The sequence below is a fragment of the Coptis chinensis genome, chromosome 6, assembly GCF_015680905.1.
Source record: "Coptis chinensis isolate HL-2020 chromosome 6, ASM1568090v1, whole genome shotgun sequence".
NCBI classification, from domain to species: Eukaryota; Viridiplantae; Streptophyta; class Magnoliopsida; order Ranunculales; family Ranunculaceae; genus Coptis; species Coptis chinensis.
Window position 1 is genome coordinate 10,657,824 of NC_141461.1, and position 129,565 is coordinate 10,787,388.

Here is a 129,565-nt window from a genome sequence, read left to right on the forward strand (position 1 = left end):
CTTGAAATTTTCCGTGAGCTAGTGATGAGTAATGAAGATGTTTGTTGATGAATTCATCGAATTAAGCTATGGCTCCTTTGATGGATAAAACAAGCATTAGATGTCCGTGCATTAGTTGCAAAAAACTTTAACCATTTGAGTCCCAACATTGTAAAAGACCATTTGATCATTGAGGGTATTGATATGACTTATGATCCTTTTGTTTTGCATGGAGAAGAAGGGCAAGTGCATGTAGTAGATGAAAGAGTTGAAACTACAAACTTTAACCTCAATCGAGACTTATGAGATGCTTAAAGCGACAAATGAGAGTAATAAGAAAGAAGAGTTTTCTCGTGATCCAAAAAAGAAGCCAAATTCAAAAGGTAGTTGAGGAGTCCGAAAGGCCATTGTATGAAGGTTGTAGCAAGTATCTGAGGTTAGAAGCGGTTATTACGCTATATAGCATAAAAGCTAAACATGGTTTGTCTAATAGAGGTTTTACAAAGTTTTTAGAGGCGAAGGATATGTTTCGAGGGTAATGTTATTCCAAAGTCAAATAATTCAAAAGGCTATTGTTAAGGAAGTTTGACTTAGATTATAAGCAAATCGACGATGTGTAAATGATTGCATGTTATACATCGGTGATTTTAAAATGATGTGAGCTGTCGAAAAGTGCAAGACTACACGATGGAAAACTGATCCTCATACTAAAAAGTACGAAAGGTTCCAAAGAAAGGTTTTGAGGTACTTTCCTATTATTCCAAGGTTCAAGAGGATGTTTCACCTATCGAAATGGCAAAAACAGTTTGACATGGCATGCATCCAATGAGAGTATCGATGGAAACACATCGTCCATCCGGTTGATAGTCCCGCATGGAAACATATTGATAGAAGTTGGCCCTCTTTTGGTGATGAAGCACGAAATCTTCGACCGGCGTTGTCTGGCCGGCGGTGTCAATCCTCATCGCGACTCTTAGCTCGAGGTATAGTTGTTGGCCGATCATTTTGGCAATATATAACTTACCTCCTTGGATGTGCATGCTAAAGAAGTATTTGATGTTGACATTGATAATCCCCGGTCCTAGCCCCAGTAATGACATAGATGTTTATTTAAAGCCACCGATTGATGACCGCTACTTTTGTGGTGGACGGATGGTGTGGAAAGCGATGACGCGATACCAAAAATCCACCTTCACATTAAAGGTCTGTTTTAATGTGGACCATTAATGATTTTCCAGCATTTGGAAACCTAGCTGGATGTGCAACGAAGGGCAGATTAGCATGTCCTAGGTGTGGCGTTAATACATGTGCAGATTGGCTAAAGCATAGCAGAAATTCTCTTACATGGGAAGTCGTAGGTTCCTTCCAGATGATCATCCATATCGTTTGAAGAAAAGTTGGTTTAATGGGAAGCAAGAACACGGGGCTAAGCCAGTTCCTTTGAAGTCTGATGAGATTTTTACTCAGGTAAAATCTATAGAAAATGATTGGGGGAAAGATCCGGAAAAGAATTTGAGAGATGATTGGGGAAAACCTATAGGAAAGAAAAAAAGAAAACGTGGAAAGGGCATACAAGGTAAGCAAAAAAAAACTAGAGGTGCAAAATTGTGGAAGAAACAATCTGTATTTTTTGATTTGCCATACTGGAGATTTCTTTTGTTAACTCATAATCTAGATGTTATGCATATAGAGAAAAACATTTGTGAAAGTTTGCTCGGAACTTTGTTGAATCTGAAAAAAAAATCAAAGGATAACCTTAAATCTAGGAAAGACTTGGAAGAAATGGGATTAAGACCTGACTTACACCCTATACAGAATGGGAGTAGAACTTTACTTCCTGCATCACAATGCACCTTGTTAAAGAGTGAGAAGCAAATTTTTTTGAAAGGTTGAAAGCCGGTTGCTCGATGGGTATAGTTCCAATATATCATACCGCGTTTCCTTTTGTCCGACTATGCTATATATGACTTGAAGTCTCATGATTACCATGTATTAATGCAACAACTGTTGCCTTTGGCCTTATGGAATCTCTTACCAAAAGGGCCTAGGAATGCAATTTTCCGACTCTCATTCTTTAATGAACTATGTCAAAGGACTATTGATAAGGAAAAATGGAACAAATGGAGGATGAAGTTGTAGTGACAATGTGCTTACTAGAAAGATATTTTCCTCCATCTTTCTTTGACATTATGGTACACTTGACGCTTCATCTTGTCGGGGAGGTGTGCCTTGGAGGACCGGTGCAATTTCGTTGGATGTATCCCTTTGAAAGGTATTATTTTTTTTATATTTCCCTGTTATTACTACAATATATTTTAGCTAAAAGATACACCTTTTAGTTTGAGAGTGTTGCATTCTAAACATTTGATTATTCATCGAGTATAGGTATATGAAGGATTTGAAAGCAAGTGTAAGGAATCATGCAAGGCCCGAGGGGTGCATGGCAGAATGTAACTTGGCTGAAGAGAGTGTAACATTTTTTTCCAAGCATATGAAGCGAGTTGATATTAATAATGACCAACCAAGTAGAAATGAAGACTATAATGATGAGTCCACAAAATCCAGTATTCTTGAAGGTAAGCCACTATTGAAGGGGACAATTATTACATTAACAAGAGACATGGTTGAAGCAAAGACATCGTTGCATTTTGTTCAATTTCGAGGAAGTTCAAATTGCACATTGAGTAAGTTAATATGTTTAATGTGAAAACTTATATATATATATATATATATATATATATATATATATATATATATATATATATATATATATATATAATGAACACCTTTTAAAACAGAAGACACAAAAATGCTCATCCATAAGGAACCTCGCTTAGGAAGAAATGAAGGTGCTTTAGGAGCAAAAGCATCTTTGAAGCGCTCAATGAGTGGTTTAAGCTTGAGGTGAAGAAGCAGGTTTTGTTATCTAAATTTATAGAAGTTTTAATCGATGTAAGATTTTGACTTTCAATTTTTGTTTGTCTTTAGATTGAAAATGAGAAAAAAAATGCCAAACATGTATCCGATATGTTGGATTGGCTCTCGGATGGACCTTGTTGCAATGCTTGGAGCTATAAAGGTTATTTGATAAATGGCTACCGCTTCCACATAAAGGATGGAGAAAAAGGAACTCAAAACTCTGGAGTGTCATTGTCAGCTAGTAGCTTGTGTAGGGCAAGTGCTAAAGACACCAGACAAATCGAGGAAGATGTGACATATTATGGTGTGATAAAACAGATAATTTTGCTAGATTATGGTGTTTTTCAGTACCCATTATTTAATTGTGATTGGGCAAACGTAGGAAGTGGGATCAAAGTAGAAGAGGGATTCACATTAGTTAATCTGCATCAAAGTTTAACACACAAGCAAGACCCTTTTATCCTTGCATCCCAAGCTGAACCAGTTTTCTACTCACGATAATCACATGACAGCAGTTGGTTTGTGGTTTTGAAAGCACCTTCTCATGGATTCCGTGATTTTGAATGTAGTACGGAGGAGGACCTTAGCAATGTGCCTGCACCACTACCTTTTGCAAGTGTGGAGCTAGTTAATGACATCAAAGGTGATGTAGAAGGCGAAGTCTATAAGCGTCAAGATTGTGAGGGAACTTGGGTGCTACAAAAAAAAAAGAAATAGAGTGTAATTGGGTCTGTTTGTTTTCATTTTGTCCATTTAGACTGATTATTATGTGGTTTTTGTTTTTGTCTATTTAGTTATTGACTTTATTATGTTTTGTGAGTGCTTCTTATAATGGTGCAAGGCATGTTGTGTTATGGTCATGATCAAATTATGTACTTTATTTTACCTAAGTGCCATGTATATAATTGTTTTGTTTTTTGTTGTATTTATTTTCTAATCTTTTCAATGCATGTGAAGAATGGCAAAGGAAAAAGACTAGAGAACTAACCCCGTAAGATATTTTGATTCTCTCTCAATTTTTTATTAGTCTTTGTATTTGTAGTATTTTAATTTTGTTTTCTTCGTTTGTTTTGATTTTCTAGTACCAAAAGCGGCAAGAGCTAAGGTTCAAAAGTTTAAAAGAGCATTTGTAGAAGCATCTAAGAAAAGTGGACGTGCACATTCAGGTTTGTGTATATTGTTAATTTCCACTTAGAAAAATAATTATGCTTCGGTTGTGATTGTGTCATTAAGGTGTGGTTGTAAGTATATTAAACCAATTTATTTTGTCATGTACAAGGTTCCAAAAGTCCAAATAAAGTTTATGGTAAGTGTTTCGACCCCCACCTACGTGGCAAACGTCCATTAGTAAGGGTCTTTATTTTATTCATTTAATCAACAGGGCTAAAGCCCAATTTGCAATATCATGGATCAATGTACAGGCTCATTAACTCATGTGTCTAAGGCTGAACCTTAGCTACATGGCTTGCCACTAATGTACATTGATTTATGTCCAGATTCATTATCAGTTGACAGTTATATTCTATCACAATTACTCAAGCAACAAGATTACTTGAGCCACAAGGACTCTCTACTCTACCTATATAAATACCACATTATTTTTCATAAAGGAACTACGTGGAAACTTGATCCCTAGAGAATAGATCTTGGGTACGTAGGCAGCCATTATTTGGTTCAGTTTCATCTCCCCCAACATCAAATTCCTCTGTTTCTTAGTGCGTTCTTTACCATTGCTCTCGTTATGTTGAAGCAGTTTATTGCCGAAACATAATTGGCGTCGTCTGTGGGGATAGAGAATTCATTATCACGTGAAACAATCAAGATGGTAAGCACGAGAAGTAGACCAAATAGTCAACATATTCCTCCTACTAACAAGAATCGCAACCCTCGAAATTCAAATCGGCCGATGCATGAACCGTTGAACAATCAAGTTGCTCCTAGTAGTAGGATCAATTCTCAACATCCGTAGCGAGCGAACGCCACCGCCTCCGCCTCCAAGAGGCGTTTATAAGTCACCACCCTTAACAGCCTTGCAACAAGAAAATCGACAAGTCAGGTAATCCTCCATGCGGTCCCCGTCGTGCGTCCATGTCGATCCTTCGGTTGACATGGATATGGGCGTGGACATTACTCTCCGCCAACTAGCGGAAAAGGTGATAGTAACCAGACAATTCACCCCTAATACAGTTGGAGCGGGAGTTATGGCGAGTCAAAATTTTAAATAGGAATTTGAGAAGGAAGCGGCAAAGAGGCAAAGGCGGGTGGGCGATGTTGCAAATTCAACAACATCAAAGCGACCCGCGAAGGGGACGCAGCCATTCCGGTGTATGGGACCGTCTTGGCGATCCACTTCGCCATCCTCGAAGAACATACTATTTCTCAAGCACAATCAACCAAGGGCACGCTCTAGGAGTAATGACCCTATTACCCGTACTTATGGGGAGAATCGGTTGGCGGGGATAACTACTACCCTAGACATGTCCGATCTCAAAGGGAAGATTTACCTCGAGAAGCAATTTCATGGAAGATCCCGTCGAGATATGTCCAACATGACCGGGAAGGCGGGCATCCCGCATAAAGCAACAAAACATGGAGAAGTGGTATAATTATTCCGACCACCCGGCGAAGGGTGACTACCGCCTAGACAGGCTCTTCTGAGGATAGACAAAGACAATCACCGGCCGGAGCTGTGCGTGACGCCGCCAAAGATCTCTAACTCCAATAAGAGATAATTGAAGGTATCCTTCTCCACATGGGCACGACCGGGCGCCCGGTTATTCGAGCCAATACTTTAACTCTAACGAACAACAAATGAAAGAGTTGATTCGCGAAAGAACTTAACGATAGAGAGTCAAGGGATGTAAGAATGAAAAACTTGATATCGAATGATGGCGTGCTTGATAAGTTTTTCGGTCGACATTCAAGAAGCTTACCACCATCCCGACTTCAAACAACCCGATTTTGAACTTTATGATGAGTGGGAAGGAGATCCCCGCTTGCATGTTCTATCGTTCAAAAATAAGTTGGTGTTATGGGGTGGAGATGATCCGCCATATGTAAGCTCTTTCCATCGACTCTAAAGGGAGAAGCATTACTTTGGTTTAGTGAGTTGCCTTCAAGATCAATTCACCAATTCAATGAAATAGAAAATCAGTTTGTTAATCGTTTCTGCCACAATTGCAAGGCGCCAAAGGATGTCGACTCACTCTGAACATCAAGCAACAACGCGTGGCGAAGTTACGTACTTTTGTTACTAAGTTAAAAGGCGGCGGCAGATGTTCGAAGTTTCGATGGGATGCTTCTTTTAAGCCTTTAAAGAAGCATTATATTATGAAAGAGACGAGTTCGAACTTCATTGTAAAGGGATCTTTACCACTCTCTAATTAAAGATGTCCCTAAAACTCGATCACGATCGTATGTTAGGGCTGAACAACACATCCAGTGATCGAGGAGAACCTATCGCGAAAAGGGACAAAGATATTCGAGTAAAGATTTTTTGAAAGCAAAAATTTTAAGTCGGGCAACAAGGACGATCCGGATCAACAACATAACGATGGAAAGAATGACAATCGGAAGCAAGTCAATTTCAATCGTGATGGAAAAACTCTACCGAGCTAAAACCGAACCCGCCAATGCCAAGTACTACGTTATATATGAGAAGTTGAAAAGTGGGAATCTTCTTTCCCCGCGCGTATCCACTTTCGAGAAGATACCAAAGCGACAAAGGGACAAAGCCTTGTGGTGTAAATTCCATAATGACTATGGCCATGAGACAGAACTTTGTCGCTCTCTCCGGTCGATTCAAATTAGTGGAGAAAAGGACTTTTGAGCGAATATCTTCTTAAAAACTCTCAACAGCAGTTCTCTGCAACTTATGAGCATGTCATTAATGTCTCCCATTCTCATGTTGAGTCTCTTTCCAAAAGTCGAGTAAGAATCAAAAGCGTTTGAAAGTTAGTTATGTTGGTGAATTTAACCGTATCAACAAAGTCGATTTTGTCAAAGGAATCGGGCCAGAGACTTCGAAGAAGAGCCCCTCCGATTCAATCGATGATGATCTCCTTGGTGTATATCACCCTCACTATGACGCAGTTATAATTTATGTGTCTATAGGTGCTTCTAGAATGTTCAACGGGTAATGATCGACACGGGGCCACCTCGATCCGGTCATTTTCGGTGGATGTTATTCTCGGATGCAACTTCGCGGGGTATGATCATCGCCGAAGACAATCCTATCATCGGTTTTGATGGGACAACATCTTCGGCGGGTTGGAAGAATTACCTTACCAATCAAATTAATGAACAAAGAAGTTGAGCTCGATTTCTTATTGATGGATCGTCGATCCCACTATAACGATTTTGGGCGTAGATTGGATACATTCCATGGGGGCCGTAGTCTCCACATTTCATCGGTGTGTCAAGTTCCCATTCTCCGGGCATATTTGCAAGGTTAAAGTAGTGACCGGTATCTGCCCATTCTGTCATGACAAAGCAATGGATGACTATAAAAATCTGAAGTTCGAGGTAATACGATCCTTGCAAGTGCCCTGCCTAAGTTTCACGCTTATTACCAAAGCGTGCCCTCCATCTATAATATTGAGGCTCATGTGCGGTCACGACGTGATGGATCGACTTTTGGAAGTGCAAGTAGGAGATTCAGCCAGAAGAAATCACCTTTATTTCGGTGAACTTTCGAAAGCATAGAACAACAAGAGTTGGTTTCCTTTCTGTGAAAATAAATGTTTATCTTCGGCGGAAAATTGAGGAAATGCCGAATAGACCCTTTTGTTGCCTATCATAAACTTGACATTGATCCAAGTTTCAGGCCGGTTCGCCAAAACCAAGAAGAATGGCACCTGATCGAAGCTCAAAGTTAAAGAGGAGATTGATAAGCTACTTACGCGGTTAACTTTATCCGGCGAGTTAACTTACCGAAATGGCTTGCTAATGTCGTCGCGATGCCAAAAAGAACGAACAAATCAGAATTTGTATTGACTTTACAAACCTTAACGCGGCTTGTCCGATTCATCCGTATCCATTGCCACGAATTTCCGAACTAGTGGATGCCACTTCGATTCCAACGCCTATCTTTCATGGATGCTTCTTCGGGTACTACCGGATCTCTTTGAATGTTGATGACCAAGAGTTCACCGCTTTCATTACCGACCAAGGCATTTTTCGCTACTAATTTGTTATGCCTTTTGGTCCGAAAAATGCGGTCTGACCTACCAAAAGCTTGTCAATACAATTTTTCCGATCTGGGGGATAATAATGGAGGCTTATATTGATGATATAGTCGTTAAATCGAAGCTTCTTGGTGATCATCTTTCCGATCTTCAACTTGTTTTGATAGACTTAACAAGTATAACATGAGACTCAAATCCCGCCAAATGTTCTTTTGGCCTCTCTTCTCGAAAATTTCGGGATACCTCATGACTCGTAGAGGTATTGAGGCTAATCCCCCGATTAGATACGTCGCGTTATTGATATGCCATCACCAAAAATAAGAAGGAAATTCAACGGCTTCTTGGTCGGCTTGCATTCTTCATAGATTTATTTCTAAATATTCGATCGTTGTCATCCCTTCTTCCAAACTTTAAAGGCGGCAACTTGGAACATTGATTGTGAGATGGCATTGCAATAAATTTGAAGAAATACTTGGTCATCCTCCTATATTGACAAGTCCTTCAACGGGTCAACCGATTGGCATGTACCGCAGCTACAACTCAAGCCGTTAGTCTTTGTTCTTTTCGTCGATGATGGTAGACCCGCCTTTTTATTAGTAAGGCGTTAACCGAGCCGAGTCTCGTTATTCAAAGATGGAAAAATGGCACTTGCATTGGTTCATGCCATTTCGTCGGTTAAAACCATACTTCGGGGAGGTTGGTCGAGTTTATACTTGAGTATCCCTTACGCCAAGATCTTTTCGTAATGCACAAGAATCAAGCAGATTAGCGAATGGGAAAGTTATCTTAGTGCATATAGCATTGTCTTTGAAAGTCGTCTTCACTGAAAAAAAGGACATGCTCTAGCTTCTTTGATAGCTGATTTTCCGATTGATGATTCTCCTATTGACGATTTCTTGCACCAAGAAGAATCTATGGAAGACATTCTGCCACCAATAACTGGGGCGGCGAAGATAACTTGCAAACGCAATTCCTAATCCAATTGACCTATGGATTGTTTATTCGGATGGCTCCCATAATAAATCACGGGTCCGAATTGGATCGCGTTTTGTTAAACCCGCGGAGAGAAGATTGAGAAATTGCGGTAACTTGGCTTCGCCGCTTCAAATAACGGCCGTATGAGGCTGCCGTTTGTGGCTTGAGAACGAAGCGAACTTTCCCGCGAAAGCTCGGTTATACCGGATTCTCGCTTGTAGCCAATCGGTTTGGCGGGTCTTTTTGAAGCAAGAGATGACCGTATGGCGGCTTATCTTGGTTTGATACATAGCCTTGCTCGACAATTTGATAGTATCTCTATCACTCAAAGACCCGAAATGACATACGTCATCTTTGATTCATGGCTTATCTATCCGCCCCGAGAGAAGAAGTCAAGACACATCAACGTGGAGTTCCAAAAAGAGCCAAGCATTGACTTTACGAAAAAAGAATTGCATGACTTGTATGTACATGAAAGCAATTACTTGTTTGGCTTATGCCTTAACAAATAAATCGACCCGCGATAATCGCACCAATCATGACTCGGAAGCGGAAAAGGGAGATGGAAAATTCACAACATGACCATATTTTGGATCTTCCATTAGAATCTGTAGATCCGTTTGTTCCTCCTGAATTCGCTCCCGAAACAGATAGTGAGTTGGCACATGAAGCAGATGATAGTCCTGAAGTTCCCGATATGATACTATCAGAGCCAGTGATAATCTCCGATGCGCAAGATTGGCGTCTACCTTATATCAACTACTTGCAAGTTTCTTCGCTTCCGCCAGAACCAAAACTTGCTGAAAGAATCAAACGTGATGCATGGAAGTTTTTGGTAATATCTGTTACTAACGGAAGTTTGCACTTATATCGCAAAGGCTCGGACTTAAACCCTATGTTGCGATGTCTCTCAAAACAGGAAGGACTTCAAGTTTTGGAAGAGATTCACTCGGTTTATCTTGAAGCCACTCCAAGGGCGAAGTTTAGCTCATAAGGCTATGACCGCGGGGGCTATTGGTGGCGAGATGCAAAAGGATGCAAAACACCTATCCGAGAGGTGTGAGCCATGCCAAAAGCATGATAATATGAGTAAATTACACCGTTCTTGAAGTTGCATCCCATGCTAAGCCGTGGCCATTTGCCAAATGGGGCTTAGACATTATTGGTCTTTACCTAAAGCTCCGGGTAGTATACAATTCCTTCTTGTGGCCACCGATTACTTTACCAAATGGGTAGAAACAAAGCCTTTGGTCCAAATCCATGCTTCCAACGTCCAAAATGTTTTGTGGAGAAATATTGTTTGTCGTTTTGGCATCCACCTCGCACACTTGTATCGGATAATGGTAAACAATTCGATCTTTGAAAATTAAATGGGTTACGTGCTAATTTAAAGATACGGCATAACTTCTCCGCACCTTATCATCCATCGCCAAGTTAATGGGCAGGCCGGCCACCAATAAGGTGATTTTGGCCAACCTAAAGAGGCGTTTGACTGGCGCCAAAGGAAATTGGGTCAAGGAGTTACCAGCTGTCTTGTGGGCTTATAGGACAACGCCAAAATATTCAACTGCATTATCACCTTTTAACCTTGCATATGGTCTTTGAGCAGTCTTACCTACAGAACTGATTTCCAGTACATCTCGGTCGATTCGCGGTTGAAACAGTTCCAATGACACTACTTTGGCTCGGTCAAAGCTCTTATTGATGAGGTTAAGCTCGAGGGACTACAACAACTTATTAAGTATCAAGTCGACATGAAACGGAACTACGACAAGAAGATCCGTCCTAAATCTTTTGCTCCTGAAGAATGGGTTCTCTCAGAAAACCCAAAGCTTATAGAATCAGGAAAGTTTGGAGAAAATTGGCAAGGACCCTACATCATAGATCGTCCAGCCATATTTCCTCCGTACTATTTCTGGAAGAATGATAGAGAAGCCATAGAATGCTTACCACCTTCGCAAGTTTTACCGTTAGGAAATTTGTTGCATTTTTACATTACTCCATCAATAACAAATCTATCCATCTATGTAGTTCGTTCTATTTTATCCATCAATAAATACATTCAACTTCCATTCTCTTAGTTTTGTTGTCATTTTACATTACTCTATTCTTCTGTACTCTTACTTTCAACAATGTCATTCATTAACGTTCATGCCAGAAAGGTCATCCATATTATGACTTTTTCGGTCAAAAGTAAGTCGCATTCATGCCTACTTGACGGAAATCGAGTCAATAAGATGGTTATTCTTGCTTCGAACAATTATTGCAATACTCCCACAATACAAGATCCGTGGCTTTATTCCACTACTAAGGCAATGGCGTTGTGTTTTACTTTGGTCTCAATTACGGTGACGACTTTGAACCCGGTGGACAACTCCAACAGCTTTGTCGGCGATTCACGTTCGGTACAATATATTTTAACACCTGAATAGCTAGGTTCATGGAGGACGATCATGTCCCCTTTGCCTTTCAATAACTTTCTCCAATGGTTCTATATTGGGAGATTTATTCTCTCTACATGGGGGCGTCTCGTTCTTTTACATTTATAAATCAACAACACAAAGTTTTATGCAGGTATGTTATCTGACATCACATTGATATTCAATAGCCAACACATACTTTATTTTTATTTTCATAAAAAGAATTTTTAGCTCTACGGTATTACATACTCAAAATCACATGATCATTGGTTTGGGAAAATCCAATGGTTCTTTCCCAACTTTTCGTATATACAACTCGTACAAATCTTTGTAATTCATCTTCTCACGTTCTAGTTCATCTCCCGTTTCTATTAAAGTCTCTGTCAATTGTCTTACGGACGATTCACAGTGTGCCATTTGCACGTGATCGTGGCCGAGCCGCTCGTTTAAATCTGTCATTCGCTTGTTATTTTTCTCTACCTCTTTTTGCTCACGTTTAAGTTCCTGATCTTTGGTCGCCACGAGTGACTTCAATTCTATCACATCTGCTTTTAAGTGTTTGTGTTCCTCCATTATCTCACAGGCTTTTCCGAATTCTTCGTACGATCTCTCCTCTGCTTCTTCCGTCCGCTCGGTTAAGCTTTTGTTTTCCTCTTCTAACTCTCTGATGGTCCCGCTTAACGCTTTGTTTGCCTCTTCCAATTTTTGGTTGAGTATCTTCACTTTCTCTATTTCTTCTAAGGCATTGACTTCATTCGGAACGATATTTTTCTTCGCGACTTTTTCATGAATTTCATTGGCCCGTACTACCGCCGTTTTAACCTGCGGCAAAAAATATCTGGTTTCATCAATCTTTCAGACTTAAACACAAGTGTGCAATAACTGATAAAAAAAAATACTATCATACCTGGTTCATACTATCGAAAATCATTGACACTGCTCTGTCATATTCTCCGATGTTCTCAGATGTTCTCCGTATTCTGGTCACACTTTTGATATTTTTCGAGCCCTTCCATTGGCGTAATCCCGGGCGATCCCTTCACTTCGTCTTCCAAACTTGACAATCTCTGCTTCATCTACCAATTTCATCAGATTAGTGTTGGACACAAATTTTTTACCGTCCTAACGCAATAGTAGAATTCAACGGTCAACTTACTGTTAACAGATTCTGTGGTTTTCCTCCATGAGAAGTATTACCCCTGACAGTACTTGCCAGTGGTGGTTGGATTTTTTGCTCCTGCATTTTGTTTTGCCGGTTGTTTTCTTTCACCGACTTTGTGATCTTCATTGCACTATCTTTTGTAAGTATCACTGTTTCGTTCTTTTCCCCGCCATTCTTTTCCTGTGTATACCAAACCAGAACGAGATATTACATCTCACCACACTTTTACATTTATATGTTTTCTACGGTACATACCTTTTCCTCTTGATGTTGCGTATGTATTATCTTTCGTCTGGAATGTTTTGTGCATTGTAGTCTCGTCCCTCGAGGCATCATACATTGTAACGTTGTTTTTTCTCTTGATCTCCGTTCGCCCGTTTTCTTGTGGCACATCTTCTTTTGTACAATTCACTTTTTTTGCTTGGCAAACTCAAAGACTAGTTCTCGGCCAGGTTAACTCCGTTCCATCTTCTTTTTCACTATCGCTATCGTTGCCAAATATTGCATTTTTGAGACTCTTACTTTTCTTCGCCATTTCACTATGTGCCTCCTTGGACCTATCGGGCCGTTGTTTGATACCCCCATAATGTCGGAAATCAACGATATTATCAAAGTAGCTCAGATCTACCAATCTTTCATCGAGCATTCATGAAAGAAGAAACGAAGATTGTTCTCCACTTCCTTGTCCAATTCAAATGTGGGTAGTGTACTTTCGTTTTTTCGTTAGACACAAAAATAACTTCGTGTTAGTCAACGGTTTACTTTCGTGGTACAATTTTCAATACTTATGTTTTGGCTTACCTCGAATTTGTTCGGCACTTTTAAACTCGTCGGATTCCACTTCCTCATAAGCGATGCAAATCTATCCCATCCGATGTATACTTTTGGAAACCCTTTTAAAACTTCGCTTTGAATCCTTGAATTCAACTTCAAATTTTATGTACCCTTTTCGTCGGATGGCTTTTCGGTCAGATCAACGCCGAAGATTTCTTGAGCCCCTAACCTTCGTTAAATTCATTTTGTAAACGGTGCGCCTCGTAAAGATTAACCGAGCGATATTGGCGGTTGTCCCGTGCAATTTGCCACCACTCCATGAATTGCGCTTATTTCTTTGCTTTCAACGGAATTATGTTCCCCGCAATTTAATTGTGTGTAAGTCATTACTACTTCATCTTCTTCGACTTTTTCGTTTCAAATTAATTACACTTCATCCATCTCAAATTTCTCGAGTCCTAGTATTTTCTTTATTTCCTTCAGCGACCATCGACGCGCGCGGTTCCAGGGAGTTGTTGTATTTATCTGTCACCTTCTTTCCACCTCACCAAGTCTGCGATCGTCATCGAGTTTTCTTCTCGAGTATTTTTCACCCGTCTGGTACGGTAGTTCTACCTGCACAAAACAAAAAGAATAATCGGGTCAGATTGCTCGAAAAAACGGGTTCACCGAGTCCGCAAGGGCGAAACCGAACCAACTTCGATGGGACACAGGTACGGTGCCCTTCCTTGGAGGGCATTTCACCGTATCTTGTTTGTTCCTCACTCTTCCGATTGCACATGGCCAGTTTATTAAGAGCGGTTATGATGCCCTTCCTTAGAAGGCGCTGCACTATATCGTATTTGGTTTATAACTTTTTGGAGTGCAGCCCTTCTTCTTCTTCATTCTTCCCCATCGCGCAACACCAACCAGTTCCCTTTTGTCTCGTCTCCACATGTTCGATACAGAGAGTTCCTAAGAACATACTTCAAACGGCCATGCGTACCATAATAAAACAAGAAAAGAAGAGAATACACCAACAAGAAGATACCGCATCTAAGTCGGGCTTCATGCTCGCGATGCTTTTATGATTCCAAGCAATATGCTTTGACGCCAAGTTGGGTGTAGCGGCGCAATCTTTGGAAGTGCTGTTCAAGGTGCTCTCTGTCATAAAACAATTAACAGGACACCCCAATGTTTGTTTCCTTTCGCATTACCGCCGTGGGGGGTTTAAGGGCAACCACACCCATACGGTTTTCTCGGTTTTCGCTCGAAAAGGACTCCACGTGAACGGCTTGGATCGCCATTCATCTAATCACAAAGTTCCAGTTTGAACTCCCGGGAGGACCTTTAGCGCGAAACATAACACATAAACAAATATGCAACAATGGTCCTCGCCAGACCATGGCGATATCTAGCAATATCGGCAATAGTGTAACGGCCGGAAGGGGTGAGATGAGTGATGGAGAAAACGTGCACGCTAGTCAAAGCGAAGACGAACGATCTTTCGCCAGAATACGGACGAAGTTGCGTTTTATGCGCCTACGTCTGTTCGGTTGATTGAGCGAAGATTATTTTTTATGAGATGGGATGTGCGGCTACAGCACTTATATAGGTTTACGAGGTTTTCCAGTGCTGGTGGGATTCTTCTCCAACTCCAACTTCATCTCTACTCTCAATTCTTATCACATCCGAAACACTTTGAGTCCAATTAGTATTTACCTTACTTTTATTACTTTTATTACTAAACTGACCCTGCGTTTAATTTTCAACGGTATAATCCAAGTATCGCTATTCCGTTGGCACGCATCGTCGAATTCAAATTTCATATTATTACGTAATGCGTTCGGTACAAGTTTCAGCAATCAATTTCATTCGCAATTTTTCTGTGCATTTTTTCCGCCATTTTTTAACTACAATGCGTCCCGTATATGTTAATTTTACATTATTTCCGATAATTCACGAATTTTTCCGACTGTCCATAGTCCTATCGTTTACATTCATACGACACTTTGTTATATATTCCGCTTACTTTTTTCTTATTCCAAGTTTTCCTTGCAGTTATCTTCTCTTCTTTGCCATGTGACCTTTGTTCGCATGACAAAGAGGGGGCGGTGTTTCAACCCCCACCTACGTGGCAAACGTCCATTAGTAGGGGTCTTTATTTTATTCATTTAATCAACAGGGCTAAAGCCCAATTTGCAATATCATGGATCAATGTACAGACCCATTAACTCATGTGTCTAAGGTTGAACCTTACCCACATGGCTTGCCACTAATGTACATTGATTTATGTCCAGATTCATTATCAGTTGACAGTTATATTCTATCACAATTACTCAAGCAACAAGATTACTTGAGCCACAAGGACTCTCTACTCTACCTATATAAATACCACATTATTTTTCATAAAGGAACTACGTGGAAACTTGATCCCTAGATAATAGATCTTGGGTACGTAGACAGCCATTATTTGGTTGAGGCCATCTCCCCAACATCAAATTCCTCTATTTCTTAGTGCGTTCTTTACCATTGCTCGTTTGTGTTGAAAACAAATTTATTGCCAAAAACAAGAAGAAAGTTCAAGAAGTGGAAAGGTTGCCAAGGGATATGGAAAAGCTACCAAGTGAGCAACAAAATGGAAATCATGACCGGAAATGGAAGATGATGAATGGTTGGAAAACCACTATGAAAATGACTCACGAAGGAGAAGGTAATGCATCGAGAAGTTTGAATGATCTTGACCAACCAATACCGGGGGCCGACAAAACCTAATCAATTGGATCCAAAAGCTCAAAAAACTTGTGCTTGACTTTAATGAAAAAGGTCTACCTATAGGTCCTAATTCGAACTTATACAAGCAGCTTACTTGGGCAAAGTAGCAAGGGATCGCTCAATTGGCTATCCTACTTGGCATAAAGTAACACCCGATATTAAGGACAAAATGTGGACTGTTATAAAGGTAAATTTCTTTATTTACATGGCAAGTTATATATTATTAAAGAAATATAGTAATATTTGTTTATGCATCTTTTTACAGCAACATTTTGTAGCACCAGAACGTGCTAGAAAACAGACTTTTAAGTCTATTGGGAAGCTCGGTGTGGGTTCAAAACAAAATTGAGATCAAGAATTTATGATGCATATGATATCGACCAAGCTAGAATTGCACATTGCCCAACTGATGTAAAACTACCTGATTGGAAAGCATTTGTTGCAAATTGTTCACGTGAAGGATACAAGGTATTCATCATACATTATATGGGTTATAAAATCCATTTTGCATATCAAGACTCATATATTATTTTTTTTTGTAGAAACTAAGGGAAAATGGGAAGAAGGCAGTTCAACACCACAAGATGCCCCATACTTGTAGTCAGAAAAGGTTATGCAAGATTGGAAGATGAGTTGGTAATTGAATGATCTATTTTTGACTTGTGAAGATTTTTCCCCTTAAGAGTACTTAATATATATATGTGAAATGTTTTATTTACTTGTTTTGTAGAGGCGGAAGGGTAAGATTGGTAAGCTGTTACAAGAGGTACTTTGTATGGGTTGCAGGCCACAAGAGGAAAAATGGAGAACCAAGAAATGAGTTTGCTAAAGAGAAAATAGTATGTCGCTCACTGTTCATAAAATATTTTCTAAGATAAAAGGCATGCTTATTCGATTTCCATGCGACTCTAATTATATTATTTATTCTTGTTGTTGTTGTTCTTTGTTATAGGATAAGTTGAATGAAATAGACCGTGATATAGAATGTGGAAGAGGAGATGCCCTCTCACAAGTTTTAGGTCCCCGATCCTAATGGGCGTCTTGCTGGAGGGGATATGGAGTTACTCCATCTACTTTGTATGGTATCCAACAATGCAATGGGAGGATGAGTGAATTGCGTGGAGAAATATGATGATGTATTGGAAAAAATGTCTTCTATCAAGAAACTTGTTGCCAAACTATTGAATAGTGAAGAGGTATTCCAATTTGTTTGGGGATTCCATATATACTTTTGTTTTGATTTACTAACATCAAAATTATTTTCAGCCAAACCATTCGTCTGTTCAACCTTCTCCAGAGGTGGCAATGAACCCTCAAAGTCCATCTTCCCAAAGCAATCACAATCTGAATTCTATATGTATACAATGTTGGATTCTATTTTTTTTTTTTAATTTCAAATTCCTAGATTTACATTTATATTATTGTTTCCTTATATGTTTTCGTACAGGGACGGACTAAATCAAAAGATGTGTCTACTGAAAGATCTCTTGAGGGTCGACGTGACCACCAAAGTCCATCTGCCCCAAGTAATCAAAATTCAGTAAGTTTTCCATGTTAAATCCTATTTCATTAAATTTGAAATTTTCATTGCTTTTTTATATTTTCCCTTTCATGTTTTCGTACAGGGTGGGGCTAAATCCAAAGTTGTATCTACGCAAAGACCTACTCATCAGGCTCAACGTGACCATCAAAGTCCATCTGCCCCAAAGCAATCAAAATCTGATTTCATTATGTTATCCTTGCTAAATGCTATTTCATTTAACATGTGAATTTCTAGAGTCATGTATGTATATCTTTTTGTTTTCATACAGGGTACTAAATCCAAAGTTGTGAAGTGCAAGTTGTTTAGACTTGTTCCTGAAGATGTCGTGGCAGAAGGATTGTGGTATACTGATGATCCAACAGCAACTACAGTGCATACTAAGCCTTTAGGCCCCGGTTATTCAAAGGTTTCTGTTGAAGTTGCAATTCAAAAGGATGCGCTACTTGTTAGGGGGAATAACGCTTTGAAGACGATAGAAGATGCTGTCTCTAGTTTTGTGGCTTGGCCAACCAATTCCTTAATTAAGTTGTGATGTGCACTCAATTTTAAGAGCTAGTCTTTTGTTGTTTGAAAACACTTAAATTTTGAAGACCTTTTAATTATGCGTGTTTGGGCAGTTGTGTTAGTTGGAATTGGACTCAATGAATGGTGAATGGTTTAAATTCTTCCACTTGGTGCTATATGTATCTGTTTTCTTTGTTATTCTTAGCTTTGTTATTGATACGTTTGCAGGCTTTAGAACTGATCATTTATTCATATATCCATACTGATTGTTCTCTATTGCTTCTTGCAGGCCAACACTTTTTAACTCCGCCTTTGTAAAGTTGTCGCTAGCTTTACAATGCCGGTCCCAAGCCCGGATAAAGGAGGAGGGTAAAGAGAAGAGTATAGGGTATTGCAATTAAAATTCTTTTTAAAATATATCAAAGTTTGGGAGTGAAGCAGATGATCTACTGCTGTAACACGGTATTTATTTCACCTTTTTTTGTATTTCCTTTTATGTCAAAACCAAATATTGTTACTCATTAGTTCTAACTACTTTTATTCGGAATGTGAAGCAGAGAGTTTCCAGAAAATCACATTTTATCAGGTTTCTTCTATCATTCAAACTAATTCTATGGTTCCGATTGCTAGTATTGTTGATCTATTCTAAATATATCAAGGTATGCAATTTGTCTTGTTAGGATCTCCCTGATATCATGGCAACATATAGTTGTCGAATTGAAGCTGATAAATAGAAAGCGATGACGGATATGTGAAAGTAGACCTCTTTATATGGCATACTTGTAGTCAGCCATGTTTGCTCCACAGGAGAGACAGTTCTACCCACCCTCCGCCCCTTTATTTTCTCATTTTAGAATCATGTTCATCTTATAAGCGGAGTTGGTGCTTAAAGCAGCCTCACATCTATAAAACTTTAGTGTTTTGCCTTTCTACTTTACAGTTGTCGTCTCAAAAAGACTTGCATGCTAGTATTAGAAAGAGACCAAATAACCTTTTGGTTACCATAATTTCCTTTTTCCCATATATTTCATTGATAATATCCAAATAGTCTTATTACTGCCGTTAATCTTTAAAGTATCCAACTGAGACGGGTTACTTTTTTTATACACTAAATTGGACTGTTTATGTACTCAAAGTCATGTTAATAACTTTTGTACTTGATCTATTCAGGGATATGACTAAAGGGACATCTGTTAAGAAAAAAAAGAAGAAATTCTGAAACTCTACGCGTTCAGTACATAGACACAAAGGATGTGAGGTCTGAATGCCAATATGTGTTACTAGGCTTCCATTCTTTCTATTGGTGAAATATTTGAACCATTGATTTGATATAATAAGATGGCCTTACTAAGTCTTTTATGAAATCGGTGATTTTGGTGGTCCATAGGGTAATGATAGGTACGTGGAATGTTGCTGGACGACCTCCGGGTGAGAATCTTGAGATTGATGGCTGGCTTTGTTTGGAAGAACCTGCAGACATGTACATTCTCGGGTGAGTCTTCCTTGTGTTGTGAATCCTGTAGGCAGTTCTAATTTCTGAGACCTAGCATCCATCTGTTTGAAGTAAGCCTGAAAAGTGGATTCCCAGTTTCTATGAAGATAATATGTTATAGTGTTAATTGAGGCTGAGCAATCTTCTCTTTTCTTGCTGCACATCACTTTCGGCACAACAGGTAAAAGGTCCTATTCCTTTGCATGACCTTTTATTGTGCCAATTTCTTGGTTCCTACCTCTTACCACTTCGGTTGATCCAATTCATCTAGGAAAAATACTAGGATCATGCTATGTTCTTCCAGATTTTATTCTGTTTTGAGTATGGTCGGTGTCATCAATAGTTTACCTTCACGCTGTGGTTGTCTGTTTTTGTCAGCCTCCAATTGTCACATTCTGCATCAATCCGAAACGTCTGATCATAAAACTCTAAAGAGCACTCTTCAGTATTATTCAAAACAGTTAAGTTATATTATTGCTAACGAAGTGTCGAAGAAGAAAGTTCAGAGAGAAAAGAGAGAACTGTTTAATTAGTTTAAGCCCTTCTCACTACCCAGGACACTTCCCCCCCTTGGGTGGGCTTAACGGCTGGTAGAGGAAATAGGTTGGTTGCTTTACTGAATGAGAACAAGCTGCCTAGACTTCTGGAATCTATTTGAATACATTTAAGGACTTATCAGTTAGAAGAGTTTTAAGCCTCCCAAAATTTAGTCATACTCAATGTGGCAATGAGATGGAGAAGTTTGTATTCTCTGTATCCAGTTCTGTTATCAAATGGGAACCTAATTGAACAAGGAGAACTTGAGGTATTTTTAACTTCTTCTGGAATATGGACTGGAACTGGAACTAAATCATCTTCATGTAAGTTTTTTCACTTTAATTGTTGTCTCATTCTGTTGAAGGGTGGTAGACATTATGTTCTCGGGGAGGACCCATTCAAGAAACCTTGCTACTTGTTTGCGTTAGTTGCTGGAAAGCTGGAAAGCACAGATGAAACATTTGTCACTCACTCAGGTCGGAAGGTTTCCCTGAGGATCTGGACACCTGCACAAGATCTGCCAAAAACAGGTCATGCCATGTATTCACTCAAAGCAGCGATGACGCAGGGGTAAAGAAGGTTCCCAAAGAGGGTTGGACAATGCAAGATGGAACACCATGGCCTGGGAACAATGTCCGGGATCATCCTGGAATGATACAGGTAATTCGTCATGTATATTATCAGTGTTTCCTACTATTCTTAAAACCTTAGTCCTTGCATCATCCGCTTTATCAATGTTATGCAATGTGCCCGTTTCCTTCTCTATCTTTTATCTTTTGGTAGGAGACTATAGACTGATCGATATAAAAGATGATGCGAGGTAAAGCAAATAACAAACTATGAAGACTAATTATGTCAAACTAAAAAAGCTTGCATTTGATGGGCAATGTGTAGTGTGGTCTATTAAGTAGTACACTAGTTCAGCTGGTGTTTTGTCTATTTATTGTATTTTTTCCCAAGTTTTGTTTGTTTCCAAGTGATAATATCCATTAAAGACCTATTCTTCAATGCCAAAGTTCAAGAGGAAACTAGTAGCATTCCATTTTAGCCCTTTGTATGTAGATGGAAAGACACTTTGACTTGAGGCTTTTATCTTTCGGATAGCTCAGGGAATTGCAGGATAGCTCTAGCTGCAGGCACTAGCCATAAAGATTTTACCATAAGACCATTTATCGTGCCAAAAATTAATACTTGCACCATCAGCAATTATGCATCTTATGAACTTGCTACTTTGTCTCCAGTTCTATCCTCCATGTAGATGTAAAGAGATAAGTGATTTACAAGAGAAGTTCCTCATAAATAAGATGAACTTTATTCTTTTGTAAGTCTGGTCTTCCATTTTAGACGAGTTAAGGTTGTGTTAAACGATTCTCAAAGCTGGGGAAAACACTCTAAAACAAACATAAAGTGATAATCTCCATTATTACTAATAATAATTATTTAAGAGAGTTGGATAGTCTTAAGAGTCCTGATCAGAATAAAAAATGATCTTAAGGGTACCTTTGAGGGGTGAAAAAGCAACAAAGGCATGCCATGCTGAGCCCTTAGTATGTGCGCCATTATCTAAGGTGGTTGCGCTTATCCAGCGCATTGCAATAGTGTTCTCCATGGAGATCGCCATGACAACACTGTTCAGAAGAAGTTCCACATAATGATAACAACGTTTGTTGTTGTTTGTGCTGGTCAATTAGTTAGATAGTTCTATACTAGTATTACTTTGTTTCTTTTCCTTTATAGTAAGACACTCCCCTTATAGCTGCCTTGCTGTTCATACACATATATGAACCCATCGTGATTCTCAACAATGACCATAATAACACGTAGTTGTTGTGACATTGTATTCATAGACTTCCAACAGAAGTGACTTTCAGAACAGGATTGCTGTAACAACAAACTCCACAAACTTTTGGTTGAATTGTTATACAACCGTGGGTTTGTTGCAAAAAGTTACGTTTTCAAATTTTGGTGTATGTGAATATTTCTCTACTAATTCTCTGGAAAAAACAAAACATACTTACCAATAAAAAAAAAGAAAGAAAAACAGTTCGTAGAGACAACAGCTAATCTTTTGGGCATTTGGGTGGTCTAAGTTTAATCTTTCTAGTCAAGTTACATTGTTTGATGGATTTGATAAATTAGTTACATCCTGTGATAATGTTGGTCGACTACTTGGATTATGGTTCACCAATTTCACCCCCTTATTGAGCTAACATCTTTAGAGATTTTGCAATCTATGGACGTTTTCAAATTTTGGTGTATGTGAATATTTCTCTTACTAATTCTCTGGAAAAACAAAACATACTTACCAATCAAAAAAACAAGGAAGAAAAACAGTTCATAGAGACAACAGCTAATCTTTTGGGCATTTGGGTGGTCTAAGTTTAATCTTTCTAGTCAAGTTGCACTGTTTGATGGATTTGATAAATTAGTTCCATCCTGTGATAATGGTGGTCGACTATTTGGATTATGGTTCACCCATTTCACCCCCTTATTGAGCTAACATCTTAGAGATTTTGCGATCTATGCACGCCTCTCCCCTGTATTATTATTATTATTATTATTATTTTTCGATAAATATCTCCCCTGTATTTGATATGGCTAATGGACTATTGGTGCTTTCTGCTTCTACTTTTGTTGACTTGTATTGGTACTTCTCTGGTTTCCATACAATTAAATTATTAAATAGGTAACATTACTACATTTTGTTCGAGAACCTTCAATCTTTCTCAGTTGCATGAGCAAATAGTTTCTTCCTCAATTGCATGAAGAATAGTTTGCTAAATCTTTTCCTGTTTATAGCATTGATAGGGAATGATAACGACTCTAGGATGCCAATTTTTTGCTCGGTATTCAAAAGGTTTCTTGATATCTTATTATGGGTCGCAGATAACTCCTTTTTACTCGATGGCTATTTTGTGATTATGCTTGCTGCCACCTTATAATTTCACATAGTTAAATATTATATTGATCAGCCTGATGAACCATAGTGTTTTTAAAAATCACTTAGGCTTCCGTTAAGTAATTTCGTGGAGGCTGTATGCGTGCTTATCGAGTAATATTTCCTGAATCAGAAAAGCAGCTCGTTGAACTTGCGGTAGCCCTGTTTACCAAGCATTTTGAAACAATTCAGCAGCACATTAAGGAAAAAGTTTCTGCTGGAAGTCTTTTGGAAATGCTCCGAGTTACTTGGAAATCTCTTGAACTTTGGCATTGAAGAATAGGTCTTTAATGGATATTATCAGCTCAAGGTGAGAGTCTCAGCAATCATCTCCAATGCTCCATACTTTCTGAATGTAGACTGTGATCATTATATAAACAACAGTAAGCTAAGGCACTCAGAGAGGCCATGTGCTTTATGATGGACCCAATTTCAGGGAAGAAGATCTACTACGTGCAATTCCCTCAAAGGTTTGATGGAATTGATCGTAATGGTAGATATTCAAATCGTAACATTGTATTCTTTGATGTGCGTAATGCTGCTTTCTTCATCCACATTTTGGTGTTTTTGTTTTTCTCCTGATCTTGTAGAATGGATAACTTGTTTTTTACTGTACGCAGATCAACATGAAAGGGCTTGATGGCATATAGGGACCTATTTTTGTTGGAACAGGTTGTGTTTTCAGAAGGCAAGCTTTGTATGGATTTGATTCCCCCACCAAGAAGAAACCCCCTGCAAAGACCTGCAACTGTTGGCCAAAATGGTGCTGCTGCCTGTGTTGTAGCTCTAGAAAGAAGAACAGGAAAATGTCACCAAAGAAGGAGAGCAGGAAAATGCTCCTTGTTGGGTCTATATGATTCAAACCTGTCACTTCCGTATCAGACGGTGTATTGATATGTGGATGCTCACTTCCTTAATTGGCTAGGTGACTGCACCTGGTGTGCGTCTTTCATATGTTACTCTTAAGTCTCTAACAGGCTACTGGGTTTTTCAGTATATTTATCTTCTTGTTAACAAGTGGTTGCTTTGACATTCTTCCAGATGAGTCCTTCACTTTGAAACATGATGGTCGTGGCTATCTGTCTATGTCAAATACTGGTCCCAACAGCAATAACTCTCAGTTCTTCATTACCTTCAGAGCTGTACACCATCTTGATGGGTTAGTTTTAGTACCCCACTCTATATATATACTGGGACGTGATGTATATGCATATGGTTTTGTACAAAGTGTGAGTTGGTGAACTTACAAATTGACTTAGGTGCTGGTTTTTGGTGGATATGGTCTCCTCATCGTAGAGATGTCCCCATAAGCTTTCAATTCATTCGAACATTTCTAACCTTGTCAAAAGAGGATCCTATTTTGAGAAATACTGGCTCCTCATATACTTTCAAAAGTTGTTTAAGGTATAGACAACTTTTAAAAAGGTTAGAACTGTCTAGATGAGCTGATAATGATTTGTTCCAAATATCTGCCTGCAGTTTATCTTGTAGGTGCCCGTTGTACGAAACCCTTTCTGTATAGATCCCATCCTATATGTCTGTATTGTTTGTTGCTCATATGTGCATTTTTTTTTGTTTCCCTTTTGATTTCAACAGGTTGCATGTTGTCTTTGGGAAGCTTGTGCAAGGCCGTCGGACATTGAAAAAGATTGAAAGCGGTTCCAAGCAGGGGAACCTCGTTTTTGTGAAAATTGTCAATTGTGGTGAACTTCTTGAAGGTAAGATACGCGCAGTAGCTGCTTTGGAGAGGGAGTCAGTCAGCTTGGCTGATAGAGCTTTATTGTTTATCACTAAAGATATAGAGCTTTTCAGTTTCTAGATAATTTGTGGTATAATAGATTTTCTTATGAGTTACAACTGAATGTTTTTAGGTGCTGTGCGTAGAAAAGGAAAATCTAAGAAGCCTTCAAGAGGAAGGAGGAGGAAAAGACGAAGATATTCTAGTTCTAAGTCAGATAGTTCATCTGATTCTAGTTCGGAGTTCTCATCATGCGATCTCTTATGGAATGGTAGTTCTACTTGATCAAATCTTTCAGCTAAATTACTCCATTGATCAAATCTTTCAGCTCCTTCTTATATTTTTTGATTGTTGGAACTACAGGTTTTCCTTGGTCAAGATAGCGTCTGTGATGTTGAAGGAAATGAGTTACCTCGTCTGGTGTATGTTTCTCGTGAGAAAAAACCAGGCTTTGATCACCATAAGAAAGCAGGGGCAATGCATGCTCTGGTAAGAATGAGTTTTAAACAAAACTATTTCACCAAGACTAAAAGCATTATTTTTTTTTAAAACTTATTTCTTATTTAGCATCAGTGTTATGAAAAGTGCTAAGTGAGCGGTGGAAGGGCACTTAAGTTGTCTAGGTGGGGCTATGGCGATTTTTTTCCTACAAAAAATGAAGAAATTAAACTTTACTTCTTAAAAATGCACAAGAGTTTGTGGTGCCTGACCAGTATAATCTGTTTTCTTTGGACTTTTACTGATAATGTCTGATATTCGCAATCGGTTTTATAGGTTTTCTCGATGCTATATTCTCAATGTGTAATATTCAAGGTGTTATGATTATGGCGCTTATTCCCAAAATATTTTTAGTTGCCCTCTTGTATTTTGGCAATGTTTATGATTATGGTCGTTTCTTTTCTTTATAAATATTTTTAGTTAGTTTGTATTTTTGTTTGCATAATCTCATGTGTGGAAAGAACTTGAGTTCACGATCACAAGGGCCAACTTAGTTTGTGGATCAGATTTTTGCCCATGTGTAACAATTACAGGACGAAATTCTGACAAATGATGTCATGGAAAAATTACTTTTATACAAGCATATTTTACCATAAGTAGAATTCTGCAAACCAAATTTGTTTCTAGAGTTTTGTTCTTAGGTTAAAATCTGGCATTAAGATGAGTTCAAGGAGGTCATAATAACCTTTTCCTCCCCCGGTTCTCGCACAAGTTCAGCAGGCTAATTTCCTTCCATTATCTCCTTCAAAAGTTGCTGATCCAAGACCTGAACCAAAGAAAGTTATCACAGATCGGGCTATCGAACTTACATTGTAAGCTCCACCCAAACTATCTTCCTATTTTAGGTCTCACGAATATTTCCTCTACTCTTATATGGTTTTGAATTTAGATTTAAGGCTTCCGCCATGCGTGCTTGTTGAATTCCTTACTAACTTCAATGAGATAATGCTTCTGACCGTGAGAATGATGGAGGACTTCACGAGGCTAGCCGAGAAAAATACAAATGTGAAGAATCTAGAAACATGTGGAGTTCTTGCGGGTTCACCGGTAAGCATCACTAGTTTTTTACGGTGCGCCGCTTTGCTCATTCTTTAATATCATTGGCTCAATTACCTTCGGTTCATTTTTTTGGTATTATTTTGTTGGATGACTTGGACTGTTTAGAGATGTTAGAATAATCCTCTTATGTCTCGACTTAATTATTGGTATCAAATTCTTTTTCATATGTCTTTGCCTATGTTTTTTCCTTCCGGTGGATGCATTTTTGAAATTTGATTGTATGGTTCTCGAGGTGTATGTTGGTGGTATTCCACATGATGCTTCCGGAAGGATCCAAAGGGCTTTTGTGAGTCGAGAGGAGAAGTCACCGAGGTAATGTTTATGGTTTTATGGTGGTTTTACCTCCGCCGTTACATAAAGATTTAAGATTGACATTTTGCTATTGCACGTCGGGATGATGAAAGGCAAAGACTTCGTGAGAAATAAGGGTTATCGCGTTTGTTACCTTTAGGACTAAAGATTTGGTGCTAAGGCCATTGAGGATCCGAATAATACTGAATTTCGGTAATATTGAAAACAAGTAATTGTCTTTTGTAGAACTTCCTTTGTCATTCAGTACTATATTATGGCGGATGTTAAATACATTTATTTTCGTTTATAAAATTTGCATTGATTTTCTAGTACAATGTTTCATAATGCAGAAAAAGAAAACAGAGTGATTTGTTAGGTCGTGATAGGTTCTTGGATTAAATTGATTGCATTAAGCCAGTACGTGGTAGATTCTTGGTTGGGTGATTGTGGTTCTCTTTGGCTCATTTCGATGCTAGATTAGATTTTGTTGGTATATGTTGGCTCGTTACAATTTTTGTATATAGTGTAATATTTGTAATTGGAGATGATATTTGTGTGATGAATGTGATTTTAAGATACATTTCATCTTTTATTTGATGATAAATAACTACAAAAATGGTATTATATTGGGATGATATTGGCAATTTTGTTTTTTTTTTTAATTATTTTTTTTATTATTTTGATAAATGGGACATCACTTTTAAAGTGATTTATAGAGTTATTTCACATCACTTTACAAGTAATTTGGAATCTGAATGAAATGTCACTTTCGAAGTGATGTTAATCGGCCTTATTGATTTCACTTAAAAAGTGATGTTAAACGTTATAACATCACTTGTGGACATCGATTAAAAAGTGATGCAAAATTATAACATCACTTGTGGAACTTTACAAGTAATTTGGAATCTGAATGAAATGTCACTTTCGAAGTGATGTTAATCAGCCTTATTGATTTCACTTAAAAAGTGATGTTAAACGTTATAACATCACTTGTGGACATCGATTAAAAAGTGATGCAAAATTATAACATCACTTGTGGACGTCGATTAAAAAGTGATGCAAAGTTATAACATCACTTGTGGATATCGATTAAAAAGTGATGCAAAGTTATAACATCACTTATGGACATCAATTAAAAAGTGATGTAAAGTAACATCACTTATGGACATCGTTTAAAAAGTGATGTGGAAAACCCTGACTTTTCACGTCGCCACCAGTTACATCACTTGCAAAAGTGACGTCGTATATTTTTGACATCACTTATAGGGTGATTTTAAATGTCTTTTCTGTTGTAGTAGCTTTATCAGTTTAGGTTTTAGTGACATAGAGTAATATTCATATTACCACCTTAATCTTCTGGTGCACAATATATTGGAGGTTAACGAACATTACCCCTACTAGATGAGCCTACTAGATGGGAAATTAGAGTCTCTCTCTAAATATACAAGAAAAAAACACGGTCCTAAGTTGACTTTTTTTTTTTAGTGTACTTAGAGTGAGACCCTAATTTCCCCCTCTAGTAAGTGGGAAATCCTAATTGGCTCATCTAGTGGGGGTAATACTAGTTAACCCTATATTGGATCCTTTTCTTTTGGTAGAGAAAGGAAATTTTAGATGTACTAACTCATCTTTATTTGTCAACGAAAATCCTGTTTGATGTTTCTAATAAGATGTGATATTTGGACGACAGCAAGAGTATAGAGGCTTCTATCTATTCTTGTTGCTGTTGATAAACTGCGTCTAGAAAGAAGAAGAAAGGACCAATCTGTAGTAAAAACTACGTCATAGTCTAAGCACAAGTAAAGGAGATACTGAATTGAACCTTTCTATATATGTCAATCCCACATTCAGAGCAACTTGTGAAACTATTAAGTACTATATGCAAATAGAAAAGATATTTGCCATGCAAAATACCTGTTCTCGACCAATTTGATACACAAGGTGATAGTTCCACGTCACGTATTCCCGAGTACTGTACTTCCTCCTGAGCTCATAACTCCACGTCTCCACCTCAAAATGGTATGACATTTGTGTAACGAATACAGCCTTCATTTCTGTTTACACTCACCGATTAGCCTTGAAAGAGTGCCGTACTACTGAAAAATCCTACCAACATAGCAAACTTCTGCCTCAGGGTTACAGTGTTGTCGAGATAAAAATTATCACGATACAGTCAAAGGAGATTTCTTCCTGATTGATGTAAGAGCAGAAAAAGAATTCAACCTCTATGGAAAAATATGGAAGAGATCTAGAACTTCAAATAATACTCAATCGCCAAGGCAAACCTAATCTATGGCAGAGCAGCATCACTTATCTCTGTAGAGATTACTGTGTGGACTAGTTACAACGTATGTCCTCCCTCTTCCTCGACCTGTATACTGTAACAAGAACCCATGCTCTCCCTCGGTCCAAAAGAATTGTTAAAGCCTTATGGGGACATAAACAGCATTTACCCTTATTAATTTGTTCACATTCATTGAGAGGAATGTAGGCTAATACTAGAAGAAAATCACAATTTACAGTATTATATTCTGCTACAGAACTGAAAGAATTGGCGAGTTATTTGCAAAAGAATGTGTATATATATTGTTAGTTAAGCAACATTCTTTTTCATCTAACATCTGATAAATTATGAAAAGATGAATCAGTAACAGGTCGATAACCCTCCTCCTTCATTTCTTTAGTCAATCTCTTTACCTCTGCACGTATTTCTTTAATCTGAGGATGCAACTGATCTCCAACAACAAATACATGAAGCTGGTTCTTGATATCAATCCAGCTACACCCTGGCTCCTTTGACACCCTTTTACGTTTCATTATACTTCTCACCCTTTGAACATCTTCCCATCTTCCCATGGAAGAATAGATACTAGACAGCAGTACATAAGCAGAAGATTCTGGTGAACCCAACGCCAATAATTTCTCTCCGGCATATGCTCCTATATCATAACTACGGTAGTTCCGGCAAGCACCTAGTAAAATCCGCCACAAACACAACCCGTGGTCGATAGGAACCGATTCAATGAATGCTTTGGCTTCATGGAGCTGCCCAGCACGGCTGAGGAGATCAACCATGCAAGCATAATGATCTACTTTTGGGTCTAAGCCATAGTCATCAACCATCAACTTGAAGTAACCCTGACCTGTTTCCACAAAGCCCATGTGACTACAAGCTGAAAGTAGGTTCACAAACGTGACATGGTCTGGTATTGTACCGCTCAATCGCATCTCCTCAAAGAGTTCTAAAGCTTCCATACCACGTCCATTCTGAGAAAGCCCAGATATCATAGAATTCCATGATATAACATCTCTCCCAGGCATTGTTTTAAAGACAAAGCTTCCATCATCGAGGTTTCCACATTTTGTATACATGGATGACAAGGCACTTCCAATCGGAAGTTCCAGACCAAATCCATACTTGATCGTACGGGCATGGATTTGCTTCCCTTGCTCCAAAGCAGCAAGGCTTGAACAGGCTTTGAGAATAGTAGCCATAGTTACCTCATTTGGCAAAATTCCCTCCATCTCCATTCTACGATACAAGCCCAAAGCCTCTTCATTCTCTCCATTTTGCACATACCCTGCTATCATTGAACTCCACAGCACGGTATCAGCTTCGTGTAACTGATCAAACCCCTTTCGTGCATCACAAGTGCAACCACATTTAGCATACATGTCAACAAGTGCGGTTCTTATAAACACTTGCGATTCAAATCCCAACTTCAGTATATAATCATGAACTTGTTTTCCTTCTACAATTGCACTCGCATTACTACAAGCATTAAGCACCCCAACAAGGGTGAACTTACTAGGCGTAAGCCCAGAAAACTGCATCTCAGAAAACAACCTCAAAGCTTTATCCGAATCCCCGCCTTGTGCATAACCAGTTATCATTGCAGACCAAGTAACAGAATTCTTCTCACCTAACAGCTCAAACGTACGAAGTGCTTCCTCTAAATTCCCACATTTCGCATACATTGTTACAAGAGCATTCCCAACAGCAACAAACGACAACAACCCATTCTTAACCGCAAGACAATGAATCTGCTTACTAACATCAACAAATTCATTATCAACAAAAGAACTCAAAACACTAGTAAACACAAACTCACTCTCCTCCCTCTCTTCTCTCCTCATAATTTTAAACAGCTCCACAGCCTCAACACCTCTTCTCTCCACCGCATACCCCGATATCATGGAAGACCAAGAAACCGAATTCCTTTCAGGCATTTTATCAAACACTTTTCTCCCTTCAAAACAAGCCCAACCTTACAATACATATTCAAAAGAGAACTCCCAACAAACACATCCCCACAATTCCCAGTCTTAATAGCAACACAATGAGCTTGTTTTCCCTCATAAACATTCACCACAGCGGTAAAAACACCCGCGAAAGTGAACGGATTCGGTAAAGTATTCTCATTTCTCATTCTTTGAAAAAGTTGCATGACTAAACAAGAAGACCCATTTACATGTACTCCTTTTTGAGTATACCCATTTATTATACAGTTCCAAGAAACAACATCTTTGTGTTGGATTTCTTCGAACTGAAGTTTTGCTTGTGTTAATAAGTTGCATTTTGCGTAAAGGTTAACGAGTGAGTTGGCGAGGTAATTGTCGGATTTAAGTAAACCTGCTTTGATGATGTGGGCGTGTAATGCTTGTCCTTTTTTAAGGTTTTTTTTACTTGTGTAAGTTGAGAGTGTTGTGAAGATGCTACGTTGAGTACTCATTCATCAATTTTTTTTTTTTTTTTTGTTATTCAAATTTTTTAGTGCTTGCCTGATAATAACATTTAATGCAGGAAGGCTTGCTCTTTTTAGTTTGCAGAAAGTGTCCTGGGTAAATGTGGGTGGCTTCGTAAGCTTACACATTCTTTCATCTGCCAAATTGTGATTGGTTCTCAAAAGGCAGCTCAATGAGCGTGGCATTGGCATAAAATTCTTCCAAGTTGTAGTGAGCTCGTTGATGTGGACAACCTGAAATTTGTGGCAGAAAAACCATCACCAATATTTGATGATATAGTCAATGATGAAGCTATTCTTTGTAACTACAGTGTAAATGACCATCATTATGATATGGGCTATTACTTGGCTTATGGTATTTATCTTAATTATGTCACCTTGATTCAAACGATTGCTAAACCGACTATTGTACAAGACAAACATTTTGCAAAGAAGCAAGAAGCTACTAGAAAAGACATAGAGCGGGCGTTTGGTATATTACAGTCAGCGTTGGGCTATTTTAGCGAATCCGTGCAGGTTATGGTATTTGGAGAACATGGCGACTGTTATAAGGGCTTGCATTATTTTACACAATATGATTGTGGAAGATGAACGTGAAACGGATATCCCGCAGTATATTTCTGATTTGGAAACACCAAGTAGAGAAGGTGCTCCTGAAGATGAACGCCACTTTGTTCTATCTCGTTGGGCATCTGGCGTCGAGAGGGTTCGTTCAAAAGTTGTTCATGATAGATTGAAGAATGACTTAGTCGAGCATTTGTGGAGTAGGCGTGGGCGGACTTAATTTCTATTTTTATTTGCACTTCATTTAGACTTTGTGTTTATTTATCGTTTCAATTTCTATGTATTTGTGTTCCAAGTTTATTTCTATGTATTTGTAGTTTTATGAAAGGGTTTCTGTATATGAGAATTTTGAAAATACAAATTTTTTTTAGAATGATAAAAAGTATCAACTTTAAATTAAAAGAAAATATTCAATTAAAGTACATTCTAATTAAAATTAAAATTAAAATACAAACTTAAATTAAAGTACGTCATTAATTAAAAGACATAAATTAAAAGACAAATTAAAATACTCAAATTAAAAAACATACAAACTCAAATTAAAAGACATATAAACTCAAATTTAGACTATGCACTACTTTGACTACTACCAGTGATATTGCCAAGTCGATTCTTCATTTTTGTAAAATTTACGCCCCTTTGAGTTGCCAAATTTATTTCGTCTTGGGGTAATCTTTCTAATTTCATTCCTAATATTTTTTAGCATCATTTTCATCTTCTCGAACTTCGGATAGATCTTTCTTCAATTGAAGTTTTTCTTTTTGGATTTGAAGGTTCCAATCCATTGAACTTTTCTTCAATTGAAGTTTTTCGAATTCCATCTCATCTTTCTTCAACTGTCTTTGAGCTTCCAATTCATAGCCTTCTTTGGTGGTTTTAGAAAGTTCCATCAGAAAATCATCAAGTTTCTTAGCGGATTCCTCCACTTTAGAATCACCTTCTTCTTTATCTTTTTGCCTTCTTTTTTTGTCTTCTTTCTTTCCAAGAGGTCTATCCTCAAGCCCATGAACTTGGTGTGGATCATAATCCATTGATTGAGTTGTCGCATGATTGATATTGGAATTGATGAACCTCTTTCCCCTTTGTTTGACTTGACTTTTTTGTGGGATACAAATCATTTCTCAACTGTAGCCTCTTCCATTTGGGTGAGTCTTTCACCATATTATAGCATTACATCCACTTCCAAACCCCATTATGCATCGCATATGCACTTATTGCTTCTTCAACCTACCAATTAAGCAAAAACTAAATTAGAATTGAAAAATATATTTGTTAATCAAAATAACAAATAAAAAGTAAATACTTACCATCATATTGTCATTATAGCCACTTGGAGGAGATGCTTGAATTTTAGAAAGAATAGCATGAAACTTGTTGATATTAGCTTGAATAATAGACCAACGGTGTTTCATACCCGTCAAGTTGCGTTCGGTCATTCTTCCTAAATTTGCATGAAATGCATTTGGAATTCTAGCCCAAAAATCGTTCGACTTTTGCTCATTTCCTATTACATCATCTTGACTAACTTGTAGCCAACTATTGGTGAGAGCAATATCTTCTTCTTGTATCCATGAAGCACCTCTTGATTTTGATTTTGGTTCTTGACTCATTGTTGTTTTAAGAATAGAGAGTAAAGAGTAGAGAATAAATAGTAGAAAGTAGAGAAAAGAAGTGAGTGTAAAAATATGGGGTGAATGTTTCAATTTATAGGGTTAGAAAGAAATAGCCGTTTTTTTGCCGTTTTTTGCCCGTTGTTGTAATTGAAAGCACGCAGCTTTAGAAAAACCGCGCGGTTTTGCCAAAACCGAGTCATAGAATACCATTTAGCAGCCCAAGCCCACGCGGTTTTGCCAAAACTGCGTAAGTGATTTGATACAGTACCAAACCTGGAACCAAATATTGGTCGATTTGGTGTTTTTTTTTTTTTGTTTTCATCAACATGTAGCTCTCCTGAAGTTGAAAAAATACCAAATTCTTAAGAATTTGGTGTTTGATCTTAGGTTGATATCAATTTGCTAAAAAGATGCTCTTAGGAGTGATATCAACCTAACATCAAACACCAAATTTCAAAATTTTGGTGTTTTTCAACTTCGCGAAAAGTGACATGTTGATGAAAACACCAAAAAAACCAAACCAAATCGATCCCAATATTTGGTGCTAGCTTTGGTCTTTATATCAAATCTCTCCAGCGGTTTTGGAAAAACGCGACGGTTTTTCTAACACATGGGCTTGGGCTTCTATTGCGCGGTTTTGCTAAAACCGCGTGAGAGATTGGAAAAGAAAATAAATAATAAAGTTGATGTGCGAGACATTGCGCGGTTTTGGAAAAACCACGTGGGCTATATGGCGCGGTTTATCCAAAACCGCGTCATTTGATGTCGAGAATTTGATGTTGCTCCTAAAGTTGCTTAGTGTTTTTTTGGTTTGGTGTTTTTTTGGTAGCTCTCCTAAAGATGCTCTAAGAAGATAGAATTATTTGTTTCAGTTGGCACACGCCATGTTCTTTTGAATCCCTGAATAAAAATAGTGTTGCCCATTGCCCCAAATCCACAGACATAGCAAACCTTTGTTGTGTTTGTGAAGCCTTGTTAATTGCAAGGCCCAAAATATCGATATCGATGAATATATCGGTGTACCCAAAAATCGATATATATCGGATATATCAGAAATATTGGATATATCCATTTTTGTTGACTAGTCAAAATTTTGTTTTGTATGTCAATATATCGGAAATATCGTCGATTATATCAGAAATATCGACCATATATCAGTCAAAATCAACAATATCGGTCAAAGTCGATATATCAATCGATATATATCGTTATATCAGAAATTCCACTATATATCGGAAAAAAAATGTTTTATATTCGGTGGATATATATCAAAAATATCGATGTCAGTGTACCAAAATACCAATATATATCGGCAATATATCAGTGATATTTTGGTCCATGGTTAATTAGGTGATTTAGGTCAACCAATTGAAACTCATAGGGCTGTTTGTTACACTGTTTTAAGTCCACCGGTATTATTGCTGCACCCTTAGTCGACCTGCAAACTAGTAGTAAGTGATCGACTAGTAGTAAGTGATCGCCTATTAGATTCCTACTGGTGTTTTATGTATCCGTATCTGCTGTTTGTTTGCAGATCAAGTGATCGACTGTATACCACGTCCCACCAGTTAAATGCAAATGTAAAATATGACAAATAAATGAAAAATAAGAAATCATTCAGCAAATAGTTGAGCTTAAATAATTTACACTTAAATAAGCGTCTTTCAAGTTTCAATGTCTCTACATACTGACAACCTGAAGCAGTTTCTATCAGTGCTCTGTTACAAAACAGAACCTATATGCTTCAAAATTCTAGAGGATTATTAAAGAGCCAGGTTTGTATGGAAACCCTTTGCTTTGCTGGCTTACCAATCATGTACAGAATGTGGAATACATAAAGGCTCTGCCACAAAAACTACTCCCAAATTGATTTACAGATCAACGTACAGTTGGCATAAGAACTAGAGCTACAGCATCCCTGTTCAAGGTTTGGTGTACATTGGAACTGGTTGATCAGAAGACTTGTTTAAACTTTCCTGCTCGACTTTTGCGCTGACTGGTTCTTCGATTGACATAGAACCAATGTCTAAAACCTGGTAGTAGGGGAGAATAATAGTTAGCTTTTAAGAGGTGGATGCATATCGATGCGTTTGTGTGTGTGTGTGTGTGCGTGTCTCAAGCCATACCCTTGCGCATGAAGTATCGTCGGCCATCCTATCCGTTCCTTCGCCATGCAACACAACTCCTTTTTGATCGTCCTGGAGAAAAAATAATGTTCTTTAGGTCAGAAATCTTTTGCGAAGTAAGACGCCCTTCAAGTGGACCTATTTGTTGTCCCACTCAATAAGTGATACCAACAATGAAAGTGAGATAACGGCATTTACACTATCTAACACGAACAATAAACAAAAAACTACCAGATCCTTCACCTCAGGTTCGATAACTTCTCTTTTCACATTTGCGTTCTGCAAGTTGTTTGACAGAGGCTTGCTGTATGAAAAGTAGAATGTTAGTAACCTGCAATATATAGAGCCTAGCAGGAATGGAAGAAAGAAAAGATATTTCACCGCTCAGTATCTTCCATGTCAGAATCAGGATCCGATCTCTCATCTGCATCTTCTTCATCTTCATCTGCCTGAGCATCCAAACATTTAATCCGTCAAGTTTCTAACATGAAGTTGGAATAGGAAGTAGAATAGATACCAAAATAAAAACGCATACAAACAAAATCAGCTTTCAACATGGAAAGTGTATCTGATGCAAAAAGAGTCAGAGGCATCTTGTTCTCAGAACCAAATTACTAAACCCGAACTAGCTTGAACCGATAAATTGCAAAGATAACAACAACGAATAACTAACTAAAAGCAAATGCAGTACAATATATATAAATAGAAGATGCAGAAATACACCTCTGGGAACTCGGTGTCAGGTGGACGTTCCTGAAACTGGGCGCTTGGGCATGTAAAGTTTGTGAGATTGTCAAGAAGTTTCACTCTTATTTCCTCCAATAACTGTCGTGAATTCTTATTCTCCATGTTGCTGGGAGCAACATGAAGATTATAGTCTGGACCAAAATATTCATAATATTCATGCTGCGGCATCTTGTCATCAACTTCAATCCCAAAGCAACTCCTGTCTGCTTGAAAAATAACAGAATGTGACTAATAGAGGAATTACAAGAAGTTACTCCAAATAAAAAAAAAAAAAATATATATATATATATATATATATATATATATATATATATATATATATATATATATATATATATATATATATATATATATATATATATATATATTATTGTCTTAATTGTGTTTTAAGAACCTCTCTTGAAAATTCAAGTTACAAAACACAATTAAGACACAAAAATTCAATACACACATCTGACGTTAGGTTAAAAGTACAAATTGAAAATCTGAGGGTAAAGTATATACCTCATAGCACCAACAACGAGCAACATTAGGATGGTATAACCACCACCACCCACAAGCAGTAGCGGCACATTAAATGATCTCATATATCTGACACACTCTGCATGACCTTTAATGGAAAGATTAAAGCAGCCTAACCTATCTCCAGACAAGGAATCAGCACCACATTGTAGAACCACAGCACCAGGCCTGAAAACTTCCATTACCTTCCCCACGATTGGTTTGAACAAGGACTGGTAGGTCTCATCATCAATTCCATCATCCAGAGGAACATTAAAGGGAGTAGTATTTCCCTTTTCCATGTCCAACATCACGGACATCTCCTGTCCCCCGGAAAATAATCGCCAAATTTATGAAATGAAACAGTCATGACCCTGTCGGTTGTATAGAAAGCTTCCTCTCACGTCTCTCCATGATGGATATCAATGTCAACATAAAGAACAGCTGCAACATAGATGAAAATTTATCAACACCTATGGGGAGAGAGAGGCCTACAAGAGAATATGATACATGAATGGATTTAAAAAGAACAGGGTCCATGAATTGGGGGTTGAGTTTTTTTTCTTCTTCGGGCAGCAGTACATACACTGCCATCCATCCGAGCGCATAAATTCACTTTTCAAAAGAATCAGAGTATTCTTCTTTCTTATATTTTCCTTTTAGCCTTAACCAATACTTCCTAGGGCTAACTTGGAGCATTTAAAAGCAACCTTCTTTGAGGATGTATCTTGGCGGGCTACCAATATCAAGAGGAAGGAGATGCAATCTGAGTGTCGTTATAAATCGAGTATTCTCTTTATCTCCCAGATGACTGCTCCCACATTTGTTTGAGGAAAGGAAAGTGAATGATGGGGTGCCAAATATTTGGGATGTCACAAGTCTATTAAATGTTTGTCCATTTCCACTTATCTGACTTTTTTCCCTAGTAAGGAGCTGTTTGTGAATTGTGATAACAAAATGTTGAAACTAAGAAAGCAGACTTCACTTCAATTAATAATGTCGGTAACTAAGCTTGAATGGACAAGAAAATATAAACAAGTCAAAAAAAAATAATATATATCAATCATAAAAGTTGGGGAAAATAAAGTAAATAAACAATGGATAGTGACCAACCTCGTGCTGCTTGAGAAGTTCCAAAATCGCAAGAACAATGTCGTTAACATAACAAAACCCAGAAGCTTCACATTTCTTGGCATGATGAAGCCCACCAGCCCAGTTTATTGCAATATCACAAAGCCCGTGGTTCAACTTCACAGCACCGCCAACTGAACCGCCAGCATAAGTCTGACAGTAATTGTATAGTCCATCAAATACAGGGCAATCTTCACCAACATTGAACCTCTTCAGCTGCCTCAGTTGATCCTGCTGTGTTTCTGGGGTGATGCTCCTTAGAAAAGTCACATAATCATCAGCGTGGAACCGGCAAAGGTCCCTATCTCTAGCAGGAAAGGGCTTGAGGACCTGCATATGTTGAAGCAGTCCGTAATGGGCGAGGAGAGCATGGGTCATGCGAATGCGATGTGGCTTCATTGGGTGACCCTGTCCGTAGTAATAATTGCCAACTTCTGGGTCATAGAAATATGATATTTTCCGTTTTACTCCATCAGGGCCAGATGGAAGAGAGTTACCTCAATTTCCATCACCCAAAGCGAGTATACACCCACAGCTGAAATCAAAATAATATTCAGATACAGAAAAGGAAGCAACAACCTTGAACACAAGAGCATTTAAGAGCCGAATTGTCAAAATGAGCATTCAGAATAACACATTAAACAGCCCAATAACACAATTCACATTGAAGTAACCAAACATACGAAAAAAAGCTAGATAAATCCAACATAAAACTTAACCCTTCTGTAGTATAACTATATGCAACCTTGATAATGTTATAATATTGAACACGCAAAATCTTAAAGGTGAAGTTTTTTGTTCTTGTGAATCTCGAATGGAGATTCAAGCAATCCTGTCTTTACTTATTAGTGGATTCATATTAAATCTGAAAACCAATGATTCCCAAATAGGGGGTGATATGTCTCTGACACGGCAACATCACACCATTTTTAGTTTGAAACTTTTTTTTTTAAAAAAAGACGATACAAACACCCAATACCCAATACGATCTAGCAACCAATTCGAAGTATCCAAGTACCATAGCTCATAACTAATTCTTCCACTCAACTAGGTCACTGTAGGTTATTCTGGTACTACTTCTCTACACGTAATGTCATGAGGAGACTCTTCACAATACAAACCCAAAATTAATCGACCCTTCCACAATTCAGTTATTTTCATCTACAAATTTGGGTTTTCAATATTTGATCCACACACACACAAAAAAAGGAAAAGAACTATATTTTCTAATCATGTATTTACTTAAGATTCTCATTATGTTAACCTTAACCTACTTTTTACAATCTACAGTAAACTTCAAAATATAAACAAAGTAACTTGCATTTTACTTTTAATTTTATTTGGATTTAAAACTAAACGTTTGATTTACACAACATGAATAACAATTTTCTACACGACGAAATATCATAAAGATTAAAACTTTAAGCTTCTACTTAACATGCAAATTAATAGTGGAAAAAGAGTAGAGCGAGAGAGAGGTGTTGTTATTTTTTTTATACCTTCAGAAGCGTCGCCAAGTATTTTCTAGTGGCTTCTTTAGACTGCAATGAACAAACAAAGTGTTCTGTTTTTTCTCTCCTTTGTTTTTTTTTTTTACTTGTTCGTATTTATAGAGGTCGGGTTGTTAGGGGAAGAGGAAATTGTTGCACCGTGCAACTCTTTTGACTTGACATTGTTTTACTTGTGGGGAGGCTTGTTCAGTTTTTTTCAGGATAGGCGTGCTAGAATCAAAGTGACAATGGTTATAAAAAATGATTTCAGTTGTAATTGTACGTCATGATGAATTTGATAAGAATATGTACGCTAATGCATTTTATTGATTTCGTACCATTTATTTATATAAATACTAGACTCATGCACGTGCTTCGCACGTTTTTGGTGAAATCACAAAGCTACAATATTTTTCTCTCTCAAAACATAGATGGGTCCTGATATGACGGTCGTTATTTACTAGGGGTGGGCAATGGGCCGGGTCGGGCTAGCCCGGCCCTAAACATTTAAAGCCCTTCAGATATTATGGCCGGGTCGGCCCGCCCTAAAAATCAACATAGAGCGGCGGGGCGGTCACAAGTCTAAATCTCAAGCCACGACCACGACCTCAGCCTCTTTAAGGGCTTTAGGGTCGAGCTTTAAAGCGGGCCTATATATTTTCTTTTTTTACTACATCGGTTTAAAACTCATTTATATTACAAAATGTATAATAATCTACAAACTCAAAGTCCAACCAATCTAGTAATAATCCTCAGTATAAGTCCAAAATTTAAAATCTTGGCATCCACAATCTAATGAATCAAGACATCGAGAGTTGAATTTGTTCTTCCTTGTCTTCAAACCTCACTAAAATTACATTTAACATTGAAATCATGTAGAATGAATAATTATATTATCATTTTAAAGGAAGAAGTAATAGATATAAAGAAGAAAACATAATAGTTTTGGTTAAAGAGGTCATGGAAGTTGTTAAACTATTTGTAATATCATAAATTATTTATATAATAGATTCAAACAAATATAATATTACCTTTCTTAAATTTAAAAGTGATTCAAGCTTTGTATATGGAAATGAAAATATTGGCTTTTGAACAGTGATGGAGAAAGGTTTGAGATTACAAATGTCATTTTTCCGACAAAGGGTGTTTTGGTTTTACATATTCAAATGTCCGCTCGTATTTTTCTTTAATGGTGTGGAAGGAAACGCTTTAGTTTTTAACTTGGCTTGGATGTGAATAAAAATATAATTTATAAGAAATAAGTGAGAAAAATCGGTGAGAATAATAAGTTATGGACTTTGACTTGATGATCGAAGGAATAAAGTCTTATTTTTTATTAAATTTGAGTGCTTTCATTCTTCTAGGCGCTTTAAGTTGACAAGTTTTGTTATATAAAACAAGTTATTGGAAGTACCACTTGGTGTAAGTGATAAATTCTGAAAAGACAATGTTATTTTAATTGAAAATATTTAACAAAGAGTTGAATGATTATGGTATGTGTATTTATAGTGAAAGTATGAAAACGGGGGCGGTTAGAGGGCTTGGTTAGGGTCGAAACTATGTTTTAGAATCTTAGCCCTAGCCACATACTAGAAGGCATTAGAGTAGAATGACCCCCTACCTAAACTCTGTGAGGGCTTTAGTTGTGAGGGGCTTTATAGGGCTTAGGGTCTGAGGGTCGGTAGGGTTAAGTCGTTAGGGCCAAATTCCCCCCCCTATTATTTACACGTCTGCCACAGACAAATTACCTTTCTGCCCACAAAAAAACAAATTTGAAATTCGTAAAATTACCATTTTACCACTACTAGAAGTCAAAAAAATAATAAATTTTTTCGAAATTAAACAATTGCCACCGTGAAATCACAAAATAACGATTCTGCCACTTTACATAAAACAACGGATTTGTGTCTGTCACAGGGGCCGAAATGTCATTTCCAACTCTTAAAAAGTATTTTTAGACACTTGTCAATCATTGGTGGTCTTTTTTGACAAAAAATAATAAAATATTAAACAAAATTACTTATTTACCCCTGTGACGTACGTGAAAACACTATTCATTATACCTCATATTTTTCTATATAGTAAGATTTCCATTTTAGATTCATTCCAGTTTCATTAAGTTTAACATTCTCGAGCTAGTTACCAAACAAAAAAAACAGCTCTCCATTTGCTAATATATGAAGCTGAGTACGATGAGACGGCCACAATGTAGTCATATGAAGCTGCTGAGGTTATTTATTTATTTGTTACTAGTGAAAGCAGTGGTAGCTACACAAGTTTTGGCTTCTCTTGATGTTAATAAACGGTATGATCACGTACTACTTTTGAAAATTTTCTTTCTGAAATTAATTGTTAGAAGAATTCGATCTAGAGCTATAGCTACGAGTTTGAGCATCCAATGGCACGACAAAACTGGTAACACTATCAAAGTATCAAGTCTATTTTAATACCAACTAAGCACAACCACCATGATTGTCTTAAAATTATGGTTTAGATGTTCTAGAAATAGTATGAGCTAATTACTACAAAACCACAAGTCATTAGAGTAATTAAGAAGTTTTCATATTCGTTAGGTGGTATACAAATTGGCCAATTAACCATTATATTTTCAGCTTTAGGGACAGAGAAGAAGATTTAAGAACGCCTCTTAAGAGCACTCCAACGGTGTCTACAAAGAGATAATACGGAAATTGATTAGAGTAGGAGGACACCAAAGCTTCATTCAACAAGTGAAACAATAAGGAAACCATAAACGAAGGAACTGCAGCATTTTTTCATTTTGCATATTCAGACCATTAAATCAAAATTCGACTGCCAAATTTGGAAGTATCTACAAAAGGCAGCTTTCTGATGGTGTGCCAGTAGCCGTTCAGGTACTAAAGAATGGTGTAAAGTAGAAGTGTAAAAAAAAATCGTTGACCCATCATCTGGTAGGGTACCCGGTCTTCACCCGCCACCCAAACTTGTTCTGTCCCGCCACCGTTTTTACGCGATCGGGCTATGGGTGTAGGTTCTATGCTCAAACCCGACCCGTCAAGCCGCCCGACCCACACAGTGTCAAAAGTCGTTGACCCGCATAATTTCAAGACTCTAATTCTAATATTTTTGTATTTTGTTTATATTTTATTTTAACTTTTGTAGGAATTTGAAAGATATGAACACAAACTTATGAGTTCAACATCAATTTCAAATATTCATGTTTGAACATTGGGCAAATATCAAAAGTTTAAATTTAACTTTCGAATTTTGGAGAAGATGAATCATTCATCCTTGTATTAATTTTGAATTCTTATTTTAGTTTATATTTTATTGTTTAGTACCATAGATTCTCGCTCTCATCTTCATTTTATCATGCTATGAAAAATAATTAATTTACAAATAATAAATCATAAGAAAAAAATTTCAAATTTACAGATATGGTTTTGGGTTCAAGTTCAAGTTTTTTTATTTTTGTTTATTTTTTATTGATTGATTCCATTTTTTTCTCTATGTTATGAATTGGAAATATATTATTTGCATAATTAGAAAGTTTTTTTTGGGTGAAATTGGATTAAAATGATAATTTCCACCCCACCCGAATGACCCGTCCAAAACCCGCCCCGTAAGCTGACCCAACAGGCCGGGTGATGGTACTAAGACATGACACTTCAACCGCCCATACATGGGGGATCATCTGGATTTGTATTCCTAGCCCCGATTCCCACCCATCACTATTTGGCCCTTGATGATTGACCCAAACCACCAGACATACAATTTGTACCCCTAGTGTGAAGCATGTATCTACATTGTAGTTTATGAGTAGCGTGAACTTAATGGGAAAATTTTGCCATCCAAACTTAGTTAGACTCTATGGATTTTCCTATCTTGGCAGAGGTTCAAAAGCCCTCATCTATGAATACACAGGGGCTAAGAACTTTAGATAAGATTTTATTTGAGAATCAAGAGTGGGAAAAGTTGTATGGGATTGCAACAGGCACATCAAAGGGGCTCTCCTATTTGCATAATGTGCTCATTGATTCAAGTATTTGTCCTAAGATTAAGAATTACAGACTAACTAAGCTTTATAACAAATATTGGAATCCTGTCTCATTCTCAAACTTTAATGTGATTTATTCATATCTTTGCTTTAGAGTTCCGTAGCCCGATAATAACCAATAACAAGCGTCGTTGATGTTTACTGCTTTGGGTTAATGTTATTTGAAGTTCTTTGTAGTTGTTGTAAGAATACTAATGTCAGGGATCACTCCTTTCATATGAAAATTTGGGAGATGTTTAAGAATGGACGATTTGACAAACGTAGGGAGGGCCTTGGCATTGAGGAGAAGGACAGAGTAAAAGCAGAGACATTGTCTTCTGTTGCATTAAGATGTGTCCATTACATGCCCCAACGTAGGCCTTCAATGAGCATTGTGGTGAAGAGGCTCGAGGGGGAGAATCCCACGCTCAAATTTCGAGTCATGAGCAGCAAAGCAGAGAGCAATCTTTAATCTTCAATCTATTTTGTGGAACATGTCTGGAAATATTTCAAATCCTGATTTCCGCAAGTTCAAACCTTAGTCCCACATCGGGCGCTTGAATGTGTTTCTAACACTATATAAGTCAATTTGTCACAGTATGTTTCGCCGAGCTGGGTAACTCCTGCTTGTAACCTTAGTGGGGCATAAAATTTGATGAATTGTTAGGGCATGGGACCTATCAAGCGTGTAGTGCTTCGACCCTGTATTTGTCAGGCCCACCCGAAAGGGGGCATCACAGTGATGTACGGAGTCTAGGCTAGGCAGCGAGAGGGGTACCGCCTAATTAAACATGGGTTAACGAACATTACCCCCCACTAGATGAGCCAATTAGACCCTCCTAAATACACACAAAAATTGGTTTTTTTTTTTTTTTTGTGTACTTAGGGGAGAGACCCTAATTTCCCCTATCTAGTAAGGAGGAAATCTTAATTAGCTCATCTAGGGGGGGTAATACTAGTTAACCCATTCAACATTCAACTTTTTTATTTGTTAAATGACTAATACATAGCCCAAGCCCAACCGAAGCCCAGTTAAAAACGCCCAACCAAATACCATAAAGTCCAACAACCTTTGTTGACTTTAATAATGATCTACTACTCTTGTTGCCCCTTATTATCCTGCCCACACTCCATAAGTTTTTAGATCTGTCATGTCATAAATTAGATCCAAAGGTTAGGATTGCTTTTGGGAGGCCCACAATGTCCTTTTTATTAGATAGATAAAGTTACATTTTTTATATCTTTTATAATCAAATGAATTATTGTAAACTAGGGTATGCCCGTGCCTACGGCTCGCGAGACCTCGACGCGCCTGAGACATTACCCCGACAACTCATCGCCTTCGCCAAAGTACAATGATCTTAAGCGTAAAATATTGACACAAGACCGATTGAAACAACTCAATTTATAAATACAGCCGAAAGGCCATCCCAATTACCCATTATCTATAAGCCCAAATCAATTGGAGCTAATAGTTTATGGGCTAGCCAACAATTTATAAATCCAAATGCAATTGTTGACTTTTGGTTGATTTTTGAATAGATCCCATAGTATTGATTACACTTAACAAAATTACACAAACTCTCCAAACACTTGGATATGTCATGTCACAACTTAGAAAAAGACAATGGCAACCATTGGATGGAGTCTCTGTGGGCTCCACACCATTGCTTTTTATTAGATAGATTGTTAGATATGTTTTTGTTCTCAAGCACTCTCTCCCGTCTATAAAAATCAAATTTGCAAATCCAACCGGTAAAAATCAGCCCCGCTCTTAAGCGGATGTACTTAAACGGACTTTATCTAAATATTGAAATTTCGGGAAATAAAATCCACAGTCGCTCAAAACCCAAAATCTCTCTTATAATCTCTCCTATCTCTTTCGTTAGAACACTCCTCACTCCCACTCTCTTTCTCTTTATATCTCATGTTTTTATGTTTCTCTCATTCTCATTTTATAGCAAGTCCTAAACAAAAAAAAAGAGGCACAACACAAGTTTTGTCGTTATTGAAATTCTTTAAACTTATTCTCTCTTTCTTTCATCACATTCGTTTTCCCCGATTCAAATTTGAAACTAAGAAAGTTTTATCCATTATAGGGACTTGGAAGTATCATATCAATGTTATTTATTATTCTTTGAGAAATTGCATCAAACTTAGGGCAACTCGTGTATCAAAATCAAGAAGTTGAACCTTAGTTTTCAATAATGTTTTGGATGCCATGTGTATTTGTTTATATCAGATTTGCACGCGTATCGATTAAGCAGCGCAGTGGAGGCAGCATGCTCCTGTTGTGTGGTCTATTTATACTCTACTTGGGTTGACCAAGATGATGCAAGACATAGCTTTGGACATCTTTGGAGGTATCTTTTATATTCAATCTTGCATTGCATTACTTTAAAGTTCTAAAGAGAATAATGTATGTTAAAACTTCGGGCATGAAAGTGCTTATAATATAGAATTGATCATATAATTGACTGGATTTTCGACAGGTTTCCTTTGCCCATTTGTTCCACTCCTCCCCATTGTGTGCATTCTTGTTAATGTCTATTTAATGATAAATCTTGGGTGAGTACTTTCTATTCTCCGGTCGTGTGTTGTTTTAATTTATTTTCTTCTCTTCCTGTAGATGTGTAGCAAAGCGTCCTTCATTTTCCATGAATGTTTTGGATTTAGTACCGTGTTGTACCCTACCGCTTAGTAAGGTCTAATCTCATGTAAACTTCTAAAATATTTCTCCTAAACTCGTGAGTCGCACATGGATTCGTGTTTCCATCCGGATGATTATTGGAATATTTGTCTATCTATTGTATGGAAGAACCCACGACTTCTGCTAAAATCACGGTTTATGTGACAACTTCTCGCTGAGGAGATCTACGTAAGCTCTTCGTAAACATTTGGCCTAATAATATAATGAATACATTTCAGTGCTAAGTCTTGGTAGTCACATTGTTACCCGGCTTGTCATATATGAATACACATTTATATTTAGCGGGGTTGAATGACTCCGATCTTGTTTTTATAGCAATTCTTCGGTAAGGATGTTTGAAATTATCTGCTACTTCGAAAGATGTTAATTATTTTCTCTGTTTGATATATGCATTGAGATGTGTTCTCTCGCAATTTATGGAATACTTGGGTTTTGTTGGCAGAATTGGGATCATCAAGGCACCATTACATTCCAAGTCCATTGCAACGGGTTGTTGGCCTTCTAGCAACAAGTCAAGTTCCGTGTTCCTACAGAGGTTCTTCTCGGGCTTCCGCCACCAGCAGCAGATACATACATCTTCTCATTATCATCCCCCAAGTTCAGTGAGGACCACTAGGTGCTGGTGGTCGAAGTGGGAGGTGCAAGTAACTTGCATAATCGCCTTAGAGCCGCACTAACCGTTACGCCTGGTTGCAAGATCACCACCCGCCCAGTACTGCTCAACTCCAAGCACACGGATCATCTTTTCCAATGATTTTCAACGGGCATAGGGGGTAAATACAGCACATGTTGCAAGATCTAATGTCTTGAACGAATTGCCATCGATCAGAATTGAGGCCTGCTAGTCGAATGAGAGGAGCTCTATCTAGTCGCACTCGGGCTCGAGCTTATTCTCACGCTCTTAGCCAATATATGGTTCACCAACTCAATCGATTCAAGCTGCATCACCACCACCACATCATACGCCACCTTTTAGTGTTTCTCGGCAACTCCGATACTCATTTCCAACAACATTAATTCCCATGGATCTTCACAAAGAGGCTCAAACAAGGATTTGGAGGTGCCGCAGCGGACCGACCGGGCTTCATCCCTAGTCATCCTCTACCAGTAGTCCTTTGTATGGATGTGCAAATTTTTGTCACCTGTAGATTGTAGGGTCAATTCAGTTAACAACTTGTAAAGTTTTGGATTTGGAGGTAGTGATTAGTCTAGTGATTGTAAGTGTTTTTGGGTAAAGTTGGGAAAAATATTTGTTCTCAGATCCCGTGCTCTATCTACATGGAGCTTTGTTTCAATGATTTGCATGATTTCTAGAATAATAGCTTCTAAGTTTCATGGCTTAATTTTTCTCCGGTATTACAAACACCAATAGCTTCTTAGAATTTGAAAAGATGGTGCTTATACCTACAAGGAAGAAATACAATGTTTCAGGTTTGGAAGCCGAGTTTGATGTATCGAAAAAATAGTCTGCTCTATCCAAATTTCATTGTCTAGTATGTGAAATTTGTAATTCAGATGGAATTCAATATGTGAACCAAGCAAAACCATACATTGGCTTAAGTAACTGGTTGATAATAGATATAAGAAGCCTTCTTCCTAGTGAAGTCTTTGAACAAATCTGCAATTCACTTTCGTCAACAACAGTCAACAGTTCGGAGACTTCGAACTTTTTGAAACCCGAATTAAAGTAGCCTGGACAAGATAGTTCATAGAAGCAACAAAGGCACAAAGCAATATGAGTATTAAGTAGCCCGCAGATGCGGACTATTATTTAAATTCATCAAGTATGTAACGATAAAGTATAAAGTGGTTGAAATGTTTGTAGTAAATACATTGGATTACAAAAATAAAGAAATGTTAACAGCCGGTATGTAACGATGAAAGCAGTCTGCAATCCCTTAATTCCCTTTCTTGTTTCTTCAAGATGTTAACAGCCCTCATAGAATCCGAGGCCACTTCCACCTTCAATAGTTGTAACCGACACCCTTGCGCACCGAAGTTAAGTGATATATGACAGACCTTGGACTACTAGCAAAACAGAAGGCAAAAGATAAAAAGGGAACTGAAGCACCTCTTTCGCTTAACATTTATAACATATGATGACCTCTGAAATTTACAGCTCGGATCTTCGAGATGTTAATGGAAATTAAAAATGTTGGATATGTTATGGAAATTAAAAAAGAAATCCAAAATGTGACGATTGTGATAAAAGATTGATTACCTGGCAAGAACTTCAAACATGTCAGACAAAACATATCTTGCTTTTTCTGCTCTACCTCCTAACCAAACAACTGAAATGCTTGTAGGTGTTCACTTGTGCAGAAAACTACAAATGCCAAATAATAAACACTGTTAAAGATAGATATAAAAAAAACTGGTTGCCTCGGCGGTTAATAATTTTCCTAACTGAGAGTTGGGCCTCCTTCAGAAAAAGTTAAGTTCAAATCAATGATCACTTGAAAATTGAAATGGTATCAAAGTTTGATGTCGGGACTCGGGAACCATTATGAGGGAGGGCATAAAGGGAAGTAGGGAACCCCATCTCTATATCCATTTTCTTTCAAATTGCCGATGCTCAAGCCTCAAGTAGGTCATGAAACACAATGCAAACAAGTTAATATAACAGGATGATAAATATGTCAGGCTTAAAAATATATCTTTAATGAAAAAAAACTAATAGATCATGATTTTTCTTCATTCAAATGTGATGAAAGAAAGAGAGAATCAGTTTAAAGAATTTCAGTAACGACAAAACTTGTGTTGTGCCTCTCTCTTTTTGTTTAGGACTTGCTATAAGAGAGTGCTAGGAGGGAGAGGAGTGTTCTAACGAAAGAGATGGGAGAGAGAATAAAATAGAGAAATACCGAGAGAGAGATTTTGGGTTTTGAGAGACCGTGGATTTTATTTCGCGAGATTTCAATATTTAGATAAAGTCCGTTTAAGTACATCCGCTTAAGAGCGGGGCTGTATATATATATATAGGATGACATTCTTATCGTTACATCCTTATCGTGACATCCTACTGTTCACCACTGTTCTAAAAATCGGCCTAGGCGGCCGCCTAGGCGGTGGCTAGGCGCTAGGCGGTGCCCAGGCGACTCGCCTAAGGCTATAATCGGTGGACAAGTCGGTTACCCGACTAGGCGGTGCTAGGCGGTCCTACTAAGCGTCCAGGCCGGTCTAGGCGGGGCTAATCGATCTAGTCGGGGCCCATATTTGCTTTTTAACTTTTTTTGAAAAACGCCCAAGGCAAGGCCCAATAGGGCTTATAAGTTATATATCTGTTTGAAAAGAAACATTTATCTGTTTGGAGGTTACTGAAATTAGTCAAATTACTTAATTCCAACTTCGCCAACTTCTTCAACCCGTATTCAACTTCGTTCAACAGCTCGTCCAACTTCGTTCAACAGCTGCTGCTCCAATTGTCTCCCAACTTCCAAGATAAGGTACTAACTTCCTTATCTTCCGTTTTTCCTACATTGTATACAAAATATACTCTAGCTAGGAAAACTAGCACCTTTAATAATAAAGAGGCAGGGAATTACAAGCCAACAGGTTCACGATCATGAGTCTTCTCAATGTGCTGTGAAGCCTGTGATACATCTTATATAAAAGACCCCACGCTTGTTCCATCTTATATAAACAGAAATGGGATCAAAACGTTCAATTCATGCACTTTGATTCCCATGTTTAAGACCAGATTACTACTTCGATTTCTGACGCACCATGATCGTGGTTCCTAAGGAGGCTAACTATCAGATAAATGAAGCACTAAATTACCAAAATTATATATATAACCCTGTACGGCTGTACCTAAGCAATTTGTATAATAATAAATTTGTATCTAACATAACATGAACTGATTTGTACACTGTATGCATGTATGGAACTAACATGAGACCAAATCTCACAAATCGTATAAATGCAAACAATGAGCCTGAGTGTACACTGTAGTGTGTTCTTGGAGAAAATTAAGTGAATGAATGACAACTCATTTAGCTATTTCATATATTTTGTTCGACCAGTAACTTATATGGTTGAATTGTCTTTTTGGGTTATTAATTGTTGTATGATGCTGTGATATTTTCAGTTCAATGGTTGGTAATGTTGCTTCTTCTACGGCATCTAATGCCGTGCCCGAATCTGAATCCGATCCTTTGAAACGTGATTCCGACGATGTTGGTTGGGAGTATGGGATGTTGAGAGATGCAAACAACAAGGATAAGTTAAAATGTAAGCTGTGCAATAAAGAAATTAGTGGGGGCATTTATCGAATGAAGCTACACATTGCGAACATTAAGGGACAAGTAACAGCATGTCCAAAGTCTAACGACGAAGATAAAGCCAAGTGTAAAGCTGCACTAGAAGGAGCAAAAGTTAAAAAGGGTAAGAAAGACAAGCACATTGCAGAAGTAAGAGCAGAAGTTCAAATTATTGATGAAGAAGATGACGGGGTGGTGTCGAGGAAGAGGCCACATACTCTAGGGCCTATGGATAAGTTTGCATCCGCTATCACTCCTGATTCCTCAATTGATGCAAGGAAAAAGATGCGCCAACAAAATATTAATGATGCACTTTGGAAGGAAAGAACTCATAGCGTGCATCAATATTTGTCTCGATGGGTGTATGAAACTGGTATTGCTTTTCATGCTATTGACAATGATAGCTTCAAAAGATTTGTTGAAGCGGTTGGTCAATTTGGCCCAGGTTACCTACCTCCAAGCCAATACCAGTTGAGGGAGCCATTGTTGAAGGAAGAATATGAGCGAACCAAAAGTTCACTCGAGAAGCAAAAAAAAGAATGGGCTACTAGTGGGTGTTCTATTATGACGGATGCGTGGTCCGATCGAAAAAGAAGGAGCATCATGAATTTATGTGTCAATTGCAAGCTAGGCACAACTTTCCTTTCTTCTAAGGAAGTTTCAGAGGAGTCACACACTGGAGAATTTATTTTTTCTTATGTTGATAAGTGTATTGAAGAAATTGGGGCAGAAAATGTAGTTCAAGTTGTGACTGACAATGCTTCGAACAATATGGCTGCAGCGGTTTTACTGAGGAACAAGAGACCACACTTGTTTTGGAGTTCATGTGCCACTCACACATTGAACCTTATGCTTGAAGGGATTGGAAAGCTACCAAGGTTCAAAGAAGTGATTGATAAGGCAAAGGCGTTCACTATCTTCATTTATTCACATCATAAAACATTGTCGATGATGAGGAAAGCTACAAAAAAAAGAGACATAGTGAGGCCGGGAGTTACTAGATTTGCAACTTCTTTCCTGACTTTGCAAAGTTTGATGGATAAAAAAGAGAAGTTGAAAACTATGTTTACTAGTGATGAATGGGGGGAGTGCAAATGGTCCAAGACTGCAAAGGGGAAAATGGCATATTCCACCGTGTTAAGTATGGCTTTTTGGAATGGGGTAACACTATGCTTGAAAGTATTTGCTCCTTTAGTGAAAGTGCTTCGCGATTCTTGTGGAGATAAGCCATCTATGGGCTTTTTACATGGTGAACTAAAGCAAGCAGAGAAAGATATCAAAGAAACATTCAAAAATGTGGCGGCTAACTACAATCCAGTCATAGATATTATCGAAGAAAAAGGCGTTGGTCGGCTTGACAGTCCATTGCATTTGGCTGCCTACCTTTTGAATCCTTATTACTACTTCAAAGATCAAGATATTGGAAAGGATCCAATTGTCATGAACGGGATTTTTCTTTGTATAGAGGAGCACTTCTTCCATGGTGACTTTGATATGCAAAATAAAGTCACAAATGATGAGTTATTGGTGTATAAGAAAAAAGAAGGTGCATTTGGTAGACCCTTGGCCGCGGCGGGATGCGCCAAGAATGATGATAAGTATGATCCAGGTAAGATATTCATTACTTAGTTACTCATTTCCATTCCACCTGATATTATTTAATACTAAGTAACACACTAACACTATTTATATTTGTGTTTATTGTCTTATCTATTGGCTAGTTGGATGGTGGTCTAACTATGGCAATCATACTCCAAACTTGCAAAGAATGGCTTCAAGGATCCTCTCACTGACTACAAGTTCATCGGGATGCGAGAGAAATTGGAGCGTTTTTGAGGGGGTAAGTACTAACCAGAAAGTTTGTAGTAAGTGGTTAAATAAATAAACTAAGAGAGTCAGAGTACTAATAATATTTTAACTTCCATTTTCTTTTGTGTAGATACATACAAAGAAAAGGAATAGACTTGATGCAGCAAGGTTGGAGCATCTAGTCTATGTCCAATTTAATGCCAAACTCATCGACAAGAATAGGAAAGAAAAAGAAGAAGAGGTAGATGTATTACTTGCTAGTGAAGCTAGTAAGGCACAAGGATGGATTGTTCATGGTGGGGATGATGAAGAAGTTGATCCCGGTTCGGGATTTATAGGTGGTATGGTTGGAGAATCATCAAGAGCGAATAATGTTAGAGAGCTTCATGAAGAAGATTTTGTGTCGGATAACGAGAGCGAGGATGAGAGAGATGAAGAGTATGAGTTTGAATCTGATGGAGAGAGAGTGATTGAAAGATATGGAGAGGAAGAATTGTAGACTTAGTGGAGTAGTTCAGAAGTCATAATGTTATCTTTTCGTATGTTTATTTGGATTATTTTGATCTTATGTCATTTTGTTTGAGTTATGACCATTAGGAGACATGCTATGATTTTACTTAACTTTTGTGGTTGGATTACTAATATGTATTTTAAAAAAAGTATATAAAGTTAATTTTACTTTAACTTCTAGGTGTTTTTTTTAATTATTATTATTATTATATATTATATATTATATATATAATAATAATAATTATTAAAAACAACCTTAGCTTCAGTCCGCTCTAGGCACCGCCTAGAAGCCTAGGCTTAGCGCTCTCCACCGCCGACTTGCCGCCCTTAGCGTTTTTTAGAACACTGCTGTTCACATCCTTAAACCCGGCCCACGATCTCAACAAAACACAAAATAGAAATTACGAAGGGTTTCTTCTCTCTCCTCCTCTCCTATTTCTCTCTCCAGCACCGAAATCAAATTCTCCAAAATCGAATTCTCCATTGCAGCTCCTCCAAAATCGAAAGCTATGTCTCAGTTATAGCTTCTGTTGCCAAACCAGAATCCCTGAGAGACTGGGGGGCTCCTGAATTTTACCGTGTCAAGTGACAGCCATTTCTATTTACGATACAGTCGATGAATGGCGATGTGAATTTATTGTGTGTTAAGTAGTCTAAATTACTGTAGGGGTGATATTCTCTATCCAAAGACAGCTTAACATGGTGGAACTAATGCACCGACCTATGGTCCCGTGTCGCATCCATGAGCCAACATCGCGCCCACGGGGCGGTCGCAACATCATGCGAACTTCACGCGGCGATGACCGCACCCCTATCCATAAGCAATCATGGTGAAGGTGTACTTGCACTCATCCTAACTGGCTGGCCATCGGTCACGACGCAAGCTACTACCGCATGCCACTCCTCATCATCCACAAAGGACCTATGTAGATATTTCTCCGTGTGCTCCCATGATCCACACCCCACGGTGACATCCTTTACACGTGGAGGGTGAGATACACTTTCAATCTCTATAAATACCACTCCATGAACTTCGCCCGGACTGATTCTACTCGAGCCCAAATTTCCCCGAGAAAGATAATGTAGGCGATTAAACTCCAAAAGCCGAACTTCGGTCTCACCCATCCATCCATATCAGGTCCCCAAAGAATTTGTTTGTAAGGGAATATCACATCACACCTTTACATTGGCGTCGTGGTCTCCGATTACCGAGAAACCAAACCACCTTCACACTAATCAGTAACAAAAACCAAACTAAAAAGATTCTCAAGCCCACGAAGCATGGTAAGCCTCGAAACTCAATTCAACACTTTGGCGGCCCATTAGGAACAATGAGCGAACAAATTGCCCAACGGGCAAAGAAAACGTCACATTAAGTGCACAAGTAGATACACAAAGCCCACTTGCTGGCACCGCAGAAGACGACGTCATCAACGTCAGTCAACAGATCACCGAGCTAAACCAAAGGCTCGACAAGAATGCGGTCAAGAAGGATTCCACCATGATAGTGCGAAAATGTTGAAAACCTATCGGCGCATCTCCATTTCTTTGCGAAGTACTTCACAAGGTCTCCCCTCGGACTTTGTCAACCACGGTTCCCCACTATATGACCGGTCACATGCCCAGCCAACATATAGCACGATATGCTCAAAGCCTGCGCACTTTACAAATACGCGAGTTCGACCATCTCGATGCGGGCTCTTTCCAAAGAAGCCTAAGGGCGGCCCTTTCGATTGGTTTTCTCCCTTGAGCGGACTCCGCAGAAGCTTGAACGGCTTACCGACTGTTACTCGCAAGCCCGATCGCATACCTGCAGGCCAAGAAGGGTGATCTCAATTCACTCTTCCAACTTCCAACTCTGGGCGGGGAGGAAACCTCAGCTCCTTCTTAAGCGGTTCAAAACGAACTCTTGGACATGGAAAGCGGCCTCAAGAAATCATTTGCCGCGATGGCTTTCACAACCGCTGCCGCACCGTAACACCGACCTAACGGTCGCTTGAAAGACCAACCCGAAGCGTTGGCGAAAATATGCGCTCGAGTGGACAAATACATCAAAAGGCGCAAAAGCTTTGCTAAAACAAAAACGAGAAGAAGAAGAAGCGAGAAGAGGGGCGAAGTTTCACGGCAAGCATCATCCTCTAGGAAGCGACCCGACAACAAGTAAGCAACCATCCGGACCCCAGAAACCAAGAAATGATAAGAATTCGCGTGCTCACGCATCTCCTAGTCACATACTAGAAAAAATCAAGCGTCTTTGCATTCTACCGACCGGAGATATAAGGCAGCCAGCGGATCGCCGGACCAGCCCTATTGCGCTTTTCACGCGCCAATTGCCACGAGACCGGCGTCTGGGGGGGCTTAAGCATTACTTGCAAGACCGATCGGGTGGGCACATCAGCGAGACACTAATATACGGACGCGACTGCGCCCTGAAACTCATGGCTCGCGGGGATAATGGCGAGTCCCCACCCGGACGGAGCGTCGAGTCTCAAAGTCGCCCTAGCCATGGGGGCGCTCCCGAGCGCATCCATCAAGATCGCCGTCGACCGTCCGGAGGCAAAGGCGAGAACCATCCACATGATCACTCTCCAAGATGATTCCGCCTCCGAGTTCCGCGGGAAAAAAGAAGCGGCGTCGCCTCCATGAAGTATACAATTTCTCTTCACAAAGGCTGCGGGTACGTACTTAGCGATTCGAGGCGAAAGAATAGGAGACATCACCTTCTCGAGGTCGACTCGAAAAGATGCGCCTCCCGCCTTAACGATGCACTTTCGTGGTCCAAGTCAAAATCGATGGCTGGACCGTCAGCCAGTTTTGATCGATACCCGGCGACTCTTGCGATATTACGTTTCTACCACCACGATCCAGATGAACTTACCAAAAGTCGGTCTTCATAGACCCCATTGCACCCTCTTGGATTCATGGCTCGAGCCGACCCGATAGGAGATATCATCCTCCGGTCTGGTGGGATCCGGAAGACAAAGTCAACCTTCAACCGCAGCGTTTGGCGTCCTAGATACCAAGTGATCCTACAACGCGATTCTAGGGCGGCGTTGGATATCGGTCACGATGCGATCACGTCCGCGTCCGCGCATCGGGTCATCCGTTTTCGGCCCCAGGGAATGATGGAGCCGAAGCAATCAGTTCGAGGCCCGTCATTGCAACAATCATTACCGCACCAAGACCACGGAACCTCCCATCTCAAACCGAACGAACCTACCAACTATCTGATGGCCAAAGATTTAGTTATATATATATTGTTAGGATACCGTAGCAAGAAGATTTAACATGTCGAGATGGTACAGCTAATTGTATTCACCATGAAGCCGTTGGGCACTAGTTAAGAAGTTGACCTAACACTGGCTGCACGAAGCCAAGTTCAAAACAGGCTTTATCGAGGCTTTTGGGGTTCATCGACCTCCTTCCTTGCATTCCTAGGATAATAGCCATAACACATTATGACAAGAAAATAGGGAATTCACCATAGTGATTAGACTAAATGTCTAAATCTAACAAAAAGAAAATTTAACTCCAAAATATGATGAGGTGCTAGGAAGGCTAAAAATATTCTAAACTAACCACACTGCCGAGAAAAAACTGTAGTAAGTTTTTTTACCTTTAAAGGTCAAAGAGAATTAAGATCCAAAGGACATTAGATAGATTAAGAGAAAAGAATCTCTTTTACAGTCACGAAAACAAGGGCTGGACATCTTTTTCGAAGTCCAAATTATTGAGAATGTTTCCAAGATGACTTTCGATTACTTTGGTTTTCACTTTCTCTTTTCTCTCCTAATAAAACATAAGTTCATGCTCCCACCATAGACAACTAGCTTTATATGCTCGTCTTTTCATTGAAAATGACTTTAATTAGAAATTAGAGTGGCAAATCCCCGAACAGGCAAAAATATGTTTTTCATTTTTATTTTTCCTTTTCACTTTTTTGTGCAAACATTTGTGGTTTTACGTCTAAAAAGGGCAATTTATATCTTTCACGAAAATGGCAACAACGAAGCCTAGGCGGACTGCCTGCTACAAATGCACATGTAACCTTATCTTCTGTATTTGTCTTTTGAAAAATACTTACTCCAAGTCTAGAATGCGCACATGCACGTTCAGCAATTGCACCTACTCTACTATGGTATATTGTACAACACTCACTTTAAACTCTAAACGTCCTTTTAGTATACACAAATCACCTCCTTCTCTAGTCAAAAACACACTCCTCAATAATCCCCGCTTTTATTTGACAATGCAAGTTCACTGGAAATTAAAAGTGATTTAGTTTTGCATATTTTTTTTACTTGTACAGCATAAATGAAATATTTTACGTCACCAACATAGTTCGGGATTTTGGAATTCTTAAAATTCCGACAAATCTAAAAACCGAAATTCATTAAATTTCGATTCTATCATATTTGATTTCAAATGATTTTGGAATTTCAGATATTTCAACTCTATATTGGAATTCCGTTTTTTTGAAAACCAAAATTTTAGACGGAGTTCAAATTTCGTTGGTAATTACAAAGTAGGGTCACCAAGCCCACTGCTCAGCCCTCGAAAATTTTGGGACCCAGACTGGGTGCAATGGCTCCCATTTCCTCAAACAAATTAAGAAAGTGCATAATAACACTGAAATGGGAATAGAATACGCGGATCTGCCAACTGAAAAAGGTCGGCAGACCGAAGGTGTTACCACATAAACGTTTTACACTTTCACTCTGGCGTGCAGTTTTCTTGAACATGGGAAATACCCATTTGCTGTATCCGTGGGCCCACTTTCATCAATATGGGCCGTCTTCTTGTTTCTCTGTCTCCCTTCCTTCCCTCACTGCGTTATATTACTAGAATGGAGTCTGCTAGGGTGTCTTGTCACAACTGCATAGGGGAGTTGAAGAATGTGGCTCCCACTACTGAATAAAAGCATGTATGTAAATAAACTCAGATCCCTCACGTGACTCACCTGATAAATTTTAAGAAAAACAGATTTGTGGATGATTGAAAGGGCGAAAAACGAGTTGTTAAGCTGAAATGAAAAATTAAACTCACATTTGTGGATAGTTGAAGTGTTCAACTATGGGGATTATGGGTTAGAACTTGCATGGTGTATAAACACGTTAACACTTGAGCTCGATCACATTTTACAAACCGTAAATTCCGTTTGTTATGCTATATTTGGAGATGGAAATACAAAATTACTTGCACAATTATTAGTATCAGTTTTACCTCAAAAGATCGCAAACTCTACGTATCTCAATTCTCAAGAGTTAAGACATAATGCCATAGTCCATATAGCAGCGATGTTGATGCGATAAAAAATGTCTACTTATAATCAACATATTTCTCTATCAAAAGCGATGTATAATAAATCATTTTCATTTGTGTCTCTTTGAAATAGCAAAAATAAAACAATTTTGTTGGTCTTCGGCACTTTTGTTGAAAAAAGCCTCATTATGAGAACCAATATATTCTCCCTCCCGTAAGAGCATCATCAACGCATTTCTAAAATCGATTTCTAATGTCACAGTTGACAAAAAATTTGACAATTTTCGTCGTCCAATGTAATGTCAAAACATCGTTTTTTTTTAACAATTGTAAAATCCAAAACCAAATTAGTCAAAATATAGAAATGACTCGCATGGGATAGGGGGGTGGGCAATGGGCGGTCGGGTAGCCCGTCCCCTAAACATTTAAAAGCCCTTTAGATATTAAGGCCGTCGGCCCCCCCTAAAAGTTAAGCATAGAATCGGTCGGCCCTACCCTAAAGTCGATATAGAGTCTGCCTTGGCGGGGTCACAAGTCTAAATCTCAGTTCTCGACCTACCCTAAGCCCAAGTCTTTTAAAGGGCTTTTAGGGGTTTGGGTTTTAGGCCTGCCTATATATTTTCTTTGTTTTACAAATGTCATTTTTCGGACAAAGGTTGTTTTTTTAGTTTTACGTGTTCTACAAATGTCCGCCTCAGATTTCGCTTTAATGGTGTGGACGAAACCTTTAGTTAAACTTGGAGCGGATCGCGAATAAAAATATAATTTATAAAGTAAGTGGGAAAATAAATTGAGAATAATAAGTTCTAGACTTTGATTTGATGATCGAAAGGAATAAAGTCTTATTTTTTATTAAAAATACTTCGTTGTTAATACATGGCTATATATAGGTTGACAAGTTATTGGAAGACTTGGGTGTAAGTGACAAATTACAAAGACAATGTTATTTTAATTTAAAATATTTAATAAAGAGTTGAATGATTATGATCGTGTATTTATAATGAAAATGTAAAACTATAACTAGAATTTGAATTAGGGTCGGGCTATGTTTGAACCCTTAATACTATCCCCTTTAGAAGGCCTTAGGGTCGGGTCGGGCCTGCCCTAAACTCTGTGAGGGCTTTAGTTGTGAGAGCTTTATAGGGCTTAGGGTCGTTAGGGCCAAATTCTCACCCCTAGCATGGGACAAGTTTTGCCCGTCCAACATTTTTTCATTTTTTTAAATAAAAAATTAAAACTTCTCGATTTTGTACTATTGGGCTTTTGTACCGTTGGGCTTTTATATAAATTGGATTGAAATGAATTCGATTGGCACGGGACAAGTTTACCCATGCCAAATAAAAAAAGTTTTGCACGGGACAAGTTGTGGAATCAAATTTTCAGATTTTGTGCGCTGGCACTTAACTTTGATTTGGCAATTTTATTGGCTGAAAAATGCTGACGTGTCACAGCCAATTATAACAATGCGTTGGATCGGTTTGGGTCGGGTTTTGGAAAATTTGAATCGGAACCGATAAGAAATTTAAGAACCCGAAACCGAACCGAAACGATAAGAAAATTGAGAATCCAAAACCGAACCGAACTGAACCGAAAAGAAATATTGCAAACCGAATCCAAACCGATCTTAACCGAAAACTATAAAATCAATTAAATCTTAAATTAAATCAATTAATTTCAACCACACAATTGATAAACATATACAAAATTAATCATAAATATTACTAAAATGTCATCTTATCGGTTCGGGTTCATATCGGTTCGGTGGAGGGAAAACCTGAAACCAAACCAATATCTTATCAGTTCGGTTCGGTAAAAAATAAATCAAATTATCAAAATCCAAACCATTTTTTATCGGTTTGGTTCGGATTGTTTATCGGGTTATCGAAATCCATTGAAATCCCTAGTTCCGAAGCTAACCAGTGTGAAACAGTGAACACAGTAAATAATAATAATAATAAGCGAAGATCGAAATTCCACAATATTCGCTTATTATTATTATTATTATTTACTGTATTTACTGTTTATATATATAAATAAAGGCGGCGTTGATAAGTAAGTAGTAAGTAAGTAAACTAAAATAAAGTGTTTGTGTTTTTTTATCCCATCTCTTATCCTACGCACCTTCTCTCTACTTCACTCTCTCTCTCTCTTCATATTTTTGAGCTGCTCTCTAAATCTAGTACGTGTTATTTTATTGAGTTACAGATCTGTTGTGATTGTAAGAGATCTTGATGAAAATGTGAGTATATGATGATGAGTATGGCTGGAAATGGAGGAATGAATGGTAGTAATAATAATGGGAATGGGAATGGTAGAAATGGAGGGGCAGCTTCAATTAGTGCAGCAGCTACTGCTATTGATCATGCTAGATTTCCTCGCCGAAGAGAACGGGTAATTGTTCTTTTTAAGATTGCATTATGTGTTTAGTTAGATCTAGTTTATTGTAACGTGGTTTTGATGAATTGGTTGTTTTTATTTATGTTGATCTTGGAGAATGGAGAGTAATGAGGTTGGTATTTATAATTTTAATACTGAAGGTTGTAATGTTTGATATAATTAGTTAAAGGGTGAGCTGAAATTCAGTTGACTTTGAGCTTGGGAGAGAAGGTTTTCAGATCTAGGTAGAATTTTTTTTTTGTCTTTTGGAATGTCAACAAGTAGCTGTAGACAAAAACAACTGGCATTTTAGGGGAATTGAAACAAGATTTGATATCGTTTTCAGTATATGTGTTTTGCTGGAACATTTCTGTTTTGACTGGTTTCAGCTTTGCTTTTAATAGTATTTATTAGATGAAAGGTATTCTGATGTGATTAGTTTGTATAATATGAACCATTTGTTGTTTCGTATTGTCGCACGTTTGATTTATCTTTTTATACTCGTTTTTTTTATATTGATTGGCAATTTGGCAGTTTATTATCTCATTAAAAGTAATGAGTGTTTGCTGCAACTCTTGACTCAAAAAGATTTCTCAGTTACAAATCTTGCTAGCAAATGTGTATTGTGGGAAAAGGTTGTTCAGTAGGTCTTTTTCTATGAAAATTGATTCTTATACCTGTTGAAACTATTAGTTAAAGATGTGAGCAGGAACTGGGATGGGAATGAAAAATAAATAACTGTATTCCAGTCCAATAGAGATTTGAAACATCTTATATACTTAGAAAAGCATTTAGTTCCTGGTTGTCTTTCCTATAGCTGTAACTTGCAAAACAGTAGAACTTTCTTTGAAAATTTGTTTTACCTAGCAGTCATGTTTCAAAGTTCATTTTAAACCCGCTGTATTCAAAATCCAATTTGAGTTGTGATTTTGGTTCATATGGTTTTCAAACATTTTCGGTTTGTGGGGATCTATTAAAGAATAAGTAGCTGCTCATAGGTTGAGTTGTGCTTATGAACTAGATTCCTCCATTTGATGTTGATCTTGAAGTTAGTTTAGACTTCATCACTTTATTTTTGAAAGTATGACGCAGTGCATTAGCAAATCAACACTATAGGCACGTTAGAGAGAGACAACACGCGTGTTTCTTGTGTATATACTTTTGTCCTTCCTAATTTCTATAAAACCGTAGTCATTCATCCTCAACTGGACTCTCTGTGTCATTGATACTGTGGGAAGCATTTGCTGAGGTCTTTCACAATGACCTATGATAAAAATAAATAAATAAATAAATAATTTGAAGAAGATTATTTTCCAAATGCACGTGCAGTGTGAAGCACTCCTAAAGCAAAACTAATCTCCAAAGTTTCACATTCAACAGAAGACATACTGTACACATACTTGCACACATAAATGTGGTTAATGTTGGTTCATGCAATATCTTAGATTCTGATGCCTTGATAGATTTTGTCTAAGAAAACAAATAGCGGAATTTCAAATGCGTTATTCGAATGTAAAGTTGCATGTGATTGAAAAACGGGAAACCATGTTTCCTAAGTCTGTACTTTTATTTGTTACCTTTTTACTGTAAATTTCATAAACATAATGTTTGTGATGTTTATCCTATTAGCATTGTAATGTGTTATTTCTAGAAAGTATCATGCAATAACTTATGAAGATGTTTAGGAAACAATTTTGAGCTTTATGATGTACTCTGTAAATTCTGTGACATCAATATATTCTCCATTTGTTACTGGTATGGATTTGAGCTTATAAATAAATGGCTATGCAGCGGAGGAGATGGGGAGGCTGTTGGGGTGGGCTGTCATGCTTTGGATCTCAGAAGGTGGGAAGCGTGTTGTACCCGCGATCTCGTATTCCAGAAGGAAATGCATCAGGTAATCGGGCAAATGGAGCTCAACCTGTTGGGATGCCTAACCAAGCTACAAATATAAATTTGTCTCTTCTAGCTCCACCATCTTCACCTGCATCCTTCACCAACTCTGCCCTCCCTTCAACTGCTCAATCACCCAGTTGTTTCTTGTCAATGTCCGCTAATTCTCCCGGTGGTCCATCCAATGTGTATCTTGCGGGGGCCCTATGCACATGAAACACAACTTGTCTCACCTCCAGTTTTCTCAACCTTTACCACAGAGCCATCAACTGCTCCTTTCACCCCGCCACCAGAATTAAATCATTTAACTACTCCATCATCCCCTGACGTGCCTTTTGCCCTGACTTTTCATCTGCTATGGATCTTAAAGGCACCAGCAGATCAAGTTATGTCACAGCCAATGATCTTCAAGCAACTTATCCACTTTACCCTGAAAGTCCTGCCAGCAGTCTCATTTCTCCTATTTCGGGAACTTCTGGTGATTGCTTATCTTCGTCTTTTCCTGAACGTGAATTTCCTGCAAAGTGGGCTGCCTCAATTTCTGCTCAGGACTCTTTCCGGAGTTCATCATCAAGGTTATTTGGGCTTGATACTGGCCCATCCAATAATTTTATGCTGTCTCGAGATACAACTTTCTTCTACCCTGCTGCTTCTCCACAATTTCATCTGGATCAGGCTCGGACAAGTGTTTCCAGGGAAGCAGATGTTCATTCGAGTAGTGGAAATGGACATCAGAACAGGCACACTAAAAGTTGTAAACCGGACGTTGAGGAAATTGAAGCTTATAGAGCGTCATTTGGGTTCAGTGCAGATGAGATCATCACAACACCGCCGCAGAATACGTTGAGATGTCAGATGATATTCTGGATGTTTCGTTTACAATGGCGCCTTTTGCCTCCAATAATAAGGTAGACACGGAAGAAAAATTAGTACCACTAACATGGAATAGAGGTGGAAATGCCCAAACTACATATACAAACCCTCAGGATGATAGAGGCCTGGGTTCAGCATCAGACCAAGCAGCCAACGTGGTGGGTTGCAAAGTGCAGGAGTTGGGCAGTGTTCGGAAAGGTGAATATTAATGAAAAGTGCTTTTTAATGCCTTGATATATTATATTTCAACTGAGAATGCTTTGTTCCTGATTTCCTCACCATAAATTATGAAGCTGTATCTTGCATATGTTTTTGGTAGCAAGATACGAATAGGAAACCTGTACGACTTTGTGTAGATATGGAAGTCTATCCTTCCTCGTTTTTGTTTTAGTAGTAGGAAAACATTTTACAACTTCGGGAACTTCAATTGAATCAACATAACTTATTGTGACACTATTCACCATTGCACGAGATGTCCAGAACCTTCTTATATCAAGGTTCATATGTCTATACCGGCTTCTCCCGATCTAAATTTGTTTATATCAAGGGTCATATGTCTATACTGCATTTTTTTTTCTGCTTCCTGATGTCACTAATACTTTCTTTCTGATGTTTCAGGTCATGATTCACCAAAGCTATCAACAGATGTTACCAACCGAAATCAGTCTGATAATGAGGTCATGACTGATGAGGATGATATATTTTCGAAGATGGGAAGCAGCAGAATTAACAAGAGATATCAGTTGGGTTTGTCGAGCTCCGATGCAGAAATAGACTATAGAAGGGGCAGAAGTTTAAGAGAAAGGAAAGGAGATATCAGTTGGCAATTAGTGGATCCAGTCAAAAGAATGCCAACTTGTACTAATTTGCAAGCTTATTTGTTTTCACAGTCTATCTATTTTGGGGTTTTCTCTGACGGGTGGAATGGCCTAACTATACTACTCTCTACTTTTCTTTAAGGGTATTTTTGTTACAATCTGATTCCTGCTGCAATGTTAATATTCGATGAATGATGCTTGTACTCTATCTAAGTGTCCAGGGCCGAAATTAGAGATTTGATAATTGTATTTAGTAGAAAATTGCTCTTTATTGATTCATGTAAAGCACTGCCAGTGGTTTCTTGGTTATAGGTTTTGTTAAAGCTATATGCTCGTTTTAGATTGTTGCAGGGTCGTGCACGTGAGTAGAGTGTCGAAATCAGAAAGAAAGAGATGGTCGTTCCAAGCATTTAAATGTCCTCGATTCTCTGGATAAACCTATGATAATGTTTTGTTAATGCAAGTGCCCTGCTGGAAATTTCTTTAGTGATTTTTGAAATTCAACTCCTTAATTTGGTAGACTGATCACAAGTCACTAATTTTTTTTAGGAATAAGGGTTCTCGAGATCTTAGAAACCCTACTGATATCTCTTGTTATATATACTCACATCGGCTACAGAAGTTAAGAGTGAGTCGGAATGAGAAAATTAAAATTAGTACTGCTTACCTCATTCAATACCTTTGTCTAGTCTTTGTATTCTTGTTCATGGTCATAGAAAATTAGAAACGCCGTTATGAGCCAAGGTTAATTTCTCAATCAGAAATAGAGTCAGACAATTAGACGTATTAACTAAATTTCTTGTTCGACAAATCATAGTAACGCGCATGTAGCAGCAAACATCCTAATTCCTCTCCAAACTGGGGAAGGAATCACTGACCGGGTGCCGTGAGTGGGTATGTCTGTATGCCCATCCTAATACATACCACACAGAATCAATAGAATATTTTCAGAATGAATCACGTCTTTTCACCGGATTCATCCTGACACCATGGTCCCAATCATGGCTAGTAATCAAATAAGAAACAGTACACAAGACAGACAATAGTTCAGCATTCTACCAAATTCCGTTATTTGTGGAGAGACCGAGTGACTGACTTATCCACAAACTTTTGCGATGTGCTCATCCCCAAAGCAAGCAAAACGTGAAACGTTTTCGAATTTAAAAGAGTCCTCTTAAAAGGGAAATCGTCCAAAATTGTAGTAATTGTAGGGGAGCGATATCTTATTATGCACACGTGCAACGTAAGCGAACTCAGGACGCCGACCCTCAAGACCAAGCTGTGAGGAGCTCCCTCAGGAACACCCGTCACGGTGACCTCCAAGAGGCGACCCTCTGAGAAAGGAGGACGGTTATTTCAAGATCTGAGCACATGGCGTAAGCGCCTGGTGTAATGATAACCATCGGGGTAATCACTCCGACCTCCAAGAGCGACCTCCTGAGAAAGGAGGACGAAGTTATTTCAATCTGAGTTATTATGGCGAGAACCTTCGTGTAATGATAACCATCGGGGGTAATCATTACCCATCTCCGGAAAATAGGGATAACCTCATCAGACTCCAATGAGTGCATGACTTATAATATAACCAAATCGACACTCATTCACGATCTCGACCTTTACACGTGTATCATAAACACACGTCTTCTAGATGAGCCTTCCCCTAAGCCTATAAATACCACCGATTGAACTCGTCGGGCTGATTCCTCTCCCGAAAAAGAAGGAAAAGGAGAAAAACTAAGAAGAGGATCGTGGCGGTTAAACTCGAGTTTAACTTCGGTCCCAACAAGAAATCCAAAACACCCTTTACATTGGCGGCCCCCGTGGTTTTCGATTACTTGAGAGCTACTTTAGATCAGTTCATCTATCTCTAACTCTCAAGCCCACGAAGCATGGTTAGCATAGAAGATCAAGTCCAGCACCTTGCCCACCAGTTGGGAATAACGAATGAAAGCATTTCCTTGCTTTCGGGGAAGAAAATGCTACTTTACGTCTTTCAGTGGATAGTTACCAAAGAACAACAAATTCGGCAACGGAGCAGAACGGCATCAATGACGCGTTAATCGGCCAGATTAATGAAGTTATCCCAAAGGATCGGCCGAGAAGCGCCGCAAGAAGGATTCGACCGCAGTTGTTGCACAAGATGCTTAAGGCGTATCGCAAGATCTCCGTTCACTCGCGAGGGTCCTCAATAAAGCCTCTCCACAAGACTTTATCCAGCCACGCTTTCCCATGTATGACGGCGGCCGCGTTGCCTCGTCGACATGTGGCTCGCTATATTCGAGTTTGGCACTTTACTACTCACGAGTTTGATCATCTCCACTGCAGATTATTTCCGGCCCGGCTCAGGATGGCTCTCGATTGGTTCTTTTCAATCGGAATCGATTCTATAAAACCTTCGAGCGACTCTATCGATTTGTTCGCCCGGCCAAGATGCGTCCACAACAGCGGAAGAAGGCGGATCTTGATTCTTTGTTTCGATTATCATTCAAGGAGGGCGAAACTATTCGTGAATTCTAGGGCGGTTCAAGGCCGAATCGTTGTGCATGGAAAGTGGCTTGAAAGAATCTTTCGCCATTAATCGGCCTTTTCCAATGCTTGCGAGTCGCGAAACACCGACCTCGCTAGGTCGTTGATGAAGGAACGCCAGAGACATTGTCCGAGCTCTACGCTTCGGCGTGGACAAAGTACATCAAGTTGCATGAAACTTTAAAACTCCACGGTCTAGCGAGAGAACCACGAGGTCGCAGCGGCCTCGGATCGCATACACCACGGGCAAAGAAGCGCTTAGGTCGCTTTGCACCAAAGACCGAAGCCCGCTCGAGGAAAAGAGTAGAGAGTTATCCCGACGCGGCTCCCCACTACATTACGGGTAAAATTAAGCGAGCCCCATTCTTCCGGCCCGAAGTGAGGCAGCCAGTAGATCGCCCTAACAAGCCATTTTGCGCATTTCACAACGCCAAATGCCATGAAACTGATGAGTGCTGGGGGCTTAAACACTATCTCCAGGATCTAGTGGAAGCCGGCCACATCAAACAGTACACTCGCATTCCTGACGGCGATCTGCGACACAAACTGATGGCTCGTCGAGTCCGTAGTCGATCTCCATCTCGCCGCCACTCCCAAGAGTTTCAAGGTCGTCCACGCAGCAGAGGAAGGGCCGCGCGAGATCGTTCAGCCACGCCAACGCCGGCAGCACTCATCCGATCGTGACAATGATCGAACCATTCAAGTGATTACTTTTCCGGATGATTTCGTCACCTCATCCAGAGAGAAAAGACGTCGTGTCGGCGCTCTTCAGGAAGTCTATCATTTCACCTCGGGCAGCTCCGCCCACGCGTGGTTCAGTCGCGGCCAGCGATATCACTTTTACGGAGGCCGATTTAAGCAAAGTCCGCCTCCCTCATAATGATGCATTGGTTGTCCATGTCAAAATTAGCGATTTGGACCCGGTCAAAGCGCGATCGAATTCCGGCGGTTCTGTGACATCTTGTTTTACCACACCATGCAAGAGATGAGCCTTCCCAAGTCCGTCCTTGTCGACCCGATCGCCCCTTTATGGTTTCAATGGATCGGGGCCGATCCCATTGGTGATATTATACTTCCGATTAATCGGTGGGCTCTAGAGAGGACAAGATCACACCGCAATACACGGTTACTGTGTTCTAGACAGACAAGTCGCCATACAATGCCATCCTCGGACGACCGGATTCATCGGATCAGCGGTGATGCGTCCCACTTTACATCAAGTTCTCCGTTTCCCGGACCTCGAGGCATGATGGAACTTAGAAGCAATCAACTTGAAGCGTACCATTGTAACCGAGTCAAATCAACCGGATGAGACGGCTCGTAAATTGCTTCCCACCATACAGGGAACCCTCCAAATACACAATGGCACGTGACTTAGTCGCGTCCAACCAACCGCCAAGCAAAACGGCGGGGGCTCTTACAAGTAGAAGTTCTCTCGATGCCGATACCCTTTTCGCTCCCCGAGTCCTCAATCGCCCGACAAAGACCTCTAGCATTGATCCTATGCCAAGAGCCGTCGGCTTAAAGTTTGAGAGATCGTCCATTTCATGTCGGGCCGCCATACGATCAACAGCAGCGGCCGCGCAATCAATGTGCTTGCGCGCGGGTCCCACTCTCCAGTCGTGGATACCCCGGCGTATTTTGCCGAACAAGTCGCTCCACCCCGGACCCGGTCGAGTCGTCCCCACCAGGTGTTCAGACCTTCTCCGATAGCGAGTCGCCAAGCAAGCGATTAGCCGCCATCGGTTGTAAAACCCCAAAAAAAAGAAAAAGTGAATCTTGGCACCGAAGACGACCCCAAGTTCGTATATGTAGGGGCTAACCTAGACCCCACACTCAGATCGATCTCACCTTGTAAATTTCTTATCTATGAATAAAGATGTTTTTGCTTGGTCGTATATCGATGTGCCTGGGATAGATCCCGCAGTCGCATGCCATAAATTAAATGTTAATCCCCATGCTAGACCAGTCCGCCAACGACCCCGCCGACTATCCCTGCGTTTTCAAAAAGCCATCAATGACGAGGTCAACAAACTCAAGCAAGTCGGTTTTATTCGAAAAGTAGACTATCCGGAGTGGATCGCTAACATCGTGGCCGTACCCAAAAAGAACGGAACAGTTCGCCTATGCGTTGATTTTATGAATGTAAATCAGGCCACTCCAAAAGACAGTTTTCCCCTACCTCGCATTGACCGGCTTGTCGACCAGACCTGTGGTCATGAGCTTCTCTCCTTCATGGACGCGTACAGTGGGTACAACCAAATCCCACTCGCAGAGGAGGATCAAGAGAAGACCTCTTTCATAACAGAGCAAGGGATCTATTGCTACAACGTTCTCCCCATTCGGCTTAAAAACGCCGGAGCAACATATCAACGCCTCGGTCACCGACATGTTCCAAGACATGTTAAAGGCGACACCATGGAGGTCTACATCGATGATATGGTCGTCAAGAGTAAGAAAGCCGGTGATCACCTCGCCCACCTTGAGCAAGCGTTCTCGATTACGCCGTGCGGGCATGAAACTCAATCCAGAAAATGCCTTTTGGGCGTCCTCCGGCAAGTTTTAGGGTATCAAGTGTCTCGGCGAGGGATCGGGAATCCGACCGGATCCGGCGTTCTTAGACATGCCCGATCCGCGCCGAAGAAACAAATACAGAAATTGTCGGGCATGGTCGCCGCACTCAACCGATTCATATCAAGGGCATCCGATAAGTGTAGACCCGTTCTTGCAACTCCTTAAAAGGCGGCAGCTCATGGAGCGTCGGTGTCATCAAGCATTCGCCACTCTCAAAGAGTACCTCACCACGCCCGTCTTAGCTAAACCTCAGTAGATGGAGAGACTGCGGGGCTCTATCCGGCGATATCCGATTTCGCCATCATCGGTTCTCTTCAAAGAGGAAAACAATTCAGAAAAACCGATCTACTTCACAAGCAAAGTCGCTCCACGACGAAATGAAAAGAATTACTCCTTCTGGAAAGAGCGATTACTTGCTTTGTTGTATTCGCACGGAAATTCAGGCCTTACTTTCGGTATCAAAAATCAAAGTTCTTACCGACCTCCCATTGAAGAAAATTCTCCACAAAGAAAACAAAACTACTCGAATGGCAGTTTGGGCTGAAGAACTCGGCGAACACCACCTGGAATTCGTACCACGAATTTCCCAGAAGGGACAGGTCGTTGCCAATTTTTTAACGGATTTCCCTGTTGATGACCCCAATTGGGAACAAGAGACCGACCTCCCAGATTTGAAGGAGCACATCAAATCCACCTGGTCTCTCTTTGTAGATGGTTCTAGCAATCCCGGCGGCAGCGACATCGGGGTTGTCTTAGTTTCACCCGATGGAACGGTGATGGAAAAGTCCGTTCGCATCGACTTTGCCACTTCGAACAATGAGGCGGAGTACGAGGCGCTGATCAGGGGACTTCGTATGGCGCTGCAGCTCGGCGTCGAAGAGATCCAAGTCTTTAGTGACTCACAACTGGTCGTTCGCCAGGTTGCAAAAGAGTACACTACCCATGAAGGTAACCTTTCCAAGTATCTTCAGGTCGTTCATCAGTTATTGCCTTCTTTTAAGCAGGTACACATACATCATTTCTTGCGTGAGGAGAACCGCCACGCCTGAGAGCGGTTTAACTTACTTGGCTACCCGGACCGAGAAATTTCCCGACAAATTCTCATTAAAGTCGTCGATCGACCTGCATACCAAGTCGACTACACCTTGATGATAAGCGACCTATTTCCTCTCTCCGCCACTCAGTTGAGTCAAGCATGGATGCAACCCATCATTGATTATATCCAGCACGGAACGCCTCCCTGAGGAGCGTACCAAGGCTAAGCGGATCCCCTACCAAGCCCGACGTTATTGTTTGGTTCATAACAAATTGTTCAGAAAATCCGCTGGAGGCCCGCACTTACGGTGCATTACCCGAAACGAGGTCGGTTGATTTTTTGCGAAATCCACGAAGGAGAATGTGGAAATCACGCAGGTGGTCGCTCGTTAGCCCACAAGGCCATCTCTCAAGGATATTTTTGGCCTCGGATGCAGATCGATGCCAAAGCATATGTCCTCAAATGTCTCAAATGCCAAACATTTGGCCACAATATCATCCAACCTGCTCGCGAACTGATCAGCATAGCGAGCCCGTGGCCATTCCACATGTGGGGCATGGACATTATTGGCCCATTCATCCCACAGAAGAGTACTGGCTTTCGCTTTGTCCTAGCTGCAACCGACTACTTCACCAAGTGGGTCGAGGCTATTCCTTTAGCACACGTCAAAGAGTCACATGTCCGAAACTTCATTTGGACCCACATCATCACCAGATTTGGCTTGCCACACACACTAGTCATGGATAATGGGCCCCAGTTTAAAGGCAGAACGGTCAAAGAATTTCTAGCCAAGTGGAAGATCATTCACGCATTTTCTACTCCACAAGATGCGCTCGAGTAATGGTCGGCGTAAAGCCGAACAACAAAGCAATCTTGGAAAACTTGAAGAAAAAGATTGAAAAGAATAAGAGCCAATGGCCAAATCAATTAGAGAATATTCTCTGGGCTCACCGCACCACAGCTAGATCCAGTACCGGTGAATCACCATTCTCCTTATGCTATGGCACAGAAGCCGTAATTCCCACCGAGCTAACATTACTACGACTCGATCAGGGCCGGTCGAAGTCGGGGACATAACGACTCCGTGTTAGCACGAGAAGTCGACCTGTTGGAAGAAAAGCGGGACTTAGCTGCCATCAGAGTCGCATCTTATCAGCAAACTCTGAAGAACTCCTACAACAAGCGAGTTCATCCTAGGTCTTTTCAACCTGGAGACCTAGTGCTCAAAAAGACGCAAGACGATTCCAAGTTATCACCCACATGGGAAGGCCCCTACATCGTGGAACGTGCGTTCGGCAATGGAGCATACTGGCTAAGAACCCAAGAGGGGAAGATATTGCCTCGCCCTTGGAATACTTACCTCCTGAAAAAAAGTTTTACCAAGAGCGATATTCACGTTGTATATCTTTATGTTCACATTAATGAAAATTACGTTTCTTGGGTTAGCTAGTAAGGTATAATCTACTTACGTGTAGTGCCAAGTCAACCAGTTTACACAAGACGCGATAAACAACACGCTTTACCGGGTCCACCATTCTCAACCAAAGAGCCACCCATCTATCGCACGAGAAACGCTTTCGCGAAAGCATGACTCCTGGAGCTTTACAGTGCTCTATAGCCTTTCCAAGTCTTGTTACGTCGAGGGACCTATATTTCTAGGATCGACTACACGAGAACGCTCTCCTCAGCATACATTCTCGAGCTTACAGCTCTATAGCCTTTCCAAGTCTTGTTACGCCGAGGACCTATATTTCTAGGATCGACTACACGAGAACGCCTCCGCGAGCATCTGACTCTCCGGAGCTTACAGGTGCTCTATAGCCTTTCCAAGTCTTGTTACGTCCGAGGACCTATATTTCTAGGATCGACTACACGAGAACGCCTCCTCAAGAAAGCATATAGCTCTCTGGAGCTTACAGGCTCTATAGCCTTTCCAAGTCTTGTTACGTCGAGGACCTATATTTCTAGGATCGACTACACGAGAACGCTCTCCTGCAAGCATACAGATCTCTGGAGCTTACAGGCTCTATAGCCTTTCCAAGTCTTGTTACGTCGAGGACCTATATTTCTAGGATCGACTACACGAGAACGCTCTCGAGCATACAGACTCTCTGGAGCTTACAGGCTCTATAGCCTTTCCAAGTCTTGTTACGCCGAGGGACCTATATTTCTAGGATCGACTACACGAGAACGCTCTCAGCTGAAGCATACTCTCTCGGAGCTTACAGGCTCTCTACATCCTTTTTTTACGAGTCTTGTTATGCTGATGACTTATATGTCTACGATTGACTACACCAGAACGCTCCCCATGAGCAGATCGCTCCCTGGAGCCCGCATGATCCGTTGATCCCTCCAATCCCTGTCACGTCGACGACCTATATTTCTAGGGTGTCCACAAGACAGGACGCATATTACTAGATTCCTAAGCGAGCTAATTACACACCACCCACGGCAATATACATACGGAACATCTCCAATCGATTATATAACCATGCATCATAATAGCTACATCCACCGATCTGGCCGGGATTACCCAGAAATCCGGATCGATGATCATTACAAAATTAACCAAGTGTGGAACTGCCACTTCGTGGGAAACCAGTTCCTTGAATAAAATGGCGAATCCGCTTCGGCAAGCCCGAAAACACAACTCTATTGTTGACTCTCGTATAAGAGAGAAAATGTGAACTAAACTTACAACTCAAGACCAACAGAGTCGAATGAAGATCACCTTATCGATTCTCGTGATGACATGCTTATCTTCCGGGCTGCGCGCTAGTCGAAGCGGTATGCCGAAATGACCTCGATCACACGATCTCATTCCCTCCTTCATCGCCAAAGAACCGTTTTCCTCTCACCGTGTCATACTTTTCGTCCCGGCATAAGCATAGGGCTTATGCAGATTCAAGATCTTAAACTTTTACCCACCTTCCTCGACATTTTTCGCGATAAGCACCACCACTAGTTCCTCTCTAACTCTAACTCCACGCCACCACTAACGCCGCATTCTCCACGGTGGCGTTCGATACTTGGTCGCCATCAAATCCAGCTTTCTCTTGTCTGCGCCCCAGCGGCTCGCGATACATCCTAGCTCGACATGAGGGTTGCCATTCATCTCCGCCGTTTTGTACAACATCTTTCAAACTTTGTCATATCCTCGCAAAAACTGCATGAAGCAAGTTAACGAATCGGTTAAGCCCTAGTAACCCGACATAACAACTCGCGTGGGTCCGAGTTTACCAAACAAGCGGCCATATCCATCGTCCCCAGTAGAGTGTCCATGTCCTCATCCTTCACCTCTGCCTTGTCACCATCCAGTACGATCCCCTTCAGGACACTAGTCGCTATGGGTGCCGAGTGGAAGCTACAGTCTGAGCGTTTCACCATACGCTTCTTCCCAAATCCTCCCCCCGAGGTAGAACTTCGCTCCCCCACATCACCACGGTCGGGGCGAAGCTCTCACCAGATCACCGGCGGCCTTTGCCCCAGTCGCTACACTCCGCTGGCGTGACGACCGATTAATAACCCGTTCGCGGCGACCTAAAGACAATGCCGCCAGGTGGGCGCCCAGACCCTCCTAGAACGCTTATGACTCTTCGTCTCTACAGCATCAGCTTTCCTCTTCCCGCGATCACCATGCACGTGCGGTTGAAACTCCATCTCTTCCATTATCAGCGGAGAAGTTTCCCTCATCTTTGTTCCTTCCCTCGCGATAATGGATCGACATCTCGCCATGATAACAACCTAGAGCACAAACGTATTGTCACACGAGCTATAGTTTTTACCCCACCTTTTATCAACAAGAGAATCCTCACAGAAGAGAATAAACGTACCTGGATAAGCGGCAATAGAGGAGAGGCACAGCAAATGAGCAGAGCAAATAGGCAGACTGAAGCTTTGGGAAGAAGGCAAGCAAATACTTGTCTTGGTCTGTGATAAGCCGCTTTTATTCAAAAGAAATCGTCTTTTCCTAAGCGCCTCTTAATTACCTTGAGACGCCAAACACCATCTGCCTGCCATCATTACGTTCCTTGAACCGCCAGATCCTCCACGTCGCACGCGAGGGAACAATTTCTTTAGAAGGCGATCGAACACGGCGTTTGACTTGCATCCACAGAGTCGAGCCAGCCGATCCGATCCCCACGCGTTTTACGCCATGCAAACATCTCAGCCGGGCGAGAAGTTGTCATTACAACATACCTACCATTCTTCGCCACATGCACCGTCACCACACACAATTATAGTTGAGCAAGCGATAATAAAGCAATAAGCAACAATCATGGCATAATGCATAAGCACCGATCTATATTAGCAAGATAGCAAAATAATACGTTAACCGGGTTGCCGATTACTCAGAAATCCAACCCGGCTAAATAACCTTCAGACTTACCCCATTTAACGGAGCACCGTGTCGTTCTTCGTGACTTAAGCATACAGGTAACAAGACGAATCGCCCAGTTACCCGAAACCAAATTTATTGTATCACGGCTTATATAAGGCGACAAAGACTAAAAAGCAACATTACAAATCGCCATCTCTGGGCTCCATAATTAGTTCTCCCCGGGCCGGCGATTCATCAATCTCGGCATCCGTATTTCGATCCACTATCACGGATACTCCATCCAGCTCTAAACTCATCAATGCATCAGGCACAGTAGCATCAGTTCGCGATATCACAGTCGCGGGCAAAACCTCTGAAGTAACAAGAGCACTGTTAATTCCTCCTGGCACCCGTTCTACCCCGAGGTAAGACGTACAGCGTGCATGATCTGTCTTCAAAGCGTTGTAGTCGGCCTCCAGTTCCACAAAATCTGCATCCAGAACATCATAGGCTTTGGTAGCGTCTTGAGCAACCTTCTTGCAGTGTAAGGCATAATCGTTCAACCTACCAATCTCCATTACTGCCGGGGCGTTCTTCTTGACTCCCCTCAGAAGTTTTTGCCTCGACTCTTCGACTTACGTGTCCTTCAACATCTTGGCGGACTTCGAATCTTGATGAGTTTTCTTCAGACCTTCCAGTTCCTCGCGTTCCATCTTCGAGGCCTCCTGGACGTTCTTCAGCTCATCAGACAGCTTCACCACCGTCTCTCTATCTGCCTCCGCGAACTGCGCAATCTCCTTCAATTTTTGAAACCCACTTACCAGCTGCAAATACATACGTATGGTTAATAGCCACAACACAATAGCGTCTATACGGAGACAGTTACATCAAACAAAGATAGACACGCATACCAAACATTGGGCAATTTCCATTAAGCCTCGGTTATCGGCCCGACCCTTTATCATCCAAATCCCCTGCGATTGCCATCCAAAGCTATCTGTTCTAGTAGGCAACCCGATATCTTACTTGATCTGAAGCTACAGTCACTTCGCTTCACAGTTCGTTGCACCCCATTCTCATCCAGGAACACGAACTGCCCCTCTAAGTCGTCACTCACCATAGCAGCTTTTCCACTTGCCTTTACGTGGAGCTTTTCGCCATTTGTGGATGGATTCACGCCGTCGCCGGGCGCACTAGACCCGGCCCCGAAGTGGCCAAATCCATGACCTCGCCAGTCGTGCTCCACTCGGGCGAAACCATAGCCCCGGGGCCACCATCGAACCGCCCGGCACTAGAGCTCTCTCCAAGAGCGTGCGGCTACTTTGTGAAGTTCGGCAGCGCGTTTGCTCCAAATGTCATACGGCCTCTTCTCCGACCTGCCTCCTCGCCGAGGATTGAAAGCCACCGTTTCCAACTCCATTGGGGTATCGATCGAACCTCCTTCGTATGAAGCTCGATCCTCCCGCTCGGAGGGACACCTCTAGCGGTCGCCTCGCGACCGCCATGCGTTCGATGCCTCTCTTCTCGCGTTACTAAGTCACTCGTTCACCTCCATCGCCTCTTCCCTTATTTGACCTCGAGCCGGTCTTTTTCGCCTTCCTTTTTCCCGGATCGCAGGCCCACCCTTTTCCACAAAAGTCGCGCGAAGGCGACTTTCGCTTTTGCTTTTCTTCACGAGTCACCAGCGAACCTCCTCTCTATTTCCCCACGATCAGTTCGCTTCTTCACAGAAAACTCTGCGGACAAAGTAAAACAAGGTCCTGTTAGAGTAACTATCAAACGTTCTGACAAGAAACAACAGATAAATGTCCTACCCACCGGATATGTTACAAATCCTAGTTTGCAGTATACACCCTTTCACACAGTAGTTGCCAACTAGCAACAACGGCCTCTTAGTCCAGGCCTCATTGCTTACTCCATCGATCACAGCAGAACGCGTCGTCATGGTCTGCAAGCTAAAGTTCATGTTCCCCGATCGCCGTACCACATAGTGTTCCACTATGTCAGATACCCTTATGTCATATTCCCCACTCGCATTCAGCAGGTCGAACACCTTAAATAATCGCCAGGTGTTACCTACTTAACCGATAGGGGAGACTTCCAACAAAGCGCCAAGAAGTCGCATACCGGTTTGAACGGTATGTGCATATGCGCTCTCACCGCCCCTCACAGATTATTATTCCACCATTCGGGTTGGTTGTCCTCCTCACTACTTAACATTTTCACTCAATCGTGGTTCGTATATTTCCAGGTCAGGGACAGTAATCCCATAGGCTGCCCTCAGTTCGGGGAACGAGTTAGCAGCACGACGGTTTACACTTCTAAGGGGCACATCGCTTGATGACGACATATCCCCTCGACCTGACGTACTGGCTACGTCACCTCCTGACCTAGATCGGGCATTACCCTCACCTATCCTATCCTCTTCTTCCAAATCGACCTCCACGCCAACACTCACTGCTTCTTCATCCTCGTACTCTCCACAACTCAAGGATATCTCTCGGACCTCCTCCGATCGAGTGTCATCAGAGTCAGACATTATGGCAAGTTTTCTTTTTTCTACCAATTACTCGAGCTGAAATCCTATACCTTTAAGGTGACCTACCTATTTAGCAAAACACACTGACAGGGAGGAAAACAAATTGAAAATGGAAAGATAACAGCAGCAGAAACAGTCACCTGAGGAACCCTAGCTTGCGTTTTTGTGGAAGAAGAAAACACGCAATGCCTTTTCAATGTCCCAAATTCGATTTTGTATAAACCGCCTGTTCAGTTACCAAAAAAGTTATGATTACAGCCTAGGCTATAGCCCACACACGTGTTCCAAGGTACTGTCTTTTCAACAGTTCTGAATAATGCGGCGACACGTTTCCCTCTCAACTACTACGATTCTGTCACGTGCATGCTACGACATAACTTCCCTTTCCCGCCAAAACATCAGCATGCGTGAATTCGAAAGTCATGTCGTCCTAGTCGAGTCGTCCACCACAGCTCGCTCACGTTCCACACGTTCTTTCTCTCAGCATAATGTTTCCTATGACATAAACACTATACTGAGAGGGGGCTGTGTAGGGGAGCGATATCTTATTATGCACACGTGCAACGTAAGCGAACTCAGGACGCCGACCCTCAAGACCAAGCTGTGAGGAGCTCCCTCAGGAACACCCCGGTACAGCGACCTCCAAGAGCGACCTACGAGAAAGGAGGACGGTTATTTCAAGATCTGAAAGCACATGGCGGAAGCGCCTCGTGTAATGATAACCATCGGGGGTAATCATTACCCATCTCCGAAAATAGGGATAACCTCATCATCGCACCCAATGAGTGCATGACTTATAATATAACCAAAATTTCGACACTCATTCACGATCTCGACCTTACATCGTGTATCATAAACACACGTGTCTTCTAGATTGAGCCTTCCCTAAGCCTATAAATACCACCTGATTGAACTACGTCGGGCCTGATTCCTCTCTCCCAGAAAAGAAGGAAAAGGAGAAAAACTAAGAAGAGGATACGTAGGCAGTTCGCTCAGAAGCAAACTCGGTCCCAACAAGAAATCCAAAACACCCCTTTACAGTAATAATTTTAGAATATTTAATCAATCACAAACAAACATTGCCGACACTTAACTTTAGTTTTTTAAGAACCAACATACGACATCAGTTACAATTTTAAGATTTTTAAGCTGTTTCTTCTAGAGAGCTAATAGCATAAATTACGTATGCCAACATGAATGTACAGCTTAAGGGGCCCAAGCAGTCACTAGCTCACTTCTAGTCTACGAGGTTACCAACGCTCACTGGGGGGACAATCTGTTCTTCTCATGGAGCACAACAAACGATAAATACATTGTAATCAATATAACAGCTAGTGTTTTGGAAGGAAAAGTTAAGCATAAGAGAAATGACAAGGCACCAAAAGATGGATATGCTAGGAGAAGTAAAGAGAAGTTCATACTAATAAAATAAAGCACTAAGACAATAAAGTCTAATTCATGACATCCATTTGTAATCAGACTTGAACAAAACAAGTTCTAGACAGGCAAACAGCTATTCCTCAAACAAAAGTAAATCCTGCTGAAAGCATTGGGCAGTAGCACTTAAAAAGAACGACCAGAACATTCTTCACTTGAGCGGAATGAACCTAGATGAGTGAGTGGCACCAATACCAGGTCTTCCGTGCTTAACAGGCTTGTACGAAATCAAAAACTCCGCCAAGTAGTGGCCAATCATCTCAGGCTGTAAAACCAAATAACATACATAAGCACATCTTATAATCAACATTTCGAAATTAAAAGATCATTTATAACTAACTTTGCTTGTTTGAGTCGATAACTCAAGGCCACTGTAGCCTAATAACTAGTACACCTTCAATGCATGGCACCTAAAAACACCTATATATAACCTTTTTGGATTCGTATAAAACTTCATATAATAGTCACAGCAACAGTAGTATTCGTTGTACAGAAACGATATGAATATACTTAATATGTTCAATTTTACCCAAATGAAGACTTGACATCCAGGTTACACTTTGTTCAAATTTACCAAATGAAGACTTAACATACTGGTTTAATATTAGAAACACACTTCATCTTCCACTCCTTAAATTGTACAAAGCCAAATCCTACAGAGCACAATATTTTGCGACAGTCTTCTAGATTTCATCTATGTACTACCCAAACGTATTGGCTAACCACAAGTTGAGGAAACAAAACCAGAGTAACGCATCCACTAGCTAGGTTAAAAAATAATTTTACTCTACTTCAACAACTCAGTGGGTTGCATAATATAAAAACAGCTCAGTAATTACGAATCACAACAACATTAAATCATTCAATTTCCATATGCCAATTATCACAAGTGAGCTCAAAACAACAATTAGCAATGGCCATAACTGGTCTCATCACGAAATCAATAAACACAAAAACAGACAGTAACAAATGATAGTGGTCAACTGTATTGGAAACATTTATAAATGGTAGTGAAAATACCTTGATTTCAACCTGGTTGAAGGTCTTTCCATTGTAAACTCCAATAATGCTTCCAATCATCTCTGGAACAATGATCATGTTACGCAGATGAGTCCTAACAGGTTCTGGCTTCTCACCAGCAGGAGCATCACGCTTCTTCTCACAGTAAAAAAACACACATGAATAATACATAAGAAAAGTACTTCCAACATAACCAAAAACATAGATCATATGACAACCAAACATGATAAATAAACAAAATGATCAATTTATCCAATAAAAACTATCAAATAACAACACACATAGATTCCATTGTTCAATTTCTCAAATAGGGTTAGTTGTCCCAGTTCCTAAATAACCATTTTGAAACAAAACAATACTAAACCAATAAACTCCAAATGCAACCTACATATGACAATCCCATTCTTTAATATATTCATTTGGGCAATTTGAATAAAACCCATCAATCTGACTATCAAACAATATTAACCCACTGTTCAATCTCTCAAATTGGGTTGTTTAAACCAACCCAACCAACCCAATTGCATATATACCTATTATTATATTCCTAAATGACAGTCATTTCTAAACAATAGAACCAGTACGGCCAAACACAAGTTCCACAAAGCTTAACACAACCGTCAGACACATATAAGTTATTCTACAGAAAACACACCAAGAATAACTCTAAATGTTGCATGTAAACACGAGTAATGATCGTGCACGTCGGCTAGAGGAAAACATATATAATACAGGCAGAGAAACATGTCTATGCAAAAAAGTACCATATTACATAAGAAGTTAATTATTCTATAAGGATGAAGCAAACATTCTACAATATCCCAGTCTTACATCCATCCGTTGACCCAAGACCGACACCTTGAATACTCATCTCTCTTTGGTATGCCTCACACAATTCAGGTATCTTATCATGATGCTTGATCACATATTTCTTCAAGAAAGCATCTTCCGCTTCTCTGAAAGCTGTCACCACGCCATCCTTACTTATCAGACCCTTTGAGGGCAGAGGTTGAAGAACATAGCTTCTTGGGATGATTCTCTTTTCCAAGCTAAATCCTATAACACTTGCGATTTTAGAAACATCAAATCAGGTCCAATTCAGGCTCTTTATAAGAAAATCTATAGCTGATTCCAATTTCTCCACAGAATGGGACATGAGGGGTTGCTTCTAGAACATAGAGATACACTCATCTTCGGACCACCCAAAACTCCTAAAAACCGCCACCTTCGCTTCCCATGTAGTCTTCTTTGTTGACAAAAGCACATGTGGGCCATGTGCGAACGATTTACTTGAGGGACTAAAACCCATTTTCTTGAGTATTAATACCAAATAGTTAAAACGGTCAGATTTATGAGACATAGCTCGAGGGTACACCAATGTGGACTTTGATATATTGGATTCTGGCACACCATGGTGTCTCAGGATTGCGATGTTTGGTACCATTACCCATTCTGCCTCATAGAGCACCCGACTCCCCTTCCTAAGAACGAACCCAAAGTTTTCTATCTGTAAGAACTAAACTCCTAAGAAAATTCACCGTAGGAATAATTTGTTAATCCAAACTCCTTGTCAAGACACTTGTTTCGGACGAGATAAATTTTCCCAGATTGCGTCCAGAAATCCCAAGGTCGCTAAAAAGCTTAACCTTGGGTTCAAAAATTTTAGGATCGGATAAGAGCACTAAGGGGAGTTTTATAACAAGTGTTGAAATGTGGGATTGAATTATACCATGAGAATTTACAGATTTGGGGAGATGAGTTGTTGGTTTGAAGATCAGTATAACTCAACAGTGATCTTCATGCGAAAAAGAACCCCAACGCCAAAAGTCCAAAAGCTTGGACATTCACAGATGACATACTTATATGCAACTGTTTAAACAGTTGCACAGTGCTATTCTTCCAACTAAACACCATCAATTTAGACTCGCACCAAAGGATCATTTGACTAATTTAGGACGCCAGCTGAAAAGTGTGAGAAAAAGTATATAACATTGTAACATTTGATTGTGATATTTGCTGGAAAACTGCTTTCCACTCAGTTTAGCTTAAATGGAATGGAATGGAGACAGTTTTTCAGGTTTACGCTGTCTACATTACTGAACCATGGCAATGTAGACTTGGTTATAGAACTAGATTTCTATAAAGGATGTTCTTAGCTACAGCCTACATATTAAATTTGAAAATAAAATAGCCTTGCGAAGCTTCTTGATAAGAGCCATGGGTTTCCTTTTCAAACCACGCTGAAACCAACTCATCAGTTCCCATGTCCAAAAGCTGGTCCAGATCCACTCCTCGAAATGCAAACTTCCTAAACGTTCTCCTCTTTGGTGCTGCTCCTCCTACCTCAACCTCTGCTTCCGCCATAATTGCCGTTCTTCTTTGGAAAAAATCAGACCCCAACTGCTTTTCTAAACTAGGTTTCGGAGCTGCAGAGAGTTTTTTTTGCTTTTTTAGGGTTTTTGAAACTAAATGGGCCGGGCCTTTGTAAATGGCCCATACTTCTATAAACTTGATTATCAAGCAAGCTGTGTGACCCACCCGGATTCGGGATTCAAGTGAAAAATATGTTTGCTTGCTTGCTTGGTAACTTCGGATTGGATCGGATAAAGGGCTTTCGGACAAATTTCTAAATTTGTTTGGATAGCAATATCTTTTCCAAATCCGATCCAATTATTGTTTGGATGACAATTTCTTTTTCGAATTCGGAAATTTCGGAATCCGCAAAATACAGAAGCAAATTGGAAATTTGAATTATTATATAATCATATTCTCTTTTAGGATAACCATTTTTTATCCAGTTAATACATTCATTTAGCAATCATTTTGAAATGTATTAATTCAGTAAACAAGTTAGACCTTTTAACACATTCATTCAACAAGTTTTTTCTTCATGAAATGTTAATACATTAATTCAGTAAATAGGAAGACTAGCCATGCTACCCGACTTGTGGTCGGGCTTGCTATTTTTTTAAACTTACTATGTATAGGCTGTTAATTTTCAGGCTAAAGTATTTTAGTTGATGTACTTAATGCAAAAGCACATTTGTACAATGAACACGTGATTTTCAAGTTGTGAGTGGGCATAAGTTAAGTTCTTCCTTAGCTTCTATAGCTTCCGAGGAAACTTCATGTAAAGCTGACGCGAAACTCTCCATTGCCTTCTTACTTTTCTCTTCTTCATTTCTAGATGATTCCAGCTTATTCAGGAGCTTGCTGAACACTTGAAGCTGCAAGTATTTCATTGTTCCTAACTGAGGCGTCACCAGAATGCATCCTCACTATAAAATCCATTATCCTGTTGTTTGAAGCGATCTCTGGACTGAAAATTAATCTCTCTAAGTCATCAATCATTAGTGTGGGATATGTCGACAACATAAGCAACTTGGCTGAGATATTGGGGTGCAAGGTAGATGTTCTCCCTTGTAAGTATCTAGGCATTCCTATAGGAGCAAAGTATAAAAATAGTGAAGTGTGGAACCCGATGGTGGAGTCCTTCCAAAACAAATTAGGTGGCTGGAAAAGAAAGCTCTTTTCTAAGGGTGCTCGGTTGACCCTTGTTAAGAGTGTGTTGTCAAATCTCCCTTTATACTATTTGTCTTTGCTGACTATTCCCTCTTGTGTGGCTAAACGGCTAGAGAAAATTATGAGAGACTTCTTGTGGGGATCATGTGAAGAGAAAAGAAAGTTCCATCTGTTAGCTTGGGATAAGGTCTGTACATCGAAAAAGGAAGGAGGCTTAGGGCTACGAAAACTCAAACTTATGAATCAAGCTTTATTAGCCAAGTGGCTGTGGAGATATGGTACTGAGAGTGAAGCCTTATGGAGAAAGGTCATTATTAATTAATAAATATGGCAATTAAGAGAGGGGAGGGCAACCGCCGAAGGTGACATCTACTTATGGGTGCAGTTTATGGAGAGGTATACTTGCATCGAAAACACTCTTTTTCGACGGTATTCTTCATTGTGTCGGGCAGGGTAATAACACTCGTTTTTGGCTTGATAAGTGGTGTGTGGGGTTATTCCTTTTGCAGCAAAGTTCCCTAATATTTTTAAATATGCCTCCAGTAAAGAAGGTACAGTGGAGAGTCATATGAACATTGAAGGTGATGAGGTGATTTGGAATCCTCACTTAAGAAGACGAAACCTCCGAGAGAGTGAGGCTATTTCCCTGGCTGCTCTATATAATTCTCTGGCAAACGCAAAAGTCTACGGTGGTGATGATGATAAATGGGAGTGGAGGTGGTCTAAGGAGAAAAGATTCACATTCAAATCTTTTTACACTCAATTGGTTAATCTTAACAGGGAGGGGATGGGTCCTATCCCTCCTTTCCCATATAAGATTGTATGGAGAATTAAAGCTCCCTCAAAGGTTAAATTCTTCATTTGGTGTACGCTTTGGGGACAGATTCTTACGGTCGATAACTTGAGGAAAAGAGGTATGATCATCCCCAGCAGATGTGCGTTGTGCCGCTTGTGTGAAGAGAGTATTGAGCACAATTTTTTTCTTCTGCCCGGTGTCAGTTTAAGTATGGGGTTACCTCTCACATCTCTCTATCTCCCATGTTACATCAGTGTGTGAACTGCTCAAGAAGTGGTCCAAGCTTCCTATGTCAAATGGGTTTACAGATCAGTTGTGGTGTCTGCTGCCATATGCCATCATATATATGGGGGTTATGGAACTCGAGGAACAATGTAATTTTTCGTAATGGTGGTGTGAGGGTTGATAGAATCATTAAGGATATCAAAGGAATCCTATGGTTTTGGATGGGAGCGCATAAGGACAGGAGTAACTTCTTCCTTGCTGATATGATGGTGAATTGGGATTCTCTCATAGCTCCACTCTGAGGGCGAGGCGTCGGGGCGCAGTGTATGGTGCAAGCCTTCTCTGGATGTTTCTTTTGTTTTGACTAGATAAGTTGTGTTCATCTGTTGTTTGAGGACCTCCCTCAGACGTCTCCCTTTAAGGAGAAGATGCCAGGTTTTATGTATCTTTGGCCCTATTTTTATTAAATATCACCTCTTTTACCCGATCAAAAAAAAAGTATTTCATTGTTCAAAGCTTGCACTATCTCCACTTTGACAATCTCAAGCTCAGTAGTCAGTGATTCAACCATTCTTGATTTCTCCAATGCTTCTTGTTTGTGTGAACCAAATGTTTTGTATGGAACTGTTAACGGAATGTTTTGAACACAGTTTACAGTTTACACATATGCATTGTGTCAAGGTCCAGCATATTTGGTATTTTTCACAGACCTGGCTGGATAGTTGATATGTGATAAAAAACTAAAATTCGTGGGCGTTGTCCTAATGTCCTGCCTGTCAACAAATTTAAAACCACAACTCTTCAAAGAGGCGCACGTGAGCTTCTATTCGACGGGCTAAAACTCTTAGCGTTTCCTATATATATTTGTTACTGAAGTGAATAATATATTTGAAGAAGCACTCTACAGTACATGTCAACTTACCACAATTCTCTCATTCAGTGTATCTCTCTCCTCGAATGTTTTACCCAAAGTAATCTTTCCCAGTTCGCTATGCCATTGGTCTCTGAGCGAGTTGAATAATAACAAATATCGGATTCTTAACAATCAACACCATAGGATGCCTTGTGTGTGGATCCACAACCTACAACAGAGACACCATTATTAGAAAAGAGGAACTCTCAACATTAACAAATACACACGTTTTCTGTTTTTCCCCAAAGAACAAAAAAGAGCTGAGAACGTTATTATACCTTAACATAACGCACTCCATCAATCAAGATGCTGACATTATCCTTAGTAATAGCAAATTGATTTGGAATAGGGATTGCCTCTTCCTTGAGTGAATGAACATATGTGATTCGGTCGACAGCAGGAATCAAGAGTCCTGACATACTTCCTGAATCTTTCAATGACGAACGTCATTCTTTTCAAGGATGATTCGAATCCTCCAATTGGTTGGAGGTGTCACCATATCTAAACACAATTTCCAACACCAAAAATCAAGACAATACTCTGCAACAATCTTTAACACTCTCCATAACGCCCTACTCTTATCTCTTCCTACCATATAAAATTTATGTTCCAAAATGATAATATTAACTGCGTCAAGATAAATTGACAAAAATAAAACACATCATAATTCAAGTCAACTCTTTTCATACACATTCAATCATAAAATAATAATGTGAACATACATCAAATGAGATTTTACTTTGGAAGTAATGTGAATTACCTTTTATGGAATTTGAGTTATAATTGGATTTAAGGTATTTGGTTAGGCATGTTGTTTAGCTGATTGTGATTCTTTGACTGTTGTGTTATAGTAGGAATTGAATTAGGGGAAATGCAGGTTAGTAATGTTTAGTAGTAGAGATCCAGCTTTCTTGAAAAATCCCCGTTTTTCAAGCCAGTCCAAACTTCTTGAGCTCCTCTCCATTGCTCCGATCAGAAAGCAGGGACAAAAGGTGGTGCGTCTTCTTCATCACCGACTGAAGAGGAGACAAAGGGAAGCAGGACCAAGGAAGCATACCACAATCAGGCATTGGAACTGTGGAAGGCCCTCTGTCAAGTTCGGGTCATAAGGCCGAATTGCACTGGGTTTGAAATTCGGGGGGAAGTGGTTCGTACCCAGATCTACCATGGGTTTGTACCACAGGTCCAAGACCAAATGGTAGAACCATTTCTAGAGTGACCTACAGGTACGACAAAAATCAAATTAGGATTGTTTGTGCTTGCCATGGGTTTCACATGTCGCCGAAGAATTTATCCAAAGACGCAAGTCGACCATCAAAAAAACCCGTAAAACAACACATCATTTCGGAATGGCAATCATGCAAACTCGGCTCAGAGCTGATTATTGATTTCTCTTTGCAAGGAGACTGATCAATGGTGTACCGGCGAGCACTCTTATTGAAGTAGCAAAAACTCAAGCTTATTGAAATGGCAATTAAGATAAGATTAGCGAGGTTGGGATGTAGGAACAGACAATTTTACAGAGTTGTGGCTGCTGATAGTACTTGTCGCAGAGATGGCAAACATCTTGAAGTCTTGGGTTACTACGATCCATTAATAGGTCAAGATGGCGGTGAGCGAATGGGGCTCAATTTTGATAGAGTAAAGTACTAGTTGTCAGTTGGTGCCCAGCCATCAAAACCTGTTCAACACATTCTTTTCCGAGCTGGAGTTCTGCCTCCACTGCCAATGCTTGCAATGGAACACAAAAACGACCCGTGAAATTCGTCCAATAGATCCTTTGAATGGCAAGTTTCTAGTTCCCAAAAAGCGTGCTGATGAAGATGAGATGTTGAATATATAACAGCCAAAAAACTAAAGTTCCTCCTCTCTTTTCTAAATCTTTGAATGTTCTAGTCATACTTGGATCACAGTGAAGAGCCTGATTCTGGATCGCATTGTAAACATTAGAGCTGAGCAACGTTTGGTGGAAATTGGGTGTTCTTCATGTCTGGGTCTTGCCCCTTTGTATCCAGATGGTAAAAGATTCTAGATTTCTTCTTCTTTGTGTGCCTCCTTTTTTTTTATGGAGAATTGTGGATTTCATTTGAAGCTTTTGTTTTATAAGATGGATGTGGCTACTTTCTTTTTCAAAAAAAAGTGTACCAGGGGGGGTGAGGGGTTTTTTTTTTCTTGTTTTGCTTTTGATTTTTTTTTTGTTAGGGTTGAGGAAGAATTTTTCATATCATTCTATTTTTCAAAATAAAGGCCTACGTTTGGTTTTTGTTTTTCATAAGAACTGAAAAGACTGAATAGACTTCTATAAAATTACAAAGTAGACCAATTTCAGGGGTATTTAAGTAAAAAAGAAAGTAAATATTTTTAAAATATGGGTTCTTTTAAAAAAATTGCTGACATGGCTCCCTATGAGCATCATGGGAGAAAGGGATATTAATATAGGTAGGATGGGAGAAATTGAGACATGTACTACAATGACAATATTGATTTTTTGAAATTGTGAGAGAGACAATGTTCTATTTCTCTAGGGTTTTTATTTGCTTTGTAAACTATTTGTAGTTTTAATTTAGTAACTATATGAAATAGACCGCTATATTTTAAAAATTCGGAAATTAATCGGAAATCGGATCGGATTTTGAAAACACATCCAATTCCGATCCAATTATTTTTTGAAAAAATTAGATATCGAAATTTCGGATATCGGAACACAAATATCATGGCCAAATTCGGAAAAACATAGGATCGGAATTCGGAAATTTTGGATTTTCAAAAAAGAGAGGCACCCTACTTATTGTAAATACTTAGTAGTAGTAGTTGAGCTCCTTAAGTTACAAACAATGGACATAAACATCACAGAATAAAAGAGAGCCTATTCACGAGGAAACTTTCATTAAAGACATCAACGTCATAGTATCGAATCTTGATCAACTCATCCAAGACCAGACCATTGTGTTGTTCGAGGTTCATGTCGACAAAGAAGCGAATGGATAACAAGGACGACACGGTCGAATCGTGTGAACTTCTTAGAGTCAGGTAGAAATAATCCTACAAATCACCGATGAATTTTCTCAGTATGGTTCTTGGATTTGATCACAAATTTTGATGCATGTTATAGCCAAATTTACGAGCACATTACCAACAAGTTTGTATCGAAGAACATTATTCGTCATCAGTTTTGTGATACTCTTGTTCGGAACTTAACTAGTTTAACACATGGTCTCGCTTATCAAGGTATGTCCGTGAAACATTCTGGATATAATCCCAATATAAAGATTGTGGTAGAAGTTGACGTTATGACGAGTAAACTGCGACAAGGGAGAACACTGAGGGCGAAAGAGAAAAGCAATTGACCAGGGAAGATTCTTCAAAAAATTGTTTTCGACTAGGGGGGTGTTTGTTTTTTCTACTTATAAGTGCTTGATATTTATAAGTGTCAAACACTTATAAGTGCTACTTATAAGTAGGTCCTAAAACCTGCTTGTTTTTTCAAGCACTTATAAGTAGCGACATTACAATTTTACCCATATTTTAATAACACATGTACTCTCTTGTCGAAGTTAATGACGATCATATAAGAAATCAATTTAATGGAAGTAGAAATATATTCATATAGACCATGCATTAAACAATCCACAATAGACATACTGTTTATTATGATAATCATGAAGTACTATTGGAAAGAAATTAACTTCTTTTCATTTGCATCAACTCATTTGCTAATTGGTTAGTTATGTAATTTTATATGCGTCCATGGGTAGTTATGTAATTTTATGTCTAATCCCAACTTATAAGTTGGCGTAGTTGGCGTAAGTAGGATTTTATAGCTTACAACTTTCGGCCTACTTATAAGTTTTTTTGACCATTGACTACTTATAAGTGGGAAAAAAACAAATGGGTAAAAACAAGTGGTCCACCACTTACAAGTGCTTATAAGTAGTCTAGCTAGCACTTATAAGTAGGAAAAACAAACACCGTACCCCCTAGGACTTGATCTACGACTAGTGCTTATTTGTTTTCGTTATAATGTAATGTAGGGTGAACACAATACACTGATGTATCACATATGACATATCATTGTGCTGTGGTACTTAAATTCATAGTCGGTAAGTTCAGATTATGATCTGGACAATTTTGTTGATTTACTACATATCATATCAGACTTATGAGTAACCTTTTCTCAAGGTCAAAAAGTGTATTTATGATGTTTTGTGATGCCTTTATCAGTTTAGGTTTTAGTGACATAGAGTAATATTCATATTACCACCTTAATCTTCTGGTTCACAATATATTGGAGGTTAACGAACATTACCCCTACTAGATGAGCCTACTAGATGGGAAATTAGAGTCTCTCTCTAAATATACAATAAAAAAACACAGTCCTAAGTTGACTTTTTTTTTTGTGTGTACTTAGAGTGAGACCCTAATTTCCCCCTCATCTAGTGGGGGTAATACTAGTTAACCCTATATTGGATCCTTTTCTTTTGGTAGAGAAAGGAAATTTTAGATGTACTAACTCATCTTTATTTGTCAACGAAAATCCTGTTTGATGTTTCTAATAAGATGTGATATTTGGACGACAGCAAGAGTATAGAGGCTTCTATCTATTTTTGTTGCTGTTGATAAACTGCGTCTAGAAAGAAGAAGAAGAAGAAGAAAGGACCAATCTGTAGTAAAAATAATGTCATAGTCTAAGCACAAGTAAAGGAGATACTGAATTGAACCTTTCTATATATGTCAATCCCACATTCAGAGCAACTTGTGAAACTATTAAGTACTATATGCAAATAGAAAAGATATTTGCCATGCAAAATACCTGTTCTCGACCAATTTGATACACAAGGTGATAGTTCCACGTCACGTATTCCCGAGTACTGTACTTCCTCCTGAGCTCATAACTCCACGTCTCCACCTCAAAATGGTATGACATTTGTGTAACGAATACAGCCTTCATTTCTGTTTACACTCACCGATTAGCCTTGAAAGAGTGCCGTACTACTGAAAAATCCTACCAACATAGCAAACTTCTGCCTCAGGGTTACAGTGTTGTCGAGATAAAAATTATCACGATACAGTCAAGGGAGATTTCTTCCTGATTGATGTAAGAGCAGAAAAAGAATTCAACCTCTATGGAAAAATATGGAAGAGATCTAGAACTTCAAATAATACTCAATCGCCAAGGCAAACCTAATCTATGGCAGAGCAGCATCACTTATCTCTGTAGAGATTACTGTGTAGACTAGTTACAGCGTATGTCCTCCCTCTTCCTCGACCTGTATACTGTAACAAGAACCCATGCTCTCCCTCGGTCCAAAAGAATTGTTAATGCCTTATGGGGACATAAACAGCATTTACCCTTATTAATTTGTTCACATTCATTGAGAGGAATGTAGGCTAATACTAGAAGAAAATCACAATTTACAGTATTATATTCTGCTACAGAACTGAAAGAATTGGCAAGTTATTTGCAAAAGAATGTGTATATATATTGTTAGTTAAGCAACATTCTTTTTCATCTAACATCTGATAAATTATGAAAAGATGAATCAGTAACAGGTCGATAACCCTCCTCCTTCATTTCTTTAGTCAATCTCTTTACCTCTGCACGTATTTCTTTAATCTGAGGATGCAACTGATCTCCAACAACAAATACATGAAGCTGGTTCTTGATATCAATCCAGCTACACCCTGGCTCCTTTGACACCCTTTTACGTTTCATTATACTTCTCACCCTTTGAACATCTTCCCATCTTCCCATGGAAGAATAGATACTAGACAGCAGTACATAAGCAGAAGATTCTGGTGAACCCAACGCCAATAATTTCTCTCCGCATATGCTCCTATATCATAACTACGATAGTTCCGCAAGCACCTAGTAAAATCCGCCACAAACACAACCCGTGGTCGATAGGAACCGATTCAATGAATGCTTTGGCTTCATGGAGCTGCCCAGCACGGCTGAGGAGATCAACCATGCAAGCATAATGATCTACTTTTGGGTCTAAGCCATAGTCATCAACCATCAACTTGAAGTAACCCTGACCTGTTTCCACAAAGCCCATGTGACTACAAGCTGAAAGTAGGTTCACAAACGTGACATGGTCTGGTATTGTACCGCTCAATCGCATCTCCTCAAAGAGTTCTAAAGCTTCCATACCACGTCCATTCTGAGAAAGCCCAGATATCATAGAATTCCATGATATAACATCTCTCCCAGGCATTGTTCTAAAGACAAAGCTTCCATCATCGAGGTTTCCACATTTTGTATACATGGATGACAAGGCACTTCCAATCGGAAGTTCCAGACCAAATCCATACTTGATCGTACGGGCATGGATTTGCTTCCCTTGCTCCAAAGCAGCAAGGCTTGAACAGGCTTTGAGAATACTAGCCATAGTTACCTCATTTGGCAAAATTCCCTCCATCTCCATTCTACGATACAAGCCCAAAGCCTCTTCATTCTCTCCATTTTGCACATACCCTGCTATCATTGAACTCCACAGCACAGTATCAGCTTCGTGTAACTGATCAAACCCCTTTCGTGCATCACAAGTGCAACCACATTTAGCATACATGTCAACAAGTGCGGTTCTTATAAACACTTGCGATTCAAATCCCAACTTCAGTATATAATCATGAACTTGTTTTCCTTCTACAATTGCACTCGCATTACTACAAGCATTAAGCACCCCAACAAGGGTGAACTTACTAGGCGTAAGCCCAGAAAACTGCATCTCAGAAAACAACCTCAAAGCTTTATCCGAATCCCCGCCTTGTGCATAACCAGTTATCATTGCAGACCAAGTAACAGAATTCTTCTCACCTAACAGCTCAAACGTACGAAGTGCTTCCTCTAAATTCCCACATTTCGCATACATTGTTACAAGAGCATTCCCAACAGCAACAAACGACAACAACCCATTCTTAACCGCAAGACAATGAATCTGCTTACTAACATCAACAAATTCATTATCAACAAAAGAACTCAAAACACTAGTAAACACAAACTCACTCTCCTCCCTCTCTTCTCTCCTCATAATTTTAAACAGCTCCACAGCCTCAACACCTCTTCTCTCCACCGCATACCCCGATATCATGGAAGACCAAGAAACCGAATTCCTTTCAGGCATTTTATCAAACACTTTTCTCCCTTCAAAAACAAGCCCAACCTTACAATACATATTCAAAAGAGAACTCCCAACAAACACATCCCCACAATTCCCAGTCTTAATAGCAACACAATGAGCTTGTTTTCCCTCATAAACATTCACCACAGCGGTAAAAACACCCGCGAAAGTGAACGGATTCGGTAAAGTATTCTCATTTCTCATTCTTTGAAAAAGTTGCATGACTAAACAAGAAGACCCATTTACATGTACTCCTTTTTGAGTATACCCATTTATTATACAGTTCCAAGAAACAACATCTTTGTGTTGGATTTCTTCGAACTGAAGTTTTGCTTGTGTTAATAAGTTGCATTTTGCGTAAAGGTTAACGAGTGAGTTGGCGAGGTAATTGTCGGATTTAAGTAAACCTGTTTTGATGATGTGGGCGTGTAATGCTTGTCCTTTTTTAAGGTTTTTTTGACTTGTGTAAGTTGAGAGTGTTGTGAAGATGCTACGTTGAGTACTCATTCATCAATTTTTATTTATTTTTTTTTTTTTTTTGTTATTCAAATTTTTTAGTGCTTGCCTGATAATAACATTTAATGCAGGAAGGCTTGCTCTTAGTTTGCAGAAAGTGTCCTGGGTAAATGTGGGTGGCTTCGTAAGCTTACACATTCTTTCATCTGCCAAATTGTGATTGGTTCTCAAAAGGCAGCTCAATGAGTGTGGCATTGGCATAAAATTCTTCCAAGTTGTAGTGAGCTCGTTGATGTGGACAACCTGAAATTTGTGGCAGAAAAACCATCACCAATATTTGATGATATAGTCAATGATGAAGCTATTCTTTGTAACTACAGTGTAAATGACCATCATTATGATATGGGCTATTACTTGGCTTATGGTATTTATCTTAATTATGTCACCTTGATTCAAACGATTGCTAAACCGACTATTGTACAAGACAAACATTTTGCAAAAAAGCAAGAAGCTACTAGAAAAGACATAGAGCGGGAAGCGTTTGGTATATTACATACAGCGTTGGGCTATTTTAGCTTAATCCGTGCGGTTATGGTATTTGGAGAACATGGCGATTCGTTATAAGGGCTTGCATTATTTTACACAATATGATTGTGGAAGATGAACGTGAAACGGATATCCCGATATATTCCTGATTTGGAAACACCAAGTAGAAGGTGCTCCCAAGATGAACGCCACTTTGTTCTATCTCGTTGGGCATCCGGCGTCGAGAGGGGTTCGTTCAAAAGTTGTTCATGATAGATTGAAGAATGACTTAGTCGAGCATTTGTGGAGTAAGTGGGGGACTTAATTTCTATTTTTATTTGCACTTCATTTAGACTTTGTGTTTATTTATCGTTTCAATTTCTATGTATTTGTGTTCCAAGTTTATTTCTATGTATTTGTAGTTTTATGAAAGGGTTTCTGTATATGAGAATTTTGAAAATACAAATTTTTTTTAGAATGATAAAAAGTATCAACTTTAAATTAAAAGAAAATATTCAATTAAAGTACATTCTAATTAAAATTAAAATTAAAATACAAACTTAAATTAAAGTACGTCATTAATTAAAAGACATAAATTAAAAGACAAATTAAAATACTCAAATTAAAAAACATACAAACTCAAATTAAAAGACATATAAACTCAAATTTAGACTATGCACTACTTTGACTACTACCAGTGATATTGCCAAGTCGATTCTTCATTTTTTGTAAAATTTCTGCCCTTTTGAGTTGCCAAATTTCGCGCTCGTCTTCGGGTAATCTTTCTAATTTCATTCCTAATATTTTCGCATCATTTTCATCTTCTCGAACTCGGAGCGCATCTTTCTTCAATTGAAGTTTTTCTTTTTGGATTTGAAGGTTCCAATCCATTGAACTTTTCTTCAATTGAAGTTTTTCGAATTCCATCTCATCTTTCTTCAACTGTCTTTGAGCTTCCAATTCATAGCCTTCTTTGGTGGTTTTAGAAAGTTTCATCAGAAAATCATCAAGTTTCTTAGCGGATTTCTCCACTTTAGAATCACCTTCTTCTTTCTCTTTTTGTCTTCTTTCTTTCCAAGAGGTCTATCCTCAAGCCCATGAACTTGGTGTGGATCATAATCCATTGATTGAGTTGTCGCAGTTGATATTTGAATTGATGAACCTCTTTCCCCACTATTTGACTTCGACTTTTTTGTGGGATACAAATCATTTCTCAACTGTAGCCTCTTCCATTTGGGTGAGTCTTTCACCATATTATAGCATTGCATCCACTTCCAAACCCCATTATGCATCGCATATGCACTTATTGCTTTCTCAACCTACCAATTAAGCAAAAACTAAATTAGAATTGAAAAATATATTTGTTAATCAAAATAACAAATAAAAAGTAAATACTTACCATCATATTGTCATTATAGCCACTTGGAGGAGATGCTTGAATTTTAGAAAGAATAGCATGAAACTTGTTGATATTAGCTTGAATAATAGACCAACGGTGTTTCATACCCGTCAAGTTGCGTTCGGTCATTCTTCCTAAATTTGCATGAAATGCATTTGGAATTCTAGCCCAAAAATCGTTCGACTTTTGCTCATTTCCTACTACATCATCTTGACTAACTTGTAGCCAACTATTGGTGAGAGCAATATCTTCTTCTTGTATCCATGAAGCCCCTCTTGATTTTGATTTTGGTTCTTGACTCATTGTTGTTTTAAGAATAGAGAGTAAAGAGTAGAGAATAAATAGTAGAAAGTAGAGAAAAGAAGTTAGTGTAAAAATATGGGGTGAATGTTTCAATTTATAGGGTTAGAAAGAAATAGCCGTTTTTTGGCCGTTTTTTGCCTGTTGTTGTAATTGAAAGCACGCAGCTTTAGAAAAACCGCGCGGTTTTGCCAAAACCGAGTCATAGAATACTATTTAGCAGCCCAAGCCCACGCGGTTTTGCCAAAACCGCGTAAGTGATTTGATACAGTACCAAACCTGGAATCAAATATTGGTCGATTTTGTGTTTTTTTTTTGTGTTTTCATCAACATGTAGCTCTCCTGAAGTTGAAAAAATACCAAATTCTTAAGAATTTGGTGTTTGATGCTAGGTTGATATCACTGCTAAAGATGCTCTTAGGAGTGATATCAACCTAACATCAAACACCAAATTTCAAGAATTTGGTGTTTTTTCAACTTCAGGAGAGTGACATGTTGATGAAAACACCAAAAAATAACCAAAGCTAGCACCAAATCAGCCAATATTTGGTGCTAGCTTTGGTACTGTATCAAATCTCTCACGCGGTTTTGGAAAAACCGCACGGTTTTTCTAACACCGCATGGGCTTGGGCTTCTATGGCGCGGTTTTGCTAAAACCGCGTGAGAGATTGGAAAAGAAAATAAATAATAAAGTTGATGTGCGAGACATTGCGCGGTTTTCTCAAAACCGCGTGGGCTTGGGCTTTTAAGATGGGCTTCATTGGCGCGGTTTTGGGAAAACCACGTAGGCTATATGGCGCAGTTTATCCAAAACCGCGTCATTTGATGTCGAGAATTTGATGTTGCTCCTAAAGTTGCTTAGTGTTTTTTTGGTAGCTCTCCTAAAGATGCTCTAAGAAGATAGAATTATTTGTTTCAGTTGGCACACGCCATGTTCTTTTGAATCCCTGAATAAAAACAGTGTTGCCCATTGCCCCAAATCCACAGACATAGCAAACCTTTGTTGTGTTTGTGAAGCCTTGTTAATTGCAAGGCCCAAAATATCGATATCGATGAATATATCGGTGTATCCAAAAATCGATATATATCGGATATATCAGAAATATTGGATATATCTATTTTTGTTGACTAGTCAAAATTTTGTTTTGTATGTTGATATATCGGAAATATCGTCGATTATATTAGAAATATCGACCATATATCAGTCAAAATCAACAATATCGGTCAAAATCGATATATCAATCGATATATATCGTTATATCAGAAATTCTACTATATATCGGAAAAAAAATGTTTTATATTCGGTGGATATATATCAAAAATATCGATGTCAGTGTACCAAAATACCAATATATATCGGCAATATATCAATGATATTTTGGTCCATGGTTAATTAGGTGATTTAGGTCAACCAATTGAAACTCATAGGGCTGTTTGTTACACTGTTTTAAGTCCACCGGTATTATTGCTGCACCCTTAGTCGACCTGCAAACTAGTAGTATGTGATCGCCTATTAGATTCCTACTGGTGTTTTATGTGTCCGTATCTGCTGTTTGTTTGCAGATCAAGTGATCGACTGTATACCACGTCCCACCAGTTAAATGCAAATGTAAAATATGACAAATAAATGAAAAATAAGAAATCATTCAGCAAATAGTTGAGCTTAAATAATTTACACTTAAATAAGCGTCTTTCAAGTTTCAATGTCTCTACATACTGACAACCTGAAGCAGTTTCTATCAGTGCTCTGTTACAAAACAGAACCTATATGCTTCAAAATTCTAGAGGATTATTAAAGAGCCAGGTTTGTATGGAAACCCTTTGCTTTGCTGGCTTACCAATCATGTACAGAATGTGGAATACATAAAGGCTCTGCCACAAAAACTACTCCCAAATTGATTTACAGATCAACGTACAGTTGGCATAAGAACTAGAGCTACAGCATCCCTGTTCAAGGTTTGGTGTACATTGGAACTGGTTGATCAGAAGACTTGTTTAAACTTTCCTGCTCGACTTTTTCGCTGACTGGTTCTTCGATTGACATAGAACCAATGTCTAAAACCTGGTAGTAGGGGAGAATAATAGTTAGCTTTTAAGAGGTGGATGCATATCGATGCGTTTGTGTGTGTGTGTGTGTGCGTGTCTCAAACCATACCCTTGCGCATGAAGTATCGTCGGCCATCCTATCCGTTCCTTCGCCATGCAACACAACTCCTTTTTGATCGTCCTGGAGAAAAAATAATGTTCTTTAGGTCAGAAATCTTTTTCTTGGCAAGACGCCCTTCAAGTGGACCTATTTGTTGTCCCACTCAATAAGTGATACCAACAATGAAAGTGAGATAACGGCATTTACACTATCTAACACGAACAATAAACAAAAAACTACCAGATCCTTCACCTCAGGTTCGATAACTTCTCTTTTCACATTTGCGTTCTGCAAGTTGTTTGACAGAGGCTTGCTGTATGAAAAGTAGAATGTTAGTAACCTGCAATATATAGAGCCTAGCAGGAATGGAAGAAAGAAAAGATATTTCACCGCTCAGTATCTTCCATGTCAGAATCAGGATCCGATCTCTCATCTGCATCTTCTTCATCTTCATCTGCCTGAGCATCCAAACATTTAATCCGTCAAGTTTCTAACATGAAGTTGGAATAGGAAGTAGAATAGATACCAAAATAAAAACGCATACAAACAAAATCAGCTTTCAACATGGAAAGTGTATCTGATGCAAAAAGAGTCAAAGAGGCATCTTGTTCTCAGAACCAAATTACTAAACCCGAACTAGCTTGAACCAATAAATTGCAAAGATAACAACAACGAATAACTAAAAGCAAATGCAGTACAATATATATAAATAGAAGATGCAGAAATACACCTCTGGGAACTCGGTGTCAGGTGGACGTTCCTGAAACTGGACGCTTGGAGCATGTCGTAGCTTTGTGAGATTGTCAAGAAGTTTCACTCTTATTTCCTCCAATAACTGTCGTGAATTCTTATTCTCCATGTTGCTGGGAGCAACATGAAGATTGTAGTCTGGACCAAAATATTCATAATATTCATCATGCTATGCATCTTGTCATCAACTTCAATCCCAAAGCGCAACTCCCTGTCTGCTTGAAAAATAACAGAATGTGACTAATAGAGGAATTACAAGAAGTTACTCTCATAAAATAAAAAAAATAATATATATATATATATATATATATATATATATATATATATATATATATATATATATATTGTGTCTTAATTGTGTTTTAAGAACCTCTCTTGAAAATTCAAGTTACAAAACACAATTAAGACACAAAAATTCAATACACACATACGACGTTCAGTTAAAGTACAAATTGAAAATACAGGGTAAAGTATATACCTCATAGCACCAACAACGAGCAACATTGCGGATGGTATAACCACCACCACCCACAAGCAGTAGCGGCACATTAAATGATCTCATATATCTGACACACTCTGCATGACCTTTAATGGAAAGATTAAAGCAGCCTAACCTATCTCCAGACAAGGAATCAGCACCACATTGTAGAACCACAGCACCAGGCCTGAAAACTTCCATTACCTTCCCCACGATTGGTTTGAACAAGGACTGGTAGGTCTCATCATCAATTCCATCATCCAGAGGAACATTAAGGGAGTAGTATTTCCCTTTTCCATGTCCAACATCACGGACATCTCCTGTCCCCGGAAAATAATCGCCAAATTTATGAAATGAAACAGTCATGACCCTGTCGGTTGTATAGAAAGCTTCCTCTACGCCGTCTCCATGATGGATATCAATGTCAACATAAAGAACACGCTGCAACATAGATGAAAATTTATCAACACCTATGGGGGAGAGAGAGGCCTACAAGAGAATATGATACATGAATGGATTTAAAAGAACAGGGTCCATGAATTGGGGGGTTGAGTTTTTCTTCTTACGGGCAGCAGTACATACACTGCCATCCGGGGGGGGGGGCGCATATATTCACTTTTCAAAAGAATCAGAGTATTCTTCTTTCTTATATTTTCCTTTTAGCCTTAACCAATACTTCCTAGGGCTAACTTGGAGCATTTAAAAGCAACCTTCTTTGAGGATGTATCTACTGACGGGCTACCAATATCAAGAGGAAGGAGATGCAATCTGAGTGTCGTATAAATCGAGTATTCTCTTTATCTCCCAGATGACTGCTCCCACATTTGTTTGAGGAAAGGAAAGTGAATGATGGGGTGCCAAATATTTGGGATGTCACAAGTCTATTAAATGTTTGTCCATTTCCACTTATCTGACTTTTTTCCCTAGTAAGGAGCTGTTTGTGAATTGTGATAACAAAATGTTGAAACTAAGAAAGCAGACTTCACTTCAATTAATAATGTCGGTAACTAAGCTTGAATGGACAAGAAAATATAACAAGTCAAAAGAAAATAATATATATCAATCATAAAAAGTTGGGGAAAATAAAGTAAATAAACAATGGATAGTGACCAACCTCGTGCTGCTTGAGAAGTTCCAAAATCGCAAGAACAATGTCGTTAACATAACAAAACCCAGAAGCTTCACATTTCTTGGCATGATGAAGCCCACCAGCCCAGTTTATTGCAATATCACAAAGCCCGTGGTTCAACTTCACAGCACCGCCAACTGAACCGCCAGCATAAGTCTGACAGTAATTGTATAGTCCATCAAATACAGGGCAATCTTCACCAACATTGAACCTCTTCAGCTGCCTCAGTTGATCCTGCTGTGTTTCTGGGGTGATGCTCCTTAGAAAAGTCACATAATCATCAGCGTGGAACCGGCAAAGGTCCCTATCTCTAGCAGGAAAGGGCTTGAGGACCTGCATATGTTGAAGCAGTCCGTAATGGGCGAGGAGAGCATGGGTCATGCGAATGCGATGTGGCTTCATTGGGTGACCCTGTCCGTAGTAATAATTGCCAACTTCTGGGTCATAGAAATATGATATTTTCCGTTTTACTCCATCAGGGCCAGATGGAAGAGAGTTACCTCCAATTTCCATCACCCAAACGAGTATACACCCACAGCTGAAATCAAAATAATATTCAGATACAGAAAAGGAAGCAACAACCTTGAACACAAGAGCATTTAAGAGCCGAATTGTCAAAATGAGCATTCAGAATAACACATTAAACAGCCCAATAACACAATTCACATTGAAGTAACCAAACATACGAAAAAAAGCTAGATAAATCCAACATAAAACTTAACCCTTCTGTAGTATAACTATATGCAACCTTGATAATGTCATAATATTGAACACGCAAAATCTTAAAGGTGAAGTTTTTTGTTCTTGTGAATCTCGAATGGAGATTCAAGCAATCCTGTCTTTACTTATTAGTGGATTCATATTAAATCTGAAAACCAATGATTCCCAAATAGGGGGTGATATGTCTCTGACACGGCAACATCACACCATTTTTAGTTTGAAACTTTTTTTAAAAAAAAAGACGATACAAACACCCAATACGATCTAGCAACCAATTCGAAGTATCCAAGTACCATAGCTCATAACTAATTCTTCCACTCAACTAGGTCACTGTAGGTTATTCTGGTACTACTTCTCTACACGTAATGTCATGAGGAGACTCTTCACAATACAAACCCAAAATTAATCGACCCTTCCACAATTCAGTTATTTTCATCTACAAATTTGGGTTTTCAATATTTGATCCACACACACACACAAAAAAACGAACAGAACTATATTTTCTAATCATGTATTTACTTAAGATTCTCATTATGTTAACCTTAACCTACTTTTTACAATCTACAGTAAACTTCAAAATATAAACAAAGTAACTTGCATTTTACTTTTAATTTTATTTGGATTTAAAACTAACGTTTGATTTACACAACATGAATAACAATTTTCTACACGACGAAATATCATAAAGATTAAAACTTTAAGCTTCTAGTTAACATGCAAATTAATAGTGGAAAAAGAGTAGAGCGAGAGAGAGGTGTTGTTATTTTTTTTATACCTTCAGAAGCGTCGCCAAGTATTTTCTAGTGGCTTCTTTAGACTGCAATGAACAAACAAAGTGTTCTGTTTTTTCTCTCCTTTGTTTTTTTTTTTACTTGTTCGTATTTATAGAGGTCGGGTTGTTAGGGGAAGAGGAAATTGTTGCACCGTGCAACTCTTTTGACTTGACATTGTTTTATTTGTGGGGAGGCTTGTTCAGTTTTTTTCAGGATAGGCGTGCTAGAATCAAAGTGACAATGGTTATAAAAAATGATTTCAGTTGTAATTGTACGTCATGATGAATTTGATAAGAATATGTACGCTAATGCATTTTATTGATCTCGTACCATTTATTTATATAAATATTTCCATTTTAGATTCATTCCAGTTTCATTAAGTTTAACATTCTCGAGCTAGTTACCAAACAAAAAAAACAGCTCTCCGTTTGCTAATATATGAAGCTGAGTACGATGAGACGGCCACAATGTAGTCATATGAAGCTGCTGAGGTTATTTATTTATTTGTTACTAGTGAAAGCAGTGGTAGCTACACAAGTTTTGGCTTCTCTTGATGTTAATAAACGGTATGATCACGTACTACTTTTGAAAAATTTCTTTCTGAAATTAATTGTTAGAAGAATTCGATCTAGAGCTATAGCTACGAGTTTGAGCATCCAATGGCACGACAAAACTGGTAACACTATCAAAGTATAATACCAACTAAGCACAACCACCATGATTGTCTTAAAATTATGGTTTAGATGTTCTAGAAATAGTATGAGCTAATTACTACAAAACCACAAGTCATTAGAGTAATTAAGAAGTTTTCATATTCGTTAGGTGGTATACAAATTGGCCAATTAACCATTATATTTTCAGCTTTAGGGACAGAGAAGAAGATTTAAGAACGCCTCTTAAGAGCACTCCAACGGTGTCTACAAAGAGATAATACGGAAATTGATTAGAGTAGGAGGACACCAAAGCTTCATTCAACAAGTGAAACAATAAGGAAACCATAAACGAAGGAACTGCAGCATTTTTCCATTTTGCATATTCAGATCATTAAATCAAAATTCGAGGGTACTGTCAAATTTGGAAGTATCTACAAAAGGCAGCTTTCTGATGGTGTGCCAGTAGCCGTTCAGGTACTAAAGGATGGTGTAAAGTAGGAGTGTAAAAAAAAAATCGTTGACCCATCATCTGGTAGGGTACCCGGTCTTCACCCGCCACCCAAACTTGTTCTGCCCCGCCACCGTTTTTACGCGGTCGGGCTATGGGTGTAGGTTCTATGCTCAAACCCGACCCGTCAAGCCGCCCGACCCACACAGTGTCAAAAGTCGTTGACCCGCATAATTTCAAGACTCTAATTTTAATATTTTTGTATTTTGTTTATATTTTATTTTAACTTTTGTAGGAATTTGAAAGATATGAACACAAACTTATGAGTTCAACATCAATTTCAAATATTCATGTTTGAACATTGGGCAAATATCAAAAGTTCAAATTTAACTTTCGAATTTTGGAGAAGATGAATCATTCATCCTTGTATTAATTTCGAATTCTTATTTTAGTTTATATTTTATTGTTTAGTACCATAGATTCTTGCTCTCATCTTCATTTTATCATGCTATGAAAAATAATTAATTTACAAATAATAAATCATAAGAAAAAAATTTCAAATTTACAGATATGGTTTTGGGTTCAAGTTCAAGTTTTTTTATTTTTGTTTATTTTTTATTGATTGATTCCATTTTTTTCTCTATGTTATGAATTGGAAATATATTATTTGCATAATTAGAAAGTTTTTTTTTTTGTGAAATTGGGTTAAAATGATAATTTCCACCCCACCCGAATGACCCGTCCAAAACCCGCCCCGTAAGCTGACCCAACAGGCCGGGTGATGGTACTAAGACATGACACTTCAACCGCCCCGCCCCGTCGGGGATCACTGGATTTGTATTCCCAGCCCCCGCCCCGACCCATCACTATTTGGCCCGCGATTGACCCAAATCACCCTGTATTACACTGTACCCCTAGTGTGAAGCATGTATCTAAATTGTAGTAGTGTGAAGCATGTATCTAAATTGTAGTTTATGAGTAGCGTGAACTTAATGGGAAAATTTTGCCATCCAAACTTAGTTAGACTCTATGGATTTTCCTATCTTGGCAGAGGTTCAAAAGCCCTCATCTATGAATACACACAGGGCTAAGAACTTTAGATAAGATTTTATTTGAGAATCAAGAGTGGGAAAAGTTGTATGGGATTGCAACAGGCACATCAAAGGGGCTCTCCTATTTGCATAATGTGCTCATTGATTCAAGTATTTGTCCTAAGATTAAGAATTACAGACTAACTAAGCTTTATAACAAATATTGGAATCCTGTCTCATTCTCAAACTTTAATGTGATTTATTCATATGCTGCTTTAGAGTTCCAGAAGCCGGCATAACCAATAACAAGCGTCGTTGATGTTTACTGCTTTGGATTAATGTTATTTGAAGTTCTTTGCAGTTGTTGTAAGAATACTAATGTCAGGGATCACTCCTTTCATATGAAAATTTGGGAGATGTTTAAGAATGGACGATTTGACAAACGTAGGGAGGGCCTTGGCATTGAGGAGAAGGACAGAGTAAAAGCAGAGACATTGTCTTCTGTTGCATTAAGATGTGTCCATTACATGCCCCAGCGTAGGCCTTCAATGAGCATTGTGGTGAAGAGGCTCGAGGGGAGAATCCCACTCAAATTTCGAGTCATGAGCGACAAAGCGAGAGCAATCTTTAATCTTCAATCTATTTTGTGGAACATGTCTGGAAATATTTCAAATCCTGATTTCCGCAAGTTCAAACCTTAGTCCCACATCGGGCGCTTGAATGTGTTTCTAACACTATATAAGTCAATTTGTCACAGTATGTTTCGCCGAGCTAGGTAACTCCTGCTTGTAACCTTAGTGGGGAATAAAATTTGATGAATTGTTAGGGCATGGGGCCTATCAAGCGTGTAGTGCTTCGACCCTGTATTTGTCAGGCCCACCCGAAAGGGGGCATCACAGTGATGTACGGAGTCTAGGCTAGGTAGCGAGAGGGGTACCGCCTAATTAAACATGGGTTAACGAACATTACCCCCCACTAGATGAGCCAATTAGACCCTCCTAAATACACACAAAAATTGATTTTTTTTTTTTTTGTACTTAGGGGGGAGACCCTAATTTCCCCAATCTAGTAAGGGGGAAATCTTAATTAGCTCATCTAGGGGGGGTAATACTAGTTAACCCATTCAACATTCAACTTTTTTATTTGTTAAATTACTAATACATAGCCCAAGCCCAACCGAAACCCAGTTAAAAACGCCCAACCAAATACCAAAAAGTCCAACAACCTTTGTTGACTTTAATAATGATCTACTACTCTTGTTGCCCCTTATTATCCTGCCCACACTCCATAAGTTTTTAGATCTGTCATGTCATAAATTAGATCCAAAGGTTAGGATTGCTTTTGGGAGGCCCACAATGTCCTTTTTATTAGATAGATAAAGTTACATTTTTTATATCTTTTATAATCAAATGAATTATTGTAAATTGTTAGATATGTTTTTGTTCTCAAGCACTCTCTCCCGTCTATAAAAATCAAATTTGCAAATCCAACCGGTAAAAATATGGGTCAAAAGTTCAATTTCGTAAACAACTTAAGTTCGGATGTCTTGTAATATATATATATATATATATATATATATATATATATATATATATATATATATATATATATATAACTTTGGATGTCTTGTAATATTTTATAATCACATGACCTATTACCTCATTCTTATCAGACTGTTTAATTATAGAAACCATGGACGCCCAACTTACCCAAGCATCATCATACATACACAATGAAACGGTACAAGAGTTCATCCAGAACCAACGAGCAGCCCAAATTGGGGTTAGATGTCCTTAAAAACGATTTTTTTCGTGTACTGGCTTTCTTACTTATTCCCACGTTATTGGTTTTCTCATCTATACTCATACTTTTAGCTTGAATCAATATGTCTAAGGCCCTACGGATAGCTGTTTCTGGCACTGCTCCACTACACCAAGAGCGTGCACTATCCCACACAATGGATTCTGATGTAACTATGGGAGACTCATTAACACAACACCGGTTATCTCATGAGGCTACAGTCTGCAGTGAATCATATAGCCAGACAACTGTCAGTCAAGCAGCGCACGTACTCTATGTCCACCATGAACATGCGTTCGCTCCTTCAGTTAGGACCCTCTCGGCGTTCAATAGCTCAACGTGCACATAGACAGCGGGAGGAAGTCCTACGAGTTTCAGCCATCCCTTTCCCAAAGGGATCGCAGATATCCTCCTTCCCTAACTCACGGCCTCATAGTGGAAACAGCAATACATTCATTCGATGCAACAAGTTTCGCTACAACCACCCAACGAGCAGATAAATAAAAGAATATTGTCATTGTTGACACTCTTTCACCCCAGCCGTACATAAACTCACAACCTGCTGGAGTGTCATATGCTGGATGTTCTTCTGGCGCAACTCAGCATGAGCAACTTCAGCCCCGGTTTTCATCTTGGGTCATCTTCCTTGGGGAGCAACATGTAAATACTATGTCCAAACTTCAATATTTCCGTACTAAACAATTATAAATTACGAAACAAATTGAATACTAATTGTTTTTTCCCCACTGAAATTAGCTCCACAAACAATACGCCTCCAAGCAGTACTGAGTCGGATGTTCCCGCTCAAGGCGCTATTAGCCACGAGGAAATTTCTGAAGAACCATCCGAATATTCCGACGAAGAATACTATGACATTGACGAACTTGAAAATCCAACCGAAACAATACCTTTTATCCCGGTCGAGCGTCATTACCTTGGGGAACTAGATGTTCAATGTCAGTCTTGTTTCGATTTACATTGGAGCCCCGAGCAACTCTCCAGTTCAATTAAAAAACCCTTTATTCGGATCATGCTATCTCCAAGGAAAAATAAAACTGCCCTCACTTGATCCACTGCCTCTTTCGCTTGAATCACTCTTCGAAGGTAACGATTGGCTTGCACGGGATTTTCGGAAGAACATTCGGGGATATAATGCTTGCAATGCATTCACTAGCCTTGGCGTTAAAGCCAACAACCGAATCTTGAAAGGACGTGGACCAAAGTCGTTCACTATACATGGAGAGTTGTGCCATAAGATTGGATCACTTTTACCTAATGAACATGTCGACCCAAAATACACCTAGTTATACATTTATGATGCAGGTGTGGCTTTGGATTATCGACAACAGCGTAACAAACATTTACTCAAAATAATCGGCAAGTCTGACTTCCTCTCCATCTAGTTCCTACAACACAATTACACCTTATTCATCAGTATTCAGTCAGTCTGAAAAATATATAAAACTAACATGCACACAGGTGTGGGAGTCAGAGGTCAAGAGATCAGGCATCTGGTTTTTATTGGAGTTAAATATAGATATACAAAAGTGTTACGTATGTTTGCCTCACCTGCAACTGTGGTTCAAGAAAATCAAGCATGATTGCTGGAAGTAAACCTTTAACACCACCTCCATCTATGCTCAACACTGTAATCATCTTCCCCTTACTAGCCCTGTTCGCTAACAATGTACTAGCCCTATTCGTTATCAATAACAATTTTCAAGATATTAAGGGGGTGTTTGTTTTTTGCTACTTATAAGTGCTTACTAATTATTCTCAATGTAAGTGGTGGACCACTTTTTTTTTTCGAGTGTTTGTTTTTCAGCTACTTATAAGTAGTAGACCCTTTATTTTGGTATATTTTGCTATTTATAAGTGCCAAAAGCCCAAAAGTGTAAGTAGGAAAACTTGACTTACAGAAACTTATAAGTAGTAAGCACTTAAGTAGAAAAAAAACAAATTGCTAAAATTTAACAACTCTTGAAATAAGTGGGAGAAATTAAGTCAAATTTGGGTGACTTATTTGTAAGATTACCAAAATTTGAAGTGGCTGGTTTTAAGTTCAGACTTCAGAACAATTTCACTCAGTTCACCAAACATTCATTCGAACTTTCAGTTCAGTCAGTTCAACATTCATATATTGAATTCAGAACTCAAAGTTTTATCCAATGATGGCTAAGCTAAAGAGATGCAACTCTGTAGCTGTTAGTGGAAACAGATCTTACCAGGAATGGTTTTGCCTGCCTGAGACCCGGCAACTCCATGCATGAAACCAAAGAATCCTCATCTACCTTCAAGAATTCATATGCAAGGTATACATCCTCGATTGTAGCAACTTCGTAAAGTAAAGGCATTTTTTTAATGCACGCTATATCCTGGTATAAGTGCACAAGCGTGTTTTCAAACAGATCAATGACAATAAGTATGGCAGGCAAACTAAATTTTATACTTTCTTCATTTTACAATCTATGCTACTAAGCTACCAGATGCCAGCTAGTTTAGTCAGTAGAGTTTGTGGGAATAACAAAGGCAAAGGGGGGAGCACGAAGGATGGATATGGATGGTTGGAGTGGTGGTCGACTGATGAACTCCAATCAAGTTGAGAAAGCAAGTTTTGTAAAGATGATAGCAACAATGGAGGATAAGTTTTAGCAACCAAGAAACATGTCCACAGACTTGGGTAGCAGAGATGAGATGTTGATGGAGTGGAGTACATCAAAGATATCCCCAATAGGTGATCAACCAAGAATAAGTAGAGCTAGGATTCGCTCGTGAACATAGACAAATAAATCTCCAAGTGAAGTCAAATTATGCTTGACGATTCTAAAAGAGTAGAGGACCAACCTACCAAAGAGATGACCAGAAGGGATAGTTGAGATCGTGAGAGATATAACATTACCACAATAAACATAATTGAATGGATGAATAGGTTCAGGCCTAGAATATAAACTATAAAGTAAGCGGCGTCTGAGCCTCATCAAGTAGATTATATCTTTCAATCGATGGATTGTCCTTAGAACAGTGCAAAACATGATATACAAATAAACACAGATAGCAAAGAGCATTGAATATCTCCTATACCTTCCTTGGAACAGAAGTGGCCTGTAAATGAGCGAGTAATCCAAGCCAATAAGCGTTTGACTTGGTTTCAGCTTCATGTCTCATCACAAGAGTTCGTTTGCCTGCAACATTTGCAAGAGAAGCACTGTGAGAGTTTATCTCTATTGATATAAGGACCAAAAGACCTAGCGGATTCAAACACAATGCTCAACGATTAGAAAACAAAATTTTGATCAGTCCTTAATTTGGATGCTACCATCCCCTACAGAACTGAAACTAGCATCACGTAAGGGATGGAGAAAAAACTTCCCGAGTGGATGGAGAAAAACTAACCCTGTCCAATTCCCTCTGGGCGATCATGTTGCTATGCAGACCTCTAAGAACGTTCTTGCACGCATCAACAGCTTTGTAGACCTGAAATTAAGACCAGGCCTTATAAATAGTAGTGAAGTGAAAAAAGAAAAATGGAAATGGGTATAATATAACAATGTTATGAATTGCAATAAGTGCAAACCTTGGCAGGAGTTGATGTTACCGATACCACATACCACCCAAGCTTCAGCCTATCAAACAGGCTCAATTCAAAGGACACATCATCGTTAATCCTAAAAATCTCAAACTGTAAGTAAAACAGCCTGCGCAGCAAAACAAGGCATTTTAAATAATCAACAGTAATAATAAACCACAGGGGCTTGCGTAACTTGTTCCAAAGAAGTTTTTGACAAGAATTACAGTTCCTGCACATTTATACAGTTCCAATGAATTGGGGAAAGAATACAAAAAGAGAAAAAGAAAAAGAAAATTCATACAACCATATTCAAATGTTGTGAAAAGATAAGGACCCAATTAATTCTACTTTGTCATTTTCAATTGCAATTTGTTTATTATGAAACAGCAGAGAAGATTTCTAAAAAGCAATTTGTAAAAACATCTCTGTCGCCCTAACTGGGTGCTGATAAAATGACAGACTAAAGGAAGTTCACTTCATATTTCTCTCAATTGAAACAGTAAAGAACATGTTCTAACTTCAATAGGCTTCCACAGGACTAAACAAATACTCTCGTTGTAGTCTTACAAGGCAGTGTTGGTATAATTAGTACTTTCAGTAGCTAAACGTAAGCTACATAAAGTAAAAGAATCACCAAAAGGTTTGAATAGCTGAATATAATGAGAAAATGTTCTAGAACTTACACTCGTGTACAAGTCTATTACCATGGCCATACTAATAGACACTAAAAATCTTAACATTTTTAGCTGCAGTGGTTACCGAGAATTTATGATCTCTGCCAGCAGCCCCAATGTGATGCCGAAGAATAATGGATGACCACTAAGATTTATTTGTAAATCATTCTTGAGCAAGTCACTGGAATTCAATGGTTCATCTGTAAAGCAACCAAAGGGTTTTTTAAGCTTTTCGTAATATGATAGAAGTTGTCTTTGCTGGGAACAAATTTGATTTCTTCAAAGCCCAAAGCAAAACAACAAAGTCCATCAGTAACATCTAATGAACTCAATGATTCATCTTACATACTTAGAAGACGACAGTTGGTCATCCACAACCAATGTCTCCTACCGATCCAAAAAAAGAAAAAGAAAAAAACAGTATCTCCTGGATGTGAGTAGTAGCTTACCATTTCCACGCAAACTACTGTTTACAGAATCAAAAAGATCTTGTCCGTCAGTTGTAAAGCCACAACTGTTTGGTGCCGGTCCAGCAATATAAGCACATGCCCTCTCATCAGTATCTTTCAAGAATACCTGGCAATTAAAAAAGTTATCCTGATATAACAATAAAGAAATTACCCCGAGACCACAATAACACCATGTAGTTCTTTGGAATTCGAACCGTTGAACATATGAGTTGTTAGAGTTCTACAGGACAGTTGGGACATTTCCCACCAAAGGGTCCCCACGACCCAAACATTTTTATGTTTCTATCATGTAAACCTTACTATTTTCCTATATAAAGATGCGTGAGAGAAGGCTGAAATCAATCAAGGGCCATACTCTCTTTTTTTCCAAAATTTATTCTTCATTAACATTAATATAATTTTACTTGAACATACGACAACCATGCTTCTTTAGAGATTCAGAATATGACAATGATGCTAATAATTTTTTTTTTTATATAATTAATGCTAATAAATATTAATTATACTAGCTCCGGTTTCTTACTTGTTGAGACTGAAGATCAGATGGTGAAGGTCGAAACATGATTGGATCGAATCCATGCACTTGCTCAGCACTTCTCCTCGCGGTAATTGTCCCCAGATAATCCAGAATGCAAGATTCAATTTCATCCTCTGTAAAATCTCCCACAATACTCACATGAAAGAAGCAACAAAGGGGAATATATAGTTTTGAGATGTTTCTGAGATACCTCCATATTATCACCGAAAAATTGATTCATGACAGCACTTTTCACAGTCTGTAGCGATAAGTTCTCTAATGACTGTGGTGTAGGCTCAACAAACCGCTCATCTCCATTCAACATTGCTACCATGAGCTTGTGAACAGTTGATCGTTCTAAGCTTTTAGGAATGGACCGATAATATGATAAATATAGTTGTCTCGCTCTATCAAATGCATCATTATGCTGCAGAGCAATGATAGACATTATAAGGAGCAACACAACAACATATGCTAATTTCGTCAAATAAACAAAATGCGTCCAAAGTGTGTACGTGTATAAGAGCCTCGAATGATTACTCAAAACAAGTAGAAAGTTTAATCGTCAGTTTAGATAGACGCTGCCAATTGTGCACCTTTGAATGATTTAAGGTGTGCTTGGCTTTCTCAAAGGAAATATGGAGGTTGACACTGGATTTTAAAAAGTCCAGATGGTGTATATATTATGTAATAGATTATGTGTATATATTCATGGGTGACACAAACAGAAATGTAAGTGTTCGCGTGAATAAGTAACTGAACTTTTTTGCATTGTCTTATGCAGGTATAATTTAATGGCGTCTTCCATATACATCTTAAACACGATAAAAACAAGAAGGAATTAAAAAGTAACTCATGGCATGTGTGAGGGACAGAAGATGTTATCAAATAAAAGTACTAATAACAGTCAGAAGTTATTAATTGAATCATCTTACCTCAAGTACCATATGAAGTAGTTGGAAAGCGAAATTCCATACAAATAAACTCCTCATTAGACTCCAGAGAGCAATTAATGAGGTGGTTCACACAGAAAAGTTCTACCTGAGAAAAAAAATGAACAAAACAAATTGAGTTTTAGCACCACATTCCTAGAGTTCTATATCGACAGCATCATTTGCGAAATTGTGTCCTTGACCAGAACTGTTCATAGTCAGTTAATTTTTTTCGCTTCCTATTTTAATGACGAAACTACAAAGAGTGAAAAGTATTCCTTGAAGAAGTTATCACATGTGATATCCATAAGCAAATGAATCATCAACTAGAATGTAAATCCAATTAGATCACTACCCTCCATGATTAACAATATAATGTTGCAATCTGAATAGTTTCTGTATTTAAAATTCATATGCACATTTTAGCAAAAGAATTGTCTACACTAAGAGTTCACCATTTACATTACAGATATCCTATACCAACTTTTTCTTTCTGTTTCCTTCTTCATTATTGCTTTTTAAATTTAATTAATCTTCTTATCTGTTATTGTACATGTAGGCAATCTCTGCCTACTTTGCTCGATATATATTCACTTTACCGAGGAAAATATAACAATAACAATAACTATAAGAAAAGGCAACAACGACATACTAATAGCATACCTGTTCCCTTGAAAATGTACCCACGCGGTCGCCCTCACTAAGAGTTCGCACCCCAACTATGACATCTCCCCTTGACTCAGACTTTTCATTTGCTCTTCCACCACCAACTATCAGCCGCATGACACCACTCCTGGCTTCATTCTTTGTGATCTACAAGCATACAAACCAACACAAAAATGTTATAAGCAATCTCCTTGGTATTTCTCTTTTGTGCAATTTATCCTTTATTTAGCTGTGATGATACCGTTTTTTTCTTCGTTAAAGAAAGTAAATGTGACGATGTCATTAGTTGAGTAGTAGACTCAACGTAAAGGAAAAAACTCTTGGGTTTATGACCAGTTACTTACTAAAGCGCATCAAATAGATGATGCTCCATAAAACTTGACATGTGAGATGCACAGAAGGATAATGCGATATTTTTTAAGAGATGAACAAGAAACTAGAAGAAAAAACATCCAACCAGAAATTATGTAGTCATGCATGCATCATATGCTATATAGCCTCTCAAGTTTCACATAATTAAACTGATTAGTGTTCATCTTGTAAGCAAGGAAACCAGATAATTTACTGGAATTCCATTTGATTGTATATAGTTATTGGTTGCACCCTGATTCTTGGAGGGCAGACAACAGACTCAACCAAATGTATTACTTCAATCAGTTTACCATGTTTCTATAGGGATCTCCCGTAGATGGACCCAAAAACAGGCATACATTCTATCAACATGCATTTTAAATGAGTGAACGGACATGCATTCTTGCACTTTAAAATGAAGAATGTAATAATTAAGTCAGTGCTATTTCTCCTTCAATTGATCGTGACCAATTTGGAATACAAAGTCTCATTTGGTTTCCCCAACATGTGGTTTTATTGTACGGGAAAATGAGGCTATCACGCCGAACCACGTAATCTCTTGTATGTTTATTACAATTATTGTATATATTTGTATGTGAGTGCGTTATCGTTTCTTCCTTACTGCTATTCATTGTGAATTTGTGATGCCGTTTAGATCAAAGACAATATTTAGATCAACAAGACAATAATAATAATAATAATAAACTTTATATAATAAATTGAAAGCTACACTAATATTTATGAAAAAAACTCTTAAATAAATTTTATCATAATTTTTAAAGAAATGTAAATACAATTATAAATTGCTACTTTATTACAACCCAAAATATTGACAATAATAGCTAATACAAAATAAAATTGAGAAATTCGCAATGTAATTGAATGAAAGAGAACCCCTTGAAAAATCTGCAACACAAAATTAAAATTTATTTGCAAATTGTTAAATTTTAATTTTAGTTAATAATTTATTTTCTTTATATTTTATGGAAACATAAAAAAAATATATAGAATGATTTGGAGAGAATCAAATAAATATTTGTTTAGATTTTAATTAACTAGAATTAATTACTAGTTAAAAGAGATGGTGGATATGTAGGGTGGACGGGTGCTTAGGAGACTTTTCGCTCCTAAGCGCCTAGGAGCAAATTTTTTCTAATGACCCCACATTGATCAAAATTAACAATTATCTAAAACCTTCGTTAACAGATTTGGAAAGAAGAATTTGTTATTTTAGTCCTTACATCCATTGTTTGAGGGCGTTTTTCTATTCAAGTTTGGAAATTAAATTTTGAGTCTCAAATTTCAATGCCATGCACCACGTACATGACAATAACATCATCTCAAGTCTGCTTTAAAACATCAGTATTACGAAGCAAGAGAGTTTAATGTTATTTTATGACATGGTAGTGTTGTTTTGTCATATGTTTATATATAGAGACAAAAATTAAATCTATTCTTGCAGGTAAAGTATTTAAGATTTCTCATGTTTTGGCATTGTCTTGACACTTTCTCTACAGTTTAAACTCTCAGTTCAATTGAGTTTTCAAGTTTACACCATATTACGATGGAGATCTCTTTCATGGTTGTAGATATAGCAAGTTTCTTACTATTTCTGTTATGGGCATTGGTAGAAGTTATAAGAGAAAGGAGATATGCAGAGGATGATGAGTTCAAACAATCAAACAGTGCTGAAGACAAAAAATCTGAAGTTTTTATAAAGATAACTGTTGTTTCTAACTTTCTAATATGTGTTTCGTACTTGGGGTTTTGCTGTTATGAGTTTTGGAACCTCAAAGCCATCTCTTTGGATTCTGGTTTTAATGCAGTAACCTGGATATTGGTTTTGGTGTTTGCATTGTACTTCAAGAGAAGAGTCAGTAAAGGACAGAGGAAGTGGCCTTTCGTTCTTATTTTCTGGTGGCTCTTCTCAAGCATTATCAGTACAGTGACTGTCTGTATTTATCTTCTTGCCGCTTTGAAGTCGAAACGGTTTGTGAATTATGTTCTACAGGCTAATTTCTCCAAGTTTGTTTCGGTTCCCCTGTATATACTTCTCTGTTATGGTGCTCTTTGTTTTAACTTTACCCAAGAAGTCCAAGATATTGAACAACCATTGCTTCATAAGGAGGATGAAGATGCCGAAGAAGTTGTTGATGAATATTCCAGTGCTGGAATTTGGAGCCAACTTATCTTCCGGTGGCTTAACACGCTGTTTGAACATTGTCGAGCTCGAAAACTTGAGTTATCTCATATTCCTCCAGTTCCTAAACCTGAAACAGCAGAAAATTCGTTCTCCTTGTTGCAAGAATCACTTGCAGAGCAGAAACCAAAAGCCTGCTCTTTGCCAAAAGCTTTATTTGGTGCTCTATGGAGACCCCTCGCCGTGAATGCAGTTTTTGCAGGTGCAACTTCAGATTCAATCTGTTCTCTAGCACTTCAATTCACCTAGTTTATCTGTGTTTGCGTCCTTATTTGTAAATGCTTAGTGCTTACATATTGTTATGGATTTTTCAGGTATAAACACATTTGCTTCCTATATGGGACCATTCTTAATCACAAGCTTTGTCGATTTCTTGTCAAGAAAACAGGATGGTTCAAGCCACAGATATGGATTTACTCTTGCATTCTACTTCTTTTTTGCTCAGTTAGTTGACTCTTTGTCACAGAGGCAATGGTACTTTGGGGCTCAACGAATTGGTTTTAGAGCTCGAGCAGCTGTTATGGTCTTAATTTACAGCAAGGCCCTTAACATGAAGAATTATGGTTCAAGCACTGGTAAAATTGTGAATTTTATTAATGTGGATGTCGAGAGGATCAAAGACTTCAGCTCGCATGTTCATGGGATTTGGTTGCTTCCAGTCCAGGTCTCTCTAGCTCTGCTCATCTTGTACAGGAGCCTCGGCTGCGCTCCTACTATAGCTGCGTTGTTTGCCACTTTATTGGTGATGGTGAGCAACAGCCCACTTGCCAGGATACAAGAAAAGCTTGAGTCTAAGATCATGGAAGCTAAGGATTCCAGAATGAAAGCTACTTCAGAGACTCTCAAGAGCATGCGAGTCTTGAAGCTGCATTCTTGGGAGACAACTTTCTTGAAAAAGATATTAGAGCTTAGACAGACTGAGAGAAGTTGGCTGAAGAGGTATCTCTATTTGCGTGCAGCTGTTGTGGTTCTCTTTTGGATTTCACCAACATTAGTATCAGTCATAACTTTTGGTGTCTGCGTTTTAGTGAAAACACCATTAACATCTGGGACTGTTTTGTCAGCTCTAGCGACTTTTCGGATACTACAAGAGCCCATATATAATCTCCCAGAGTTAATTTCGGCCATTGCACAAATGAAAGTCTCTGTTGACAGGATCAACGATTTCATAAGAGAAGAAAATGAAGAGTACTTAACTCTAGATTATGCTCCCAACACATCCAGTGTATCCATAGAGATCGCAAGTGGGGAATTCTCGTGGGAAACAGGTAGCAAAGGACTTGCTAAGGGAAATAAGCCCACAATCAAAATTGCAAAGGACTTGAAAATCATGAAAGGCAGCAAGATTGCAGTATGCGGAATGGTTGGGTCAGGTAAATCAAGCTTTCTGTGTAGCATCCTGGGTGAGATTCCGTGGATTTCTGGGATGGGGGTTAAGGTGTATGGTTCTAAAGCTTATGTCCCACAAAGTGCATGGATTCAGACAGGTACTGTTAGAGAGAATGTTTTGTTTGGTAAGGAAATGAAGAAATGTTATTACAAGGATGTTCTGAAAGCATGTGCATTGAATAGGGATATTGATATGTGGGCTAATGGAGACTTGAGCATGGTCGGAGAGAGGGGGACCAATCTAAGTGGGGGACAGCAGCAGAGGATTCAGCTTGCAAGGGCCATCTATAGTGATTCAGATGTGTATTTGCTAGACGATCCTTTCAGTGCTGTTGATGCACATACTAAAGCACATCTTTTTCAGGTAGAAAAGATATATTAGCTCAGCTCTCTTAGCATATATATACTTTTATTATATAGAAGAACTGGAGTAGTTAGTATGTTCAAGCATCTTGAGACCCCCACCCCGGTAAAACAAACTCTTTAGTAACAGCTGAGTCTTTTTGCAGGAATGCGTAATGCAGTTTTTGGCGCAAAAGACCGTCATTTACGTCACTCATCAATTGGAGTTCTTGGATGCTTCAGACCTTGTTCTGGTATGTCATTAGCATTAATTAGATACCATATATTTCTATAACTTGCCTCAATTTTGAGTGGCACACAATGGTGCCAATACTAACAATATGTAATAGATGCTGTCGTACCAGCATGACTTTAAGAGAAATTGAAGCACCCTTTACACTGACATTAAGTCACACTTCTTTTTTTTGCCTATCCCCCGATCCCAGATAATAAAAGATGGGAGCATTGTTCAGTCAGGAAAGTATAAAGATCTGATTGCAGACCCCTATGGTGAGCTGGTCAGACAAATGGCTGCCCACAGACAATCCCTAAGCCAAGTTACTCCACACGAAGATAACATATCGTTTACCTGTGGAACCAATTCGATCAATCAAACTAATCACACAGAAGAAAAATGGGCGAATCTGATATTAGATAACAATAAAGAGGAAGTAACAGAAACTGGCAGAGTGAAGTGGCAAGTTTATTCAAACTTTGTGTCTTCAGCATATAAAGGATCGCTTATACCTGTTATTCTTCTCTGTCAAGTACTTTTCCAATTGCTACAGATAGGAAGCAACTATTGGATTGCTTCGGGGACCAAGGAGGAAAGTGTAGTAAGCAAAAAAAAGCTCATAGGAGTGTTTGTCCTTTTATCTGGCGGGAGCTCCATATTTGTCTTGGGAAGGGCTGTTTTGCTTGCAACCATTTCCATTGAGACTGCTCAGAGGCTCTTCCTAGACATGATCAACTCTGTTTTCCGAGCACCTGTTTTATTTTTCGATTCCACACCCTCGAGTCAAATACTTAACAGGGTAAGTTATTTATTTATTCCTTTTTTCTTCTGTGGAAAAATCCCATTTCTTAGAAACCTGTTTTATGAAAAATAATGTTCCATTTCCTTTTCCAATGTTTCTCCCAGTCTTCCACAGATCAGAGCACAGTGGATACAGATATTCCCTACAGACTGGCTGGATTGGTGTTTGCGCTTGTTCAACTATTAAGCATCATGCTTCTTATGTCTTACTTTGCTTGGCAAATATTCCTTATATTCCTTGCCATTCTAGCGATATCCGTCTGGTATCAGGTAGGAAAACTGACTTCCACTTTTTCGTCTTTGAATAGACCAAACACTACTTTTATACCACATACAGGCAAAGAAAACACAAAAGGCACCACCGACAGTTTTTTTTTTTTTTTTATTGGTAAGCCTGTTTTAAATGAGATCAGTAACTCTTTGATGCTGGCAGGGTTTGAGACCCAGATCTCTGGTATCATCACCCAAAGGTTTTACCGACTTTGCTAGTCAGTACCACCTACATTGATATAGGAAAACTCATGGTTGTCTTGTGTACTAGTCATGAATAGTATCTGATGCCCCTCTTAAGAGGTTTAAATCTATTGGAACTATCTGGTAGACTAAACTTTCAACATGTCGAAATATTTTGTAGGCTTACTACATAACCGCAGCCAGGGAAATAGCCAGGATGGCAGGAACTAGTAAATCTCCAATTGTTCACCACTTTTCAGAGTCGATTGCTGGGGCTGCAACAATTCGCTGCTTTAATCAAGAAGCTCGATTCTTTGCAAAGATTCAAATGTTGATAGATGATTACTCTCGCCTGACATTTTACAGCTCTGCAACAATGGAGTGGCTTTCTGTTCGAATCAACTTCCTCTTCAACCTTGTTTTCCTATCTGCGCTTCTTATCTTGGTAACCCTACCAAGGGAAGCTATTGACCCTAGTAAGCTCTTCTATACTCTCATTTAAAATCCTTTACACTCGTTAATTAAGCTAATAGTAACTAATAAAGTCTTACTAATTTACACCCTGGACAGCCTGCAATGCTCAAAATGGTAATTACAAATTCAAGCAAAGAATACATCACCAGCCTATATATATAGCCCTTTTTTTTATCACACAATAAGAAAAGTAAGAATTTTAAGCAAAGGGAGATAAATCTGTTGCCCTGGGGACCGATCTAAGGGTGGATATCACTATCTCAGTGCTGCGTAATGGGCCCTTAGGGCGTGGAGCATGTTTATGATCTTGTCGTGTGTGTGGAGTTAATTCTGGCACATATATATGCTATCTATCCTCTTAAAAAATTAGAGAATAACATGGCAATGAGCTAACATGATTTTGGAATGTAACTCCAGGCATGGCAGGACTTATAGCCACCTATGGCCTGAGCCTAAATGTTCTACAAGGTTGGGTGATATGGAACATCTGCAATGTTGATAACAAGATGATCTCAGTAGAGAGGATTCTTCAATTTTCAAGCATTCAAAGTGAAGCTCCACTAACTATCGTAGGATGTACACCAGATCCAGATTGGCCGATGAGTGGAACAATTGATATTGACAATCTCCATGTCCAATACAGCCCTTAAGCCCCCATGATTCTCAAGGGAATCACTTGCACATTCCCAGGAACAAAAAAGGTAGGAGTTGTTGGAAGAACAGGAAGTGGTAAATCCACCCTCATCCAAACTCTTTTCAGGGTAGTGGAACCCTCAAATGGAAAAATCCTGATCGACGGAGTAGATATTGGTAAACTGGGTTTGCAGGATTTGAGGTCTAGATTGAGTATAATTCCTCAGAACCCAACTTTATTTGAAGGAACCATGAGAACTAATCTTGATCCTCTAAAAGAACATTCTGATACAGAAATATGGGAGGTAACATCATACAATACTTATCTTTGTCTTTGATATAAAAAACTTTTCAACTAACGCCATGTAGTGTGAAACCTCAGGTACTTAATAAATGTAATCTTCGGGAGATTGTAAGACAAGATGAGAGGCTTCTTGATGCACCAGGTACTTATAATATTAATTAAGAAATTATCATTGAACTATATAGTGCCGCAGCAATGGTTTATGTTATGCACATTTACTGTCCATGTTCTAACAAGTGGAAATTTCTGCAGTTGCTACTGATGGAGAAAATTGGAGTGTGGGACAAAGGCAGTTGATTTGCTTGGCAAGAGTGTTGCTGAGTGAGAGAAAAATTTTGGTGTTGGATGAGGCTACGGCTTCGGTTGATACTGCAACAGATAATCAAATACAGAAGGCTATAAGAGAAGCAACCCGTAGCTGCACTGTTATAACTGTGGCCCATCGAATACCAACAGTGATTGATAATGACCTTGTGTTGTTGCTTGAAGAAGGTATGGGAAAAAAATTTAAGCGAAAAAACAGAGGAACTTCCATGTTCCTTAAAAATCAAAAAAATAAAAATAAAAGGACTACCTAGAATCTTGATATTCAAAGTGCAGACAGAAAGCACAACTCCACTAGAGAGGCACAATACAGTTGAACAGTACAGCGAACTCGTTGTCATGTTAATTAAAATATTACACTTCCAGCAGCTAATTGCACGCACGCAATCAACAGAGATGCTAGATATATACTTCCTAGAGGCCTCTACTTTCTGTTTTTCTATTTTTTTTTTCTGACTCTTTCCTTTTGTGATTTGTATACTTTGCAGGAAAAATTGTGGAGTATGACTCTCCTGATGTATTACTCAAAGATCACTCGTCTGCTTTCTTGAAGCTAGTGAGGGAGTTCGTAAAGGCATAATCCACAAGTAATCACTGCATGTCATCAAACTTGTACTGTAAGGCAAAGGAAAAATCATATCTCAACATGTTCAAGTTTTTGTTCTCGGGAAAAATTTGTGCAGCAGAAGTAACAAATGTAGGAATGACCATAGCTGCACTGACAAATGAATTTATCAACAGAGATAACACTGAGAACAGAATTGTGGCATTGATCACAGCTGCAGTAGAAAGAAATTAGAGGTTGAATTTTGATCAACTTATAGGAAACGTTTAATGTAATCATTTCAACTTGCAGTTTCAAATGCTAGTCCTTGGCAGCTTTCACAACAATCAGATATTCATCTTTTGTCCTTTCAGTTTTCTCTGTTTTGCTGAAGATGGAAATGTAATAACATGAGAATTGAAAGAGCATTCCTCAACCACTAGAACAGAGGATCCATTTACGGCAGTAGTGATCACTAAGAAGATTAATCTCAAATAAGAGATGTATCTCTAATTTGGAGTTTGAATGGAAGATATCTAAGATAATATCGAGGCATTTTGTAGTATGGAATTTCTAAACCCTTTCGTATTCTGCCTTTTTGAATATGGGAAGGAAAGGAATGCGAAGACTTTGGGCAAACTTGAGATGAGAAAAGGGCCATCAAGCCAGGGGTAGGAGTGTGACCAAATTCAGCATGGTTGGTGAGCTTCTCCTGTTGACTGTTGCAATGTCTGTAAAGCTCGCCAGAACATCTCAGAATCTTTTAATTCTTGAAACACCATTTTTATGTTCCATTTTCACTGCAAGAAGCTAGTAGTTCTGACAAAGAATTCGTTATTCCATGGAAATTCATTATTCATAATTAAGAAGTGTTTTGTTGAAACCCCACACACATGGCAACTCATTCACCTCGTCAATTCATGTGGTTTGTCTCATGAGAAAGCTGTTTCTGCATCAACATGATCTCCAAAATCATCCAAAAGTACCCCTCACTGCGACAAAACCCTTAAACCCAAACTCCATTTTTTCTTTCTGGCCCTGACCTTGCCAATGCCATTTCAAAAAAAAAACAAATATATTGCATCTAAGTTTAGAGAAGAGAATCATACCATCCATTGCTTTCCTTAAAGGTATCATTCGTACAGACACTGATGTCATAACCGTGATTAAACGCACCCAACATCGAGCTCATGGTGTACCCGATTCCAATATTGTGAACCTATTACTATTAAGCACTGCCACAGTTTTGAAGACTAAACGACTCAGAGCGATTGTCAAGGAAGCGAAGAAAATGAAGTTGAATCCTTCACATGGTATATTTGTTAGAGCGGTTTCTGTTCTGTCATGCTTGAGCAAATCATCGTGGAATGCAAAATGTGAGATATATAAAAGAAGGAGATACTCATGGCATTCAGACAGCATCCTGGCTGTCTGATGATACCAGAGAAGAATATAATGAGCACTATGGAGTATTTTGTGAACAAGTTACGAATTTCCAAGTACCCACAGTTTCTGAACTTAAGTTTGGAGAAGAGGATTATTCCGAGGACCTCAGCTATCAAAGTTTTAGTCTCAAATGGTGTTGTTAAGAAAACTCACAGCATACATAGAGTGTTAAGAGTGACTGATAAAGTCTTCTTGGATGAGTTTGTGATACCAGGGAAAGATGAATGTTCTGTAACTACCATTTTTGTTATGAACAAAGGTCGTGATGAAGTATTTTGTAAAACTCTGACTGCCAAGGAGGCGAGAAGCTATACTTGTTTTTACTTGTTCGGTTGTTCCTATTTGCTGTTTTATATTTCTTTAGATTACCTACTGTTTCGACCCCCACCTACGTGGCAAACGTCCATTAGTAGGGGTCTCTATTTTATTCATTTAATCAACAGAATTAAAGCCCCATTCGCAATATCGTGGATCGAATATGATGGGCCCATTAACTTTCATGTGTCAAGGTGAACCTTAGCCACATGGCTTCCATTAATATCGTTGATTTATGTCCGGATTCATTCCTTATCAAAGAGATAGTTATCAGTTGACAGTTATATTCTATCACAATTACTCAAGATACAAGATTACTTGAGCTACAAGGACTCTTTACTCTACCTATATAAATACCAATTCATAAAAAACATTCTCGCTTCTTCGACGGCCGCTCCATTGCTTCATTTTCTTATGCGTCATCACGCAGGACAACAATGAACTACGTTCTTGAGACTTGATCCCACTGATAATTTGGGTACGTAGGCAACCGCAAGGTACAGTCTCATCATTCTCCCGATCACCATCATTTTTCTAATTACTTTTCTACGTTCTTCGTCTTTTTCATCAACACTTGGTGTTCTGATCATATTTGGTCGAAACATAATTGGCGCCGTCTGCGGTTCTTATGCAAAACCGACGATCACGTTCTACAAAAGTTATGATGAATACTCGACGAGCCTAAGTTCTCGATGCACTTACTGACGATCATCGCGAATGTGCGGTTCTAGGTCAACCTAGCGGTATCGAACTACTCCCTCCTATTCCTTTTCAACATCCGATTGCATACGACCCCGGCTCTGTTCCAATCGATGTGCCAAATTATTCAAAGACGGTTATTATTGCCTCTGACGATTCTTTGTCATCTGTTGCGGATAATGTCCGTCATATGTCTCGAGGCATTCTTGAATTGAAAATATTACACTGGCCTTGTTTCATGCTGTCAGACGTCTTAAGCTTATTTCAAAGAAGGAATAGTCGAAGTTTATACTTGTCGAATATCCGCTGCGCAAGTTTTTTCGCAACGTCTGACACTCATACAATTAAACAGAGACAAACTTTGGTTTCGCTAATGATTGATTTTCTTATTGATGATATTCCTATGTCGAAAGCATTACTCGATGAGGAAATGTCGATCTCTAATTGTCATTACCTCCCGGGGGCGATGACTTGAAATATTTATCGGATATATCAGCTAATTGCTAGATTTACACCGATAGTTCGCATAATAAGTCCGCCTCCGGTCTTGTTTGTGTCATCTTGAAGCTGAATGAAGACATAATTGAGAGGTCTCTACGTTGTGGATTTGACGCGTCAAATAATATGGCCGAGTCTGAAACTGTCATTTGTGGTATACGCACAACTCTTCAGCTGGGGGCGACTAATTTACGATTAATTATTCTAAGTTAGTCGTTAGCCAATTTGAATGATAATATCCGGCTCGCAATGATAGAATGGACGTTTATTTAGACTTCGTTCAACGAATTGCGGGGAAATTTTACATCTATCATTCTTTATGCGGATCCGCATTATGATGTAAGACATCCCGATTCTATCGCGTACTTATCCGTGGAAAATCAAATTAGTCAACGTTATGACAATGATGGATTTAACATTTACTGTTGTAGTCACGATTCCAACGAGCTTGGCGACCGATAATCACCGGTATCTACCGACGACGATCATCGCGGTAGACGATGCTCGAGGAATTCGATGACTAAAAACTCTATCCGCGGTAGCACAAGTCTCAATCCTATCCTTCGTTGTTTGGGGCGCGAACGAACAATTTACTAGGCACGGAAGAAATTCATTCGGGACTATGTGAACACCACTCCCGGGCGAAGTCTCGCTCACATAGCAATGACTTCAATGGTATTGGTGGCCATACATGCCAAAGGATGTTAAAGCGTTTGTCCGAGAAGTGTGTGCCTTGTCAAACACATGATATATGATATGGGTCAACTTCCCCGCGACGTCATCCAATCCATAAACCTTGGTCATTTGCGAGATGGGGCCTTGACATTGTTGGTTTATTTCCGACAGCCCCTGATAGTGTTCGTTTCTGGCTCGTCGCAACAAATTATTTTACTAAGGGAGCGGACAAAATAAACAAGTTGAACGAAAAACCGGACAAAAAATTTGTTCGTCTGTTTCCAGTTCAATAGTTTCTTTTCCGTTATTATTTTTGCACTTTTCAAGATTTGGTGCTCAATAAAGTCTTTCTTTCACTTCAGTTCTAATGGTATCATTTTGTTTCCATTGCAACATTATTATCGCTACGACAAAATCTGACGAAGTTACCACGTTTAGCTTCGCCAGTCTAAGTTTGAACGCTTTTACGCTCGCTTAGTTCGTTACTATCGCTACGTCAAAATCGGCGGTTACCACGTTTAATTTAAAATCGATTGAACGCTTTACGCCTTTTATTAGTCGTTACTATCGCTACAACAAAATCGGCCGAAATTACCCGCGTTTAATTTAGATGGGTCTAAGTTTGAACGCTTTTACGCTTCGGCAAAGTACTTATCGCTATTTAACAAAATCGGCGAAATTACCACGTTTAATTTCGCTCGGTCTAAGTTTGAACGCTTTTACGCTAGTTAGTTACTTATCGCTACGACAAAATCTGACGAAGTTACCACGTTTAGCTTCGTCAGTCTAAGTTTGAACGCTTTTACGCCGCTAGTTCGTTACTATCGCTATTGACAAAATCGTGACGGTTACCACGTTTAGCCGTCGGTCCTAAGTTTGAACGCTTTTATTTCGCTTAGTTCGTTACTATCGCTACAACAAAATCGGCCGAAATTACCACGTTTAATTTCGCCGCCGGTCTAAGACTGAGCGGCTTTTACGCAAAAGTTCGTTACTATCGCTACGTCAAAATCTGACGGTTACCGCGTTTAATTTAAATCGATTCCTAAGTTGAACGCTTTTACGCTCGCTTAGTCGTTACTATCACTACAACAAAATCTAAATTAAATTACCCGCGTTTAATTTAAATCGGTCTAAATTGAACGATTTTTACGCTTCAAGCTTGGGTTACTTCATATGTCAACATCGATGAAGTTACCCGTTTACGTTTAAAATTGGTTACGGTCCGGAGCATTTTTTCGCTTAATCTAATTTTGCAAGCTTAAAGTTAGCATTGGGGGCGTCTCGTTCTATTTCATTTCAACTACATAAATCTACAACATTGTCAGTTTTCCACAGGTATGTTATCTATCACAACAACAACATTCAATAGCAAACGCATACTTTATTTTTATTTATTTTTCATCAAAAGAAGTTTTAGCTCTATGGTATTACATTCACACAATTACCTAATCAATTGTCTCATCAATTATCTTCACGGTTAGCTCAATTAAATCTTCATTTTTCTTCGAAATCTGCATTAAACCCGCTTAGCACTTTCGGTTAATTATCTTCCGCATTCATTATTTTTTCTAAAGCATTACGCCGCTCTTTCTCAACGAAGCTTTCCGTCGGCTTCTAAGGCAGTGGGTCGATATTTCTGAGAGACACTTTTCATTAATTTTCTGAGCGAAAATTTTCTCCGACTTCTTTATTTCTTCTATGGCATTGCGGCGCGATCACCCTGAGCAAAACCTTTCTTCATCTTCCTTATTTTTTCTAAGGCCTTGTGCCGATCTTTCTGAGTACAACTTTCCGAGTTAAACTTTTCGACAGTCTCATTATTTAATTTCTTCTACGACATTACTTGACATCTTTCTGCGCGAAACTTTTCTCTGTCGACTCTTTGTAACTATATTTTGCTCGTAATTCCGCCATTTCAACCTGCGACAAAAATACAAATCTTTTAAATCGGTTTTTCAGACTTAACCACACTTTTACGATAAGCCGATAAATAAAAATACTCACATACTGTTTCATCTTTGTCAATAATCATTGGCACCGCTTAAAGTATTTTTCGAGTTCATCCACGGTGAGCGACACTTTTTCTTTAGCCATTGGTTTTCAAATAGTCACCCGACTTTCTATCATTCTTTCCTTTACAATCCAGGTTCTTTTTATTTTCCGCTTTGGTTAACTATTTTCCGCTATCGAAATATGCATTAAACCCGGCTTAAGCTTTCGGTTAACTATTTTCCGCGCATCATTATTTTTCTAAGGCATTGTGCCGATCTTTCTCTGAAAAATTTTCCAAAGCGAAAATTTTTAAATTCCGTCGTCATTTTTTTCTAAGGCATTGTGCCGATTTTTCTGAACGAAAAACTTTCCGAGTTAAACTGTCCGTCAGCTTCATTATTTTTCTAAGGCATTGTGCCGATTTTTCTACGAAAAATTTTCCAAGCGAAAATTTTCGTCAGCGTCATTATTTTTTCTAAGGCATTGTGCCGATTTTTCTCCGAAAATTTTTCCGAGCGAAAATTGTCGTCAGCTTCATTATTTTTTCTAAGGTATTGTGCCGATCTTTCTACGAACAATTTTCCGAGCGCAAATTTTCGTCAGCCTCATTATTTTTTCTAAGGTACTGTGCCGATCTTTCTACGAAAAATTTTCCAAGCGAACATTTTCGTCCGCGTCATTATTTTTTCTGTGGCATTGTGCCGATCTTTCTCCGAAAAATTTTCCGAGCGAAAATTTTCGTCAGCATCATTATTTTTTCTAAGGTATTCTGCCGATCTTTCTACGAGAAATTTACCAACTGCAATTTTTTGACAGCTTCATTATTTTTTCTAAGGCATTAAGCCGAACTTTTACGGCCGAAACTTTCCGAGGCTCGTACAACCGTCGTTTTCTTGCGGCGAAAATTAAACTTCGTTAACTTTGTGCGAAAACTTTATTCAGTTTATTTATTTATTTCTCTACGACATTGTGATCTTTTCGTTCGAAATTTTTCGTCAATATCTTTTGCTCGTAATTTCGCCGTTTCAACCTGCGAAGAAACTACAAATCTTTTCGTTAGTCTTTCAGACTTACTCAATGGAAAAAATACTGACATACCTGTTTCATGTTGTCGAATTTTTCCAACACCGCTTTGTCCTATTCTCCGCACTTTTCTCCGTTTTCTTCATCTTCTTCGACAGGCCAAATTTAATTTTTATCGAAACTCAATAATTTAAGCTTAATATCCTAGCCGATCCAATTTGAAGCTGCTCGATCCTGAGCTAGATTATGCCGCAGCCTCGTATATTCGCTATCGCTGTCACCTTCTTTCCACCTCACCAAGTCTGCGATCGTCATCGAGTTTTCTTCTCGAGTATTTTTTTTCGCCCGTATAGTACGGCAGTTTCTACCTGAAAAAAAGCAAATAAAACTGGGTCAGATAGGTCAAAAATCGGATCAGAAAGCTAAAAAACCGGGTTCACTGGGCCAGATTAATGTAACACAGGTACGGTGCCCTGCCTTTGCGGGTGTTGCACCATATCATGTGTGTTATTTCATTTTCCGCATGCATGGACCAGGTTATTTAGTACGGTTAGGATGCCCCTCCTTTACTGGAGGTGCGCTATATCGTGTTTAAAGTTTCACTTTGTGAAACCGCCAGCACATCACTTCTTCTTCTACGTTCTTCTGTTTTTCACTTCCAGAGCCTCCACATGAGGGTAAACGGCGAGATAGCAACAACTCAAGGCTTACACGGTTGCATAAGCCATAAACGCAACAGATGTTACTCCAACTTCAGAGCACTACAGCAGTCACAACTGCTACAACTCAGGATGGAGTAACATCAACGTTTTTCGACTCCATATTTCCTGGGCTGTTGGTTTCTCTTTGTGGTTCCTCCTACTCTCTAGCATCACGAAGAGAAGCCACAAAATCAGTTGACTCGATTGCAACAACATAAAATAACTAACCTTTTCTTCGTCGACCGCACCCTTTTCTTCATCCAAAACTAACGCCGGCGCAGTACGGTAGCTTACTACCACAATGGTTTCGTACCTTTGAGAACACGGTGGTGTGTAATTTTGATTTTTATCGTTTATCAGCGTAGATCGTGGCTTCTCTCTAAGATTTTTTGCTGCGCATGGATTTCTCTGTATTGTCTGTTTATATATACGCTGGTCCAGTGTTTACGTCCGTATGTAATTCTGTTTAGCCAAACCGACTTCAGATGGGAGACTCGCTGGTAAGCCTTATCCAATCCGGATAGACACTATGAGTCCTAGTTTCGGTGGTATTTTCACGTACACCTCTTCTCGTTATTTCGGATATATATCGAATTCCACTTATTTCGTTCCACTTATTTCGGAAATATATCGAATTCGCCGATTTATGTCCGTTCCGTCGGATAATTCGCGGATTTTTCCTACGTTTAATTTTCAACGGTATAATCCAAATATCGCTTTTCCGTTGGCACGCTTCATCGAATTCGGATTTCGCGTTATCACGTCACGCGTTCGGTACAGTTTTCGCCGCTCAATTTCTTTTGCAATTTTCGTTATGTGCATATTTTATTCTATCTATGCGTTTTCGGCCGTTTTTTATTTAACTACGTCATTGCGTCCAATACACGTTAATTTAACATTTTTTTTCCGCTAATTCACGACTTTTTTCCGATTGTCCATTTTCTTATCGTTTACGTTCACACGACACTTTGTTATACACTCCGCTTACTCTTTTATTATTTCACGTTTTCCGTGATTTATCTTCTCTTCTTTGCCATGTGAACTTTGTTAAGCGACAAAGAGAGGCGATGTTCGACCCCCACCTACGCGTGTAAGCGTCCATTAGTAGGGTCTCTATTTTATTCATTTAATCAACGGGGGCTAAAAGCCCATTCGCAATATCGTGGATCAATGTCACGGGCCCATTAACTCATGTGTCAAAGCGTCAACCTTAGCCACACGGCTTGCCACTAATATCGTTGATTTATGTCCGGATTCATTCCTTATCGAAAGAGATAGTTATCGGTTAGACAGTTATATTCTATCACAATTACTCAAGATACAAGATTACTTGAAATTACAAGACTCTTTACTCTACCTATATAAATACCAATTCATAAAAACATTCTCGCTTCTTCGCGGCGGCTCCATTGCTTCATTTTCTTATCGTCATCCGCGGGGACAACAATGAACTTCGTTCTTGAGACTTGATCCCACCGATAATTTGGGTGCGTAGGCAACCGCCAGGTCTGATCTCATCATTCTCCCGATCACCATCATTTTTCTAATTACTTTTCTACGTTCTTCGTCTTTTTCATCAACACTTGGTGTTCTGATCATATTTGGTCGAAACACCTACTATATTCCTTTTCCTGGTTTTCTTGGAGAAGATTCTTAACTGATGGACAAGTGTATATCCACTCTTTTACATCTTAGAGCTGTGAAAACGAGGCGTCAGTCTAGCAGTTAGCCCACTGCCCACACTTTATCTTTCTGGTAGGATTTGTGCTTGTTTGAGGATTATGATTATTCAGTCACAGTCATGCATGAGTGCATGAGTAGAAGAATCTATCTTTGGAAATTTTAAGCATATACAATGCAACGTATTGTCTAACTGGTAGCGTAATTTTCTTTTATGTATTGGGATCAATCGGGTGCTGTGGGGTATTTTTAGTTTGCTAAAGCAAACAATAAGACAATTAGTAACACAGCATTGTTGCAATTGAGAGGAATAAAATGAAGAATGGACTACTTTTTTAACATGCCATCTTTGGTTCCATAATGAAAAATCGTTAATGGTAATGTCCTTGCAGGAAATTTCGCCAGAAATTCCACCATTTGAAACTACCTTTGGGAACCCTTTTGACACAGTCATCAGCAGCAGTGTTTACCTGTCGGTCACCAAGGATTTAAAGCTGTCTATTGGAACTGGTTGGTTTAAAAGCTCTTCCTGCATTCTTAGCGTCGGTGACTGGTAGCATACTAGCATTAGCAATCTTTGGTTTGTAAAGGTTGTTACCTTTTGGTTTCATTGTTATGTTTTAAATGTTTGGGCTTTACCTGTGTTTTTGGATTAAGCTTTACAAAATTCTTAGAGTCAACTACTAAACTGGCCTGGTCCATTTTAAAGTGTGGTGTTTTTAGTTTTATATGTGTCTTTCATTTTGTAACACGTTGAGTGAGTGGGTAAGTAGTCATTTAAAAAACCAAAAACATGTTGAGTGG

General features: G+C 39.0%; 5 protein-coding genes and 5 pseudogenes across 21 annotated transcripts; 4 read left to right on the forward strand and 6 right to left on the reverse strand.

Annotated features, from left to right (window-relative positions):
• The first annotated feature begins 18,576 nt into the window (after nt 1–18,576).
• LOC147491398 (peptidyl-prolyl cis-trans isomerase CYP63-like) lies at nt 18,577–26,193 on the forward strand. Of its 10 annotated transcripts, XM_086568944.1 has the most exons (13): nt 18,583–18,678; nt 18,774–18,802; nt 19,387–19,474; nt 19,604–19,708; nt 20,610–20,905; nt 23,317–23,493; nt 23,620–23,711; nt 23,804–24,108; nt 24,225–24,342; nt 24,780–24,901; nt 25,055–25,192; nt 25,285–25,410; nt 26,137–26,193. In XM_086568944.1, the coding sequence occupies exons 9-12, from the start codon at nt 24,269–24,271 to the stop codon at nt 25,302–25,304; spliced, it is 354 nt and encodes a 117-aa protein (XP_086425070.1). In that variant the 5' UTR covers nt 18,583–18,678; nt 18,774–18,802; nt 19,387–19,474; nt 19,604–19,708; nt 20,610–20,905; nt 23,317–23,493; nt 23,620–23,711; nt 23,804–24,108; nt 24,225–24,268; the 3' UTR covers nt 25,305–25,410; nt 26,137–26,193. The 10 variants fall into 10 exon arrangements, with proteins under 10 accessions (XP_086425067.1, XP_086425063.1, XP_086425070.1 ...); XM_086568940.1 differs by having other exon boundaries at nt 23,317–23,711; XM_086568942.1 differs by lacking the exon at nt 23,620–23,711.
• Nucleotides 26,194–29,328: 3,135 nt separating this feature from the next.
• LOC147491399 (pentatricopeptide repeat-containing protein At2g33680 pseudogene) lies at nt 29,329–31,564 on the reverse strand (annotated as a pseudogene).
• Nucleotides 31,565–35,307: 3,743 nt separating this feature from the next.
• LOC147491400 (histone deacetylase 19-like) lies at nt 35,308–39,224 on the reverse strand (annotated as a pseudogene). The gene is made up of 8 exons (XR_015199414.1): nt 39,215–39,224; nt 38,175–38,693; nt 37,069–37,509; nt 36,541–36,767; nt 36,199–36,266; nt 36,049–36,121; nt 35,818–35,889; nt 35,308–35,724 (listed from the first exon to the last, which is right to left on the reverse strand). The product of XR_015199414.1 is annotated as a histone deacetylase 19-like (transcript).
• Nucleotides 39,225–50,434: 11,210 nt separating this feature from the next.
• On the forward strand, nt 50,435–53,046 carry LOC147491401 (uncharacterized). The gene is made up of 3 exons (XM_086566253.1): nt 50,435–52,282; nt 52,395–52,513; nt 52,613–53,046. The coding sequence occupies exons 1-3, from the start codon at nt 50,506–50,508 to the stop codon at nt 52,979–52,981; spliced, it is 2,265 nt and encodes a 754-aa protein (XP_086422379.1). The 5' UTR covers nt 50,435–50,505; the 3' UTR covers nt 52,982–53,046.
• Nucleotides 53,047–60,310: 7,264 nt separating this feature from the next.
• Nucleotides 60,311–64,541, forward strand: LOC147491402 (uncharacterized protein At1g76660-like; annotated as a pseudogene). The gene is made up of 3 exons (XR_015199837.1): nt 60,311–60,645; nt 62,422–63,594; nt 64,015–64,541. The product of XR_015199837.1 is annotated as an uncharacterized protein At1g76660-like (transcript).
• A 14,035-nt stretch (nt 64,542–78,576) lies between these two features.
• Nucleotides 78,577–82,071, reverse strand: LOC147491403 (small ribosomal subunit protein uS19-like; annotated as a pseudogene). Its single transcript, XR_015198478.1, has 3 exons — nt 81,860–82,071; nt 79,668–79,805; nt 78,577–78,912 (listed from the first exon to the last, which is right to left on the reverse strand). The product of XR_015198478.1 is annotated as a small ribosomal subunit protein uS19-like (transcript).
• An 8,507-nt stretch (nt 82,072–90,578) lies between these two features.
• On the reverse strand, nt 90,579–93,000 carry LOC147491404 (pentatricopeptide repeat-containing protein At2g33680 pseudogene; annotated as a pseudogene).
• Nucleotides 93,001–96,569: 3,569 nt separating this feature from the next.
• LOC147491405 (histone deacetylase 19-like) lies at nt 96,570–101,064 on the reverse strand. Its single transcript, XM_086566234.1, is given in 9 exon segments — nt 96,570–96,986; nt 97,080–97,151; nt 97,311–97,383; nt 97,461–97,528; nt 97,801–97,986; nt 97,988–98,035; nt 98,299–98,739; nt 99,413–99,965; nt 100,923–101,064. Coding segments are annotated over 8 exon segments (1,527 nt in total). The 5' UTR covers nt 99,941–99,965; nt 100,923–101,064; the 3' UTR covers nt 96,570–96,875.
• A 3,640-nt stretch (nt 101,065–104,704) lies between these two features.
• Nucleotides 104,705–112,168, reverse strand: LOC147491406 (stromal processing peptidase, chloroplastic-like). 5 transcript variants are annotated; one of them, XR_015198296.1, is made up of 9 exons: nt 111,677–111,846; nt 111,017–111,122; nt 110,293–110,508; nt 110,088–110,215; nt 109,544–109,670; nt 108,246–108,326; nt 107,934–108,034; nt 107,078–107,227; nt 104,705–106,258 (listed from the first exon to the last, which is right to left on the reverse strand). XR_015198296.1 is itself a non-coding variant. In XM_086565431.1 (8 exons), the coding sequence occupies exons 6-8, from the start codon at nt 108,015–108,017 to the stop codon at nt 106,214–106,216; spliced, it is 279 nt and encodes a 92-aa protein (XP_086421557.1). In that variant the 5' UTR covers nt 108,018–108,034; nt 108,246–108,326; nt 109,544–109,670; nt 110,088–110,508; nt 111,017–111,122; nt 111,677–112,139; the 3' UTR covers nt 104,705–106,213. The 5 variants fall into 5 exon arrangements, 4 of the variants coding, with proteins under 4 accessions (XP_086421557.1, XP_086421556.1, XP_086421554.1 ...); XM_086565431.1 differs by having other exon boundaries at nt 110,088–110,508; nt 111,677–112,139; XM_086565430.1 differs by lacking the exons at nt 104,705–106,258; nt 107,078–107,227; nt 107,934–108,034; nt 108,246–108,326 and adding an exon at nt 108,554–109,294 and having other exon boundaries at nt 111,677–111,854.
• Nucleotides 112,169–113,450: 1,282 nt separating this feature from the next.
• Nucleotides 113,451–120,274, forward strand: LOC147491407 (ABC transporter C family member 3-like). The gene is made up of 10 exons (XM_086565404.1): nt 113,451–114,432; nt 114,545–115,983; nt 116,129–116,215; nt 116,408–116,995; nt 117,103–117,267; nt 117,632–117,926; nt 118,342–118,862; nt 118,940–119,003; nt 119,114–119,353; nt 119,674–120,274. The coding sequence occupies exons 1-7, from the start codon at nt 113,595–113,597 to the stop codon at nt 118,572–118,574; spliced, it is 3,645 nt and encodes a 1,214-aa protein (XP_086421530.1). The 5' UTR covers nt 113,451–113,594; the 3' UTR covers nt 118,575–118,862; nt 118,940–119,003; nt 119,114–119,353; nt 119,674–120,274.
• Nucleotides 120,275–129,565: the final 9,291 nt, after the last annotated feature.

Bases quoted from the DNA above. Each gene is read 5' to 3' on its own strand.
- LOC147491398 (XM_086568941.1), top strand. From the start codon at position 24,269: ATGTCAAATACTGGTCCCAACAGCAATAACTCTCAGTTCTTCATTACC. The intron at 24,902-25,054 runs GTAAGATACGCG...GAATGTTTTTAG, and splicing joins TTGTGGTGAACTTCTTGAAG to GTGCTGTGCGTAGAAAAGGA. The intron at 25,193-25,284 runs GTAGTTCTACTT...TTGGAACTACAG, and splicing joins ATGCGATCTCTTATGGAATG to GTTTTCCTTGGTCAAGATAG.
- LOC147491401 (XM_086566253.1), top strand. From the start codon at position 50,506: ATGGTTGGTAATGTTGCTTCTTCTACGGCATCTAATGCCGTGCCCGAA. The intron at 52,283-52,394 runs GTAAGATATTCA...TCTATTGGCTAG, and splicing joins TGATGATAAGTATGATCCAG to TTGGATGGTGGTCTAACTAT. The intron at 52,514-52,612 runs GTAAGTACTAAC...TCTTTTGTGTAG, and splicing joins ATTGGAGCGTTTTTGAGGGG to ATACATACAAAGAAAAGGAA.
- LOC147491406 (XM_086565428.1), bottom strand. From the start codon at position 111,073: ATGAGGAGTTTATTTGTATGGAATTTCGCTTTCCAACTACTTCATATG. The intron at 109,671-111,016 runs GTAAGATGATTC...TTTAATTGCCAG, and splicing joins TACTTCATATGGTACTTGAG to GTATTCTTGAAAGATACTGA. The intron at 109,295-109,543 runs GTAAGCTACTAC...GTTGCTTTACAG, and splicing joins CAGTAGTTTGCGTGGAAATG to ATGAACCATTGAATTCCAGT.
- LOC147491407 (XM_086565404.1), top strand. From the start codon at position 113,595: ATGGAGATCTCTTTCATGGTTGTAGATATAGCAAGTTTCTTACTATTT. The intron at 114,433-114,544 runs GTGCAACTTCAG...TGGATTTTTCAG, and splicing joins CGTGAATGCAGTTTTTGCAG to GTATAAACACATTTGCTTCC. The intron at 117,268-117,631 runs GTAGGAAAACTG...AATATTTTGTAG, and splicing joins CGATATCCGTCTGGTATCAG to GCTTACTACATAACCGCAGC.